Source organism: Sminthopsis crassicaudata, chromosome 5 (assembly GCF_048593235.1).
Source record: "Sminthopsis crassicaudata isolate SCR6 chromosome 5, ASM4859323v1, whole genome shotgun sequence".
Taxonomy (NCBI): Eukaryota; Metazoa; Chordata; class Mammalia; order Dasyuromorphia; family Dasyuridae; genus Sminthopsis; species Sminthopsis crassicaudata.
The window spans coordinates 270811828-270933994 of record NC_133621.1 but is presented as its reverse complement, the minus strand read 5'-3'; the positions used below and the strand labels follow the sequence as shown (position 1 = coordinate 270933994).

General features: G+C 34.2%; 2 protein-coding genes and 2 long non-coding RNA genes across 6 annotated transcripts; 3 read left to right on the top strand and 1 right to left on the bottom strand.

Annotated features, from left to right (window-relative positions):
- The first annotated feature begins 1482 nt into the window (after positions 1–1482).
- On the top strand, positions 1483–62260 carry LOC141544644 (ankyrin repeat domain-containing protein 26-like). Of its 2 annotated transcripts, XM_074271043.1 has the most exons (14): positions 1483–1802; positions 7085–7199; positions 7362–7532; positions 9035–9141; positions 34235–34372; positions 35300–35415; positions 35710–35749; positions 41530–41599; positions 45892–45952; positions 46045–46244; positions 47037–47184; positions 51714–51869; positions 53382–53458; positions 61105–62260. In XM_074271043.1, exons 1-14 carry the CDS (start codon positions 1576–1578, stop codon positions 61318–61320), a joined length of 1842 nt encoding a protein of 613 aa, XP_074127144.1. In that variant the 5' UTR covers positions 1483–1575; the 3' UTR covers positions 61321–62260. The 2 variants fall into 2 exon arrangements, with proteins under 2 accessions (XP_074127144.1, XP_074127145.1); XM_074271044.1 differs by lacking the exon at positions 34235–34372.
- On the bottom strand, positions 51502–60285 carry LOC141544647 (uncharacterized). The gene is made up of 3 exons (XR_012482730.1): positions 59987–60285; positions 55537–55638; positions 51502–51830 (listed from the first exon to the last, which is right to left on the bottom strand). It is a non-coding gene; the product is annotated as an uncharacterized LOC141544647 (long non-coding RNA).
- A 4618-nt stretch (positions 62261–66878) lies between the features above and the next one.
- LOC141544645 (coiled-coil domain-containing protein 144A-like) lies at positions 66879–98610 on the top strand. Its single transcript, XM_074271046.1, has 9 exons — positions 66879–66924; positions 68043–68142; positions 70577–70790; positions 82228–82843; positions 85060–85176; positions 87611–87727; positions 90211–90351; positions 97610–97652; positions 98439–98610. The coding sequence occupies exons 2-9, from the start codon at positions 68055–68057 to the stop codon at positions 98564–98566; spliced, it is 1464 nt and encodes a 487-aa protein (XP_074127147.1). The 5' UTR covers positions 66879–66924; positions 68043–68054; the 3' UTR covers positions 98567–98610.
- Positions 98611–102188: 3578 nt separating this feature from the next.
- Positions 102189–110817, top strand: LOC141544646 (uncharacterized). 2 transcript variants are annotated; one of them, XR_012482728.1, is made up of 3 exons: positions 104720–104961; positions 105169–105432; positions 110790–110817. It is a non-coding gene; the product is annotated as an uncharacterized LOC141544646 (long non-coding RNA). The 2 variants fall into 2 exon arrangements; XR_012482729.1 differs by lacking the exon at positions 110790–110817 and having other exon boundaries at positions 102189–104961; positions 105169–105410.
- The last annotated feature ends 11350 nt before the right edge of the window (positions 110818–122167 follow it).

The following is a 122167-nucleotide window of genomic DNA, read 5'->3' as shown; positions in this document are numbered from 1 at the left end:
CACCAGATTTACAAACTGGATCACAGACAATCCCTACTGAAACCAAAAGACCTACAAGGTGAACTGACATTTGGATTTGTTGGAAAAGCAAGGGAAAATTATTAGAGTATTAGGGGAAGGGGAAGGGGAACTAGGAGAAGGAAAAGAAGAAAAGAAAAAAAAAAAGGAAAATGAAAAAGGGGTAAGGGAAAGAAAAAGGGGACAAGAGAATACTGATGAGGAGGGAGGAAGGGAGGGGGAAACAAAGAAGACCAAGGAGAACCAAAATTGGCAACAGGAACAGTTGGGGGAGCGTGTTGGGAGTGAGGGTCATTGGAGTGGATATACATTGTTTCTGTATTCTTAGGTTCAGTGAATTTGGAGCTGAAAGAAATCAATGTGAGTTGGTGATGCAAAGAATACATTTCACATCATGAATGGAATAGAGAAAGGTAGCAGGGAAAAGCAGGATCGGGAAAGTTGCAGAAATGTCCTTACAGATTGGAGGTTGAACCCAAGTCAGTAGAAAGTAGCAACAAAATACTGATACCTTCTACTCCACAATAATGTGACTTAAAAACAAAGCAGACTTTGATGATCTCTCCTAGTGGAAGCGTGCAACACTGGGATATAAAGTAATACAGAGAATGAAAGTATCCCCGTAGAATATTTGAAAATAGCCATGTTTTCTTACTCTTTTCTATCATATCCGTATTTCTTGTCTCTGAATTCATCAGTGAACCTCCTAGAAAGTAACACCTTTAAAAACCCAATCTGGATCTCATCTAGCATTAGGATTTCATTTTAAAATATAAACCGAAACTCCAAGAGGAAGTGCTTTGCCCATGATTACGAAAGTAAGCAACAGAGCAGCTCCCGAGATTCGACCGCGAGACCTAAAGCTCATCCACCCTCGCGATCTCGATCTCGACTCTCCAAGGTGAGAGCTAACGGATCCGCACTCACGCACTCACCAGTGCTGTGTTTTGATCCTGTATCGCATCCGCGTGAGCTGCGGACCTGATAAAAGCACGCGCAGTTCAGTTCCCCTCCTGCCATTGCCAGAGTTGCAGTCGGCTCTAGGGCTGAATTGTTTCTTACTGTTGCGGGCTCACAGGTTTCTAAACCTCTGGCTTGGGTTATTGACATTTCCCCTTTTAGTTCTTTAATCCCCCCTTTATTTTTACCTTTTAATTCCCCCTTTATTTTTCCCCTTTAATTCCCACTTTATTTTTCCCTTTAATTTCTTATTTTTCCCTTTAATTCGCCCTTTATTTTTCCCTTTAACTCACCCTTTATTTTTCCCTTTAATTCCTCCTTTATTTTTCCCTTTAATTCTCTTTATTTTTCCCTTTAATTCCTCCTTTATTTTTCCCTTTAATTCTCCCTTTATTTTTCCCTTTAATTCTCCCTTTATTTTTCCCTTTAATTCTCCCTTTATTTTTCCCTTTAATTCCCCCTTTATTTTTTTCTCTTTAATTTCTGCTTTATCTTTCCCTTTAACTCACCCTTCAAGTTCTCCTTTAATTCCTCCTCGTATCAGGCTGAGGGGCCGGGAGGGAGAACTCCCTCCCGGCCCTGAAGCCTGCTTCCAAAATGAAGCTTTTTCATTTCGGCAAGAAAAAGCAGTTTCCACCTGGTCCCTCCATCAAGCTGCCGATGTTCTTTGGGTTCCAAAAATCCCTCTACATCCCAGGATACATGATCCAGAGCAAGGACCTCCGGAAGATTCACAAAGCTGCCTTGGCAGGCAAAGTGGCAAAAGTGCAGTATCGGCTGCTGTTAGGAAAAAACAGTGTAAACGATCAGGATAAAAAGAAGCGGTAAGAGCAAAGCTTGGGAGAGGGGGAGAGAAGCGAAAGCCCCCACCGACGGAACCTCAGACATCCTACCCCCATCCCTCCCCCTGAATGTTTGTCCCCTGCCCCAATTAACCTCCTCGAAATCAAAACACCTGAGTACCTGAGACAGGGTTAAAGTCAGGCTTTGACTCCTAGAGATTGGATAACGAGTCACAAAAACTGGTGATGCCTCCTCCCTCCTGCCTGTCCATTTTCAGTGAACTGGAAACTCCTTCCTTTGGCTTTTAACCCGGGTACAACTGGCATATTCTTAAATCAGTACAATGTGAGAGCTAATACTCTGCTGAAATATTGACATGCTTTAAAAGGACTGTGTCACAGTATCCATGAGGATATTTGAGGGATTTTCTTGGTAAAGTTACTGGAATGTTTTACCATTTCCTTCTAAAGCTCATTTTGACAGATAAGGAAATTGCGGCAACCAGAGTTCAGTAACCTGCTTAGGATCACACAACTGTAAGTATCTGACATCAAATTTGAACTCGGGTAGATGTCTTCCTGATTCAAAACCCAGAACACATTATTGTGCCACTTAGCTGCCCCAATTTGGACAAGATATGTGAAGAGTAAAAATTTAAAGGCAGAAAACTGCTTTTAAGATCTACTCTATATATCAGGCACAGGGTTAATAGCAACAGATACAAAGGATTGGGGAACAGGGATTGTTCCTACATTGTAGGAGCTCAGTCAGGTAAGGGATTTAATGAGCAAGGCAGCCTGAGAAACAGAGGAACCAGGAGAGACTAGTGTTACAAAACCTAGAGAGAAGGGAATAGCAAGAGAAAGGATGTAGTTTTAAAGGAGGGTCAAAAAGAAGGAGAATGGAGAAAAGACAATTGGATTTGGCAACTAAGAGATCCATTAGAAGAAAGAACATGAGTATCAACAGAAAATGACAGGAGAGGAATTGGAGATACCTCTTGTAGAGATTCCTCTCATGGCGTTTAGCTACAAAAGATAGAGGCGTGGTATGATAGTGGGGATGGATTGATCAAGTAAAGTTTCTTTGGTGATTGGGGGAGAAGACATGGGTAAGTTTGGAGGCAAGCAGGGAAATAGCCAGAATGTAGTGAAAGATTGAAGATAAGTGAGTAGACGCATGATAGGTAAGATAGAATGCTATCTCTTGTATTTGTAGAAACATTTTCATTGGCAAGGAAAAGGGCTGCTACTTCATGTGAGGTGAAGGGAAAATATTGGTAGGAGGTATTTATAGATGAAATAGATGAGAAGGGTAAAAGAGATTTCAGGGAATGGCCTCAAATTTTGCTCAGTAAATATGAGCCAAGATTTTTAGCTCAAAAAGTGCAGAAGAGTGTACCATGGGAGGTTTGAGAAGAATTGAAAAAATTTCAAAAGAGCTGCCATGGTATGTGGCATAATGAATTGTTTAGGGAAGTATAATATCAAAGGATTGCCTTGGATCAGTGAGAGCTCAATTGAGGTCACGTAACATAAATTTATAGTGGCCCTAGTAAGCACAGTTGCATGATTTTCTCCAGCCTTATTTGAAGACATACACAGGAAGCCTGAGGCTTAGAAGGACAGTGTTGGCAATATGATACATGAGCAATAGATTTAAAGGAAGGCAATGGAGAGTTGAACAGCCATAAGGGAAGTCAGTGGAGGGTTGAACAGCCATATTGCATTGTTCTCCAAAGAGTCAAGATGAAGAAAGGAGAAGAATGTAGCTAGTTCGGGAGTGATGGCCTTGGATTAGAAATCATGGTCTGGATGAAAAACAGAATTTAATTTTGCAAAGCAAAGGAATAGACAGAATGACAACAGATTGTGATCAGATGAGAGAAACGGGATTTGAAAGCATGGCAGTGCTGAATTTGTAGATGGTCGGCTGGGATAGGTGAAGTAGATCATATGAAATGAAGTTGAGTGAAGTGAGTATGTCTAAGGAGTATGTCTAACCTGTATGTTGTTGAAGATAACACATGGGTGCAAATCACTATGTATAAACTAGATACATACAAGCAGAAATGGGAGTATTCTCACAGAGGGACAGCATTAATTTTAAAGGAGATAACTAAAGCCTCCTGATAGAAGGCAAGACTTTTGCTGAAATCAGGAGGTGGAAGTGTGGAACATTCCAGTCATGGGGACAGCAAGTAAAGTTACTTAGTGTCAGAAGATGGAGTGCTATGAGTGGGGAAAGGACAGTGGACAAAAATTTATTAAATGTTTACTACGTAACTTACACTTTGCTAAGATTTTGGAATACACACAATTGTCAAAGACAAACCCTGCTGTCAGAGCACTCACGTTTCAATAAAGCAGATAACATGAAAACATAAAAGTACAAACATGATTCTCCATACAGGATAAACTAGGAATGATCAATGACATCAGTTTTAAGGGGGGTTGGGAAAAGCTTCTTTTAGAAGTTAGTATTTTAGCCAGGCTAGGGCAAGAGATGAAGGCAAGAGAAGAGAATTTCATGGTAAAAATGACTGGAGTCAGGAAGTGGGTGTGTTTTGTGCTACAGTGGACAGTATCTGCTCACTCCATGCTTACTCTCTCAACCAAACTACCGGTTACAATGGGCCAATTGGCTGCATGCTGTATAGAGCAGAAGAGACTCTAGTTGTCATAGAAAATAGAACTCAACCTAGAACTTGCTCAAAGTTTTTATATCTATGACATATATTCAAAGGCTTGTCATGTCTTCACTTTATTTTTCTTTAAATAATTTCCACAAGTATTCCCCCTACAACCCAACAATCCTAATTTCTTGAAAATATGGGGTATTGTATTTAATATAAACACATATAATATATATTTGTTAAAATACAAAAATAAACATAAATGCAAATGATTGGAAGTAACTCTTGCTTTAAAATATTTTTTTTTCTAAAACTAAAGAAAAATGAAAATCCTATACCTAAGCAGTATGTCAGTTCAAAGAAAATGTTAGTCCCTTTTTCAAGGTTGAGATACTTTTAAATATGATCAGAGAACTCTTGGTTATTGAGTCTAAACAGAATGTCACTATTTAATTATCCACCACCAGTTTTAAGTTAGAGTATACTTGATGTAGAGACATACTCAAAAAGGTGAATATGGAATTTGTAAGTGAATATGGAACTTGTGAATTCATTGAAAATGGTCTCAGATTCTTCCCGTCTCCCCTCTACTTTTATGGATATATTCTCCCCTAAAATGCACAGAAACCAAGTTGCCCTCCCATCCTGGTTTCACTCAGCATGATGGTTTACTTTCTTTTTCACCCTCTTTTCTTGTATTTTGAGAATTTTATGCCGCTTTGCTTCCTTCCTTTCACTACTCATAACTCAGTTTCCTGCTTAAGTAATTTCACAAATATTTCACAAATATAGACAAACACCTTTTAAAAAATTCCTTTTTCCTTTCTGCCAGTTCCTTCCCAGAAATATCATTCTTTTATCTTGTCTTCTTTCCTGAATAAAAAAAGCCTATGTTTATATCATAGCTGATAAACAAGGAGTATGCCTGGATTAAGAAAGAATTAGTAGCGTGAACTGAATGAACAAATTTCAGTTTCTATAAAGTTCCCTTCATAATCTCAATAATCAAAGGCTTCATTTCATCTCCTCTTTTTCTAATTGAATTTTTAAAAACATTAGCAGTTAACTTTTGTAAGAGACATAAAAGTCTTATGGGTTGTTTTTCTGTTTTGTTTACTAATTTAATCACTAATTTGTATTCTTACTAATGACCCAGAAAGACCTGAATTATATTGAACCTTATGTACTTTCTTGTTGTTGGACCCTGAGCAAAATTATTTCTCAGTTTCTTCAATTTCCTCAAGTATGAGGATGATAAGACCTACTTCCCAAAGCTCAAATGAGGTAATATTGGTAAAATGCGGAGCACAGTCTCTGAGTCATAGTAGACACATAAGAGATGCTAGCTTTCCTCTTTATTAAGGTACATCCAAGAAGGGGGAGGAAAAATTCTCTTCCCCTCTAACTCAGACACTGGAAGAAGGCCAGAAGGAAAAGGCAAAAGGAGAGTTCTGAAAAAAACAAGAAAAAAATAAAATATACCTATATGAATATTTATATGAATATTCATTACATCAATAATACATGAATTTATTGTTATGAATATTTCCTCCACCAATACATAACACAACCTCTTTACAAATTGGTGTAGATAATTAGCTAGGAGCAGGTGGTTTTCAATGGATAGAATGCTGGGCTTGGGGTCAGACTCATCTTTGTGGAGTTCAAATCTGGTGTCAGATACTAGCTGTGTGGCTCTGGGCAAATCTCTCAGTCTTGTTTGTCTCAGTTTCATCATCTGTCAAATGAGCTGGAGAATGAAATGGCAAACTACTCCAGTATCTTTACCAAGAAAACTCAACATGAGGAGACAAAAGTGGAACAGGATTAAAATGACTAGACAGAGACTGACATGTATTTAACAAATACACCATCAATGAAAACATTCATCCTCCTTTGAGCAACCTGGTAATATCTTTATGACCTTAGTTCGATTGGGCCTTGGACAGCAGACATACCAGACCCTTACTTCAAATCCTATCCTCCATGGCTGAACTGCTAAAATGTTTACCCTGCTGGAATAGCCTATGGCCACCTAGAGCTGCATTTCAGTGAGTGTTTGTAGACAGTGCACACACATGCACATGTGCTTGTACAAAGATACAATATGTAAATGTATAAGGGATTTTTATGAGGCAGCTGCTTCATTAAATATTTTGTAATTGTGGACAAATATCTTTGTGATAAAAGTTATTAGACTTAACCACCAGGCACAGTGAAGCTCACCTATATATAATCCCAGTTACAGGGAGGCCAAGGCTGGCAGATCTCTGGAATTCATGAGTTCTGGGTTGCAGTGGGCCATGCCTATAGGATCTCTGCTCTATTTGGTATTAGAATGGTTAATTGCAAAGTACAATGGGCCAGCAAGTTACCTCAGGAGAGGTGAAGCAACCCAGATCAGAACCTGAGCAAAGTTCCCTTGATAATCTGTAGTGAAATCTACATCGATCTGCTAGATATATTTCTCCTGCTCTAGCAATTTTGTGTATCACATCCAGCAATGAGAGTTAACCCACATTTTGTATTTATTTATATGAGATAAGTGGCCATTTATTTTGGAAATTATTTACAGTTTAGGCATAAAAATAATAATGCATGGTATATTAAAAATTATCCTAACAATATTGCAATATTTATTGCTGCAGTATAATATCAAAGAATCACATTGCTCTTTCATTTCTGTAGAACATGTCTTCATTTGGCCTGTGTTACTGGACATTTAGATGTTGTGTCCCTATTAGTAGAAAGAAAATGTGAACTGGATTTGTTGGATCAAGATCGTCGAACACCCTTAATGAAGGTATGCATTAGTTAACCATGCTGTTCAATGAAATGAATTTGGATTTCTGTTTTTGATTAAGAAAATGAACTATTAGTACATAGCTCATTTAAATATCACCAATGTTGCTTGAATATACTAAATTTTATCTTACAGTATTATTTCTTTGTATACTATTGACAGGCAATCCAATGTCAGCAGGAGGAGTGTGCAACTATCTTGCTTGAACATGGTGCAGACCCTAATATTGGAGACAACAACAACAATGCTCTTCATTATGTTGCGTATTTTCAGAACATAGACATCGCAGCAAAACTGCTTCGCTATAAAGCTGATATTGAAGCAAAAAACAAGGTGGAAACTAACAATCTTGTAAAATAAAGTAGATTATCATCTAAAAAATCATAGTATCCAATGTACACATTTTATAATTCATTTATTTATGGAAGTATTTCTTTAATGAAAATAATTTAAAATCATTCTGTCATAATTCTGAAGTTCATTAGTCTTCAGAATTTCTAATGTAGGATGGAGGGGTGAGGAAGTCAGGGAGCACATATTACACTGGAGAGATTTCATTCACAGTGGAACTCCTAAGAAGGAAATTCCCTCTACTGATTTAGACCATGGATTGCTTTATGATTTAATCTTTAGAATATGGATTTTTCAACTGGGATCCATTAACTTTGAAAATGCTACAATAAGTTTATAGTTATTTCAATGTAATTGGTTTTGTTGTTTTGTATCTATTTTGGACATTTAAAAACATGATTCTGAAAAGTGGTTCATGACAAAGAAAAAGTTAAGAAACCCAGTGTTAGGGAGAGTCCTGGAGGTACTACATGGTCTCCCACTCAGTACATGTGTCAGCTGCAGGCCCTAAATCTAGGTCTTACTAACTTTGATGCCAGCTAGCTGTTCCATCAAATCTGTCTCTCCAGAATCTTCTTCGCATGGTCTATTAGGTCTGCTTCTCAGAATGCATTAGTTCTAGCAGATATTACCTGTATTGTTTTCTACATATAGACCTTTACAATGTGACTTTGTCATGAGGAAATGCCATAAGGCTTTTAGGAAAAACCTTTTGAAGTTTGTTCCTACTAGATATAGCTACACAGACAGAGTTTTTACAGGAAAAATTCTTAAGTACATGCTTTCTTTATCCTAATGACTACACATTTTCTTTTTTAGAACTGCTGAATGATTCCTGATTTGCTAAGACCTAATTCTTAGTCATTGTCACTTGAAAGAGAAAAAAAAACAATAAATATATTAGGAGGGTTGATAAGAAAGGGAAAATGCTAGGTGAATGACTTTGTTTCAGGTTTAGCCCTCTCAAAACAAGACTGGTTTTTAATTTTTTAAATTTCTTGTTGTTGAGTCTGTTGTACACCTCAGGAGAATGGGTAAAAACAAGTAGTTTTCAACGTTAATCTCAGCCAGCATATAACTTTACCTTAGTAGAGTTCCGATGAAATAAGTTTGGCTCCATTTGGACAATAATTGCTTATGAAATGAAAAAAGAGAGAAGATACTCATGAAATAATATGAAAGATTCTCTTAGAAAATTTGAATTTCTGTTTTGTGATTTGATATCTACTTTTACTCTATCATTTTACATATAAGGAAACTTACAGCCCAGACAGATGAAATAATTTGCTTTATGGTCACATAGGGATTAACTAACAGAAGCAAGATTAATGCTCTAGTCTTCTCACTGGAGTGTTCCATTGTACCATATTTTCTGAACATGTCATTAGCAAATTCACAAAATATTTGCAAAATGTCATAAATTGAACTGAAATAAATATAGAATGCTTACTTAATATAACGATATCTTTATTCTAACTTTGCAGGAAGGCCTTACACCACTTTTTTTTGCAGTTAGAGCAAATAAGTGTGATATGGCAGATTTTCTGTTAAAAAATGGAGCAAATGTGAATGCCTTGGATATCTTTCAGAGGTATGATAATTAAAGCTTAAAAGACATGAAACCCCAATGTTTTTTGAGGAATAAAAACAACTTAAATAATGGAACACTTAGTGAACAACAATAATTGAAATTGAATATCATTGCAAAGCATTGAAAAATGTCAACATCAGGTATGAAAAGAAAATATCCTTATATTTATGAATGCAAGAAGGAAAAACAAGTTTATTTGGGCATACTAACAATTGTTTACTATTTGCAGTTTTCTTTATTGATTTTAAATCAGCTACGATTATTCCATAGAACTTTTGAACTCTCATAATTCAGCTGATTCTCTTTATGAAATAATCTTAAAATCATTTGCATGGGGATTATAGCATGGAGCATCATCTATGAAAAGGGAAAAAAATCCCTATTTATGACTCTGCAAGAGAAAAAACAGCTCAGTTCATGTGGGCATACTAACTATTATTTATTGGTGATTATTATTTGCAGTTTTCTTTATTGAGTTTAAATTAGTTAAGATTATTCCATAGAAGTTTTGAACTCTCATAATTCAGTTGATTCTCTTTATGAAGTAAGTTTAATGTCACCCATGAGGATTATACCTTGTATTTTCCTGCTGCTTCTTGTTTCAATTTTCTCTTAAGAATATGCACATTGTTAAATGCAAATAAATAAATAGAATGATATGATGACATATTTTGATGGACCCTTTATCTTATACATTGTGAATACTCATGCCACGGATTCAAATTTTAATCCTTCCATCCAATCTCATCCTACAGGACTTTTGTCATTAAGAACCTAGGAAACTCCCTGAATTCTTCCCTTCGTTCTTTTAATATTTGAGGACCAGTGCAAGCTTTTGTTTTCAATTCAAGATTAGGCCACCTCTTTTTCTATTCTTGTATGTTTGTGACATCGCTTACTACATCAGACTCATCAAAATCACCTACTTGTACTCTCCATACATATGTCCATGGATTTTGGGGATTATCTAAATTTTGATTCTTCTGAAATCATGTGTTTCTGTTAAGTATTTTGTAAAATTTACTGTGGCCAAATATCATTCCTGAAAGAATACTGATGTTTATAAAATGAGCTTTTGTGGCAGTGTGAGCATTAGAGAAATGCTGTATGGTTTCTCAAATGAGATCCTACTGGATTTTGTTTTCCCAATAATTTTGAAACCAGTTCATTGTTGTTTTTCAATGCCCATGCAGACTTTTTGCTTGTATATGTCTATATGTATAAACACATGTACAAAGATATAGGTAAACCAACTAAATTAAATGGGGCTGCCCATTAAACTACATGGAATCTGGAAAATTCTTACTTTTCATGTAGTTTTTCAATATGGATTCTATGTCACCATATATGTGGGTCTTTTCCACATCAAAAAGCTTGCTGCAATTAGGAAAATGTCATCCCCAAATAGGAGCATTTGGAAATATTTCTGGCATATACAATCTATTCTTTTTGGACTTTGTGCAAAGCATCCTACATAGCAGTGGCAAAAGCCAAAATATCCCTTTAGTGGAATGTGTTATCAAATCTTGTGTTCTTTTAACATTGCATGAAAGAAAATTTTTGGATATCACCAAAAAAATCCAAAACAAAACCCAATGACAGACCAATCCCAATCACAAAACTGATGTTATCCTAATAAATAAAAATGATTGGTTACTATTGTTGGAATGATTTCAGAATTAGTTGATTATGGTCATTCAGATCATAGACTGGCCGGAATTAAAAGTACAAATACAAATGAGAAGAAAGCATAAAGAAGAAATAGAGAAATGTAATCTGCTGTAATTAAAAATGCTATCAACTCTTCCCAATGAGAAAATCAAGCAAATACTAAACCATTGTTCCAATAAAAGAGGCAAAATAGCCCAGAAATTGCATCAGTTGGGAAATGACATCTCTCCCAACAAGAGAGCCATTATATTAACTCGAGCTTAGAATACAACACAATTTGTTAAAAAAAATGAGGAGGAATATAGATGAAGATGTGTTGCTTCACAAAGAAATGAAAAACCATTAAAGAGAGAATTTGTTTCACATTTCTCTAATTGCTGGGCATTCCTTCAATGTTCAATATTTGGTGAACACAAAAAGGACTACTATAAATATTTTTGTTATGGAGGTCCTTTTCCCTTTTTTATAATCTCATGAGAATACAGACCTAATATATCTGTTCTTCGAGGTTTACTTGCCTGTTGCAGATAGTTCAAATCACTCTCCAGCATAGTTGGATCAGTTCACAACTCCACCAACAATGCACTAGTGTCCCAATTTTCTTACATATTCTTCAACTTATAACTTTTTCCTTTCTTATAGTATTAGTTAATATAATGGTTGTGAGATACTTCAGACTTGTTTGACTTCTTTCTAAACTTTTAGAGAAATTGGGTTTCTTCATCTGAAAAATTCTTGCTCATTTATTAACTGGGGAGTGGTTTGTATTCTTATAAATTTGACATAGTCCTTTATATATTTGGGAAATGAGGCCTGTATCATAAATACTTGTTACATAAGTTATTTCCCAGCTTTCATTCTAATTTTGGTTGTATAAAAATTTTTGTTTTTATAAAAGCGTTTGCTTATGATATCATGCTTCTTGTTTAAGTCATGCTTTGACCTTATCTTAGTATACAATGTGAAATGTTGGTCTATACCTAGTTTGGGTCCTATTGTTTTCTAGTTTTTGCAGCAATTTTTGTCAAATAGTGAGTAATTCTTAACCCAAGGGGTAGGGTCTTTGGGTTTATCAAACACTAGGTTGCTATGATCATTGACTATTCTCTGTTCCACTTTTCCGCTACTCTTTTATGGACAGTACCAGAAAATTTTGATGATTACTGCTTGATAATGTAGTTTGAGATCTGGTATTGCTAGACTATCTTCTTTTATATTTTCTTTTCATTAATGCCCTTGATATTCTTGATGTTTTCTTCAAGGAAGTGAATTTTGTTTTTGTTTTATGATTTTCTAGCTCTATCTAATGATTTTTGATAGTTTGTTCCATGACACTGAGTAAATAAATTAATGTAGGTAAAATGATCATTTTTATATTATTGTTTATATCTTATTTTTGTCAAAAGAATTTTATAATTGTATTCAGACAGTTCCTGGGTTTGTTTTGGCAGTAGACTCCCAAGAATTTTATTTTGTTTATACCTATTTTGCATGGAGTTTTTCTTCCTGCCTCTTGATTATGGGCCCTGTTGGTCATATAAAGAAATGGAAATGATTTATGTGGGTTGGACTACAACTTTACTAAAGTTGTTAATTATTATAGTTCAATATTTAGTTGATTTAGGATACTTTCAGTATACCATTATATATCATCTGAAAGAGTGATCATTTTGTTTCTCATTGCCTATTTTAATTTATTCTATTTCTTTTTCTACTTTTGTTACTATAGCTAACATTTTTAGTATTATGTCAAAAAATAATCATGACAATTGACATCCTTGCTTCACTCCTGATTTTACTGGGAAGTCTTCTAGATTATCTCCATTACATATAATGCTTGTTGATATTGTTAGATAAATACTGCTTATCATTTTAAGGAATATAAAATGTTGCTTTTCTTTTTACTCTCTAGTGCTTGTTATAGGAATAGGTGCTGTATTTTATCAAAAGCTTTTTAAAGCATCTTTTGAGATAATCATATGGTTTCTATTGCTTTTGTTATTGATATAGACAACTCTATTGACAGTTTACCTGATATTAATCCAGTCTTGCATTTCTGGTCTAAAGTCGATCTGGCCATAGTTTATAATCCTTGTGATACATTGCTGCAAAATCATTGTTGTTGAGTAAGAATTTTTTTCCATTGATATTCCTTTGGGAAATTAGTCTATGATTTCCTTTCTCTGTCTAGGTCTTTCTGATTTAGGTATGGTGTCAAATTGGTGCCAGAAAAGGAATAGTAGAACTCTTTCTTTGCCTATTTTCCCAAATAATTTATATAGTATTAGAATTAAGTTTTCTTTGAATGTTGATTAGAATTCCCAAGTGAACCCATTTGGCACAGGGACTTTTTTTTTCCTTAATGACTTTCTCAATTACTTTTTTTAAAGATACAGTTATTTAAGCAAGCATCCCATTTTCCCGATCTATTATTAATCTAGGTAATTGATATTTTCCTAAATATTCATTGATTTTTCCTTATATGGTGAGATTTATTGGCATAAAATTGGACAATTTTTAACCTAATGATTGTTTTTATTTCTTCATTGGTGATAATTTCATTCATTTTCTTTTTGACAGTGGACACATGGTTTTCACCATTTTTTAAAAACACATTAACCAATGGCTTATTTCATTGATTTTTCATTAAAACAGCTAGTAGATTTATTTACTAGTCTAATACTTTTCTTAATTTTTTTGTTTACTTTAAATATTTTGAATCTCATATTTGGTTGTGAGGAATTCTAATTTGGTACTCAGTTGAGGATTTTAAAAATTTATTCTCTTATTAGGTTTTTTTTTTTTTTTGTTTTGTTTTGTTTTGTATTTGTTTTGAGTTTCATACCCAGTTCATTGATCTATTCTTTTTCTATTTCACTGAAATAAGAATTTAGAGAAGCAGATTTTACCCTAACTACTATTTTGGCTGCATCTCATACATTTTGGTATGTTATCTCATTATTGTCATTCTCTTTTATGTCCTACAACTTTGCTAAAGTTGTTAATTCATTCTAGTATTTTAGTTGTTTCTCTAAATATTCCATATCACTGCAAAGAGGGATAGTTTTGTTTTCTCATTACCTACTTTAAATTCTTCAATTTCTTTTTTTTTTTTCTTTTGCTGATAAAGCTAACATTTCTAGTACAATATTAAATAGCAGTGGTTATAAGGGGCAACCTTGTTTTAACCCTAATTTTATTGGGAATGTTTCTATCTTATCTCCATTGAATATAATGCTTGATGATGGCTTTAGATAGGTGATATTTATCATTTTATGAAAAACTCAATTTATTCCTATGCTCTCTTGTTGCTGTTGTTGTTTGTAATAGGAATGGGTGTTTTATTTTGTCTATTGAGATAATCATATGATTTCTGTTAGTTTGCTTATTAATATAGTCAATCAATGCTGATAAATTTTCTGATATTAAGACATCTTTGTATTCCTGGTATAAATATCATTTGGTCATTTTGTATTATTCTTGTGATAAATTCCTATAATCTCTTCTAAAATTTTATTTGTTTCTTATTATTTCCCAGTTAAATTTAAAATGTATTTTAACATTTGTTTTTAAAAGTTTTGAGTTCCATATTCTTTCTCTTGTGCCTGTCCACAGCTCCGATTAAGAAACCACAAGTGAAGTTATGCAAAACATTTCCATATAAGTCACATTGAGAAAGAAAACATAGATGTCCCATCATAAAAAAAAAAAAGAAGAAGAAGAAAGCTTGAAGTATAGGTAGGGACAGAGGGAAGGAGAGAGAGAAAGGAAGTAATAGAGGGAAGGAGAGAGACAAGACAGGGAAGGATGGAGGCATGAAGAAGGCGAAGAGGAAGGGAAGGAGGCAGAGAGATGGAGAGGAAGAAGGAGAAAAAGATTGAAAAGGAGAGGGAAGAGAAAGTATGGTTCATTCTGTATTCAGACACAGTTTCTTAAATCAGTCCTTCAGAATAGTCATAAAATATTTTATTGCTTAGAGTAGCAAAGTCATTCAAAGTTGGTCATCTCAAACCATTGCTATTAATTAGTACACAGTATATGTCACTTTGCTTGAATTCATGGATGACTTTCCAGTATTTTTTTTCTGAGCTTAACATTTAACAAAGAATAATATCCCATGGCAATCATATGCCATATTATTCAGCCATTTCCCAATTGGTGGGCTTCTCCTCGATTTCCATTTTTTTTTTTTTTTTTTTTGCCCTGAGAAGAGAACTTTTACAAATATTTTTGTACTTATAGTTGTGTTTACTTTAAAAAATCTCTTTTCATATTTAAAGTTAGTAGTGGTATTATTAGGTAAAAGGATATACCTGAATTTCTAGCTCTTTGGGCATAGATCATATCTTCTGATCATTTATCATTTGGGCCATAACTCATTATTTTTTAAAAAAAATTTACTCAGTTTCCTCTATGTTTGAGAAATAAGGCGTTATCAGTGAAACTTGCTCCAAAATTCTGTTTATAATTAACATTGTAATCATATTCCCCCCCTTGTTCTATTCTCTCTCCTTTCACACTAACACTCCACAAAAAATGTTTTATTATTGACCAAACCCTACCCCAATATGCTCTCTTCATTTATCACTCCTTCTTCTTCCAATATTCCATTACTGTCCTATTTTCCTTTAAAAGAAGATATTTCTATACCTGTATATTGTACATTATTTTCTTTTTGAACCAGTTCTAATGAGAATGAGGTTCATTTACTTCCCCTCTCCTCTCCTTTTCCACACTAGTATAGAACCTTTTTCTTGCCTCTCTTTTTATGGCAGATAATTTACACCATTCCACTGTTCTCTTTCCTTTTCTCCTAGTGCATTCATCTATCACCTCATAATTTCATCATTTTTATTTTGTCTGTCTTATTTTATTATTATGTTTACCAACTATGTTCAAAAAGGTTTTTTACATTTGTTTTTACAATTTTTGAGTTCTAGATACTTTCCCCTTATTTCCTCCCACAATTAAGAAACCACTTGTGAAGCTAGGCAAACCATTTCCATAAAAGTCAAGTTCTAGAAAAATAAACATAGATGTCCAAATCTAATGAAAGGAAAAACACTCAAGAAAAATTAAATAAAAAAAAACCAGAGAAATAGAGAATGTTTTAATCTGAGTTCAGACACAATCAGTTCCTTCTGTGGGTAAGGATGGGTACTTTCTTCATAAGTCCTTCAGAGTAGTTGTGGATGATTATACTATGGAGAATAGCAAAGCCATTTACATCTGGTCATTGCAAAACACTGCTATTACTTTGTATCCAATCCATTTCACTTTGCTTGTGTTTGTGGAGGATTTTCTGAGTTTTGTTTTGTTGTTTTCTTTTTTTCTGAAAACATTCTACTCAACATTTCCCAAAGAATGATAATATTCCAAAGTAAACACACACTTCAGTTTATTGATCCATTACCCAATTGATAGGCATCTCCTAATTTCCCAAGCTTTTTTGCCCTGAGAGTTGCTGTGAATATATTTTATATGTAAAGGACATTTTTCCTTTCTTTTTTTTCCTAAACTTTTTTGGTATTCATGCCAAGTAGTGGTAGTGTTAGGTCGAAGGATATGCATGAAATTGTAGCTCTTCAGTTGCAGATCATATATTTTGATCATTTATCAATTGGTGAATGATTTAACTTTTATAAATTTAATTCATTTCTCTTCATGTTTGAGAAATGATGACTTATCAGAGAAACTTGCTTTGAAATTCTTTTTGCAATTACTATTGCTAACTATAATTCCCCCTCCTCCCTCCCAATTTATTCTCTCCCTCCTTTCACCCTCTCTCTCCTCAAAAGTGTTTTGGTTCTGGGACCTCCCCCAATATGCCTTTTTCTTTTCACTTCACCCCCATTTCCCTCCTATTTCCCTGCAGAATAAGATATGTTTCTACATATCTTATTGACTATATATTATTCAATACATATTATTATTATTATTAAAAGAGTTAAGATTCACATTCTCATAGTCTCGTCCCCTTCTTCCCATTTGTAATGTGCAGGCTAGCTTTCTGGAGGTCCTCCAGAAGGGTCTTGGTCTCAGCAGGATAGACACCACTAGAATGGTCAAGAATAGAGACTAGATTTCTTTATTCTAGCCCAGTCTTGACCTTAGTGCAAAAGGCAAGAAAGCCATCAGTAGGCTGGTCAAAGACTGTCTGTCTTTCAGTCCTCCTTAGCCCCTATATGCCTTATTGTAATTAGATCATTACAGGATACTAATTGTGTGTCAACTTAGAGAATCATTACAATCACCATACTATGTATATTATGTGAACTGGAGAACCATCATCTCATCTTTTCCTCTGAGTTGACAGCTTATTTCAAGTATACTTCTCCAGAGTTCCAGTCCTCTACAACCTTCACTATAAGTTTTTTTTTTCCTTGACTCTTTTTTTTTTTGATAGATAATTTTCACAATTCTACTTCTTTTCCCTTTTACCCAGTAGATCCCTCTCACCACTAAATTTCTTTTTTTTTTCCTTTCTTTACTTTTTTTTTTTTTTTTTTTTTTTTTTTTTTTTGCTGTTGAGGCAATTGGAATTAAGTGTTGACTTGCCCAGGGTCACACAGCCAGGAAGTGTTAAGTGTCTGAGACCAGATTTGAATTCAGGTCCTCCTGACTTCAGGGCTGGTGCTCTATGCACAGTGCCACCTAGCCCCAACTTCATTATTATTATTATTATTTTTTGAGGCAATCTGGATTAAGTGACTTGCCCAGGGTGGTTAGGTTCTTACTAAGTGCTAATGAGATAATGAGATATTAGGTTCTTAGTAGGTGCTAAATCGGTATTTAACAATTCTCTAGTTCTGGCCTTTGGGGGGAGTTTTACCCCTTTGAACTCCTGGGGAGGAGCTTGCATGCTTAGGAGGAGCAAGTTCATTGGTTGAAGTATTTTTCCCAGAAGCCCTTGCATTATCCCATGCCATTCTCTTGGAGGATAAAAGAAGGCATCACTCAAGAGATTGAGAGTCTTGTCTGGGCTAGATCTGGGGTGGCTCTCTGGAGGAAAGAAGAGTCTCTACTCTAGGTCAGAGTTGGCAGCTGAGAGATTGAGTTGAGACAGCAGATCTCCTCCCAGATAGCAATCAGCAGTCTCTGGAGACAACAGAACATTACACAGGGTCACACAGCTAGGAAGTGTTAAGTGTCTGAGACCACATTTGAAATCAGGTTCTCCTGACTTCAGGGCTGATGCTCTATCCACTGTGCCACCTGGCTGCCCCAATTTCATTATTTTTTTAAAATTTTATCCCTTTATATTCAACTTAAACTTGTGTCCTTTGTTTACATATACTCCTCTTACCTTCTTAATAATGAGAACGTTCTAGGAATGTAAGCAGATAGGCCTTATGATATCATTTTCCTTGTTACCTCCTTATGTTTATTTTTTCTCATTTTTAAAAATTAATTTTATAATTAAAACATTTTTAGACAGTACATATGCATAGGTAACTTTTTACAACATTATCCCTTGTACTCCCTTCTGTTCCAAATTTTTCTCCTCCTTCCCTCCACCCCCTCCCCTAGATGGCAGGCATTCCCATCCATATTTAATATGTTATAGTATATCCTAGGTAAAAAATATATATGTGCAGAACCAATTTTTGTTGTTGTTGTTGTTGTTGCAAAGGAAGAATTGGATTGGGAAGGTAAAAATAACGGAGAGAAAAACAAAAAATGCTAACAGTTTACACTCATTTCCCAGTGTTCCTTTCCTGGGTGTAGCTGATTCTGTCCATCATTGATCAATTGGAATGATATTATCTCTTGTCTATGTTGAAGATATCCACTTCCATTAGAATACATCCTCATACAGTATCCTTGTTGAACTGTGTAATGATCTCCTAGTTCTGCTCATTTTGCACAGCATCAGTTGATGTAATTCTCTTCAAGCCTCTCTATATTGATCCTGTTGGTCATTTCTTACAGAACAATAATAGTCTATAACATTCATATACCATAATTTACCCCACTATTCTCCAATTGATAGGCATCCATTCATTTCCCCATTTCTAGCCACTACAAAAAGGGCTGCCACAAACATTTTGGCACATAAAGGTTCCATTCCCCTCCTCAGTATTTCTTTGGGATATAAGCCCAATAGCAGCAATGCTGGATCAAAGGGTCTGCACAGTTTGATAACTTTTTGGGCATAATTCCAGATTGTACTCCAGAATGGTTGGATTCTTTCACAACTCCACCAACAATGCATCAGTGACCCAGTTTTCCCACATCCCCTTCAACACTCATCATTATTTATTCCTGTCATCTTAGCCAATCGGACAGGTGTGTAGTGGTATCTGAGAGTTGTCTTAATTTGCATTTCTCTGATCAATAGTGATTTGGAACACTTTCATATGAGTGGGAATAGTTTCAATTTCATCATCTGAAAATTGTCTGTTCATATCCTTTGACCATTTATCAATTGGAGAATGGCTTGATTTCTTATAAATTAAGAGTCAATTCTCTGTATATTTTGGAGATGAGGCCTTTATCAGTACTTTAACTGTAAAAATGTTTTCCCAATATGTTACTTTGCTTCTAATCTTTTTTGCATAAGCTTTTGTTTGTACAAAAGCTTTTTAATTTGATGTAATCAAAATTTTCTATTTTGTGATCAATAATGATCACTAGTTCTCCTTTGCTCACAAATTCCTTCCTCCTCCACGAGTCTGAGAGGTAAACTATCCTATGTTTCTCTAATTTATTTATGATCTCATTCTTTATGCCTAAATCATGGACCCATTTTGATCTTATCTTAGTATGTGGCCTTTAAATGTGGGTTCATGACTTGTTTCTGCCATACTAATTTCCAGTTTTCCCAACAGTTTTTGTCAAATAATGAATTCTTGTCCCAAAAGTTGGGATCTTTGGGTTTGTCAAACACGAGATTGCTATTTTTATTCACTATCTTGCCCCGTGAACCTAACCTATTGCACTGATCTACTAGTTTATTTCTTAGCCAATACCAAATGATTTTGGTGAGTGCTGCTTTATAATATTAGTTTTAGATCAGGTACAACTAGGCCATCATCATTTGATTTTTTTTTTTTCATTACTTCCCTTGAAGTTCTCGACCTTTTGTTCTTCCATATGAATTTTGTTGTTATTTTTTCTAGGTGATTAAAATAGTTTCTTGGGAGTCTGATTAGTATAGCACTAAATAAATAGATTAGTGTAGGGAGTATTGTCATCTTGATTATATTCGCTTGGTCTATCCAAGAGCACTTAATGTCTTTCCAATTATTTAAATCTGATTTTATTTTTGTGGCAAGTGTTTTGTAATTTTGCTCATATAATTCCTGACTTTCCTTTGGTAGATATATTCCCAAATATTTAAACTATCGACCGTTATTTTGAATGGAATTTCTCTTTGTATCTATTGTTGTTGGATTGCATTGGTAATGTATAAAAATGCTAAGGAGTTATGTGGATTTATTTTGTATCCTGCAATTTTGCTAAAGTTCTGAATTATTTCTAATAGATTTTTAGCAGAATCTTTGGGGTTCTCTAAGTATACCATCATGTCATCTGTAAAGAGTGATAGTTTGATTTCCTCAATACCTACTCTAAATCCTTGAAGGTCTTTCTCGGCTCTTATTGCTGAAGCTAGAGTTTCTAGTTCTATATTGAATAGTAATGGTGATAGTGGGCAACCTTGTTTCACTCCTGATCTTACTGGGAAAGGTTCCAGCTTATCGCCATTACATATAATGTTTACTGACGGTTTTAAATATATGTTCCTTACTAGTTTAAGGAATGGTCCATTTATTCCTAAACTCTCCAGTATTTTTAGGAGGAATGGATGTTGGATTTTATCAAATGCTTTTTCTGCATCTATTGAGATGATCATATTTTTGTTATTTTGGTTATTGATATGGTCAATTATGCTAATAATTTTCCTAATATTGAACCAACCTTATATTCCTGGTATAAATCCCACTTGGTCATAGTGTATTATCCTGGGGACGATTTTCTGTAGTCTTTTTGCTAATATTTTATTTAAGATTTTATCATCAATATTCATTAGGGAGATTGGCCTATAATTTTCTTTCTCTGTTTTCAGCCTACTTGGTTCAGGTATCATTACCTTGTCTGTGTCATAAAAGGAATTTGGTAGGACTCCTTCAATCCTTATTTTTTCAAATAGTTTATATAGCATTGGAGTTCGTTGTTCTTTAATTGCTTGGTAGAATTCACATGTAAATCCATGTGGTCCTGGGAACTTTTACTTAGGGAGTTGGTTAATAGCTTGTTCTGTTTCTTTTTCTGAAATGGGACTATTTAGACTATTTACTTCTTCCTCTCTTAATCTGGGCAAGCTATATTTGTGAAGGTATTCTTCCATTTCATTTATGTTATCGAATTTATTGGCATAAAGTTGAGCAAAGTAGCTCCTACCTATTGTTCTAATTTCCTCTTCATTAGTGGTGAGTTCTCCCTTTTCATTTTTTTTAAATTTTATTTATTTATAGTTTTTTGACAGTATATATGCATAAGTATTTTTTTAAACATTATCCCTTGTATTCATTTTTCCAAATTATCCCCTCCCTCTGTCTACTCCCTCCCCTTGATGACAGGCAGTCTCAAATATTTTACATATGTTACAGTATAACCTAGATACAACATATGTGTGTAAATACCATTTTCTTGTTGCATATTAAGTATTAGATTCTGAAGGTATAAGTAACCTGGGTAGATAGACAGTAGTGCTAACAGTTTACATTCAATTCCCAGTGTTCCTTCTCTGGGTGTAGTTGTTTCTGTCCATCATTGATCAACTGGAAGTGAGTTGGATCTTCTTTATGTTGAAGATATCCACTTCCATCAGAATACATCTTCATACAACATACAGCGATCTTCGGGTTCTATTCATTTCACTCAGCATCATTCATGTAAGTCTCTCCAAGCCTCTCTGTATTCCTCCTGCTGGTCATTTTTTTTTTACAGAGCAATAATATTCCATAACCTTCATATACTATAATTTACCCAACCATTCTCCAATTGATGGACATCCATTTATCTTCCAGTTTCTAGCCACTATGAAAGGAGCTGCCACAAACATTTTGGCACATAAAGGTTCCTTTCCCTTCCTCAGTATTTCTTTGGGATATAAGCCCAATAGCAGCAATGCTGGATCAAAGGGTATGCAAAGTTTGATAATTTTTTGGGCATAATTCCAGATTGTACTCCAGAATGGTTGGATTCTTTCATAACTCCACCAACAATGCATCAGTGTCCCAGTTTTCCCACATCCCCTCCAACATTCATCATTATTTGTTCCTGTCATCTTAGCCAATCGGACAGGTGTGTAGTGGTAACTGAGAGTTGTCTTAATTTGCATTTTTCTGATCAGTAGTGATTTGGAACCCTCTTTCATATGAGTGGATATAATTTCAATTTCATCATCTGAGAATTGTCTGTTCATATCTTTGACCATTTATCAATTGGAGAATGGCTTTATTTCTTATAAATTAGAGTCAGTTCTCTATATATATTGGAAATGAGACCTTTATCAGAACCTTTAACTTTAAAAATATTTTCCCAATTTGTTACTTCCCTTCTAATCGTGTTTGCATTAGTATTGTTTGTACAGAAACTTTTTAGTTTGATGTAAACAAAATCTTCAATTTTGTGATCAATAATGATCTCTAGTTCTCCTCTGGTCATCAATTTCTTCCTCCTCCACAAGTCTGAGAGGTAGACTATCCTCTGTTCCTCTAATCTATGTATGATCTCATTATTTATGTCTAAGTCATGGACCCATTTTGATATTATCTTGGTATTTGGTGTTAAGTGTGGATCCATATCTAATTTCTGCCATACTAATTTCCAGTTTTCCCAACAGTTTTTTCCAAATAATGAATTTTTATCCCTAATGTTGGTATCTTTGGGTTTGTCAAAGACTAGATTGCTATAGATGTACCCTTTTTTGTCCTTTGTATCTAATCTGTTCCACTGATCTACCGGTCTATTTCTTAGCCAATACCAAATGGTTTTGGTAACTGCTGTTATATAATGTAGCTTTAGATCACTTACACTTTGACCACCTTCATCTGACTTTTTTTTCATTAGTTCAATTGCAATTCTCGACTTTTTATTCTTCCATATGAATTTTGTTGTTATTTTTTCTAGGTCATTAAAATAGTTTCTTGGGAGTCTGATTGGTATAGCACTAAATAAATAGATGAGTTTGGGGAGTATTGTCATCTTCCTATCCAAGAGCACCGAATATCTTTCCAATTATTTAAATATGACTTTATTTTTGTGGCAAGTGTTTCATAATTTTGCTCATATAATTCCTGACTTTTCTTTGGTAGATATATTCCCAAATATTTTATACTCTTAACATTTGTTTGGAATGGAATTCCTCTTTGTATCTCTTGCTGTTGCATTTTGTTGGTGATATATAAAAATGCTGAGGATTTATGTGGATTTATTTTGTATCCTCCCACTTTGCTGAAATTTTGAATTATTTCTAGTAGCTTTTTAGCAGAGTCTTTGGGGTTCTCTAAGTATACCATCATGTCATCTGCAAAGAGTGATAGTTTGATTTCCTCATTTCCTACTCTAATTCCTTGAATCTCTTTCTCGGCTCTTATTGCCGAGGCTAGCATTTCTAGTATTATATTGAATAGTAATGGTGATAGTGGGCAACCTTGTTTCACTCCTGATCTTACTGGGAATGGTTCCAGTTTGACTCCATTGCATATTGTGTTTACTGACGGTCTTAAATATATGCTCCTGATTATTCTAAGGAATAGTCCATTTATTCCTATACTCTCAAGCATTTTTAGTAGGAATGGATGTTGGATTTTATCAAATGATTTTTCTGCATCTATTGAGATGATCATGTGGTTTTTATTAATTTGATTATTAATATGGTAAATTATACTAATAGTTTTCCTAATATTAAGCCAGCCCTGCATTCCTCTTATAAATCCTACTTAATCATAGTGTATTATCCTGGGGATGATTTTCTGAAGTCTTTTTGCTAATATCTTCTTTAAGATTTTAGCATCAATGTATATTGGTCTGTAGTTTTCTTTCTCAGTTTTCGATCGATCTGGTTTAGGTATCAGTACCATGTCTGTGTCATAAAAGGAGTTTGGTAGGACTCCTTCATCCCCTATTTTTTCAAATAGTTTATAAATCATTGGGGCTAATTGTTCTTTAAATGTTTGGTAGAACTCACATGTAAATCCATCTGGTCTGGGGATTTTTTCCTGGGGAGTTGATTAATAGCTTGTTCTATTTCTTTTTTCTGAAATGAGACTATTTAAGCAATTTACCTCCTCCTCTGTTAATCTAGGAAGCATATATTTTAGGAGGAAGTCATCCTTTTCACTTAAGTTATCAAATTTATTGGCATAAAGTTGGGCAAAGTAATTCCTTATTATTTCTCTAATTTCCTCTTCATTGGTGGAAAGATCCCCCTTTTCATTTGTAAGACTAACAGTTTGATTTTCCTCTTTCCTTTTTCTGATCAGATTTACCAAAGTTTTATCTATTTTATTGGCTTTTTCATAAAACCAACTCTTGGTTTTATTTATTAAGTCAATAGTTTGTTTGTTTTTTTTTTACTTTCAATATTATTGATTTTTCCTTTTAATTTTTGTATTTCAAGTTTGATTTTTGGTTGGGGGGGTTAATTTGGTCTTTTTCTAGGTTTTTAAGTTTCAGGCCCAATTTGTTAATCTTCTCTTTCAAATCTTTCTCTTTCTCTTTCAAATAAGCCTCTAAAGATATAAAATTCCCCCTTATTACCGCTTTAGCTGCATCCCACAGATTTTGGTATGATGTCTCAATATTGTCATTATCTTATGTGAAATTATTAATTGTTTCTATAATTTGCTGTTTTACCCAGTCATTCTATAAGATGAAATTATTCAATTTCCAATTACTTTTTGGTCTTTTTACCCCTAACTTCTTACTGAATGTAGCTTTTATTGCATTGTAATCTGAGAAGAAGGCATTTATTATTTCTGCCTTCCTACATTTAATTTTGAGATCTTTATGTCCGAATATATGGTCAATTTTTGTATAGGATCCATGAACTGCTGAGAAGAAAGTATATTCCTTTCTATCGCCATTCAGTTTTCTCCAAAGGTCTATCATACCTAGTTTTTCTAATGTTCTATTTACTTTTTAAATATCTTTCTTATTTGTTTTGTGGTTTGATTTGTCTATATCTGTGAGTGATTTGTCTAAATCTGGGAGTGCGAGCTTTAGATGTCCCATTATTATAGTTTTACTGTCCATTTATTCTTGCAATTCTCTTAACTTTTCCTTTAGAAATTTAGATGCTATACCACTTTGTGCATATATGTTTAGTATTGATATGGCTTCAATGTTTAAGCTACCTTTTAGCAGGATATAGTTTCCATCCTTATCGCTTTTAATTAGATCAATTTCTGCTTTTGCTTGATCTGAGATAAGGATGGCTACCCCTGCTTTTTTGGCTTTACCTGAAGCATAATAGATTCTGCTCCAACTTTTTACCTTTACTCTGCATGTATCTGCCTACTTTAAGTGTGTTTCCTGTAAACAACATATTGTAGGGTTCTGACTTTTGATCCAGTCTGCTATCCATCTCAGTTTGATGGGAGCGTTCATCCCATTCACATTTATAGTTAAAATGACTAATTCTGTATTTCCTGCCATCATATTATCTCCAGATTATGCTTTTTCCCTTGACCCCCCTGAACCCCTTCCCTTATATTTAATTTGTAGACCCCACTTGTGCCACGCAGCCCTCCCTTTTTTTTTTGTATCCCTTCCCCTCCTTCCAAGTCCTTTCCCTTATTCCCCTTTTCCTTTTCCCTTTTCCTCTCCCCCCTTTTAATGAGGTGAGAGAGAATTCTCTGAAAAACAAATATGTCAATTATTTACTCTTTGAGACTCTTCTGATGAGAGTAATATTCATGCAATGTTCCTCCCCCTCTCTAAATTCCCTCAGATATGGTATATTTTCTATGCCTCTTCCTGGGATGTAGTTTCCTACTTTTTATCACTCCTTCCCCTTTTTCTTATACTACCCCCTTCCCGTTACTACTCCCCCCTTTTTTTAACATCAGTAAAATCAAATTATCTATGTGGACTTTCTATATATCCACAACAGAGATACAGTTCTCAAGGGTTCTGTGTACCTTTTCCTGTTTCTCTTCAGTCTTGTGGATGTAGATCAAATTTTTTGTTTGTCTGTTTTTTTTTTCTTAGAAACATATGGAATTCCTCTATTTGCTTGAATGACCATCTTCTTCCATGGAAGAAAATGCTAAACTTAGCTGGGTAGTTTATTCTTGGTTGCAATCCTTGATCTTTTGACTTTCTGAATATCAGGTTCCAGGCCCTTCGATCTTTTAATGTGGAGGCAGCCAGATCTTGAGTGACCCTTATTGTGGCCCCTTGATATATGAATTGATTTTTTCTAGATGCTTGCAATAGTCTTTCCTTTGTGTGGTAATTCTGCGGCTTAGCCACAATATTCTGTGGAATTTTTTTTTAAGGGTCTTTTTCAGAAGGTGTTTGATGAATTCTTTCCATGCCTATTTTCCCTTCTGTTTCTATTATCTCTGGACAGTTCTCTTTGATGCTTTCTTGTAAAATAGAATCTAGGCTCTCTTTTTGGTCATAGTTTTTGGGAAATCCAATGATCCTCAGATTATCTCTCCTAGATGTATTTTCCATTTCTATAGATTTTCCCAGTAAGTATTTGATGTTATTCTCCAGCTTTTAATTTTTTTTGTTTTGTTTTGTTTTGTTTGACTGATTCTTGGGTTCTCAATGAATCATTCATGTCTATTTGTTCCATCCTGATTTTTAAGGAGTTATTTTCTTCATTCACAGTTTTTAGTTCTTTTCGTAGATGCCAAATTTAGTTTTTAAATGAATTATTTTGCTCTATTGAATTTTTTTTCCATTTCCATAATTTTTTTATAGAATTATTTTCTTTTTCCAATTCAGAAATCCTATTTTCTTGAGACTTTTTTATCTTTTCCAATTCAGAAATCCTTTCTTGAGAATTTTTTATCTTTTCCAATTCAGAAATCCTACCTTCCTGTGATTTTTTAACCTTTTCTAATTCACAAATTTTGTTTCCCTGAATCTCCTGTGAATGCTTTATTTTTTCCAACTCAAATTTCAGAACGTTGTTATTCTTTATCATAACTTCTCTTTCCTTTCCCCATTTTTCTTCAAACTCTCTTAAAATTTTAATTTTCTCTTCTAGGAGAGAGTTATGTGATGGGGGCAGGTATCATTCCCCTTTAGGCTGTTATCTGCAGACTCTCTTCTCTTAACTTCCTTGGGGTTGGATACCCACTCTTTCTCTGTGTAGAAGGAATCAATACTTCTTTTTTGCTTTTTACTCATATCTAAAAAATCTTTTGGGGTCTGTCCTTTGGGTAAGAATTTATTTATTTATTTCTTTACCAGCTTCCTCCCAGACTGGATGGATGCCAGGCTCCTGAGAGCTCTGGGACAGAGTTTCCCTCCCCCTCCCTGGAAGCGCCTCAGGAGATTAGTACTGCTGTTTTTGCACTATGAGGGTTTCCCAGTGAAGGACCCCCTGCTGTGTGTCCCAGAGACTTCCCTGAGGTTTAAGACTGAACAGTAAAGGTGACACAAAGCCCAGCCAATGCGTCCCCTGGGGTGTGGATGTCAGCAGCTGATGTGAAAAAGCCCCTGCGCTCAAACTGGAAGTTGTCTGCCCAGAAACTCCAGTACCTATTTCAAAGGTTCCTCTTCTCTGGGACTTCAATGGCTGAGTTCCACAGCCTCCAGGTGAGCCAGGCACTATGTGAATTAGATGTTGCCTTGTGGTGTGTCCCTGCTTTTAAAGCTCTTAACTACTCCCAGGTGAAGCCCCGGACAGCCCAAGTTAGCCACACCTGCAGTGCTGAGATCTGTTGAGTCACTTCTGGATTGGGGTGGTTCTAGTATCTGGCTTTATATTTTAAAGTGCCTTGATTTCTCTTCTGAGCTGCTGTTTTATAAGCAGAGAAGAGCTAACAGGCTGTGCCAGATTCTTCTATCTCAGTGGCTTCTCTGATCCCTGAGTTCTCCTGAGCCCAAATCGGCGCAGTGAGCTAGTAACTCACCCTGTCTGTGCTGGCCTTTTTAATTCCTCCCCTGGGAACTGACCTTTTCTATTGAAACTCCAGATTCTCTTCAGCTGGTAAGTCGTGCTTCCAGTCCTTGTGGTTTCTATCAGTCCAGCGTTATTTTTGAGGCTGATTTAACTAACTGGTATTGAGGGAAGAAGGGAGGTCACAAAATCACGTGTATCTTCTCTGGCATCTTGGCTCTGCTTCCCCTCCCTTTTCATTTTTAAGACTTACAATTTGCTTTTCCTCTTTCCTTTTTTAAATCATATTCACTAAGTGTTTGTCTATTTTGTTGGTTTTTTTCATAGAAACAACTCTTATATTAATTAATTCAATAGTGTTTTTTTTTTTTTACTTTCAATTTCATTAATCTCACTTTCTATTTTTAGAATTTCAAGTTTCGTGTTTGTCTGGGGTTTTTAAATTTGTTCCTTTTCTAGCATTTTTAGTTGTAAACTCAATTCATTGACCTTCTATTTTTCTATTTTATGCAAGTAGGCCTCTAGAGATATAAAACTTCACCTTTTTACTGCTTTGGCTGTATCCCACACATTTTGTTATGATGTCTCATTATTGTCATTTTCTTGGGTGAAGTTATTAATTATGTCTATGATCTGCTGTTTTACCCAATCGGTCTTTAGTATAAGATTATTTAGTTTCCAATTATTTTTTGGTCTATTTTCCCCTGGCTTTTTATTAAATGTAATTTTAATTGCATTGTGGTCTGAAGAGGATGCATTTACTATTTCTTACTCATTTGATTTTGAGGTTTTTATGTCCTAGTATATGATCAATTTTTATATAGGTTCCATGAACTGCTGAGAAGAAAGTGTACTCCTTTCTGTCTCCATTTAGCTTTTGCCAAAGATCTATCATATCAAACTTTTCTAGTATTCTATTTACCTCTTTGACTTCTTTCTTATTCATTTTGTTGTTTGATTTATCTAATTCTGAGAGTGCAAGGTTGAAATCTCCCACTATTATAGTTTTGCTGTCTATTTCTCCTTGCAGCTCTCTTAATTTCTCTTTTAAGAATTTAGATGTTGCACCATTTGGTGAGCATATGTTTAATACTGATACTGCTTCATTATCTATACTACTCTTTAGCAGGATATAATGCCCTTCCTTATCTCTTTTTATTAGATCAATTTTTGTTTTTGCTTGCTCTGAGATGAGGATGGCTACCCTTGCTTTATTGGCTTCACCTGAAGCCTAATAGTAGTTACAGACTGCGGGAGTCAGCAGCGAGGCACTAGATGGACAGTGATGGCTGTGCTGCATCTGGGCTCTGAGGCTCTAAGAAGGCGCTGAGTCACTCTGGGTGGGGTTTGGGGGTGGCCGGGTTTAGAGAAGCTAGGTTTATGGGGGTTTTATTCTTTACCTCCGGTGTTTACAACTTCTCTGCTGCTCCTGGCTTGCTGCCAAGATGGAACATTCACACTGGGGTAAAAGTCTTTTTCTCAGAAACGGGAGAGATCGTACCCATCCTCCCTCTGGTCTGAGCTGTGTGAGCTGCCTGGCTGGCTCTCACTGCTTGCCCTCAGTCTGCACCTAGCTTGTTTGTCCCTTCCCCAGAGCAATCACAGACCTTTTCTGGCGAATTTCAAGGATGTCTTCTGTTGGTGATTACTTGTGAGTTTCTTTTCCAGTCAATAATTAATTCTTAGGCTTGTCATGAAGTAAGTTCTGAGAGAAAACGCAGAGCTCAAGCAGCTGTCTGCCTCTGTGCTGCCTTCTTGGCCGGAAGTCCTCACCTCCTTATGTTTGCAAAAAGCCTGTATTTGAAAATCAAATTTTCTATTCAGCTCTGGTCTTTTCATTACAAATGTTTGATAATCCTCTATTTCATTGTATGATCACCTTTTCCCCTGAAGGATTATACTCACTTTTGCTGGATTGGTGATTTGTGGTTGCAATCCTACCCAGCTCCATTGCTCTCTAGAATAACATTCCAAACACTCTAGCCTTTTAATGTAGAAGCTGCTAAATCTTGGATTATCCTGACTGTGGCTACACTCTAACCGAATTGTTTCTTCCTGCAGGTTTGCAATATTTTCTCCTTGATTTGAGAGTTGCAGAATTTTACTTTAATATTCCTATGAGTTTTCATTTTGGGATCTCTTCCAAGAAGTGATTGGCTGCTAAATCTTGTATTAACCTGACTATGGCTGCAGTATAATTGAATTGTTTAATTCTGACTGGTTATAATATTTTCTCTTTGATCTGATAACTTTAGAAATTAGTTTAATTCTAGAAATTAGCTACAATATTCCTTTCAGTTTTTATATTGGGGGTCTCTTTCAGGAAGTGATCCATCGATTCTTTCAATGAGTCATTTTACCCTCTGGTTCTAGGATATAAGAGCAGTTTTCCTCAATGATTTTTTGAAAGGTTATCCAGACTCTTTTTTTTTTATCATGTCTTTCAGGTAGTCCAATAATTTTTAGATTGACTTTGCTGGAACTTTTTTCAAATGAGGCATTTTAATTTTTCTTCTATTTTTCTTTATTTTATTCTTTTTATTTTTGCTTTTATTTGACTGATTCCTGATATCTCAATGAGTCATTCACTTCTGTTTGTCCAATTCTAATTTTTATTGACTTATTTTCTTCAGTTAGCATTCCTTTTATATTTGACCAGTTGTACTTTGAAAAGGGATTTTTGTCCAGTGGATTTTTTTCCCATTTCAACAGTTTTTTGGTTTGTTTGTTTTTAAGAATTATTTTCGTTTTCCATTTTGCCAATTTTATTTTTTAAGAAATTGTTTTATTCCATATATTTTTCCATTTTTCCAATTTTATTTTTTAAGGATTTGTTTTCTTCAGTCATTTTCTGTGCTTTCTTTTCCAGCCTGTTGCCTTTTCCCAACTTTTCTCTTACATAGCTTTTCTCCTGCATAGCTCTCACTTATTTTCCCTATTTTTCTTCCATTTTTCCTTTAAGATTCATTTCCAACTCTTGATAAAAAGCTTTTTGATATTGAGTTCTTGAGATCAGTTCACATACCCCTTTGAGCTTTACCTGAAGGCATGTTGCCTCTCCTGGTTATGTATTCTGATTTTCCCTATTTCTATAGTAGCTTTCTATGGTCAGACATCTTGTTACTTTTTGCTCCTTTTTAAAAGTACAGAACAGAGAGGATTGTCCCAATCTTCTTTTTTGCAAGGGAACAAGGGCCTCTCACTGATTCTGCTGGGGCCAGTGATACTGCAGATTTAAATATTGGGCTGAAAAAAAAAAATCATTGGGCTGAGTGAGCCTGGCTAAGTCCCATTTGTCATTTCTTTGTTTGTCTGTTTATTTATTTATTTATTGTAGTTGTGTTGAAGGTTTCACATATGGTTTGCTGATAAACTGGCCTTTTGAACAAGAAAAGAGTAGCCAACACTGGGTCATTTACCCCCTGCCCAATTGAGCCAGATCTTTGCTGAAGACCTTCCAAGATATCTTAAATTGGAAAATTATTACACTCTGAATGTTTGTGGGTTCTGTTGCTCCAGATTCCATTCAGAAGCTTGATCTAGCATTGATTCGGAGGATTTGTTCTTTGACCCACTTATAATTTAGGATTTGATTATTTAGTTTTCAATAAATTTTTAATCTCTGTTTCTACTGCCCTTTGTTGAATTTAATCTTACTGCATTGGGATCTGAAAAGACTACGTTTAATAATCTTGAATGACTCTGGGAGTCCAGCTAGAGGAATAAGCAGGAAATCATTGTAACTCTCCCATATTTGCCTCCGAAACCAATCTGGGTACAGTATAATCATCAAAAAGATGGGAAGAAGCAATCTGTGAGTCCAAGAAACTTGGCAGATCAGCAGGAAATATGTGAGAGAAAAAGAGAGGACAGTCCAAGGCAGCAAATAAGGCAGTAGCAAGCCCTAGCTCAGCAGCCATAGGTAGAACCTGAGCACCTGTATGGTGGTATGGGCAAATGGCAACACTAGGACCCCCCAAATACCTCAGTATGGTCAGGGGAACAGAGAGACTGTAGCTTTGAGAAGTGTTACAGTGTAGCCCCAGATAAACAGGCAGTCTCCAGAGGCCACTCCTCCTTTCAGGGCAGCCCCCAGGTAAAGTAGATCCCAGATCTTCAAGTGCCTAAACAACAGGCAGCTGCCAGTGACTGGATCACCACATCTTTTGGTGTATGGGACTGAGGATGCAGAAGCCCTTCAGGGACCTGAGTACACACCAGACACCACCACTTATAGCCTCAGCCAGTACCAAGTATGCTATGAGAATTGCAGCAGTGCCAAAAGATGAGCAAAAAAGATCACAAAAAGAATCTGAGCATAGAAAGTTATTGTGGGGAAAAGATCAAGATATAAACTCAGAAAAGGATAGCAAAGTCAAAACATGCATAGGCAAAACCCCAAAGAAAAGTTAATTTTTTTTTCCTGATTTTTTTCTTCTACTTTTCCTGAGTTCCCTTCTGAGCTCACCTAGGAGTCCTTTCTGTGCTTGAAACCACTTCCCCTTTTTCTGTAGGATGGGGTAGGGTGGCTGGATACTGTTGGAGGCTTTAGGGATCTGGGTACTGAGCCAGTGTCCTAGTGTTTGCATCTGCCATCTGCTGAGGCTGTTGAAGTGTTTCTGCATTTTTCCAGGGACCACTGGTGGCTTAGGTACCTATAGGTTTGGGTCTACCTGCTTGCCCAGGGCTACATTGAAGCACATGGAGGTCTGGCTTCTGGAGGTTGCCAATTTGCCTGGGGCTATGCTGAAGCATGTGGCAGTTCTCATAGCTGTAATTTGCCTGTTACCCTGACTGTGCCAAAGTATATGGTGAACCCAGATGTTGGATCAGTGAGCTGGTACTCTAAAGATCTACTGCTGGTTTGCTGAGGTGGGGCTCACTCCTGGTTTGCTGGGATGCTTCCTGTTCTGGACTGCACTTCCCTTTGATTCAAGTGAGACCTTTCCTGCCAATCTTCCTTTATTCTTGGTCTCACAGACTGATGTTTCTACTGTTATAGGATTTGTATTGTATCATGTTTTGTGGAGGTGAATATGGGAGAGTTAAAAGTGATTTACTGTTTACTCTGCTATCTTGATTATCTTGACTGAATGTTAACTTGTTGAAAAATGTTATCATATATCTTTATAGATATATGATAACATTAACTACTGATAACCAGTTTATGATTCCATTATTTCAATATCTCAAATCATTCTTTAATTCCCACACAAATAGACTTCTTAATTCCCTTTGGTGCTCTATTAGGTGTGATATTAGAGAGTTAGAATCAGAGAATATAGGTTTAAAGAGAGTTAACATTTCTATGAGATAAAAAACTAAATGGTTCAAAATAAATATCTTTTTTAAAAAATATTTTATTTATTGGCAATGAAGCATTTAACCTTTAGACTAACAATAATTAAACCTTATTCCATATTATAAAGGAGAAAATCAATAAAACATGCCCTTTAAACTTCTAAAAATACAATTCATGCCTTTGCAAATTCAATACACAATTCTCTCTTCTTTAATTTTCCAAATCTGAAAATCATAGGAAAATGTTATTTACCATCTGATAGTTTTTTTAAATAGTTTTTTATTTATAAGATATATACATGGGTTATTTTACAACATGACAATTGCCAAACCTTTTGTTCTCATTTTTCCCCTCCTTCTGCCCCCGCTCAAGATGGCAGGTTGACCAATATATGTTAAATATATTAGAGTATAAATTAAACTCAGTATATGTATACATGTCTAAACAGTTGTTTTGCTGTACAAAAAAAAAATCGGACTTTGAAATAGAGTACAATTAGCCTGTGAAGGAAATCCAAAATGCAGGCAGACAAAAATAGAGGGATTGGGAATTCTATGTAGTGGTCATGTTCAGAGACTTTCAGAAAGTTTGTTAAGACACAAAATAGCTTGTGATGGTTTCACTTTACACAACCAATAGACATCTCTACAATGTGTTGGAACTTTGGAGATTATTTCTAATCATTTTCAAAGAGCCTCCACTTTACTTCTAAGGCCAATAAACCGCCTGAAAATCCTTAAGTGTTTCACACGAGAAATGTTGACATAGCTTTTTTTCTATTATGTACCCTTAAATTTGACAATCTCTACTAAAATTGAAAGGGGACCAAAAAAGCTATTTTTTTCTAGTTTTCAGTGCTACTCATAATGTTGTGCTTGAACAATCAAAGTACTCCTATCACTATGTGTTTATGTTCCACATGTGTATTATTACTGAAGAATATGAAATCTTTCTATTGAAGCATATCCAAAAATGGTTAAATGGTATTATTGAATTTTTAAAGGCAAATTGTTTCTTTGTTATTTTAGAACAACCCTTATGCTTGCCCTCAGTTCGGAATTCACAGAAATGGTCAGTGTTCTTCTTCAACATAATGCTGATCTCACTATCAAAGATCAATTGGGACAGACAGCTGAGACATATGCTAGGATCTATAATTATCCTCAGTAAGAGCTAACATAATTCTAATTGTCTTTATATAACTGCATCTAAAAGAATTTTTCCTCCATAAAATTGAGAGTGAATCTGGCTTTCATAGTTGCATATTATAATAATTGTCTGGAAAATACCCTGGCGAACTCCAGTTCTTGAGAACTGCCGCATGCTTCAGCATAGCCCCAGGAAAACGGGCAGCCTCTAGCAGACAGACCTCTACCTGTTTCATATTTAAGGGTACTAAGAAGAAATTGATCAAATGGCAAATTTAAGTTATCAAAGTTCAGGAGGGAATAAGTAAGAGAAAGGATACAAGGTAGAGTCACAGTATCAGATTAGAATTTTCAGAGGTAATAATGAAAATAGCTGCCATTTTTGTAGTTTTTTAAGGATGTCCAATGTTTTATATACATCTTCACAAAAGTTATATCATTTAATAATAATGCACATTTATAGAAACTGTAGGGTTTTTTGTTTGTTTGTGTTTGTTTCTATTTTAATTTCTTGCTTACCTCTCTTAATTGTACGAGACCTAAAGTTAGTTTTAGGTAAAATCACGTTATGTCTTGGATGCCTTCACATGAGTGCTAACTAAAAAGGATCATAAATGGATCCTCAATTTGGAGTCAGGAGATCTGGGGAGAGATCATGCCTCTCACCCTCTGTGTGACCTTAGACAAGAGTAATCTTTATAGAATGGAGTTATTTAATTGATAAAATAGAGACATTAGATGTAATGACCTAATACTGATTAATTAATGACTATAATACTGATTCTGAAGATGTTTATTGCATCTAGTGTGAATGATTAATTTTGTTCTTCAGACTTTGTTAAAACAATAAAAATTTGGTGATCTGATTTGAAATATACATACACTTGTCATATATAATTTTATCTTGATTTCTATAGACTTATTATATTTTATCTTTTATTTTAGACATATTTATCACAAACAAATTGAACAATATATACTCCCTCCTCTCCAAGCCAGCAATTTAGAGAAGGCTTCCAATACCGGATTTGTTTTGGGTACCCCTTCCATGGATAAAAAAGGTAGAATTTATTGATCCAAATAAATAATATTAAAAATAATGTAGAACAATTTTAAAATTCATATGTTCTCTATTTTTTCTATTTCCATTTTATATTTTAAAAGCATAGCACTGATTTATTTTTGGTTACCTAATTACCTACCTACCCACCTACTACCCTGAAATGACAAAAACAGTGTTTGTGTTCTGTTTAAATCATATTGTCATTGCTCAAAAAATTTTGTAGAAATGCTCTAAAATTATGCTTTTCATATTAATTTCATGTTTTAATATTTAAGTTTTTATTGTATTTTAGTTATATCAGAAGAAAATTCTTCAGAAGCCTCTATACAAAGGTAGGTTTTACAGCAAGTTAACATTTCTTTTAGTTAATCCTCATGATCCATCTTCAACAGGTTTTTCAATCCAAAGCAAAGCAGACTCTCATGTCCCCAAAAGGTGTATCTTCAATTTAACCAATTCCCATATTTTCTCTTCATTATCTTTCAAAAAATGAGGTTTACTACACATCTAATAGGTAATATGTATATATGTTACGTGTATAAATATATAGTACTAAAAAATTTGCAAAACACACTAATAAACATACACATGTATGTATGTACACTATATATATATATATATATATATATATATATATGCATGTGTGCATGCACACGTGCCTGCTTGTTTTTTTATTTTTTCCTTTAATTTCTTAAATATTTTCCCCAGTTACATTCAAAACTTTTTTATATTTGTTTTTAAGATTTTTTGAGTTCTAATTCTCTCCTTTACGCCCACACACAATTAAGTAACCACATGTAAAATTATGCAAAACTTTTCCATAAAAGTCAAGTTATGAAAGAAAGCATAGATCTTCCACCCTAATGAAAATAAAAACCCTCAATAAAAATTAAGAAAAAAATAAAGATATAGAGTAATAGAGAATGCCTTGATCCATATTCAGACACCATCAGTTCCTTCTCTCGTTATGGATGGGATTTTTCTTCATAAGTTCTTTAGAGTGCATGGGGAATATTCTACTTCTGAGAATAACAAAGTCATTTACATCTATTTATTCCAGAACAGAGCTATTTCTTTGTATGTAGTACATTTCACTTTCTTCATAGAAAACTTTTCAATTCTTTTTTTTTTCCCTGAGAGTATCCTACTCATCATTTTTCAGAAAACATAATATTCTATCAGAGATTCTTGCTTGGAATTTGTTTTTTACAATTACTATTGCTAATTGTATTTTCACCCATTTATTCTCTCTCTCTTTTCATCCTCTTCCTTTTCAAAAGTGTTTTGCTACTGACCATTTCTCCCCTAAAATGCCCTCGTTTTTATCTCTCTCCTGCCTCTGCCCACATCTCATTCTGCTGCTGTTTTCTTGCAGGGTAAGATAGATTTTATACCCCTATTGAGTATGTATGTTACTTCTATTTGAGACAATCTGATTAGAGAAAGGTGCACTCACTCACCCTCTCCTTCCCCTCATGTACTTTATTATAAAAGTTTTCCTCTTTTTTTTTTTAAATGGCAGATACTTTTCACCATTCCACTTTAGTCAGTACATTCCCCTTTCATCTCTTAAGTTCATTAATTTTTAAAAAGATATTATCCCTCCAGATTCAACTCATACCTGGGCCTTCTATTTAGATATACTCCTTTTAACTTCCATAAAAAAGAAAATGTTCTAATGAGTTACAAGTATTATTCCTCCCATGTAGGAATATAAACAGATGAACCTCAAGTCCTTTATGATTTCACTTTCCTGATTATCTCCTTATGCTTCTGCAGAGTTCTGTATTTGAAAATCACATTTTCCTTTCAGCTCTGGTCTTATCACAAAAGTGTGAAAATCTTGCTTGAATGGCTTCTTCCTCTGAAGGATTATACTCAGTTTTGCTGGGTAGGTGATTCTTGGTTGCTATCCTAGCTTTATTGGTCTCCAGCATATCATTATAAGCCCTCCAGTGCTTTTAAAGTAGAAGCTGCTAAAATGTGTGTTCTGAGTGTGGCTTCACTAATCTTGAATTGTTTCTTTCAGGATGCTTGCAATATTTTCTCCTTGACCTGGGAGTTCTAGAATTTGGCTGTAATATTCATGGGAGTTTTATTTTGGAATCTTTTTTCAGGAGGTCATCAGTTGATTCTTTCAATTTTTATTTTACCTTCAGCTTCTAGAATATCAGGACAGTTTTCCTTGATAATTTCTTGAAATATGATTCCAGGATCTTTTTTTGATCATGACTTTCAGCTTAGACTAATACTTTACAAATTCTCTCTCCTGAATCTATTTTCCAGGTCAGTTGTTTGTCCAATAAGTTATTTCACTTTTTTTTGGTTTTGTTTCATGGCATCTTGATGCCTCATAAAGTCCATGTGCTTCCATTTGCTCAATTCTGTTTTTTTAAGGAATTGTTGTCTTCAGTGAGATTTTACCTCCTCCCTCTAGTTGACCAGTTTTGCTTTTTAATGCATTCTTTTCCTCATTAGATTTTTGTATTTCCTTTTGCACTCTCTCAATTCTTGCCCTAATTTTTCCTCTATCTCTCTTCCTTGATTTTCAAAGTCCCTTTTGAGCTCTTCCATGGCCTGAATCCAATTGCTACTTTTCTTTGAGCTTTGGATGTAGGAGCTTTGACTTTATCATCTTCTGGTGTGTTTTGATCCTCCTTGTCACCATTATAACTTTCAGATGTCAGAAACTCTTATTTTCTGCTCATCTTCCTAATCTATTGCTAGGCTTTTGACAGTTTGTTAAAGTAGAGCTTTGTCTCCAGGATGGAGGATGCATCCTCCCATACTTCAACAATTTTGTGCAGCTGTTTTCAAAAATCTTGATAGGAATCTGACCCCAGGCACTCTTTTCAACCCTGGAGCTGTTAGTTGTGTCCCGCCCCAATGAAGCTCTAGTTGATCAATTGTGCTGACAGGGGCTGGACTCTGCTGGTCTAGGCTGTGCTGGGACTGAACACCAGACTCCCACCACTTTTGTGTGTGCTGATTTATCTATTGGATTGGCAACTGTATTAAGAATTTTGTTTGGGAACACTGAAGGATTAAGGTACTGGCTTGGGTTTACAAAATTAGTATGTGATGAAGAACTTGAATCCATTACATTTTTATCCCATATCTAATTCCTAGCCACAATATCCCAATATAGCTATTAAAAATAATTCTATTTGGATGAAGAATGAACCAGCTATGTTCTTTTATATGGCTGTACTATGTATTAATCACCTGAGATGCATTTCTCATAAGCTTTTTTAGGCACATCTGCAGTGCAAATAGGTATCATCTTATACTTGTGGTAATTTATCCAAGTGCTCAGGGAAAGGAGTTATCAACATGGGGAGGGAATGTCACTGGGACCAAGGTCCTAAGTCAAGACAATAAATGGAATTGGAAATTTCTCAGCAAGGAGAGAAGTAATAAAAAAGAAGAGGGGCCATTCTGGTGAATGGTTTCTGCTGGGACCCCTCATGGACAACAATAGTGGAAAGCTGCTTCTCACTTTGAACCTTTGGCAATTGTTCCCAATTAGAGACGTGGGGAATCTGGCATTGCATTTTGAGAAGTGGATAGTCTTTAAAAAATCTCTGAAATTCCTAGAAGCTGATGTGGCAAAGCATTAGTTGTTAGGGACCTCATTTTCCCACAGTATAGAATGTTATTTTTCAGTGACCCACAGATTCTATTCTCTTTGTTGATTCCAGTTACAAGATTTATATAGAAGTCTTAATAGAGAAGAAGTTTAAGGAGAAAAGCCTTTCTAGTTCTAGATGATCAAGTAGAATGGATTATTCCTAGAAGTTTTTGAAAAAAATAAATCAAAAAGAGAAAATACAAGAGGCAAAAAAGGGAGTGATTGTGTCAGAAGGTCAGTGGGAAGAATACTGTCATGCAGAAAAGCTGAATATTTGATACTTTTTTTTCTACTTGTATAAAAAAGAAATATCAGATATATGAAGTACCCAGGCATCAGTTGAAAGAGCAATTTGTAGTGTAATCAATTCACCAGAGAGATTTATCACAACCACAAAGGATGGCATTTATAAATATGAGAAACTCATGGGTTAAATCATGTATGAATGAGCAAGATGCTTCCAGTGATTTAGCTTTTTAAAGTTAGAAGAAAGTGGGTGAGGGAAGTAGCATGTTGATCTAGAGAGTAAGGAGGCAATTAGGGAGAAGTTGGGAGAGGACAGAGAGGGACTTAGTAAGAACAAACTCTTATGTTGATTGTGTCTATTTGTAGTTGCAGGATCCTTAATGATATGATTGAGTTAGTCTTAGATATGCTGATAAAACAGTCCCAGGAAACAGATCTTCTATGGTATGGGATTATGGTTGACAGACTTGTTGCATTATTTACATTATTCCTATGAATGGGGACAGAATGAATTCTTTTAGATCTAAATTTAAGGAGAAGGAAATGTAAATATAATTTTTTAGTCTTGAGAATTTAGAAAAAAAGATAAAATTGAAAGATAAATAAATAAAGAAATTCAGGAGACCTTGAAAAATTGAAGTGACTTGAGCTGAAGATTCTATCTAAAGGAAGTAAAGAAAGTGTGCCCAAGGAGAAGGATTTGAAAAGACAGAGGAGGACATAAGAGGATAACGTGAAGGCTATGAGGAGGGGTTGGAGATGGATTTCAGCTGAAAAGGAGGATGTTTTAAAAAAAAACAAAAACAAAATCAAATATGGAAAGTCAGTTGGCAAGGTTAAGGAGAAGAAAAAGGAAATTGGGGGTGTCTATAAAGGATTAGAATTATAAAAAGAAAACTGTCTTGATAGTAACAGATCCTAAGGAACTGAAAAGAGAAAGACCTTGGGTTTGCTGGGCAAGGGAGCGAATCTGGGAGTAAAGAAAAACTGGGTTCAATTTCCCTCAGCAAGTGTTCCCAGCAACTCTCTGACAAACAACAGTTGCCAATCTGCATTATTTCCTCTCTGGAAGTTCCCTGCATCAAGCCATCACAAGTCATATATACCCCAGTCTCTTGAATTCTGAACCCAACTCTCCTGCCCCTCCTCCCCAAATAAATTGATAAATGTAGAGTTGAAATTCCTTGAAAGCAGATTACCACAGCAAATGTACCAAATATTTCTAGCAAGGAAGATAGACTAATAATTTTATTGCATGTACATATAAAGAACCAGGTAAATTTTTTACTGAATTGATTTTTCGGATTCAATGGTTCATGGAAATCTTCTGTAAGGAGATGTCTTCGATTAGGTCCTGAAGAAAATGGTGCACTTGGATTAGTGGTGGGTAGGAAATGGACATTCCAAACCAAAAAGCATATGTCTTAATTTATTATACAAATGGTTGATATTCTATCATAGATTACACCAGGTTCATCAATGATTATATTATACCTAGGAATGGTTGCCCTTATATTAAATACATTTCTGAGCCTGGAATGTATGAGCAATTCATGTATCTAAAGGGCAAAAAGGGAAAGCAGTAAGTAGAGTCCTGGCCTTGGAATTCACAAGACTCATCTTTATGAGTTCTAATCTGGATCAGATACTTATTAGTTTGTGACTCCAGGGCAAGGCAATTAATCCTGTTTGCCTCAGTTTCCTCATCTATGAAACAATGCTGGGAAAAGAAAGGACAAACCTCTTTGGTACCTTTGCCAATAAAATGCCAAATGGGGTCACAAAGAGTCAAGACACCACTGAAATTATTGAACAGCAACACATACAACTCATATGTAGGGTTGAAACTTGGGGAGGGTAACTTTAAGAAAAAATAACTCGGTGAAAATGTTTGTCAGAAGCTAATAACAAAGGCACAGTAAACAGGGACCTATTACAAATAGATTGTAGGGTTTTGATTCTGTGATGTATAATGACCCTTTATGTTCATTTGTCAACTTTAGAGAAGTGTAAAAATAGGAAGAGATTATCCTGGAGGAAATATCCACTGATAGCCTCTACACTGATATCTTCTTGGCAAAAATGAGTCTTGGAATAGGAATGATTGAAATATTAAGTCATTCTTTGTAATGTGTCATTTGGTGGTAAAGCACCTTGTAACAAACACCTAAGAGGCCTTCCTTGTTGATTGTCTTCTGGGAATAAAACTACTAATTTTTGGTTTCTTTTTAAAAGACTCCCTGAAAAACCAGGAGCTGATGATTCCTGGCCAAGCGTGGATGACAAAATAAGTTCTGAAAAGGAGGTAAGATTTCTTTATTGAATTTTTTTCCTACTTTTAAATTTCAGTTTGGAGGGTGCTTTGATTTGTTAAAAACTATATAGTAAATATAATCTCTTTAGTGTTTAACACATTAAAGACCCAAATGAACTTTAATAGATTGAGATTTTACCTCAAATAAGGTAAAAGCAAATAAGTTTTAGTCTTGTGTCAAGCTTTCTTTTAATTTTTGTTTTGTTGGTGTATGTGTGTGCTTTCTGAAAAACGAGATGTGTAATGCCAGAGAACCTGAGGCAAGATAGAGATTGGAAATTTTTTAATATTTTATTTGAAAATAAATTGTGCTGGGGGCATGTTTCTCCCAGGGCTGATGTCTCAAAGCAGTCAGCAGCTAATGTGTGTTTCCCATGAAGTATGTATATGTCCATGGCTCCCAGCTATCAGGGTACACTAAAGCAGGGGCAGAGTCAGAGCACTGAGAGCGTGAATGGACTAATCAATCTGGTTCTGACAGGGTCGGGGGAGCACCAGACATTCTAATAAATTGGGATCAAGAACAATGACAGAATGGGGGGAAGCACCAAACATTCTGATAAGTAGTTCTGATAAGTATTTCCTTGTACCTTTGTATTTATCTGTGCACTGAAAAGTGTATTAGATTTGGAACAGAGGACCAGGCTTCATGTACCATGACTGCCACTCTTAAATATATATGATAGTTTGTTTTTTTGTTTTGTTTTGTTTTCTAAATGATACTTTAGATCCCTTCTAGTTCCCAGTCTATGAGCTATTCCATAATATTGCTTTTCTCCAAATGTTGGTTGTATAAATTGCTTCCATTTTTTTTCTTGTTAAATATGGCTAGAACAGCTATGAATATTTTTGTATACCTAGATCCTATTTTTCCTTCCTGTGTTCTCAGTATTAGAATTCCATAACAATGGAGTCAGAATATATGATCAATTTTATGACTCTATTATGTTGTTCTCTAAACCATCTTGACCAATGTGCAGTTCTATTAGTAGTATATTGGTGTTACATATTGGTAGTATGTATTTCCCATTATTTGTACTTTTCTTTTATTTTTCTGTGGCATTTTATTTTTAAAATACATTTTATTTGAAAAATCAAATTAAGAAAAAAGAAAACAGAAAAGAAATAAAAAAAACCAAAATACAGCAAAACAAAAGAGAACATAGTCATGTACCCAGCAGATCATCGGGGAGGATTCAAAATCTATAACATAAATTACTAGATCAAGAAAGTATATATATATATATATTTGTAGAAGAAATTATATTCATGATGTCCATTTTTTCTTTACTTCCTTGTAAATTGTTCCTTGGTTCTCTACTGCATACCTAATTTACTTTTTTCTTTTTTTCCCTTTTTAATCTTCCTCCCCCATTACTCTCATGTAAACTACAATTAAGAAAAGATACATATGTATCTTGTATACATAGGTAGATATATACATACATACATACACACAGTCACATATCTTTCCTATCCCTGCTGACTCTTTAAATAAATTTTGCTGGCTAACTTGCCCAAGGGTCCTTCCCTTTTCTAATTCCTTAACCCTTTGTTTCCCTATGCACCTATCCCTCCCCATTATTTCTTTTGGATTAGATTTTGTAGGGATTATATCATATATATATATTGAATCCATTCTTCTTCTGCACTACTTTTGTATAACAGTATTACTATTTTTACCTTAACTCTGCAATCTTTCTTTTGAGCTCTTTTATTCATGTGAATATTAAACATATAGTATGCCATTTGCCATAATAAAGAAAAATAATTTATTGATCATTTCAACAATTTGTCCAAGTTGAGTATTTTAATGGTGATCTTTGATATTGGCTATTTTTTTTTTAATTCAGGTTTGGTTGATGGAAAGTCCTGAAAATCTACAATTTAATTAAATATCCATTTTTTTCTCATTCAAAAATTACAGATAATTTTGCTGTCCTTAGGTTGCTCAGGTCTTTTGATTTTGGGTAGATAGATATGATTCCAGGAGTTGTGTTTTTTTTTACTGTAACAACTGATAAATCTTGTGCAATTCTAACTATAGCATCAGCATACTTGAATTTTTTTTCATGTTTCTTGCAAAAATTTTTTTTTCTTTATCTGATCTCAAGAGCTATCATTTTTTCTTAAGGTATGTTCAACATTCTGTTCTATTTTCTCATTCTTTATAATCTGTTTTGTTATATCTTGGTCTCTCATAGCTTAATTGGCTTGCCCAGTTCTTATTTTCAAAGAATTATTTTCATCTTTGAGACTCTGTACCTCTTTTCTGGTTGATAACTTTTTATTCATAATCCTGTTTTTCTTGGATGGTTATTTATTTTTCATCATGTTTCTCATTTGATTTTTAAATTCTGTTTTGAGTTCTATAAATTCTGGGCAAGGAGCTATTTCATGTTATTCTTTGGGGTAAACTTTTGTGACTTAAGTGTCCACCTTTGAAGATGAATCCAGATCTTTCCTGTTTTTATTCTATGTTTCAGTGGCAGGGTTTCATCTTTGCCAGTTCAAAAAAAATTTTAAGAGGTATTAGTGTAAGCATCTCTAATCTTTGGGTGGAGGGATGGTGCCTCAAGCTTCCTTTGAGTTCTCCACTTTGATCAGGAATGCCAAACCAAGAGCTCCACCCTCCTGCAAGTGCCCACAGCTAGCAGCATATCTGTCCTACTGCTTCTGCACTTAGCTAGTGCTGGTTCCTTCTCACCTGGGTCAGCAGCAGAGCTGGGCCTGGCATTCCCATTCAGGCAAGTGTTATTCGGTCTTCCCAGACTCAACCTTAAGTTGACAGTCTTGAAGGTGAAAGTCTCTGTGATTTCTTCTGAGGCTTCAGCCACACCCAGGTAGCTGACATGTCTCCATTTGATGCTTTTGTAGAGTTAGCCCAGAGGTATTGGCACTTGAGACAGGTTAATTCCCAGGCTGAGGTCTTTTCAAATCTTTTTGGGTTGTATCAGGAGGATCCCTGTTCTGTCCCAAGCTTTCTAGATTTTCACTAGTCTCTGTTCACCCCAAGGCACAAGTTTGTTCTATTTATGGGAAAATCTAAAGAAAATAAAAATAAAATTTACCAACCTATCCTTCCAGAATCCTCCCTATTTGTAATGTTGAACCTTCTAGTTGAAATAATAAACTTGTGCTGATTTTTACACGTCTCTGACTGTTGGGAAATTGGAACATTTTTCAGGAAGTCAATGCTGTTTTTATTCAGTCATTTCATCATTTTGATGTATTATATTAGATTATATATATATATATATATATATATATATATATATATATATATATATATATATATATATATATATATATATATATATATATATATATATATATATATATATATATATATCAGGTACAGCCAATCTTCAGTTTTTGTGTAACCTTCAAGCTCAAACTATACATTGAACATATGGGAAAGAGGAGTGTTACCAAAGTTTGTAACTTCCACTGGAGATGGCTGATCATACCATTTCTCACCCAGTTTAGCTCCTAATCTTTGTACTAATTGTCTGACAGGTGGATCACTTCCTTAACATTTTGTTAAGTGTTTGACATGCACCTACAAAGTAAAAGACATTTGTTTTAAGTGGATTTTTTTTAAATCAGGTGTCTATAATGCTTGATTTTTGACATTGATGTAAAAGCAATGAACATCAAATAATAAAATATCCATCATTAACGGGCATCTTCACAGCTTTTTCTGGACCCAGAAAATTTTTAGAGTATGCACTTCTTTCAACTGCATACATTGAGGGCAAAAAAATTCAAACAATGCAATTGATGTAATGAAGGCATTCAGGATCCTGTGACTAAAGTTCTTATAGCCTGTATTTTTCAATTTAGTGGCCTCTTACTGTCAGAAACCTTTGATTTTTTCCTGCTGAATGTGTCAAGCAGAATGAGTTAACCCAATAGGCAGGCCTAGCAAAAGGGAGTCTGACATCAACATTTCCCTAGTTCTCTTTTAATTTTCAGGAAAGAAGTAACTCAGACTAATTTTTACTGTTCCAAAACATATAAACAATCTAAAACACAATACTAAAATAAAATTCCTTATCAGCAATGATTTATATTAAGAATAAATTTCTAAAATGTATTTTCAATTTTGTAATATATACAATGTTAGTGGATCAATTTTTTTGGTGAACAAAATAGTCCAGAAGAGTTTATTTCTATATAACGATCAGATTAAATTTATCACAATAACAGGTCTCAAAGAATTGTGAACTATTAAATGTTAGTATTGATAGTCATTGTTCTCATCATTTTTTTTTTGGCAGAAACAACCAAAATTGAACTTGAGTAAAATTTTGAATGCTACTCAGCAAATAAGAAATATCAGTAAGCTTCTTGAAAAATTTCCACTCATATTAGTATTGCTTGCCTTGAAATGATAGATTTCTTCATGTACTCTTTTATTTGTTTTTATGTAGGAGAAGAACAGACTAGCATCAACTATACAGAAGTTACACCTTTCCTTGGGAACAATGAATCGAGTGATGAAGAAGAGAAAACAGATTCTTTTCCTAAATCTTCATCCCAAGCCCAGGGCTGCTCTCATCCTGTCCATACCCCTCCTGCTTACTTTTCAAAATCTTCCCTTATGAAGTCTACTCTTCTGGACCTTCTTAATGTAATTATATTTGCTCTGGTTCTTAACATTCTTATCATGTGTGTTTGCCCTCTATCCTTTTATCCGATGCTCACAGCCACTTCATGGAAATGGGAAGGATTCTGGAAATGCAAATCCTCAAAAGTCACATCACAAGAAAATTCAGGGAATTTTATATATTGAAGATAAAACATTGATGAGTCCAGACAATACATGACAATACAATACAATACAACTCTCAGAAAGAAGAACAATGAGAAAGCAGGCAAGATGAATGGCAGTTAAAAGATTATAAAGAAAAAGTAGCAGAGGAAGAAAAAAGTGATGAAGAGGAAGAAAGAGAAAGGGATAAAAGATGGTTAGGATGCTATAAAACAAAGAAGAATCAAAATATGTAGATGCAAAGGATGAAGAAGAAAGTCAAGATGACAGTTTTGAAAACATGAAGGAAAAAGAGAGTTTGAGTAATCATCAGAATCTGTGTTTGTTGTGAAATATGATTAGAATGAAATTAAGAAGAGCAAACACTGAACATTTCTACAGAATTTCCTGTGCCAGTGATAATTGATATTTGAAGAAACTTCGATGCTATTTCCCTTAAAATAAAAATGCAGAATATTTTGTTTAAGAAACTCTTCACCTTTCTAATAAGTACACAATTTCGATGTAGATTGAACCTTAGAGATTATCTAGTTCATTTATTCCTTAATTATGTTTTAAAATTCAGTTGTTCTGTTTTGATAGATAAATTCAGACCATAGACTAAAGAAAAATTTTGGAGGACATTTTATATTTCATTGTCATTAATTGTAGGACGATTCAACAGATTCAGAGGAGGAAGTAAAGAAAAAGGATGTATTGGTTAACAACTTTACTGGTAAACAATCAGCTGGTAAAACTCCAAATATTCCCAAAGATCTACAGGCTCACATTACATCAGAGAAAGGTGCTGGGAGAAAAGGTATGTTACTATTTTGACAGGGCTCCTGATTTCATCAATTTAGGAAATCCACAAGGAATAAATTTCTAGTGATGCCTATTGGCTACTGATCTATAGCACAGAGTCTGAGGGTAGCCCGGAGACAAAGAAGTTCAGGATCTTTCTAATGGTCACACAACCAAAATATCAGCAATAGAAATTTGTTCGGATTCTTAAAGATGTTATGAGCCAGAACTTGAGACAAGATAATCTTAGGAAAGAGTACGATCTAGTGAAGACTCTTTGAGGAGCTGACAAGAGAAAAGGAAAGCTTTTGGAATTAATCTGGAATAGCAGCTACTGGTAGAAATGACTGAATTAGAAAATAAGGACAAAGACTCACTGAGAAAAGGAAGTTTCAAATTTTTTTAAGAAACCCAATTAGGGATTCGGTTTAAATTGATGCCGAAAGGGTTAGAGTTTAAGGTTAGTGTCTGAAGGGAACTTGCAAATACCTGATAAAGGTTACTCTTTTGCTCTCTAAACTTGAGTCCATTTTTTCATTGATTTTCTATGTGCAAGATAGACTGGAATAAACATTCCAAATCAGCTACAAGCTTATGGTACATCAGACAATTGTGCTGTAAGAAAAAGTGAATCATGGTTTTGACAGATCTCCTGATTTCATCAATTTAGGAAATCCATAAGAAATAAATTTTTAGTGATGTGCATTGACTACTGTTCAATAGCATAGAACAGTAGTATATATATATATAGAACAGCTGCCTAAGTTCAAACTGGTCCTCTATCCACTATACAATGTACTACTCAAGTTGTAGAATATTAGAATATTTCTGCTCTTTCTCTGTGTAGAAGGTGTCATTCCTTCTCTTCAGCTTGTACTCATTGTTAAAAATCTGTTGGGGTCTGCCCTTGGGGTAAGAAGTTTATTTATTTATTTACCAGCTTCCTCCCAGTTGGGAGGTAGAATGCAATAACCCTGTGACTTGCCTAAGAGAGAGCTCTGGGAGACAGTTCCCCTCCCCCCCCAGAAATGCCTCAGAGGTGATTAGCACTACTGCCTTGTGAGGATTGCCCAGTGAAGGACCCTGCAGTGTGGCCTACTGACTTCCTGAGGTTTAAGGCTCCCTTGGGGTATGGATATCAGCAGCTAACATGAAAAGCCCCTGTGCTCAGACCGGAAGTGTCTGTCCGGAAACCGGGGTCCCTATTTCAAAGGTTCCACTTCTCTGGGAATTCCTCTGCCGCTAGAATCCCACTGTCTCAGGCTGAGCCCAGCACTATGTGGATTAGAGGCTGCCTCAGGGTGTGTCCCAGCTTTTCAGGATCTTAACTACCCCAAGGAAAAGCCCCAGGCAGCAGAAGGCTGCTGCACAGCAGTGCCTAGATCTTTTAGGTCACTTCTGGATTGGGGTGGTTCTAGAATCTGGCTTTATGTTTTAAAGTGGCTCGATTTCTCTTCTGAACTGCTGTTTTATAAGCAGAGAAGAATTAACAGCCTGTGCCAGATTCCTCTATCTCAGTGGCTTCTCTGATTCCTGAGTTCTCCCCAGCCTGATCAGCACAGTATGCTAGGACCAAGTCCAACCCTGTCTGTGCTGGCCTTTTTTCTTCCTCCACTTGGAACCGACCTTTTCTGGTGAAATTCCTGATTCTCTTCAGCTGATAAGTTGTGCTTCTACTCCTTGTGGTTTTTATCAGTTCAGCGTTTTTTTTTTTTTTTTTTTTTATTCATTTTTCCAACTTATCCCCTCCTTCCCTCCACTCCCTCCCCCCCGATGGCAGGTAATCCCATACATTTTACATGTGTTACAATATAACCTAGATAAAATATATGTGTGTAAATACCATTTTCTTGTTGCACATTAATTATTAGCTTCTGAAGGTATAATTAACCTGGGTACATAGACAGTAGTGCTAACAATTTACATTCACTTCCCAGTGTTCCTTCTCTGGGTATAGTTATTTCTGTCCATCATTGATCAACTGGAAGTGAGTTGGCTCTTCTTTATGTTGAAGATTTCCACTTCCATCAAAATACATCCTCATACAGTATTGTTGTTGAAGTGTATAGTGATCTTCTGGTTCTGCTCATTTCACTCAGCAACAGTTGATTTAAGTCTCTCCAAGCCTCTCTGCATTCCTCCTGCTGGTCATTTCTTACAGAGCAATAATATTCCATAACCTTCATATACCACAATTTACCCAACCATTCTCCAATTGATGGACATCCATTCAACTTCCAGTTTCTAGCAACAACAAAAAGAGCTGCCACAATCATTTTGGCACATACAGGTCCCTTTCCACTCTTTAGTATTTCTTTGGGATATAATCCCAATAACAGCAATGCTGGGTCAAAGGGTATGCACAGTTTGACAACTTTTTGAGCATAGTTCCAAATTGTTCTCCAGAATGGCTGGATTCTTTCACAACTCCAAAAACATTGTATCAGTGTCCCAGTTTTCCCATATCCCCTCCAACATTCATCATTATTTGTTCCTGTCATCTTAGCCAATCTGACAGGTGTGTAGTGGTATCTCAGAGTTGTCTTAATTTGCATTTCTTTGATGAGTAGTGATTTGGAACACTTTCATATGAGTGGATATAGTTTCAATTTCTTCCTCTGAGAATTGTCTGTTCATATCCCTTGACCATTTATCAATTGGAGAATGGTTTGGTTTCCTATAAATCAGGGTCAGTTCTCTATATATTTTGGAAATGAGACCTTTGTCAGAACCTTTCCTTTTAAATTTATTTTCCCAATTTGTTACTTCCCTTCTAATCTTGTTTGCATTAGTATTGTTTGTACAGAAACTTTTTAGTTTGATGTAATCAAAATCTTCTATTTTGTGATCAATAATGATCTCTAATTCTCCTTTGGTCATAAATTCCTTCCTCCTCCACAAGTCTGAGAGGTAGACTATCCTCTGTTCCTCTAATCTATTTATGATCTCATTCTTTATGCCTAAATCATGGACCCATTTTGATCTTATCTTGGTATATGGTGTTAAGTGTGGGTCCATATCTAATTTCTGCCATACTAATTTCCAGTTTTCCCAACAGTTTCTTCCGAATAATGAATTTTTGTCCCTAAGGTTGGTATCTTTGGGTTTGTCAAAGATTAGATTGCTGTAGATGTACCCTTTTTTGTCCTTTGTATCTAATCTGTTCCACTGATCTACCGTTCTATTTCTTAGCCAGTACCAAATGGTTTTGGTGACTGCTGCTATATAGTATAGCTTTAGATCAGGTACACTTAGACCACCTTCCTCTGACTTTTTTTTTCATTAGTTCCCTTGCAATTCTCGACCTTTTATTCTTCCATATGAATTTTGTAATTATTTTTTCTAGGTTATTAAAATAGTTTCTTGGGAGTCTGATCGGTATAGCACTAAATAAATAGATTAGTTTGGGGAGTATTGTCATCTTTATTATATTCGCTCGGCCTATCCAAGAGCACTGAATGTCTTTCCAATTATTTAAATCTGACTTTATTTTTGTGGCAAGTGTTTTTTAATTTTTCTCATATAATTCCTGACTATTCTTTGGTAGATGGATTCCCAAATACTTTATACTCTCAACATTTGTTTGGAATGGAATTTCTCTTTGTATCTCTTGCTGTTGCATTTTGTTGGTGATATATAAGAATGCTGAGGATTTATGTGGATTTATTTTGTATCTTGCCACTTTGCTAAAATTCTGAATTATTTCTAATAGCTTTTTAGCAGAGTCTTTGGGGTTCTCTAAGTATACCATCATGTCATCTGCAAAGAGTGATAGTTTGATTTCCTCATTTCCTACTCTAATTTCTTGAATCTTTCTCGGCTCTTATTGCCGAGGCTAGTGTTTCTAGTACTATATTGAATAGTAATGGTGATTTTGGGCAACCTTGTTTCACTCCTGATCTTACTTGGACAGGTTGCAGTTTATTTCTATTGCATATTATGTTTACTGACGGTCTTAAATATATGCTCCTGATTATTCTAAGGAATAATCCATTTATTCCTATACTCTCAAGAGTTTTTAGTAGGAATGGATGTTGGATTTTGTCAAATGCTTTTTCTGCATCTATTGAGATGATCATATGGTTCTTATTAAGTTGATTATTAATATGGTCAATTATACTCATAGTTTTCCTAATATTAAACCAGCCCTGCATTCCTGGTATGAATCCTACCTGATCATAGTGTATTATCCTGGGGATGATTTTCTGAAGTCTTTTTGCTAATATCTTATTTAAGATTTTAGCATCAATATTCATTAAGGAAATTGGTCTATAATTTTCTTTCTCAGTTTTCGATCGACCTGGTTTGGTATCAGTACCATGTCTGTGTCATAAAAGGAGTTTGGTAGGACTCCTTCATTCCCTATTTTTTCAAATAGTTTATATAGCATTGGGGCTAATTGTTCTTTAAATGTTTGGTAGAAATCACATGTAAATCCATCTGGTCCTGGGGATTTTTTCCTGGGGAGTTGATTAATAGCTTGTTCTATTTCTTTTTCTGAAATGGGACTATTTAAGCAATTTATTTCTTCCTATGTTAATCTAGGAAGCGTCAAAAGAGTTGATAAAGGTGTCCTTAAGAAGCCATGTAAATCCGTTGAACAAAATGTGGAAGTCAAACAAAGAAGAGTTGATAAAGGTGTCCTTAAGAAGCCATGTAAATCTGCTGAACAAAATGTGGAAGTCAAACAAATAAAGAAAGGTAGAGGCTTAATATTCTGGATTTACTAAAAATAGATTATTTGCTTAATTTGTTACATGCCAATCCTCTTAGAATAAGTAAGCAACATAAATAGTAAAATCATGCAATAACAAAATTGATTGTCAGTGTTTAATCTTCTCAGTAGACCAGAATCTACAAGATGTTCTGATTTTCTCCTTTAATCAGTGTAGCAATTTCCACAAAAGCTGAAAGAGACTAGATTAGATTTGTATCTTTATTGTGCCTTAATGGTCTTTGTATTTAATTGTTAATTCCTACCTCTTTTTTTTCAAAGTTTAAAATCTTGAGGTATGAATATTCCCATATAAAATCTATATATAAATGATTGTTTCCTTTTTTTCTGTCATTGTAACTTATTATCACTAGCATCCTTGACACATACAATTTTCTGAAACTTTTGTTAAGTTCATCTTTTCACTACTGAATCACTCTCCATTTTGTCATATTCAAACTGTTTCTAGGTTAACTAATTCTTAAAATGAATTTCAAATTAACTCCTGGAATGTGTCTTGTTTTATGTTTCCTTGATTTAATCAGAGTAGCTTCTAGACTTACTGGAAGAATTAGGTGTCATTTACTTTATTTCCATTTTTGCATGAGATAGTCCTGCCAGTGATTTTACAGTTACCATTTATATTTGTTTCTCTCAGTTTTGTTAAATATCATTTTGGTTCTGTCTTTTTGATTTTGTCCTCTTTCTGATTATGTCTTGAGGTTTTGTCTCTGAACTTATGTCAAAAAGTGCTATCATGAATTAACTTTAGAAATCCAGTTAATTATATTTCTTTTTTTGTGTATGTAAATCTATGACTTTTGAAGGATGCATATGGTCTGTGATCTTCATAACCCAAAGCAATTCTGCAATCTCAAAAAATGAACATTTCTTAGTCCCTAATGGGAAGGAAAGCTTTCTTGCTAATCCCTCCTTCACAGTTTCCAGTTGGTCATGTTGTCCATTCTCTAACTTATCTCATTTTTTTCTTCACCTTCCTGACTCCATTTTTTGTTCTCTCCTACTTACTCAGTTAAGTTCTTGTAAACTCAGTTAAGGTTAGTAAGGCCAGCCTCATGTCCTTTGGTTATTGAGAAAATCCATTGATTCTATTTGTTTTTTACTTCTAGCCTAACTAATAAATTGATCATACACACATAAATTTCTTCCAGTTTATATTTCAATGGCAACAATTTTTGCTAAAGTAAATATGTAAATCAATCTTTACAGCTTCCTATGCTTTGCTCATGGGAAACAGCATCTCACAAGAAACTTCAAATCCTGCAGTAGATTGAAATTGCAAAATAATCAGATCCATTCGTAATTAATAAGATTGAATTTTTTTATATTTTATGTCTTATCTCAATATAGATTGAAATAGACAAAATTATATCTGTCATAACTAGCATTACTGTTAATGGGGAGGGGGTGGGAGAATTTCATTCATAGAAGAAAAGTAATTCTAAATAAAATAAAATTTCAATTAAATATTACTTTAGATGTTAAAGGAGAATTGAAACTTAAAGGACTATCCAATGGAGGACAGGAAGATTTCAGTAATAGTGACCAGAAACAGGTATGGAAAAGTGATATTTTTGATATTTTATATTAGTAAAAGTGCCTTTCATATTAATTTTTCTAGAAGCATATTTTCAAAAGTTAGTGTAATTTTAAATGTATTTATGTCTTATTGAAAAGATTTTCTTTGGAATTATAGGGACTAATATGAAAACTCCAATCCTAGCTATGTAATAACAGTGTGAAGGAACAGTCCCAAAATAGTGCATTTTGTACATTTCTTAAATGACAAAGAAGCTAATTTAAATGATTTGATTATTTCATTGTTTTTGCCTTATTCAGCAAAATAATTGTGGTAACAGAATTATCATAGATCTGGATGCGTGTGAAAGAGCATCTTAGTCCTGATTTCTTTCTTATACACAAGCTAAAATTTATTGTCACTGATGGCAAGGAAAGAATCCAGAATGTCAATATCTAGAAATGTATGTCATTTTAGAAAACTATACTAAATTCTATTATTGCTCAAAAATGTTAATGCATGGCATTAAAATGCTATAATAATAATATCTTAGTATTAATAATCGAAGTTATTGTACTTTATCTTAGTCCTAAATAACCAATCCTGTCTATAGTATCCCCCAAAAGTAGTTGATCGCTTTCTGTGACTGAAAAATTACTACCCAAATAAAGCAGCCCACTGTATATTTGAACAGCTCTAATAGTGTGGGATGTTTTCTTCTATTGATCAATAATTTGCCTTTCTATATTGTGCAACAAGGGCTAATGGTTCTGACTTTAAGAATCGAGTTGAAGTAATCAAGACCTGCATTCTAATTGCTAATATTTTGGTGATTTTTATCCTGGAATCATTTAAATCATATTTTCGATAAACTAGACAGCCCCACTTGTTGAGCAGACCTTCCTGTGATATGGCATGGCTGACTTCTGAGATCTCTTGTACTTCCTCTGGACTACACTTTCCCTTATCCTATCTAAGCATAATAATGTGGAATTATGAAGACAGAATCAAGGCCTGTTATGTCTCATGAAGAATATTCTCTTACTTTTGCTGCAAAGATCACATTAGCCCTTTTGATAACCTCATCATTAAACTTATGGCCCATTAGCGAATAATTCTATGTCTTTCTCTGAGAATTTCTATGGAAAATTGTTTTACCCCAGTGTGTACATATGCAGCTGATGTTTAAAAGTCTTATTCCAGTATCTTAAATTTATCCCCTTTGAAATGTTTCTTCTTGTAATTGTAAAGATTTTGTTTTAATCTGTAAAGATCCATTGTAATATCAGTTCTGTGATTTATTTCATCTGTAGCTTTTACTAATCCCATGCCATTTACAATCAACTAATAAGTATCTGATCTATCACTTCATCCTGATTATCAATGTAAAATGTTGAACAGAGTAAATATTGAGGATGAAGCTATCTGTTGCTTTCCAGGGGGATGAGTATTCTTTAGATCTGCCCAATGAAAAAGGCTAAATGTTTCTTTATTACAATTCACATTTTTGTCCTAGTCAACAAAGATCTTGTGAGAAATGTTTTCAAATACTTGTTGAAATCCAGGCACGCTGGGTTTTAACATTCCTGGAACCTAGTCTTCTATTCTCTGCAGTGATGACAATTTTATTGAAGAGGAAACTTAGGAGGGTCTAGTATAACTTCTTTCAATGAACACATCAATTCTTCATTATCCCCCCTTACATCCTTTTATGGGAAATATGGGAAATATAACTGGGGTCAGTATTTCCCAGGAGTCAATACCATTCAGCTTTCCTAAGCCCACAGCAACTCCCTGGTAAACTGTAATTACTCAAAGATTTCAGGTGAGATTCTTCAGTTCAATGTGCTAATTAGCTGGAGGGGCTTATGGTGCTAATTCTAACGGCATAGCTTGATCTCAATCGAGATGGTCTCATGATACCTCATGCTCTAGTCTCCCTGTAATGTCTTCCTTAACAGAAATTAAAAGAGTCCTAAAGCCCATGTTTCAGATGCTTTCTGTAAGATAGAATCTGATCGCGAGTCTTTTTATCATGTTCACTTAGTTGGCACAACCTGCACAATCAAGGGACAAGAGAGGCTGGAAACACAAATCAGGTCATACAGCCTTACCTTCCCACAGCATCTTTCCACAACTAGTTTCCAGTTCACAACCTGGGCCTTCAGTCCTATATCTTTCTGGCCGACACATTTTGATCATTTGGGTGAATATCTCTGCCCAAGAAACAAGAATGGAAATGACCATTCCAATGTGATATCTTAACAATCAAAAATTATATACCATATAACTTATCCTCATTAACTGATTATAGAACTTCAATCTGAATATTTCCCAAATAGTACCCTACTCATCAACAAGTCAGTGAATTGAATTGAGCCCTTACTTTGACATGAAAAGATTCTATTCTTTCCTCTGTCTTCATTAAAGAGAATAAAGAGAATTCTATCATGAAAAGAGCAATAAAGAACACAACTGCTTTAGAAGGCTTTATGGACCCTAATAATGAATGTCTGTAGTTAGAAGTTCACTGTCAACTTGTTAGGGTTATTGTGGATGAGATTCCTGTCCACATGTAATGCATTCATTTTCTTGATAGATCTGTATATTTAGAATATAGTGAAAATCAGGCAAATAAAGTGTTGCCATCTCATTTAAATCATGGCTTAAAATGTCCAATTTTGGGGAAATGATATTCAAGGTAATTTAAAGTAGGTTATTTTGGTATAAACAGCTAAGAGGCATAGTGGATAGAGTTGCAGGCCTGGAGTCATGAAGATTCATCTTCATGAGTTCAAATATGATTTCAAATAATTGTCAATTATATAACCGCGAAGAAGTTACTTAAACCTTTTTTTGCCCTAGTTTCCTTATGAGTAAAGTGAGCTGGAAGACAAAATGCAAAATATTCACGTCTCTTTGCCAGGAAAACCTCAAATAGAGTCATAAAAAGTCAGAGATAACTGAACAACCATAAAAAAATTAAATGATAGAATATGACTCTGTCATGTAAACAATTTTTAATATATAATTTATTCCAAAATACCTATAGGTATGCATCATAATTGTGGTTTGTTCCATGTAATTATGGAACTATAATCCCAACTCATCTGAACATTTGAAAAATTGTACTGGATCAGGGAATCAGGTCTTCCTTAACTATTTTAAAGTCATCACTTCCTACTCTATTGATACCCAATAATTCTGTTGATGTGCTTAAGATATATATCGGAATAATTTCTTATTTCTTTTTCTGAATTATATACAAAAATCATCGGCCTTCTCTTGCCCATTCCTATTCTCTGATTTGTATAGAGACTTTGGACTGGAACCAAACTCAGAAAGGGACAATCTATGCAGGTCTATTTTTTGAAAATACAGTTATTTTACTGTGCATACCCTTTGACCCAGCAGTACTACTACTGGGCTTATATCCCAAAGAAATACTAAAGAGCTGAAAGGGACCTGTATGTGCCAAAATGTTTGTGGCAGCTCTTTTTGTTGTAGCTAGAAACTGGAAGATGAATGGAGGTCCATCAGTTGGAGAATGGTTGGGTAAATTGTGGTATATGAAGATTATGGAATATTATTGCTCTGTAAGAAATGACCAGCAGCAGGAATACAGAGAGGCTTCGAGAGACTTACATGAACTAATGCTGAGTGAAATGAGCAGAACCAGAAGATCACTATACACTTCAACAACAATATTGTATGAGGGTGTATTCTGAAGGAAGTGGAAATCTTCAACATAAAGAAGATCCAACTCACTTCCAGTTGATCAATGATGGACAGAAATAACTACACCCAGAGAAGGAATACTGGGAAGTGAATGTAAATTGTTAGCACTAATGTCTGTCTGCCCAGGTTACATGTACCTTCGGAATCTAATGCTTATTGTGCAACAAGAAAATGGAATTTATTGTATCTAGGTTATATTGTAACATATGTAAAAATGTATGGGATTGCCTGTCATCAGGGGGAGGGAGTAGAGGGAAGGGGGGATAATTTGGAAAAATAAATACAAGGGATAATATTATATATATATATATAAAATTTAAAAAAAAAGAAAATACAGTTGTTTTAAATCACATTTATTTTTCTCTCCAACTTAAGTCGTAATTTAGAGTTGCTATTTTTACACTTATTTTGATCTTTGATTTAAAGAAACGTAAAAGTGAGCACTAGAGAAACATATAAAAGTAGTAAAGAATCTTATGAATTAAAAGAGTAATGAGTTTAATTTTTTGTCCCATCCCAACTTTATATTTTACTTGTTTTTTGGATTTGAAACATATCTGTATTATAATTTTGATCATGTAAAATTACCAATGAAAAATAAAATACCTTTTTTGGAAAAAAAAATTGTCCTTTTAGAGCAGGAAAAAAGATTGATATGAAATAGGAAATTTTCCTTTATTTTGATAGGAATTATAGTATGGCACAAACATAATAATTTACCTAATACCTTGGATATAATATCTTGGATAATATCTTGGATAAAATTTACTTTCCAATTTCATTTTTAGGGTAAATTTAAATATTTTTGAAATTTGAAACACAACGATTTGGGACTAACGATTAAGTTTAACTATGGTTTGTCTATTTTTAAATTGATCTTTGTCTTATTTCATTATCCAAGGATAAAGTTACTTTAGAAACAACCTGCATACCAGAAGAAACAGTACCTAAAAAACAAGTTCAGTCTCTTTGTGCTCCATTTTTGAAGAAGGAAATAAGGTCTGAAGGACCAGAATCCAATAGGAAATCTGATAGTGAAACGACTTCAAAAGAAAGTTGTCAAAAAACATGGATTGAGGAGGAAAAGGAATTCAAAAACAATAACTTAATTGATTTTGTGGAAAAGGTAAAACGTAAAGGCCCTCTAAGGGTAAAAGTTCTTCAGACATTTTCAGGGCAAACGGAACAAGATCGGCCATATGCTCTTTCATGCAATTTAGAGATGAATTTCCAAGAAAATATTCTTCAGTGCTCACAAAATAGCACCCTACAATGTAAGAATGACAATGAGCCAGAAATGGAACATACTTGCAAAGTAAATGAAGAGGATATTGCTTATGTTGCGAAAAATAGAAAAAGAGCCGCTTCCAAAATATCTATAAATAAAATGAAGGAAGATACATCATTTGATACAGAAATGGTTGTAAGTCTGCCAAGAAGTATCGGGAATTTGGGACCACATTCAGGAGGTTTCCTGCAATCAAGTGCTCCAGGAAGGCATTTTACTCACTCTGGTGATATAAAATTAATCATCCAGGAAAAAAGCCTGAAATGACTGCAAGAAAATGTAAGGAGAAAACCAAACATAAAGAAACCTTATTCAAGAATAGTCATCACAATGACAGTAACTCTATAGATGAGCCAAGATGTTTGAAACACTTCCTTCCATATAGGGACAAAATGTCTAAAAACTACCTGGATGCAGAATTAAACCAACATACACAAAGATTGACAATTGAGTTGGAAATAATGCAAACAAAATCCCTGACTTTGGAGAAAGAAAAAATATCACCACAAAAACAGGTAGATTCACCTTCTGTCACTCTACATTCATCCTGTGAAACTGATTTTTCACTTCAAATGCTTGGTATTTGTACAACATGTATTGAAAACTGCATTAAGGAAAATATCCAGAAAGTCTTTTTTATACTTTTTATTTTGATTATCTAAATTGCTCCATCAATTTTCAAAGTATTTGCCATGTAAACAAGAAACTGTCTAAATCAGACATACAAATTGGAATATTAGACTAGGTAACCAAAAGAACAAGGACAAGCCTAAAGACAATTAGGATACAGACCTAAAAGGAACATAATGAACTCAGATTCTCTTTTTTGCAAATCCTTGTAATGTTGGATATTTTAAAGACTTTTCCTTTCTATGGGCATTTTTTATTTTCTTAAAATACTGAAAACATAAGCTAAATTTGGGAAATTTCTAACAAAGGTACCTGATACAAATAATACTTTTATGGTAATCTGATACTTCATCTTTATTGATTTTACTAAAGTCATTACATTTTTGCATTTCAAAAGAAAATGAAACACAATTATGCTAATCATCTAAAATCAGTTTTCATAGGGCATTAATATACTATTTCTCTATTTATCCCACTAGTTATAAATTATAGGATTGAGTTTTAAACTTTGATCTTCTACTTTCAAGTTCAATGCTCCTCTTTTTGTATTTAGTTTTTCAAAATATATTTTTATTCACTATAGATATTTGCATAATTGGCTGGCTTTAGATGCTATTGTACTAGCACTGTTAATTCATTGAATTTTATTTTTGAGAAGGAGCATTGGCAGTCATTGAATCAAACACCATTATCTTATCAATGAGGAAAGGTTAGGCTCAGGGATGTTAGATTGCCTGGCCAAGGTCTCTTGGCTTATCTATACCTTCACATGTCCGTCTTTTCATTATATTTTCACAATAATAGCTGAACATATAACACAGTGTATACAAACCCAAACACATTCAGTTAGAGTTAGATTTAAGTGCTTCTTGTAGTTATGTTAGCCTGGGCAAATCCATCGACCTTACCAGGCAACTGAGACTTGGAGCAGAGGGCGATCTGAATTTATGGAGGGAATTTCCTCACTTGGAGTTACTCATACTGATGAATTCATAGGTCCTGTCCAAAAATAATGAGAATAGTATTTGAATGACTCTCAAATTACAAAGCAATCTCATGTGATCTTCATTACTATTCCTATAAAAGGGTGTGGACAAATAATTGTGGACAAGGCAATAGAAGCTCAGGAAATATAAATGACTTTGCAAAATGGTCAATTGGATTACTTAATGTACAAATCTACAAAATGATAGCATTACACTAATATTATTTTTTCCTATTTTTTTTTCTTTTCTGAAAGATGGTGCTTCTGGAAATACACAGGGAATAGCATCAATTTTCCTTAATATAGCAGTCACAATATCTAAATCTCACTTTAATCGATTTCCTATGCTGTTAATCAAGTTTTTTTTGTTTTTTTTTTTTGCTTTGTTTTATTGGTTTACTTTTTGAACTTGATAGTAAGAAATAAGAAATGAGAAATTGAGTGGGAAACAGCCATCATGGGTTTGGAAATAAACTTGATCTATATTTTCATTGTGAGAACATGAGAACATGGTGGAAAAGGGCAAGCATAAATCAGATATTGTATTTCAATCCTGTCTCCTTTTGAAAGGAGAGAGCTGAGAGATCTTGAAAGTAGAATGAGAAAACAAAATGAGATAGTAATTGAGCTGTCATTTTGAAATAGGAGTCCATGTTTCTACTTTCCAACAAAATTTATAAAACCATGACCATTATATATCCAAAATAAAAAGTGAAGATAATATAGAGGATAATATGTATTTCAAAATAAAATTGAAAAATTAAAGGTAATGTGGCATATTTGATAGGGAACTAGTTCAAGTCCCATCTCTGACATATGTAGACAATACTTGTCTTCTAGATTTTGATAACATTGGTAGGGGAAATTTTCTCTTCAGGTAGCTCCTTGTACTAGTACTTGTACGTAAGTAAGCATATAAGTATATATGTATAAAAGTGTGCATATTTACACATGCACACACGCGTGCACACACACATATATGCGTTTACACACAAAGACACACAACAATAAAGTAAGAATGATACTAAGCTTTCCTTTTAGATGGAAGGGGAAAAGAAAATGGAAATATTGGAGAGAACAGATGGTGATAAGTTAAGTGAAAGAACAACAACTGGCAAAATTAATAAACAGTTTTCTATGGAGAGCCATCAAAATGGTAAAGATGAGGAAAATAAAATTCCTGGGGAAGAAAGACCAAAAATGAGCATCTCTTCTAAGGAAAATGTAACACCTGTGCACCATGTTTTAAAGGGGTAAGTTTGTCAACATATTTAACTGGAGAATTATTATTAAATATTATCATTTATGGTATATTCAGTTTGCTCTACAAATCTAGATTCAGATTCACTCTGCATCCACTTGTTTTTTGCCAAGAAAGAAATTAAGGTCACATGAATGCATATTATTCTATGGCTGTAAGTATATTTATACTATATTGTTATTATTATTATTATTGTTTTTGTTACATTAGTGTTTATTGAAAGAAGGTAGGTAGGCTTTGATGAGATCCAAAAAATAGCATAGAATGTAATATGCAGGTGGCAAGGAGCAAAGCAATTCAGTTTGGAAACTTTGAAGAGGTATAAATAATAAGTACCAATGAGACATGAAAATAATCTTACAGCTACTCCAAAAATTAAATGTGTTCTCTTACTCATTAGGAAGTTTCCCATCAGAAGAAATATTCAAGAATGAATTAATTTTTAAATGTTATCATGGGCCAAGCATTGGGGATACCAAGGCAGAGAACCTAGATTCTTAAGAAAGGGTGCACACTTTTAATTGCAGACATGAAAATCATTAAAAAGATCCAGTCACCCACCCACTACCATGTAAGATAAGCCTGAGGAGAGAAAAGGTATTGTCCTTTCAGGATGGCAGAATAAAAAAAGGGAATTGACAGAAATGTAAAGAGAAGTACTCACATAGTCCTTGTTGTATAAGTCCTTCTAGTGCTCATATGCCTTCTGGACAGGCTGAGGAAGAGCAAAAGGTAGATAACTTCTACCTGCTGCCCCATCTAGAAAAGTCTTAGGGGACCATAAGGTGATAGATGAGACACAGGAATATGGTAAAGAGGGTTCACAATTCATGTTGGGACTGTATTTACTAGACCACCTCTAAAATTCCAACTGATGAGAGTTGGAATGTGGAAGTGCTCTGGATTGACAGTTAGAAAGTAGAGAATGTTTTTTAAAAAGCCCAGATTTACTTGTATTAACTTGAAAACTAATTTAATAGATTTAAAAATAACTTTAACTAGCTCAATTAATTTCAAGACTAAAAATAAATAAATTAATAAATTAATTAATTAAATAAACATAAATTCAGGAAGACAACAATTTATAATTCTCTTTAAGAGTCACTGAAAAAGGCATCATTCCCTACCTCAATGGCAGTACTTACATATTGTGACTTCAGTTGCATGCAGACAGAAACATATTTACTGTTCTTTGATTAGTGGGACATAACCATATTAGACATATTAGTGAGAAACAGTAAAGCCATGGACAATTGAGAGAAAGTTTCCTTTTCTAAAAATTGTCATCTTTTACTTTTATATAAGCCTCTTTTCCCAAGATCTCACTCCTCAGCCATCTACTGAAACATTCTTCATCCCTACCTCAGTATTGCATGCAGTGTTCCACATTGATAATGCTCCACTTGACATATAAATAGGAAGTGGCACCCTCTCATCTCAAACCTGGACATTATAATTTCACAGTATTCCGTTGTGGTTATTTTATTGTCCTTAATAATTATATTATCGCAGTTATAATTTATATTGTTGTCCTGGTTGTCCTTACTTCATTTTGCATTAATTCATCTAAATATTCTCTTCCTCTTATGTAATTGTTATTTCTCACCATAGAAATGATGTTCTATTACATCAAGAAAGCCTAATTTTTTTTTTTTTGCCATTCTTCAGTCAAGGATGCCTCAGCTACTTTATTTGCAGTTATCTGCTACTACAAAAAGTTGTTGCTGTGAATATTTTGGTTTTTAAAACTTTTCTTGACAGTGAGTAAAACTAACTCATTGGGGTATATGTTTAGCAGTTGGAGAGAGAAATAATGGTAAAGTACCAGAGAAATTAGTATTCTTTGGAGAAGTTTGCTGGAAAGGGAAGCAAAAGAGGGTAAGTTGCAAGTGAACATTTCTATTTAAGTTCTGTGAAATTTGTGAATAAGATGCTGGAATAAATTGATGTCAAAAATGATTACAAAATGTGCTTTTCCACACTAAATTCCTTCTTTGATACCTTATCAGAGTGGGAAAATGAAGTTACTAAAAGTTACATGTACAGAGGAATAGGTAAGTTTGTGAAGTCATTCGAGTTGAATCAAAGAATAATCTTCCTACCATTGTGATTGTTAGTTGCTCACTGTTTTAACTAGAATGCACAATCTCTCTATCTCTCTGTCTCTGTGTCTCTCTTTCACACACAAACACACACACACATACACACACACACACACACACACACACACACATACACACACACACAGAGGAATGCATTAATTCTTTAGGCAGCCCATTCCTTTTTTAAATAAGTCTTAGTTGTTTGGAAGTTGGTTGCTTTTTGTGTTCTTTGTTTTTTCATGTGTTGATCCCAAATTTGTTTATCTGTGCCTAGTCCTAGCTTTTAGAGGGTCAATTAAACATTATGTTTTATTGTACCTTTGATCACAAATACTACTTCTCATCATGCCAGTTCTTCCTCTTCTCTTACTTATGGTAAACATCTGCAGCAAACATCATCAGTTGCCATTTTTTTTCACCATCCTGATTTCTCCTCTGGAAATATTCTCAGTGCTAATTGTCTTTTCTAAAATATATCACCCAGGAATGAATATCTTCCTCAAACAGGTTCTGATCAGGGCATAGTATATGGAAAGAATCACTTCCCTCCTCCTGGATTCTATGAATACTTAGAATTCTACCTACAATCACATTAAGACTTTCTTTTGGTATTGTTGGCACATATCAAGCCTGCTTTGATAACTCCCTGATATTTTGCACACAAATTGTGTAATCGCAAGGATCTGCTTTTATGCGGCTGAAGTTTTCTTAGCCCAAATATAGGCAGGAAATGGGAACCATTGTAGGTGAAGAAAAGGTTGGTTAAGAAACACATATTCCTAGACTAGAGAAGCACATATCTGACTAGAATGGGCCTTGTATTTTGAGGAGTGTGAGAAAACTTTGTTGGATTAAGACTGTACGCCTGAAGATGAAGAAGCTTCACAGGTACACAGTGCAATTTAAAGCACTACTAAAGAAGGGGACCATTAAAAGTTTTCTGTTCTAGGGAATGATAAGATCAGCATCTTAGTTAAGGAAACTTAGTCTGGAAGTAAAATGTCACATATTTTAAAATAGAAAAAAATATGTCTCCCACTGTTTTCTTAGAAGTTTTCAATAAAGAATTATTTAAAGATCAACTTATGGTTGGTTTTTTGCTTCTTGTTTTTGTTTTTGTTTTTTTTTGTTTTTTCCCTGCAATTCTTCATCTGGTATCCTACTCCATAGTTGTGATGAGAGCACCTTAAATAAGACAAATAAATCCTTATGCATTAAGGTAAACTAGTACTGGACAAACTCATAGAAAAATATTAGCAATGTGTGCTTTTTCTCATTGTAGAAGACTGTTGTCCTGATGTCCTTTGTTCTGCCAGTTGAATGTTCTTTCTAAGTATTCTTTTGGTATGGGACATGCACTGAAGGAATGACAGGAAAGCTAATTATTCCTGGCAAAGCTAGAGGGCCCAGACTTCCCTTAAATATGCTCATGCTACATTACTTGCCACTGTTTGGTGGTTGAAATTCTCCTTTTCTCAGTTATTATGAACCTGCCCCAGTGATAATACACTTTAATTGACTCATTGTGGTGACAGGGCACAGCAGAATTGACATGGGTCTATGAAAAGTATATCTTCACCATACATACCCAAGCATTAGTAATAATCCCAGTCTTGTAGTGAGAAGATTAAGGCTCAAGTCTTCAGTCTCCTAATGTTTTAGCATGGATTGAGAACTGGAAGGCAGCGCAGGGGTTATGTAGTCCAGGCTCCTAAGCGGTTTAGTCTCAGTCATACCAGTGAAAAAGAGGAAGAGTTGGGGTTTGAACTCCAGATTCAATTCACTTTCCACTGCACCACAAGGCCAATGTTAGCGGTAGACTCTAGGACATATCACACACACATTTGTAAAATAGGGATTGTTGTAAGGAAATTTCTTGTGCTATAGAAACATGAACTGTCATTATTCATCCAATGAATATATTATGTTTCTTGTGCATGAGTATTCTGCTTTTATTGCTTTTATTACAATAGCCTTCCCTATCTGGACTTAACAGTAGATATAGGGACAATGATGGGGGATATGGCTGGGTATATACTCTATTCAACTTACATTATTGTTAATGCAACAGTTGATTAAAATCACTGGAAAGAGAGAGAAGCCATTTTCCTCATCTACACTTTAACCATTATTTACTTCTTTCGAACTTAGTTTTCTCCCTCTAATTTGTAGGACATATCTTGTTATTTTTTAAACATCTAGAAAGAGCCATTCATTTTTTTCACAGCATTTGTGTCTTTAAAGTTTATAATTTTATATAATCACATTTAAGCTTCATACTCGAGTATTAAAGAGAATTTGTGGATAGTGTTATCAGCAGGAGTACTTTCTCTAGAGGGGAATATCATGGTTTTCTGAGTAGTTTCCACATGCTTTATTCCACAAGGTGTCCACTAATATCCTGGTATAACTTGTTTAAAAAGCATTAGTTACATAAAATGTGAAGAGCCTTATGCTAGGCTCTGGGAAAAACAAAACGGTGAATGAGATTAATATCTGACTTCTATATTTCAATATAATAAAAAGAAGCCAAGGTACATATAATTTGAATGACCAAAATATGATTATATTGATTACCATGCTTAATATTTTATAAAACTTAGAATAGAGTACAAGGTACTAGGCATAGTATTTTTGGAAGAATCATTTTATACTGACAGTCATAGTTTTTCTGCTCATATTCTTGTCCTTTTAGAATCTTGATGACAAGCAGTTTGGGACAAACAATTGACTAAATAATTCATTAGTATTCTATTGCAAGTTAAGATTTTCTGACTCACCTTTATTTTGAGAGTATTCTCAACTAGTTATTAATTTTTAAATAAATTTAAATAAATTAATTTAATAAATTTAATAATAAATTTTAATAAAACATTCAGATGTTAATTCAGAATTTTTTTATTTCTTTTAAAAACTTTTTGACAGAAGGAACAATAGAGGTATAGAAATATGATGGAATTATATTATAATGACAACAATATGGTAAAGACAATTTTGAAATAATTAGGAACTCATCACTCTTGCCACCATAATGAGCCACCATAATTTCAGATGACAAATGATGAAACGTGTTACTCACCTAGATAGCTAAGGGATTCAAAGTATAGAAGGAGACAGATTTCTTTTTGGGGGGACACAGACAATGCAAAAAATTTGTCGTTTTACTATGAATATTTGTAATGGATTATTTGTTATTCCCAGTTGTAAAGGGTTCCGATAGAAGGGTGAAAAAGTAGATTTTGAGCAATTAAAATATAAACATTTTTTTAAAAAAATTTACAAAGCACATCAAAAATACTTTTCAAGAGGCAAAAATAGGCATTTATTAAAAATTATGGCTATAAGATTAAATAGAAACATGAAAAAATCATATGATTTTGAAATAAAAATGTATTGAAAATCAAATAATTACAATGACACACTTTTCTTTATATTTATAGTAAAGTAAATTATTTGTCTTTTAGGCATGCCAAGAGAACATTCAATGAAAATAAAAAGGTATTGTAAAAACTGCTAAAATAGATCTTAATTTAGAAAATGATACTATTTTCAATGAACAAATAGGATCCCTCTTCTGCATTTTGAAGCACAGGAATATTTAATCATAAAAAGGATATGTTTGGAAACAATCTTCAAGTGAACGTGTCCATTGTGAATGCCAGAAAACTAATTATATTTCTGGCTTTTCTTTCATTTCCCCCATAGATAAAATGAAGATTATTTACTATCTGTAAGAGATATCTGGAAGGGTCCATAAGAGAGGCCAGGCAAGCACAGTTAGGATATAACCCAGGCCTATGGCCTGGAGATGCCCTGACATGAATGGCTATGGCTACATAGGGACTACCTTCCTGGGTGGCATGTCCCGCCTCTGCGGGAACCCTGAACACTCTAAAATTGCATCAGGAATGGGAAGTTTCTCCATCTCTGACTGGCTGTGCCTATGACCTCAGGGATCTGATATAGGCTCAATGGGGGAGGAACCCAACCCTTTTCAACTGGAGCTCTGCCAAGCAGAAGGAGCTAAGAGAGTGCAGGAAGTCTTAGAGTAGGATGTAAACCATGTGAGTAAAGTTCTTAAGCTTGCCTGAATAAACTCCCGGGTGCTCTGTTGTACCTCCACTGCATCCATGTGAGACAGCAGACAGAGGATTTCTGAAGGCTTCAGGAAGAGCTAAGCTTGATATTAATGTTTACCAGAGATTTCTCTGACAGCCTGGGAATTAGGAGAGACTAGCAATAGCAAATGCAATTATAGCATGTTGCAGATATCGTGACTAATTTGTGTAGCTCCTCATGAGATTGCTAAATCAGCTTCTAGGTAGAGATGTGGCTTAGTGAATAATCAAGATCACCTGAATTTGAATCTGTTCCTGGGCTCTTCAGTAACTATATAATTATGGACAAATCACCTGACCTCTATTATAGCCTGTTTACTCATTTGTAAAATAATTATGGGTAGTGCTTTTCTCAAGAAATTTTTGTGAGGATAACTGCTGTGAAAAGCTATAGACATATAGAAAAACTATAGAAATGTTAGCCATTGCTATCGTTTTCAAGTTTGTTTTACAATAATTTTACATAAACTTATTACCTTAACTTTATGTCTTCTATAGGATAAAGGAGAGATGTCTGCAGATACTCTTGATGACATCACTGAATCACTTGAAACAGATACAGAGAATTCTAATTTACCTCCCTCAATTTATACCAAGGGTAAGAATTGTTTTAAATTTTCTAATGGAATACCGGTGTTAAACAGAAACTAAGTCTGCACTTATATCCAAGAAGATAACACGAGTTCTATTCCACTGACCCATAGTAGAGTAGAGGTAACTTTGTGTTCTCTGGGAGGCTCTGGCATTGGCGTCTAATGTGTAATGTCTGGCAGAGTTTGCCAAGCTAAAAAGGATCATTTTGGCTTCAGGGTGATGATTTTTCAGCTACAGAAGTTCTCATAGAGGAGTTACTATGTGTTTCAGTGCCAAAAGAATTATGTACCTACTCTGTGCCAAATACACAAATTTTAGAAAAACAAAATCCTTGTCCTCAGAGAGTGTGCAATGTACTAGGCAGAAAGAGCTTACATAAATAACTCTAATGGGAAAAATAAACAAATAATATATACTAACAAGTAAATAAAAAGTATAGTCATAATTATATGTGAGGTATAAAGTGGGAAAGAATGTCAGCTAGCAAGAATAAAAACAACTTTCTGAAGGTTTTAAAAATGAATATGAATTCATTAGGTCGTGGGAGTCCAGGAGAACTGGAATGAAAATCTCAAACATGGAAACTGTGAGCAAGGAGAAACGAAAATAACACTGAAAATCCAGTTTTACAAGACAGTATATAGCAAAAAGAAGTAAATATGAAAAGATAGGTATTAGGAATGTAGGACGATTAGTTTTGTGTGTATAAACAAATCACTTAATATTGGAACTTCATTTTCTTAATCTGTAAAAGACTAACTTCACAGGATAATTTCAGAGAAATTATTTTGAAACCTATATGTGCTATATTATTTAATGTTTATTATACATACTGAATGCCAGCATACAGTATATGAATTTTACCTTGTTGATAATAGAAAAGCATTGAAGAAATTGACATTAGGTGATTAAAGTGATCTCGTTCATGGAAACAATGGGTAAAATAGTAGAATCTTTCTCTAAGTGACCAAAAGTCGTAAGAATGTTACAGATTTTCTGCCTAGTTTTTATAATTCTTCTATCAGCATGTCATACAGGATATTGCACTAGACATGTTATCATGAATATTTAAGTACAAATTCTGCCTTATCTACCTATTAACTGTGAATTGCACCAAGTTCTCTGGCTTGTCTGTGATGGTTTCTTCTTTTGCTTTAAATCTTGCATCTCATGGAAGTGGATATCTTCAACAGCGAAAATAGCTAATCCAATTCCAATTGATCAGTGATGGACAGAATCAGCTACACACAGAAAAGGAACACTGGGAAATGATTGTAAACTATTAGCATTTTTTTTTCTTTTTCTCCCCAGATTATTTTACCTTCCGAATCCAATTCTTCCTTTGCAACAATAACAACAAAATTCAGTTCTGAACATATACATATATATATATATATATATATATATATATATATATATATATATATATATATATGTTGTACCTAGGATATACTATAACATATTTAATATGTATTGGAATGCCTGCCATCTAGGGGAGGGGGTGGAGGGAAGGAGGGGAAAAATTTGGAACAGAAAGGAGTACAAGGGATAATGTTGTAAAAAATTACCTATGCATATGTACTGTAAAAAAGTTATAATTATAAAATTAATTTTTAAAATGACAAAAAATATTGCATATTAGATTTCCCCTACTGTCAATGTCAACTTCGGTACACATTACAAGCAGAGCCCAGAACAACATTGTTCTCCCCTACATCCTTGCTGTTTTAGTTCTGTTGAACAGTGAATCATATGAAGAATTGAATGTTGCCATGGAAAACCCAATAAACAAGTCTGTTAAATCTGGAACTTGATATGACCCATTTTTCTAATTCTGGATTTGGTCTAAATTTTTAAAAAAATTTTCTTCTGGTGTTTCAGTTAAATGTTGGTTAAAGTTACCAGAACTCTGGCTAAGGAATAAATGAGGGAAGGATTTTACTGTATATGAATGATTTATATTATAAACTTCTAAAGGACAAGCAGTGTTTACATGTAACTATTTGAGGTAAAACACATTTATGATATTTTAAAAGTAATTTAGCATATTTTAATTCATAATCATAAATTACAATTTAATTATATAATGTATTTTATTCATCTTATTGTTGCCATTCACAGTATACATCAGGAAGTTTAATTTTCCCACATATTTTCTTATATAAAGAGGAATCCTGAGGTTTCAAATAGTGTTTTTTTTTAAATAAAATAATGTGTAACCTAAGAGATTCTGTTTAGCTGTCTACAATAACCCAAAGGAGGTTACTTTAAATTCAGTTTAAATTTATTGACAAAATGATATTTTGATATAATCTTAGGATACATATGTGGAGACTGTTTTATCAGTGCCAAAGAATCTGCATTCTAAATATTCTCCTACTGCCCCACAGATTTTAAAATCCTAATATGTTTCTTTACTTGTGTTTTTCTCTATACAGATTCAGATTACATTTGGGAAAAAAAGAAAGTACTTCCTATATATGAACCAGCAGTAGAATTTAAAAATTCAAAATGGACCCAAGTCAGAAGAAAAGTTAAGCTTTTAGAAAAGATGATTATTGGACTACAGGAAGAATTGTCAGAGAGAATGGAAACTAAATACCAGTTAAAGAATCGAAAAGCAGAATGTGATAGAAAACTCTATAGAAACAGGTATGGATGGCATAAGTTTAAATCAAGGTTTGAAAGCATTACACTTACAATGAAACATTGTGACAGAAAATTTGAGGTTAAGAAATGAAAAATGAAAATTCTTTAAAATAATGTAATGAGCCCTACAATGAATCCCTTTAACTTAATGTGGTATAATCCATCTTCCTGTTTGGAATACTTTCCAATAGGTTTCCACCCTTATTTCATCATGTTATTTTTGAAGCACAGATTGCCCCTAATCAACATATATTTAACAAGTATCTTGTGTGCACCAAGCACTGTTGTGGGCACTGAGGCTCAAAGACAAAAATAAAGTGCCACGGGGAATTTTACAATCCATACAAGAATATAGGATGTAAATACAAATGTAAACACAATAAAGTCACAGAAATCTGGAGCAGGAAGCAGGGCCTGGTTTTCAAAGGAAAGGAGTAGCAGCAACTTCATGTAGAAGAAGGTAGGGAAACAGAATTTCAAAAGAATTTCAAAAGAAACAAGAAATTCTAATGGAGGGGGAGGTTAGAAAAGCAACAGTGCACTCCAGGCTGAGAAGACACACTGCACAAAGATGTGGCTTTGGGAAAGAAGAGTTTTGTGTTGTCCTGTGTAGAAGTAAAAGAAGGACACTTTGACTGGATTGTAGACTGCAAGAAGGGGAGTAATGTATAATAAAGTTAGGAAGGTAGTTTCTGTTTCTGATATGCTATAAATATCTGCATATTCAAATTCCTCTGCAAATGTCCTAGTGCCCTGTTATATGCAGAATACTTTGTGAAACTTTAGGGCAGATAAGAGAAAAATATGACCTGGCCTGAGCTGTCAAGGAGCTTACACCCTTGGAAATGGTACTGTTTCTCTTGGTTATCTCATCAGCTCCTCATGAGTTCCTTTAATACCCTTGTGGAGGAATGGTTTCCACAGTGATATATACTCAGTGGTAGTCTTTCTCTTGAGCTCGTTCCATACGTCACTAAGGTTTTTTGGACATCTCAAATGGGATGTGCCATATGCATCTTGGCCTTAACAGAATTATCTTTTCTTCCTAAGCCCTCTTCTCTTCTGAATGTCTCTATAATCAGTGACAGCACCTCCCTCCGATTCACCTAGGACTGCAACCTTAATAACAGCCTTATCTTCTCTTTTTGGTAATGACAAATTTTCTGCTTTTTGAGCATCTCTCATAACGTGCATTTCTGTCTAATAACAATCATCAGTACAATGCAGGCATTCTTTGCATCTTGCTTATATTATTGCACTTGCCTTTCTCTTTCTTTCTCTGAATAAAGACCTTCCACACACTAATCCATTCTTCAAAGCAGCCAAAGTGATTTTCCTCAAGCATAAATGTTACCATGTCATTACTCATCCTCTTCTAGGAGTATTGGCACCCTATCATCTCCAAGATCAAATAAAAATCCCTTTTCTTGCCTCTGAAAGGCCATTATAACTAGCCCTTTCCTGCTTTTCCAGATTTTTAAAAAATTATACCTTTTTAATGGGGAAATCAAACTATCACTTTTTGCAGATGATATGATGGTATACTTAGAAAACCCCAAAGACTGCTAAAAGGCTATTAGAAATAATTCATAACTTTAGCAAAGTTGCAGGATACAAAATAAATCCACATAAATCCTCAGCAGTTTTATACATTACCAACACAATCCAACAGCAAGAGATACAAAGAGAAATTACATTCCAAATAACGGTCCATAGTATAAAATATTTGGCAATATATCTACCAAAGGAAAGTCAGGAATTGTATGAGCAAAATTACAATACTCTTGCCACAAAAATAAAGTCAGATTTAAATAATTGGAAAGACATTAAGTGTTTTTGGATAGGCTGAGCAAATATAATTAAGTTGACAATACTCCCTAAACTAATAGTGCAATACCAATTAGACTCCCAAGAAACTATTTTAATGACCTAGAAAAAGTACCGACATAATTCATATGGAAGAACAAAAGGCCGGGAATTTCAAGGGAATTAATGAAAAAAAATGAAGGTGGCCTAGCTGTACCTGATCTAGAACTATATTATAAAGCAGCAGTCACCAAAACCATTTGGTATTGGCTAAGAAATAGACTAGTTGATCAGTGGAATAGGTTAGGCTCACAGGACAAGATAGTGAATAAAAAGAGCTATCTAGTGTTTGACAAACCCAAAGATCCCAACTTTGGATAAGAATTCATTACTTGACAAAAACTGCTGGGAAAACTGGAAATTAGCATGACAGAAACTAGCCATGGACCCACACATAACACCACATACTAATATAAGATCAAAATGGATCCATGATTTAGGAACTAATGCAAACAAGATTAGAAGGGAAGTAACAAATTGGGAAAACATTTTTACAGTTAAAAGTTCTGATAAAGACCTCATCTCCAAAATATACGGAGAATTGACTCTAATTTATAAGAAATCCAGCCATTCTGCAATTGATAAATGGTCAAAGGATATGAACAGACAATTTTCAGATGATGAAAGTGAAACTATTTCCACTCATATGAAAGAGTGTTCCAAATCACTATTGATGAGAGAAATGCAAATTAAGACAACTCTGAGATACCACTACACACCTCTCAGATTGGCTAAGATGACAGGAATAAATAATAATTAACATTGGAAGGGAAGTGGGAAAACTGGGACACTGATGCATTGTTGGTGGAGTTGTGAAAGAATCCAACCATTCTGGAGAGCAATCTGGAATTATGCCCCAAAAGTTATCAAACTGTGCATACCCTTTGATCCAGCGGTGCTGCTACTGGGCTTATATCCCAAGGAAATACTAAAGAAGGGAAAGGGACATGTATGTGCCAAAATGTTTGTGGCAGCCCTTTTTGTAGTGGCTAGAAACTGGAAAATGAATGGATGCTCATCAATTGGAGAATGGTTGGGTAAATTATGGTATATGAATGTTATGGAATATTATTGTTCTGTAAGAAATGACCAGCAGGATCAATATAGAGAGGCTTGCAGAGACTTACATCAACTGATGCTGAGTGAAATGAGCAGAACTAGGAGATCATTATACACTTCAACAAGGATACTGTATGAGGATGTATTCTGATGGAAGTGGATATCTGTAACATAGAGAAGAACTAATCCAATTCCAATTGATCAATGATGGACAGAATCAGTTATAGCCAGAGAAGGAACACTGGGAAGTGAGTGTAAACTCTTTGCAGAATCCAATTCTTCCTTTGCAACAAAAATAACAACAATAAAATTCGATTCTGCACATATATATTGTACCTAGGATATACTATAACATACTTAATATGTATGGGAATGCCTGCCATCTAGGGGAAGGTGTGGAGGGATGTAGGGGAAAATTCGGAACAGAAGGGAGTACAAGGGATAATGTTGTAAAAAAAAAATTACCTATGCATATGTACTGTCAAAAATGTTATAAATATAAAATTAATTTAAAAATTTAAAAAAATTATACCTTCTTATTTTCAAGATATATGCATTGGTAATTTTTCAGCATTGACAATTGCAAAGCCTTTTGTTCCAACTTTTCCCCTCTTTCCCTCCACCCCTGAGTTTCCCTTGGCAGGTAGATTCCTAAGCAATTTGTACTATCCATAGTTACTTTAAATGGAATTTCTCTTATAAAACTCTAACTGTTGGATTTTGTTAGTGATATATAAGAATATATATATATATATATATATATATATGTATGTATCTATATGTGTGTATATATATATATATATATATGTATGTATCTATATGTGTGTATATATATATACATATACATATATATATGTATCTATATGTGTGTATATATACATATATATATATGTGTATATATATATATATATATATATATATATATATATATATATATATATATATATATATATATATATATATATATATATATATATGAATGCTTATGACTTATGTGGGTTTATGTTGTATCCTGCAACTTTGCTAAAGGAATGGATTATTTCTAATAGCTTTTTAGTAGAAACTTTGGGGTTCTCTAGGTATACTGTCATATCATCAGTAAAGCATGAAAATTTGGTTTCCTCCTTACCTACTCTAATTCCTTTAATCTTTTTCTCAACTCTTATTTCCAAAGCTAGCATTTCTACTACAATACTGAATAGTAATGGCTATAGTGGGCAACCTTGTTTCACTCCTGATCTTAGTGGGAATGTTTCCAGTTTATCGCCATTACATATGATGCTTACTGATGATTTTAAATAGATGCTATTGATTATTTTAAAGAAAAGTCCTTTTATTCCTATATTCTCAAGTGTTTTTAATAGGAATGGATGTTGGATTTTATCAAATTTTTTCTGCATCTATTGAAATGATCATATGGTTTCTGTCAATTTGGTTATTAATATGGCCAATTATACTGATAATGTTCCTAATAGTAAAACAGCCATGCATTCCTGGTATAAATCCTACTTGATTTGTATTATCCTGGGGATGATTTTCTATAGTCTTTTTGCTAATATCTTATTTAAGATTTTTGTATCAATATTCATTAGGGAGATTGGTCTATAATTTTCTTTCTTTCTTTTCAACCTACTTGGTTTGGGTGTCAGTACCATGTCTCTGTCATAAAAGGAATTTGGTAGGAATCCTTTATTCCCTATTTTTTCAAATATTTTATATAGCATTGAGGCTAATTGTTCTTTGAACGGTTGAGAGAATTCACATGAAAATCCATCTTGTCCTTGAGATTTTTTTAGGGAATTTATTAATAGCTCGTTCTATTTCTTTTTTTCTGAAATGGGAATATTTAAGGGATTTACTTTCTCATTTGTTAATATGGGAAGCTTATTTTTTTGGATGTAGTCATCCATTTCACTTAGGTTATCAATTTTATTGGCATAAAGTTGGGTAAATCTTATTATTTCTCTAATTTCCTCTTCATTGGTAGAAAGTTCTCCCTTTTCATTTTTTTTATTAATCTATTTTTTTAATTTTCAAAATTATTACTTTATTGCTTAGTTGGGGGCAAAGCTGAATTTTTCTTTGAGGCTTTGGCTTACATATGTTGTGGTGTTCTTCTCTTGTCTTGAGTTGGTGTCTTGGGTGGCTCTGGCTCCATAACGGCTCTTTAGAATGAGTTTTTGTTTGTTTACTCATTGCAAACTTACTTCCTGAATTGGGACTTTGTGCAAAGGCCATGCTCTACATAGTTCTTTCTCAGCTCCTAGATTATGGAAGAAAGGCGATCATTTTCAGCGGATGTATTAGTCACAAGAAATCTCATTTGTTTAATGTCATTCTACAGCTCTTCAATTCTCTCCATCAGCTTTGCCTCCTTGGAAGCAGTTTCTAGCAGTAAGCATTCTTCTCTGTTCTCTCCATCATATGTGACCCGCTTATGGTTGCTGTGACATTCTGCTAATGCCTGTTTCAATTGATGCAGTTCCAGCCTATGGGACTCTAGTTCTGTTTCCAAGTCCCCATATTTCTGTTTCAAGTCAGCATTTTCCTCGAGCACTGCCAGGCCATATGTTGCAGCCTGGACTTTCTCCTGGGTTGTCTCCTGCAGCTCGCTGGATAACCGTTCCACTTCTGCTCTCAGAAGTGCCAAGACCCTTTCCTATTCCATAGGGGAGAAGCTGGGCCCGTGCCTCCTGAGGCCGGGGCAACCCCCCTCTCAGCCCGCAGAGCCCGGTACGGTGGTTTGAAACTCCTCTAGCTTCTTAACGGTCCCCTCGGGCTACATGGAGGCTACAGATTTGCCTGCTCGCTTGTCCCGCCCCCTTCCCCCTTTTCATTTTTAAGAATAATAATTTGATTTTCCTCTTTCCTTTTTCTCATCAGATTTACCAAAGGTTTGTCTATTTCATTGTTTTTTTTTTTTAATAAAACCAACTCTTAGTTTTATTTATTAATTCAATAGTTTTTTTTTTCACTTTGAGTATTAATTTCTCCTTTTAATTTTAGAATTTCCAGCTTATTTTTGATTGGAATTTTTTAATTTTGTCTTTTTCTAGCTTTTTAAGTTGCAGCCCAATTCATTGATCTTCTCTTTCTCTATTTTATTCAAGTACGCCTCTAAGGATATAAAATTTCCCCTTATTACCACTCTGGCTGCATCCCACAAATTTTGTTATGATGTCTCATTGTTGTCATTATCTTGAGTGAAATTATTAATTTTGTCTATAATTTGCTGTTTCATCCAATCATTCTTTGAGATGAGATTACTTAATTTCCAATAATTTTTAGTCTATTTACCCCTAACTTTTTGTTGAATGTAGTTTTTATTGCATCATGATCTGAAAAAAAAAAAAAAAAAACAAACAAAAAAAAAACATTTACTATTTCTGCCTTCCGGCATTTAATTTTGAGATCTTTATGTCCTAACATATGGTCAATTTTTGTATAGGTTCCATGAACTGTTAAGAAGCAAGTATACTCTTTTCTGTCACCATTCAGTTTTCTTTAAAGATCTGTCATACCTAACTTTTATAATATCCTATTTACCTCTTTAATTTCTTTCTTATTTGTTTTGTGCTTTTATTTATCTAATTCTGAGAGTACAAGTTTGAGATCTCCCACTGTTATAGTTTTGCTGTCTGTTTCTTCTTGCAGCTCTCTTCACTTCTTCAAGACTGTAGATACTATACCACTTGGTGGATATATGTTTTTTATTGATATTGCTTCATTGTCTATGCTACCCTTTAGCAAGAAATAATTTCCTTCCTTAGCTCTTTTAATTAAATCAATTTTTGCTTTTGCTTGATCTGAGATAAGGATGGTTACCCCGCTTTTTTTTTTTACTTCAAATGAAACATAATAGATTCTGCTCCAGTCGTTTACTTTCTTACTTTCTCCCTTCTTTAAATGTGTTTCCTATAAGCAAGATATTTTAGGATTCTGACTTTTGATCCAGTCTGCTATCCACCTTTGCTTTATGGGAGTGTTCATCCTATTCACATTTACAGTTAAAATTACTAATTCTGTATTTCCTGCCATCTTATTATCCCCAGATTATGCTTTTCTTTTTCTTGCCCTCCTTTACCCCCTTTCCCAGTATAAAACTTATGGGCCCCATTTTCATCATGCAATTTAGGATCCCTCCCTTCTCCCTTTGAATCCCTTCCCCTTTCTTGTACCCTTCCCTTATTATGCTTTTCTTTTTCCCTTTTCCTCTCCCAGTTTTTAAAATGGTAAAAGAAGATTTACTCTAAAATAAATAGGTCAATTATTTTCTCTTTGAGCGAACTCTGATGAGAGTAAGACTCACACAATGTTCCTCCCCTCTCTAAATTCCCTCAGACCTGATAGGTTTCCTTTGCTTCTTCGTGGAATGCAGTTTCCCTCTTTTTATCTCCCCTTTTCCCTTTTTCTGACACAATCCCCTTTCCATTTAGAATTCCCTTTTTTATGTTATATCAGTAAATTCAAATTATATATGTAGTCTTTGTGTATATCCATGAGAGAAATACAGTTCTCAAGAGAGTTCCTTTTACCTTTTTCTGCTTTTCTTGAGTCATCTGGTTTTTCCTTAGAAACAAATGGAATTCATCTGTTTCAATAAATGTCCATTTTCTTCCATGGAAAAAAATGCTCAGCTTAGTTGGGTCGTTTATTTTTGGCTTCATTCCAAGTTCTTTTGCCTCTTGGAATATCAGATTGCAGGTCCTAAGATCCTTTAATGTGGAGGCAGCCAGATATGAGTGATCCTGATTGTGGCACCTCAGTATCTGAATTGTTTTTTTTTTTCCTGGCTGCTTGTAATATATTTTCCTTAGTCTGATAGTTCTGAAATTTGGCCACAATATTCCTTGATGTTTTTATTTTAAGGTCTTTTCCAGAAGGTGCTCGATGAATTCTTTCAATGCCTAGTTTACCTTCTGATTCTATTACATCTGGGCAGTTCTCTTTGATGATTTCCTGTAAAATAGTATCTAGGCTATTTTTTCATCATAATTTTTGAGAAGGCCAATAATACTCAGATTATCTCTCCCAGATTTATTTTTCAGGTTTAATGTTTACCAAATAATTTTTCATTTTTTTTGGTTTTACTTGAATAATTCTTGATATCTCAATGAATTATTCATTTCTATTTGTTCAGTTATGATTTTTAATGAGTTATTTACTTCATTAGCTTTTTAAACTTCTTAATGTATGTGTCCAATCGAGATTGTAAATGAGTTGTTTTGCTCTATGGAAATTTTTTCCATTTCACTAATTTTATTTCTTTTTTTAGTGAGTTATTTTCTCTTTCCAATTCACAAATTCTACTTTCCTGAGAGTTCTTTACCATTTCTAATTCACAAATTCTGTTTCTTTGCAATTCTTGGGAGTTCTTTATTTTCCAATTCACATTTCAGGAAGTTGTTACTCTCTTACATAGCTACTTTTCCTTTCCCCATTTTTCTTCTATCTCTCTTTTAAGATCCTTAAATGTTTCTTCTAGGAGAGCCTTTTGTAATGGGACCAGGTTAGATGCCCCTTTGGCGTATTGTCTGGAGACTGTCTGGTATTAGTCTCCTCAGGATGGAAAACCTATTCTCTTTCTGTATAGAAGTTATCAATCATTCTTGTGATTTTTTTTACTCATTTTTTAAAGCCTGTATGGTCTGCCTTCAGGGCAAAGAGGTTACCAGCTTCCTCTGCAGAGCAGGGATCGATATATAGACAGTAGCTGTCCTGCAAATGGGCTGCAAGGAGTGTCAAGGCATGGGAGTGCTCTGAAAAAAGTTCCCCACCAGAAGTGACTCAGGCCTAGGTATTTTGGGGCTGAGCAGGGGAAGTGCCCAGTGAAGAGCCCCATGGTATGGATTAGTGACTGCCCAGGGGCTAGAGGCTGAGCAGTGAAAGTGTCACGATCCCAAGCCAAAGCCCTGCTGTGGGGCTGTGGCTATTAGCAGTTGACCAGTGAATAGCCTCTCAGTGACTGGAAGTGTCTCTGCCCAGGGATGCACAATCATGCTTCAGAAGTTCTATTGCCCCAGGCCACCGAACTTGCCACTTTGCAGATAAGAGGCTATCCCCGGGCTGCACCCCTCTGCCATACAAATTTGTGACTGCCCCAGCCTGTGCTGCAGAATGTAGCTTCCCAGTTGAGCTGTGGTAGGTGCTGAATCACTTCCAGTTTTGGGTGGGTATAGACAGATTTTGTTAGGTTCTGGCATTTTTTACAGTATCCTCTACCTTTGGCTTTAATGTCTCTATTGTTCTACTACTTTGTAATCAAGGCAGAGCAGTAAGCCTATGGCAGAGTCGTTTCTGTAAATTTTCTAACCACAGAGGCCAACCCCTCCAGTCTGCTCAATATGCCAACCTCTAGTTCTATCCCTGTTTGCGCTGGTCTGTTCCCACTGCTCAGAACAAACCTTTTCTGGCGTTCTTCCAAATTATCTTTGGCTGGCAAGTTGTTGTACTTCTACTCTTAGTGAATTTTACCAGTCAAGTGCTATTTTTGAGGCTCAATTGAATAATTGGTCGGGACGCTATGAGAGGAGCTTAGAAAGTTGCATGTGTCTTCGCCACCATCTTAGCTCCGCCCTTTTCCAGTTTTCTCACATTTTACTCCTCTTCCTAACTCTGACATCCAGATCTACTGGCTCACCTGCTATTCTTTTTCTTTATTGTAAGACCACATTCCCCTATGGTACACAAACATTTGTTTGAATATTTATTTTTTAATACATATTGAGTTCCAAATTTTCTCTCTTTTTCCTCCTTCCCCCCCCCTGTAAAACATTAACCGATTTGATGTTGATTTTTTTTAGATGTTGTCATGTAAAACATATTTTCATATTAGGCATGATGTGAGAGAAGAACAATTTAAATGGAAAAACAAAACAAACAAACAAACAAAAAAAACATGAAACATCTAAAGTGAAAATCATATAATATGACCTTCATTCAGGCTTCATCAGTTCTTTCTCTTGATATGGATAGCATTTTTCATCATGAATCCTTTGAGATTATCTTAGATCATTGTATTGCTGAAAAGAGCTGAGTTATTGATAGATGATCATGACCCAATATTGATGTACAGGGTGGTAATTCTGATCACTTAACCTTTTATCATTTCATATAAGTCTTTCCAGGTTTTTCTGAAATTTCACTGCCTGTCAAATTTTTAGTGCCTTTAGTAATGATGTGCCTTCTTTTCTGATGTTACCTCTCAAATATTCAATATGTAACTTGCTTTCATGAATGTTATTGATATGTTTTGAGGACTTAGAATATAAGCACCTAGAAGGGAGGGATTAGTGTTTTTGACTTTTTTTTTGACTTTTGACTTTTATCCCCAGTGCTTGGTATATAGGAATGAATGCTTGTTTACTGAAAATAATTGACTTATTAAGAGTTCTATGCTATACAATAAAAGTTTATAAACAGCATGCATAATCTCCATTGACTTTCTTATGGGAGTATTTGAGAATTATTTCTTCCTCACAATATAAATGATCCTTTATATTTTCAGTAGGATAGTCATTCCATGTGATTCTAATCTAACACTTTTGAGGGTTAATCTCCTTATTTTTAATTATACTTAGTTTATTCTCTCATTCATCATTGAAATATGTGAAAACATTGTCTCAATACCTCCATCATGGAGGGTTGTGAAATACTGAAAGTAATTAGTCAACAATAGGAACACTTTAGCACGAGTCTAATCAAAGTAGGTCTTCTTAGTTTTCATTTCAAATTCTGATTACCACTCCAGACAATTGTCTTCATCAATATAAATAGTATAGGCAGGGTTCTTGACTTCTCAGTGGCTCAGACACCTCCATTTAGCATGCAGTCTACATCTTCAAACCTTAAAATAGTGGTACAAGCAGACTGTAAGCCGATGTTTTGACTAGTATTGGATTTGAAATACTGGTGGATATCTGAAAAATTACAAAAAGAATCTTGATGGATTTGTCTCTTTTCAACAAAAATGAAGTTTTTCAGATCAATTCCAGTAGAAACGTGTGAGAGAGAGAGAGAGAGCCATCTGCATGCAAAAGAACAGTGTAGAGACTGAATGTAGGTCTCAACATCATATTACCTGTATTTTTAGTTGTTGATATTTGCTTGTTTTCTTTACTTCCCATTTTTCCCTGTTTGATCTGATTTTTCTTGTGCAGCATCATACATATGGAAATATGTACGGAATAATTGCACATGTTTAACATATATTGTATTACTTGCCATCTAGGGGAAGGGGTGGGGGCACAGAAGGGAGAAAAAATTTCAGAAACAAGATTTTGCATTATCTTTGCATGTATTTTGGAAACAAAAACGTATTTAAAAATGCAATACAATAGAACAATATTAAATAAAAAGGAATCCTGAAAATTAGAATGAAAGTTTCTCTCACAAAGTTCAATGCAAAATTTCCTTTTGATTATTTTAAAATTTTATCCATTTTAGTAATTTTTCAAGACTATATAACACAATTACTTACAATTATTTTTTTTCCAAATGCAATACTGAACTCTAGATTGGAAGGTGAAAAACAAAACAGAGAAAAACTACAGACACAAATGCATTACCCTTCTTGTGCAAGTTCTGCTGTGCTTGAAGAGGAAAGTCAGACATCAAAACTAAACCTTCAGCGAAAACGAGATAAATTGCTTCTTTTAAAGGACAGCCTAATAGATAAGATTGACATCCTGACAATTGAGCTTTCTAAACTCGAAAATGAGATCTACCAAGTAAATAATGACCATAGAATGAAGACATTACTTTTAGAACAAACTCAGAGACAATTAAAAGAGTTCAAAGATAAATTAAAGCAACTCAAAAACGAAAAATCTATACAACAGAAAAACTTGAATAAATTAATTTTCAAAGAAGAGTCCCTGCAAGAAAGATTAGCCCAAATGCAGAAGAAAATTCAGCTGCTTCAGAAACCTTTTGAAGATTCCCAAAACAAAGGGGTCTTCATATCAAAGGGTGTCCAGGTGCAGTTTAAGGATAGCCCCATGACTTTTTGTGCTGATACTGCAAAAAAAGATCCTGTGCTAGAAGAGAGAAATAAAGAGTCAGTTGATGAGAGATGTATTTCTTTAAGAGACAAACTAGGTAAACTTGAAAATGAGAACTCAAAAAACAAGGTAAGTCTTTAAATATTGTCTGACAAACATTTAATATTTTGAAATGAATTTCAAAGTTATTTTGATCAAGATAAATTAGGAATTTGATTTTCTGATATTAGTAACTTTCAATGTAAAATTTCTGATATGCAAAAAAGGACGATGAGAAAGCATTCATGATAAAAAAAAAAAAAAAAAAACAAGCCAATATCCATTTTTTAGATAAGATGACTAATTTTGATTAAAAAATATTGTGTGCGTTAGCCCATGAAATTTTAAATGCATTATAGCAGTTAGTGAGTGTAGATGGAGTTAAGCACTTTTAAGTAGATACTGATCAACTTGTAGTTCTAATAATTTGCCTAGCATTCCAGGTAATGCTGCAATGGAATAAATCATTTGACTCACGGAAACAAGATAAATCCTGAAAAAATATTCTAGGCATAATGTAACAATTCAAATGAGTCATCTAAACTGAGATACTGTTGGACATTACCATTCATAACCATTGAAACATGTTTATCAATCTGAATAGTTTTAATTCAAACTAATATGAACTGATTTTTTAAATATTAAAAAGCTGATCATATTTTTAATAAAATCATAAAGATTACTGACTATGTTTCTTTAGAATTTAGGACAACAGTTCTCTTCAAAGAGACTGTGATTGTGCATTAAGAATTAATTTTGGTGTGTGGTAATAAAGCCATTTTTTAAAGTTTGCTTTTGATTCCCTACTACATATTTATTGTTTATGTCAGTATTTTTTCACTGTTTTTACTAATACTTCTTGCATAATTTCCAGAATTGCAGTTTATGGCATCAGTGCCTTTCATTTACTGAAAATTTAGCTTTTTTACTGTCTAATAGCAGGTCTCATTTTCTCTGATGCTTATCACGTTTGCAATAAGTGGAATACTACCAACTATAGCACTGTGCAGCAATTTCAGATGAAAAAAATTATATTTTATATTTAGTTTTTATGATCAGGTAGTTGGATATAGATTCATTTCATAGTGGAATTTAATGTTTTTGTACTGATTCAGTTATTTTTGTCAATTATCTTTAGACAATTTTACATTTGTTTCTCTTCCTTATTTCCTTTTGAAATATTACTAGAATTTAGTTGACTTTTTACAAGATAATTAATCGTATCTAATGAGATAAAAATGTTAAATGCATTTTACTTTTTAGTTACACTTACTATTGTCACAAATGCAATAGTTTTCTTTATAATGAAACTACACAGGCTTTTTATAATGCATGAATATTAATGCACACACATATATATCCTTGTATTTTGTGTGTATATGTATATTTATATATGTATATATGTTTGTATGTTGGTCTTCTACTAGGTTAGAGAATGAAATGAATTTATTTCCCTTTTTTTGTAATCTTGCACCATACTGTATATCTAGAAGTGAAAGAGCTACCATATTTTCTATAATTTTCCCCATTTTCTGGAGTATAATTTATAACCTTGTATAAAAAGGAACTGCTTTAAAGACTTAACAGGGGCAGCAGCCCCTCTGTCCCCTTCCTTCTTCCCCCCTCCCTTTTTTTTTTTTGTTTCTGCTTTCATCAAATCAGATCAATCCCTTCAAGTAATTTTGTCATGCCTGACAAGCCTAACAGTGATCAGATGATAATTCTCCAGGGGAAACTATGTGAGGAAAGAAAATTCATCTTCTTCTCATAAATGTTCTTATTCATATAAGGGCACGTGCAAAGAACTTTTTTTTTGAAAAAGAGAAAGGAAAAAACCTAATGTTTCTATCAGATATAAGAAATTATACAGTCTACCTCTACCATTCCCCCACCTTCCATGTGAATTGCATATGAAAAAGTTTATCTCCTACATGGCTTTGGAGGTGTTTTATTTCTGAAGACAGAATGAAAGTAATGGTTTATGATGAGCAAGAAAAGAGGATAGCATTTGGCCCATGCTTGAATGAAAGATGTGTGATATAGGGAAAATAATTTTTTGTTCTACGAACCAAGTTCCAATCCTTTTCTTGATTATTTTTATGACAGCTTACTTAACCTCTTTGGGTCTTAACTTTCCTCAAACTGCAAAATGAGGTGATTGCATTAAAAGTCCCTAAGACATTTACTAAAACCATGCTATGATAATCATAAATATATTCAGACAAGTAAAAGCATATTAATTTCATAGAAGATAAAGGTGCTATATAAAATCAGTAATAGAAATTCTACATACATATTTCTATCAGGATACAATAAGAAAGCTACGAGAAAAAATGGCAGATTCCCAAAAAAACCAACTCACGACTTCACAAGAGATTCAGTCCCAACAAAGAGATTTATTCTTGATGCAAAAACAACATAAAGTATGTATGCAACAAATCCATAATTTCTCATTGATTAATGGAACGTTTTCAGTATAATAATTTTTTTAACCAATAGTATAATACATTTTCTGATAATTGTGCCTGTCATTTAAACTAACAGAACGAGACCTATAACATCTACCATTTGTACCCCTTAATACCATTTTTATATTGGGATAATTATATTTACTCATAATATCCTTACAGAAGGAATGATATGTTGTGTGTTTTTTCCTGAGTATTAAGTATATCATACTTTAACTATGTTCTTATGTATGTATGTTTGTGTGTGTGTATAGATAAGTGGATCTATACACAGACACACACACACAGGCTACTTGGTGGAAATATGAATAGAACTTTGCATCTAAAGTTGGAAAGATCTAGGTTCAAAAGTGGCCTCAGACAATATAGGGAAGTTACTTTATCTTTCTTAGCTTCTTTAACTGTACAATGTGTATAATCAAAGCATCCACCTCCCAGAATAGTTGTGAGAATGCAATGAGAAAAGAATTCTAAAGCTCTTAGCACAGTGCCTGATGCATAGTGGATACTTAGGGAATGCTTGTTTCTCTGCTCCAGAAACATAAAAGTCAATATTTTCAGTTATATATAAAAGTAATCATTGTCTCTTATATTTTGAGTAACATCTCTGAATGTTGAGAACCAGTTCCCTTACTTGCTTAACTTCAGTATAACGGTTTTTACTAAGAACTGGTTTATTGCTAGTTTCTTTTTTTTTCAAAACTTATTCTTTCGTATTTGTATGCTAGAGAAATATTTCTGGTTTTCAGAAATCAACATTGGAATAGAATAAATTTTGTTTCCCAAATCAATTTTTTCCTCTATCACTCAATTCTCTTTATTTCCCTGGCATTCTGTTTGGACCATATTGATGCAAATATTAACTTTTTAAAAAGCCTTTGTGTTGAGACTGTCATCAAGGAGCTAGATGTGCACTGAACTTGATAAGGAATCACAGGGAAGCCATCAATCTGTGTCTATATGAATGAACTCAGTAAAATGCATTCAGAGCAAACTGGCACCTTCTCTTCCCTTTCTTCTTTCCCTGATTAGGGTAGTGACTAAGCTATATTAGAACTGGGTAAAAATTATGTTTCTTTTTTCTTTAATTAATGAATGTCAGTTCTGTGAATTATACTATGAAAGGATCTGATTAGGTTAACAAGTATATGGGAAAGCCATGCTCTCTTGTCTTTGAAGAATTTGCAGTTTCACTGAGAAGTCAATGCAAAATAGGGAAAATTTCATTACAATACAAGGTATCATGGAAACAAGCACCAAAGGACTTGTGTTATAAGTAAAGTAAGCATTTATTTAAGAGAGCAAGAGTGAAGGACACAGAGAGAGAGAGAGAGAGATAAAGAGAAGGTGGAGGGGGAGAAGGAGGAATGGAGGGCAGGAGAGAAGGAGGCAGACAGAGAGGCAGAAAGAAAGATCACTGTGCTTTTACCTTAGATCAGGTGATACTTAATCTAGTCTTCTTCCCAACATGAAAAAAAAAATAGCCATCACAAAATTTCTAAGTTAGCACCTCTGGTGAAAGAGCAATTGCCAAATAGGTCAATTTAATAACATATTTTAGATAATTGCATAAATATAATTTGTCAAAAATTTACATCATAAAGTTACTTTTCCAAAGATTATTTTTATCTAAAACATGTATTTGTCTTTTGAGCAGCAATTTCACTATGTAGCTTGATAATCAACAAGTATAACCTTGATCATTTTACACAAGATATCTCTGGTGTAGTGTATTGGTTTGGAACTGAGAAAATTAGAAAATTCATTCTCTGTAATTTTCTAGCTAGAAGACCCTTAAAAACTTTCTCCAGGGGAAACTATGAGAGGAAAGAAAATTCACATTCTTCTCATAAATGTTCTTATTCATATAAGGGCATGTGTAAAGAACTTTTTCTGAAAAATAGAAAGTAAAAAAACCTAATGTTTCTATCAGATATAAGAAATTATATAGTCTACCTTTACCATTCTCCCACCTTCCATGTGAATTGCACATGAAAAAGTTTATCTCTTACATGGCTTTGGAGGTGTTTTATTTCTGAAGACAGAATGAAAGTAATGGTTTGTGATGAGCAAGGAAGAGGATAGCATTTGGCCCATGCTTGAATGAAAAATGTGTGATATGGGGAAAATAATTTTCTGTTCTACGAACCAAGTTCCAATCCTTTTCTTGATGACTATTTTTATGACAGCTTACTTAACCTCTTTGGGTCTTAACTTTCCTCAAACTGCAAAATGAGGTGATTGCATTAAAAGTCCCTAAGACTTTTCCTAAAACCATGCTATGATAATCATAAATATATTCAGGCAAGTAAAAGCATATTTATTTCATAGAAGCTAATGGTGCTATATAAAATCAGTAATAGAAATTCTACATACATATTTCTATCAGGATACAACAAGAAAGCTACGAGAAAAAATTGCAGATTGCGAAAAAAACCCACTCAGGATTTCACAAGAGATTCAGTCACATCAAAGAGATTTATTCTTGATGCAAAAACAACATAAAGTATGTATGCAACAAATCCATAATTTCTCATTGATTAATGGAACGTTTTCAGTATAATACTTTTTTTAACCAATAGTATAATACATTTTCTGATCATTGCGCCTGTCATTTAAACTAACAGAACGAGATCTATGACACCTACCTTTTGTGCCCCTTAATATCATTTTATATTGGGATAATTATATTTACTCATAATATCCTTACAGAAGGAATGATATGTTGTGTTTTTTTTCCTGAGTATTAAGTATATCATACTTTAACTATGTTCTTATGTATGTATGTTTGTGTGTGTGTATAGATAAGTGGATCTATACACACACACACACACACACACACACACACACAGGCTACTTGGTGGAAATATGAATAGAACTTTGCATCTAAAGTTGGAAAGATCTAGGTTCAAAAGTGGCCTCAGACAATATAGGGAAGTTACTTTATCTTTCTTAGCTTCTTTAACTGTACAATGTGTATATTCATAGCATCTACCTCCCAGAATAGTTGTGAGAATCCAATGAGAAAAGAATTCTAAAGCTCTTAGCACAGTGCCTGATGCATAGTAGATACTTAGGGAATGCTTGTTTCTCTGCTCCAGAAACATAAAAGTCAATATTTTCAGTTATATATAAAAGTAATCATTGTCTCTTATATTTTGAGTAACATCTCTGAATGTTGAGAACCAGTTCCCTTACTTGCTTAACTTCAGTATAACGGTTTTTACTAAGAACTGGTTTATTGCTAGTTTCTTTTTTTTCAAAACTTATTCTTTCGTATTTGTATGCTAGAGAAATATTTCTGGTTTTCAGAAATCAACATTGGAATGGAATAAATTTTGTTTCCCAAATCAATTTTTTCCTCTATCACTCAATTCCCTTTATTTCCCTCCCATTCTATTTGGACCATATTGATGCAAATATTAACTTTTTAAAAAGCTTTTCTGTTGAGACTGTCATCAAGGAGCTAGATGTGCACTGAACTTGATAAGGAATCCCAGGGAAGCAATCAATCTGTGTCTATATGAATGAACTCAGTAAAATGCATTCAGAGCAAACTGGCACCTTCTCTTCCCTTTCTTCTTTCCCTGATTAGGGTAGTAACTAAGCTATATTACAACTGGGTAAAAATTGTGTTTCTTTTTTCTTTAATTAATGAATGTCAGTTCTGTGAATTATACTATGACAGGTTCTGATTAGGTTAATAAGAATATGGGAAAGCCATGCTCTCTTGTCTTTGAAGAATTTGCAGTTTCACTGAGAAGTCAATGCAAAATAGGGAAAATTTCATTACAATACAAGGTATCATGGAAACAAGCACCAAAGGACTTGTGTTATAAGTAAAGTAAGCATTTATTTAAGAGAGCAAGAGTGAAGGACACAGAGAGAGAGAGAGAGAGAGAGAGAGAGAGAGAGAGAGAGAGAGAGAGAGAGAGAGAGATAAAGAGAAGGTGGAGGGGGAGAAGGAGGAATGGAGGGCAAGAGAGAGGGAGGCAGACAGAGAGGCAGAAAGAAAGATCACTGTGCTTTTACCTTAGATCAGGTGACACTTAATCTAGTCTTTTTCCCAACATGAAAAAAAATAGCCATCACAAAATATCTAAGTTAGCACCTCTGGTGAAAGAGCAATTGCCAAATAGCTCAATTTAATAACATATTTTAGATAATTGCATAAATGTAATTTGTCAAAAATCTACATCAGAAAGTTACTTTTCCAAAGATTATTTTTCTCTAAAACATGTATTTGTCCTTTGAGCAGCAATTTCACTATGTAGCTTTATAATCAACAAGCATAACCTTGATCATTTTACACAAGACATCTCTGGTGTAGTGTATTGGTTTGGAACTGAGAAAATTAGAAAATTCATTCTCTGTAATTTTCTAGCTAGAAGACCCTTACAAACTTTCTCCAGGGGAAACTATGAGAGGAAAGAAAATTCATCTTCTTCTCATAAATGTTCCTATTCATATAAGGGCAGGTGCAAAGAACTTTTTCTGAAAAATAGAAAGTAAAAAACCTAATGTTTCTATCAGATATAAGAAATTACATAGTCTACCTTTACCATTCCCCCACCTTCCATGTGAATTGCACATGAAAAAGTTTATCTCCTACATGGCTTTGGAGGTGTTTTATTTCTGAAGACAGAATGAAAGTAATGGTTTGTGATGAGCAAGGAAGAGGATAACATTTGGCCCATGCTTGAATGAAAGATGTGTGATATAGGGAAAATAATTTTTTGTTCTACGAACCAAGTTCCAATCCTTTTCTTGATGACTATTTTTATGACAGCTTACTTAACCTCTTTGGGTCTTAACTTTCCTCAAACTGCATAATGAGGTGATTGCATTAAAAGTCCCTAAGACTTTTCCTAAAACCATGCTATGATAATCATAAATATATTCAGGCAAGTAAAAGCATATTTATTTCATAGAAGCTAATGGTGCTATATAAAATCAGTAATAGAAATTCTACATACATATTTCTATCAGGATACAATAAGAAAGCTACGAGAAAAAATGGCAGATTCCAAAAAAAACCAACTCACATCTTTAGAAGAGATTCAGTCACATCAAAGATTTTTATTCTTGAAGCAAAAACTACAGGAAAAGATTGATGAAGACATGCATAAAGTATGTATGCAAAAAATCCATAATTTGTCATTGATTAATGGAACGTTTTCACTATAATACTTTTTTTAACCAATAGTATAATACATTTTTTGATAATTGTGCCTATCATTTAAACTAACAGAACGAGATTTATAACACCTACCTTTTGTACCCCTTAATATCATTTTTATATTGGGATAATTATATTTACTCATAATATCCTTACAGAAGGAATGATATGTTGTGTTTTTTTTTCCTGAGTATTAAGTATATCATACTTTAACTATGTTCTTATGTATGTATGTTTGTGTGTGTGTATAGATAAGTGGATCTATACACACACACACACACACACACACACACACACAGGCTACTTGGTGGAAATATGAATAGAACTTTGCATCTAAAGTTGGAAAGATCTAGGTTCAAAAGTGGCCTCAGACAATATAGGGAAGTTACTTTATCTTTCTTAGCTTCTTTAACTGTACAATGTGTATATTCATAGCATCTACCTCCCAGAATAGTTGTGAGAATCCAATGAGAAAAGAATTCTAAAGCTCTTAGCACAGTGCCTGATGCATAGTGGATACTTAGGGAATGCTTGTTTCTCTGCTCCAGAAACATAAAAGTCAATATTTTCAGTTATATATAAAAGTAATCATTGTCTCTTATATTTTGAGTAACATCTCTGAATGTTGAGAACCAGTTCCCTTACTTGCTTAACTTCAGTATAACGGTTTTTACTAAGAACTGGTTTATTGCTAGTTTCTTTTTTTTTCAAAACTTATTCTTTCGTATTTGTATGCTAGAGAAATATTTCTGGTTTTCAGAAATCAACATTGGAATGGAATAAATTTTGTTTCCCAAATCAATTTTTTCCTCTATCACTCAATTCCCTTTATTTCCCTCCCATTCTGTTTGGACCATATTGATTCAAATATTAACTTTTTAAAAAGCCTTTGTGTTGAGAACTGACATCAAGGAGCTAGATGTGCACTGAACTTGATAAGGAATCACAGGGAAGCCATCAATCTGTGTCTATATGAATGAACTCAGTAAAATGCATTCAGAGCAAACTGGCACCTTCTCTTCCCTTTCTTCTTTCCCTGATTAGGGTAGTAACTAAGCTATATTACAACTGGGTAAAAATTGTGTTTCTTTTTTCTTTAATTAATGAATGTCAGTTCTGTGAATTATACTATGACAGGTTCTGATTAGGTTAATAAGAATATGGGAAAGCCATGCTCTCTTGTCTTTGAAGAATTTGCAGTTTCACTGAGAAGTCAATGCAAAATAGGGAAAATTTCATTACAATACAAGGTATCATGGAAACAAGCACCAAAGGACTTGTGTTATAAGTAAAGTAAGCATTTATTTAAGAGAGCAAGAGTGAAGGACACACAGAGAGAGAGAGAGAGATAAAGAGAAGGTGGAGGGGGAGAAGGAGGAATGGAGGGCAGGAGAGAGGGAGGCAGACAGAGAGGCAGAAAGAAAGATCACTGTGCTTTTACCTTAGATCAGGTGATACTTAATCTAGTCTTCTTCCCAACATGAAAAAAAAAAATAGCCATCACAAAATTTCTAAGTTAGCACCTCTGGTGAAAGAGCAATTGCCAAATAGCTCAATTTAATAACATATTTTAGATAATTGCATAAATATAATTTGTCAAAAATCTACATCAGAAAGTTACTTTTCCAAAGATTATTTTTCTCTAAAACATGTATTAATCTACACACCTTACCCCATTTCCGTTCAATTACTCACACTACTGTACCCCACCTTATCCTATTCCTTCCAATCTTATTTTTTTTAGAGATTTTGAAGGATATTATACTCTTTCTGATGTGTATATACCAAGAAAGAATAACACACACACACATACATACACATACTGTACGTGTATAAGAGACACACAAATTCATTTTTCATATTGTTCTTATATGTTAAATTTTCTATTAAGTCCAGGTTTCCTTGAGATAAAATTCTGAAATTAAGATAGTGTTTTGAATGTCCTTTTGTTTTCATTGATTATTATACTTAATTTTTCTTGTTATAATATTTTCATCTACAACATTAAGGTTTTATGTAATATATATTTCATTTTTCCCATTTCAAATTTAATATTTTTAAAATTACAGGACAGTCATCTTTACATTTATGTATATAATTGGGAGTTCCAGATTCTCCCCCTTCCTCTCTCCTTACTATAACCCTTCCTTAGCGCCCCCCACAGCGAAACTACATGTGAAGTGATGCAAAAACCTTCTATCAAAGTCATGTTGCTACAATAGAAAACAGATCTTCTCCCTCCCCTCTCAAAAAAAAAAAATAAAATAAAAATTTATGCTTCAATCTGTATTATGACACAATCAATTCTTTCTCTGGATGTGAATAACATTTTTCATCATAAGTCCTGCCCAATCATTGCATTGATGAGAACTTGCTACTACTTTATACACAGGACATTTCACTTTGCATAATCTCACAGAGAACTTATCTCACTGAAAACATCCTACTAATAGGTTATTTTATAAAATATATATACATATACATATATATACATATATATAATGTTCTTATAAAATTATTATTTCAACAGTGATATGTAGCATGATGTATTCTGTCATTCCCAACTGAAGAGCATCCCCTTCATTTCTAATTCTTTGTCCTGAAAAATGAACTGCTATAAAACATTTTTGAATATATAGGCCTCCTTTCCCTTCTTAAAAATAATTCTATTTAGGAGACATGCCATATATTGGTATAGGTCAAAAGGTAAATAAGATTTTTAGGAACCTTAGAACATACTTCCAGTTTGCTTTACAGAATGTTTGAATAAGCTCACAATTCCATTAACAATGCATAAATATCTCCTTCCCCCCCACACATTCATTCCAATATTTGTCATTTTCCTTTTCTGCCCCATTAGCCAATTTAAAAGACTGTACCTCAGAGTTGTTTATGTCTAATTTCTCCGATCTACTGTTAGAAAAATTTTATATGACTATAAATAGCTTGATTAGTTCATCTGAAAACTGTTCATATCTTTATGATTTATCAGATAGGAATATGGCTCCTATTTTTTTTTAATTTGGCTATAACTCTTACATTTGAGAAGTGAAGCTTTCATCAGATAAACTTGCCTCAAAATTCGTTGCACAATTACAATTGCTAATTTTATTCCCCACTAGGTTTATTCTGTTCTCTCTCTTATCACCCTGTCCCTCCTTAAAAGGTTGTGCCTTTTAACCTCCCCTCCCTTAGTATGTCCTCCTTTCTATCACTCTCCATCCTTCTCATACCCCGTTCCCTACCTCCTTTCCTGTAATATAGATTTCTATACCTGAGCGAGTATGGTATTTTTTCTTTGAACCAATTCTGATAGTTCTCTTCCTCTCTTCCTCTCCATTGTAAAATCAGGTTTTTAATTTCCTCTTTTCAGGCAGATAATTTATGTCATTCACCTCTCTCTTTCCCTTTTTCCCTAGTGTATTCCTCTCTTCTCCTTATAGTTTTAGTTTTCAAAATATTATCCCTTCATATTCAACTCATATCTCTGCCCTTTAACTATAGAAACTCCTTCAAACTGTCTGAATCAACTTCCCATGTAGAAAAATAACCAGATAATAACCTTACAAAGTCTCTTATGATTTTACTTGATTGAATATGCCCTTGGACTTTTTCTGAAACCTGTATTTGAAAGTCAAATCTTCTATTCAGCTCTAGCCTTTTTGTCATGAATTCTTGAAAGTCCTCTTATTATTAGTTTTGCTGAATAGGTAATTCTTTCTTGTAATCCTAAGTGCTTTACTCTGGAGATTATCATATTACAAGTCCCCAGTCCTTTAATATAGATGCTGCTAAATCTTTTATTAATCTGACTTTGGCTCAACTATACATAAATTGTTTCTTTCTGGATGCTTGCAATATTTTCTCCTTGATTTGGGAGTTTTGAAATTTCTTTTATTATTCCTGGGAGTTTTCATTTTGGGATCTGTTTTAGGAGGTTTCTTTCCATTTTTATTTTGCCTTCTCATTTTAGAATATCCTAACAGTTTTCCTTGGTAGTATTTTTGAAATTTTTCTAGGCTCTTTTTTTCCCATTATGACTTTCAGGTACACCAATAATTTTTAAAACACCTTACCCAGATTTATTTTCCAAGTTGTTTTCATTTTCTTTTTTCCCCCATTATTTTGTTTTTGTTTGTTTGTTTGTTTGTTTGTTTGTTTGTTTGCTCTGAAACATTAATATAAGTTACTTATTCTGGAAATGTGAATTTTGGTTATAATCCTCCCTCCATTGCTATCAAGAATATCATATTCTTAAGGTAGAATCCTTAAAGGTAGAAGTTGCTAAATAGTGTGTTATTCTAACTGTGATTCCCCTGTCCTTGAATTGTTTTTTTCTGGATGCTTGCAAGTATTTTTACCTTGGCTTTGGAATTCTGTAATTTAGCTGTAATATTCCAGAGAGTTTTCATTTTGGAATTCCTTTCAGGAGGTAATCAGTGGATTTTTAAATTTCAGTTTTACTCTTGGGTACTAGAATATCAGGACAGTTTTCCTTAATAATTTTCTTGAAAGATGATATCCAGACTCTATTTTTGGTCATGACTTTCAGGTAGACCAATAATTTTTAAATTATCTCTCCTGAATCTAGTTTGCAGGTTAGTTGTTTTTCCAATGAGATATTTCATATTTTTTTTTATTTTTCTTGTTTAAGCGTTATTATATGTTGACTTATCATAAAGTCATAAGCTTCCATTGTGCAATTCTCTTTTATATGGAATTCTTTTCCTTTGTGAGTTTTTGTACCTTCTGTCCCTACTGGCCAATTGAGCTAAAAAGCTAAAGGCATTCTTTTCCTCCTTAGCCTTTTGTATTTCCTTTTTAGGTATTTTTCTCAATTCATGTCCTAATTTTTTCTCTAAGTCTCTTACTTAATTTTCAAGCTTTTCAGCTCTTCCATGTCCTGAGTCTAATTCTTACTTTTCTCGGAGGCTTTGGATGTAGGAGCTTTGACGTTTTTATTTTCTGAGTGTGTTTTGATCTTCCTTACCACCACTATAACTTTCAGTGGTCAGAAGCTTTTATGTTCTCTGCTCATTTCTCTAGGCTACTTATTGCTCAGCTTTTACCTCTTTGATAATGTAGGGTTCTGTTTTCAGAGTGGAGGGTGCTCTGACCCAACTTTCAGGGATTTGGTGCATCTGTTTTCAGAGATTCTTCAAGGAACCTGACCACAAACACTCTTTTCTGCCTTGGAGCTTTTTGGACTGTCCTTGCTCCACTGTAGCTGACTTAGTGCGTTCAAGCAACAGAGTCCTATTTTGCTGATGCTGTGGTTACCATGGTTGCGACTGGGGTCACGGTAGCACTACCTATGCTGGGACGACTTGCCCTACTCCCACCCCTGGTAGCACAGACACTCTTCTTTGAACTAACATGTCCTTCCTGTTGTACCCAGGCAGAGATGTCCAGGAGCTCCCAGCACTGCTGCTGTTTCCACCTTGTGATGATGTTGTCAGGGCCAGGACTAGGGCTAGGGCAGGCCCAGTGACTAGCCTCCTACACCCTGGAGCCCCAGCCCTTTTCTGCTGAACGTCTAAGTCCTCTTTGGTGTTTTTGTCCTGGGATATCTGGAAGCTACCAGTAGTGCTGTGGATTGAGAAGGCCCACCTTGTGGATGCTGGGGCTGGGTTTAGGGCTGCACAGAATTTCCATTCTGGTGTCACAGATGTTTTCTGCTGCTCTTCTAAGTTGTCTTCAGCTGGAAAATATTCTACTCTGTCTTTGGGGATGTTCTGATGCTCTAAACTCTGTTTAGATTCCTTCTTTAAAGTAATTTGGAGCATTTGGGGAATGAGTTGGCTGAATTCTGGCTTTTATTTTGCCATCTTAGCTCCACCTTGAAAGAATATATCGTTGCTACATTTAAAAGCAGGAAAACTTGGATTCAAATCTCACTCTCTGTACACCAAATGACTCTGAACATATTTGCATAGGTAGACATTCATATACATGTATGTAAATATGATACCCGTGTGTGTGTGTGTGTGTGTGTGTGTGTGTGTGTGTATAAAAAGAAGGTCTTATAGAGAAGAAAATTTAGAGTTAGATACTTATTCTGACTTTGAAACTTGGCCTCTACAGAGAGCATGAATGTGCTCACTGATACCGTATTTGGGACATTAGTCATATCTCACAAGTAATGAATTCCTTTTTCCTGGATATTTATGATGTTGCCACATTGATTATTGCTTCAGATGTGGCTGGTATATATCTGAGCCATTCTCTTGAATTCGGCCTTTAAAGGGAAACAGAAACTTTGGGATTCCCCCTTGTGGTGTCAGAGGACACATAAAACAAGTACCTAGCCAAGCCTATCAAAAGGGTAGGATCAAAATGCTCAACCCAGTCTCTTTGGTCAAATTTACTCCATATATATTGGAGATATCTTCAAATTCAAAACAAAATCTTTATATTTCTGCCATGTCAAGTGAATTAGGCTTTTCTTCATCACCCCTTCTATGTGTTATGGATGTACATATGTGTGTATATTTATATTTAATTTTTTCCAAGTATTTAATTTTCTGTTTTGCTCCATGTAAATTGATATACATTTTATATGTGGACTGTCTGTAGCTTAGTGAAGTATTAATATTTACAATTGTTTTAAAGTATAGGCTCATTGTTGATTTTCTTTTTAAAGAAAAATGTTATATTCAGCAAAAAAAAAATAATAATAGTAATAATAACAAGGGTAACATTTGCCTAGAGTAGAAGGCATATATATATATATATATATATATCAAACCTGAGACATAACTACTATGCTAACAAAGTTCATATTTTTTGGTATATAATTAATAGTGATAAACTCTTGATGCTGTTAATAATAGTATCATCTTTTATTAGATCCCACCTTCTATATGGCCCCTCATTTCTGAGTGTGGGGGGTCACAAAGTTATAATTTGTTAAGGGTAAATATCTGATTTGTATATGTTTCACATATCTATATATCTGGAGTAAGATAAAAAATGAGTTTTTATTAAAAAGGGATTTGTGAGTGGAAAAAATTTAAGCCCTATTTTATAGCTATATATTTTCTGATGAATGACCAATAGTCAAACTTAATTAATGTGTACATTTATTAATAATTTCTTTGGATACCTGCAATTTATAAAAACAAATTTTGTGAGTTGTTTGGATTATCTGTAGTTCCTTATTCTTCATTTACTTCATTTTTTTGAAATATTATTTTAATGTTATTTCAGATTCAGCAGCCGATGGAAAACTCTGTAGCTAAAAGTGATGATGGTATGTTCAAATGATTCATAAGTAAAATGTCACCGTTTATGCTCTATCTGATTTGTGAATATACCTTTAAAATCCCCCTAAAGTGCTATTTCAATGGGAAGAAGAAGAAGAAGAAGGAGGAGGAGGAGGAGGAGGAGGAGGAGGAGGAGGAGGAGGAGGAGGAGGAGGAGGAGGAGGAGGAGGAGGAGGAGGAGGATGTTGTTGTAATAGTGAAATCAAAGTGTGGCTTGTATTTCTTCTGATAGGCAAATAAAATAATTGTCACAGTTCATTTCATTTTGAGCCCGAAGGCAATAATATTATAAATAGGAAATAGAGCTCGAACATAAGCATGAGCAGATAGACAACACAAGCAAATAGACTACTATGAACATCATTTTAATTGCAGTTCCTGTACCGATTGCTACTTCAGAAGGTAAAATGATAATATTAGGTGAACAATCTGATGAGTTGCTCCAATAATAGAAATGGACATTTATTCAGGATCTTAAACTTTGCATTTTGAATATATTAGCTGATTTGAAATTCCAAACAATCCTGTATGGTAGATGACTTCCAGAAAATCTTGAAGTTCTCTCTATGAAATATAGTCCTTAAAACCATGAACAAGTCACTTACCTTCAAAATGCTCAGCAAACTCTTAAGACTCACTTGGACCAATGACCATTTCCATGATTCTCACACCCAGAATTCCTTGATATGATGAACCATTACTGCCAATACAAAAAATGCACATACACACACATGTATAAATTGCTTTTTCTTCTTCTTTTTTTTTTTCCACAGATATTTCTGAGCTTCCATCTACATCTCGCTGGGCTTCACCAATAGTATACAGTAGAAGGCCAAATCTGAATTGGGATCCAGTTTCCAGACCAACTCAGCATTACTCAAGAAATTTTAAAAAATATTAATGAACTTTAAAAAAAGGAAAAAATAAAGTACATCGAGAACTCTACTAACATCACTATTCATCAATTTGATATCAAAGCTCTGTATGTAAGACAGAAGAGCTTTGACCTGCACAAACTAAGTTAACTAGCTTAATTATAGAAATTTAGCATCCTTCCGCCATTCTTTTTCCTTCTCATAGTGATCAAGCTCAGTGTGACAGAGTTAATAATTAAATGCAAAGTCCCCCCCAAAATTCTTGTACCTCTGAATTAATCACTGGTTTAATAGCAACAGGTAATCATCTTATGACCACTTAGATCATCCAATTCATGACTTGTACCATTTCCTCACACCTACACTAAGGAGAAGCCTGTCCATTTGTGGAATATTTCTTACTTCACCCACCTTGCGACCCTGCTGACATATGATGTCACTCAACTATCACATGTCAATCAGTGGAATTATTCAATTATCTATTATAGCTGTTCTTGAATGTCTAGACATCTAGCCTTATAAAAATCTGGCCCTAGAAAGAGGATGAATCTCAGATGGTGGGAAAGAGCTGAGATCCTCTTCATCACAGAGAACTGTGGATCCTTCCTTTGCTCAGAATCACTTCCTTTGCTCAGAGCTCGATCTTAGGTTCTTGTGTGGAGATGGGATATTCTCAATTTCCACAGTGATAGCTCCTCTGGTGGGATAGTGATGCATGGGTCACAGCCTTTTTTGACCAATCCCTGCAAGGACTCAAAAAGGAAATGTTCACAAAGTGGCATTTTCATGCAAGGATCGTCCATGGACACTGACCCCTTGATATCTGCACATATATTTTCTGCGCCTGAGGTAAGTCTCATCCAGATTATAGAGTCTCCCTTGAATAACCCTAAATTCATTTTCTTTTAATAAGGCTCCTTATTTATCTCAATTCATAACCTTTGGACCACTCACATTCTATTTTTATAAATAGTATATGGCCCTCGTTTTAAATTTTTAAATGTGCACTATTGGTTATTTTACTCTACTTTTTTTTTCCTTTATTTTCCTACGTCTGGGGAGATATTCAATAATGGAATTGCCAGTTCTTCATTTTCAGCCAGCTAGCTAATTTTGAAACTTTGTGTTGGTAGGGTTAAAATTATTTTTTTTACCTTTAAATTTATTTGACAAGAAGTAATTATTCTTCTCATCAGAATAAATACCTCCTATTCCTATTATAAATATACTTCTTGTTACTATAAAAAGATAAATTAAACGGATAATTTTGCCTATTATCCTATTTTGCTTTTCTGTCTACTTAATTACTTATGTGCTACAAAAAGGGAAGGAATATCAACCTGCTCTGATCTTGACTCAATTTTCAATGTGGCCATGTAATTGAAAACTGTAGTGAAGTTTTGCTACAATGATTCTATAGTGCAGTTTAAATGGTTTTTCATATTTTTAAGAAAAAGAAATAGATTCTAAACCCTGAAATAAGCCCACAATGTCTTATTCTATACAGATCCCATTGCCACATAATATAAGGCAAGTTCTTTGAATTATGTTTATGATATAAAATGAGACTGGAGCCATTGTGCCACCTCTTCAGCATTGAGGGATTGAATGTTTTTCTGCCTTTTTAAATGCCCCATAGCAAAATCGTTCCTGACTCTCTCTATCCACCTTAGGTGGAGGAGTAGATAATTTATTCTGTAAGAATTTAGTTAACTTTTTCTGACCCTCCACTTTTTGAAAACGTGTCACACAATACCGTTTTATCCTTCACAATATGGCATGACATTTTTAGTTTAGTTATATTTTAATGGGTATAAAATTTTAAGAATCATATTTGTCACTCATAAAATTATTAATAGGTATGCAGTATACATTGTGCTCTATATCTAAGTCTTATTTTAAAATTTATCAGGGGATAGAGGGAACTCCAAATTCTTAGTTTGTTTATCAAAATGAATAGTCTTTCTGGTCCTAGACAGTTGAAAAAGCTGGATACAGAATTGAACGTTATAATAAGAAATCATGTACTTAAAACCAATTTCTGATACACATTGGCTAATAGGTTTTATAGAGGGTACTTAACCTTTAGTGCTTCAAGAGTCTAACTCACTAAGAATATAATTTGCAAAGAAATTTCCTATCAGGGGAGGTGATTTGTAGCATTATCAGTTCCAGGCAAATGAAATCTCATACTTACTTGAATGTACCTAGTTCAAAAGAAATCTAGCAACATGTTATTGGACGGATTGGAGAAAATACATTTTGGAGAATGGTTATGAATCAAATAATACAATAATGTATTCAGTGAAATGGGATAGAAAAAAGTGCTAAATTCACTGCTCATCTCATTGTCTTTAGACTATATTTTAGGGGAGAATGTCAGAAGAAATAATAGATATGCATTGTACTTCTTAATTTGTTTTTGTTTTTGTTTTCAGCTTTTCTCCCCAGGAAGTCTTGAAAAGAGAAAACACACTGGCTTGCATCAGCCTTTTTCTTCTAGGGACGGTAGAATCTGTATAAAAGGGACATTATTTTGGGACCTCTTGCCCATGGAGAACTACAACTATCTCATCCTAAACAGAACAGTCTTAGATATGCCCTGATTTACAAAATGGACTAAACAGCTCATACCATGTCATGCTGAATGTGGCAGGATTATACCTACAAACATTTGCACTGGGAAGAGTGTGTTGAGGAATGTAAAAGAAATGTGTTTTTTCTCAATCTACTTACATAAAAAACTCAGAGTAATTATGTTATGTCAGGTTGTTCTTTCTTTTTATAATAACTGCAAGAGAGATTGTGCTCTGTTAGTGTGAAGCAACCTGCTAATGAAAAGGTTAATTTAACCGAATCACTAACAGATATCTAAGACTTTACAAAAAACTTTTTTTCTACCATCAGAAATGTGATACTTAAGACATTTATCTATAGCATACTTCCATGTAAAGCGAGTCAGGTCTCAAAAAAAACAGTGTAGCAAAATTTCATAAATAATACTTTCATAATTAATACATGCACATCATGTATTAATATTTGTGTTTTAATTGTGTTTTACATTTTTATGAAATAGTGGAAGAAAATTCCTCAAAAGAATCTATAAATAGGTAGGCTTCATAGGAGGATAATATTTTAAGTAATTAATCCTCATGGTCCATACTTTTTTCTGCCCAAGGCTAACACTATTCTTGTGCCCCTCAAAAGACATATCTTCAATGCACAGAATTAGCTTAAGTAATGTGTGTGTATTAAAACATACATGATGCTTATATACATACATGTGTAGAAATACACAATCAAAGCAAATTACAAATACAAAGTAAAAATTGTACAAATAAATAAACATATATAGAAACATAAACACAGGTAGGTATGTAATTTTATGAGCATATATGCTATCCAAAATAAATCTGCAAATAACTGTATACAAATTATATATATATATATATATATATATATATATATATATATATATATATATATATATATATATATATATACACATGTATATATATATATATATATATGCACATGTATATATATATAAACGCACATGTATATATATATATATATATATATACATATATATATATATATATATATATATATGCACACATGTATAAGTATGCATGTGTGTGTGTTTATGAAGTTTTTAGCAGATTAGCAACTTTTCTGCTTTAGGGAGTTGCCTATTAACTATGAAAGATCAAGAATCTTGCTTGGGCTCACAAAACCAGTATGTGAAAATGGTAAAATTTGAATGTTTTATTTTTACTACAAAACCTATTCTATATAATACCTTAATATAATTATTAAGAAATGTTTATTAGATGAATGAAGAATGAACAAGCTATGTCCTTCCATATGGCCACACCATGTATTAGCTACCCTGAGATAGATTCCTGCAAAGCCTTTTAAGGCACATCTACAGTGCAAATATGTATCCTCTCATAATTGTGGAAATTCATCTAAGTGACTAGGCAAAGGAGTTATCAACACGAGGTAGGGATTAGTTACTGGAACCAGGATCCTCAATATAGCTAGGAAATGGTATTGGAAATTTCTCAGAAAGGAGAGCAGCAATAGAAAAAAATACAAAAGCCTTTGCTGAGTGATTTCTTCTTAGAATTCTTGTGGACAAGAGTGGTAGAAAACTGCTTGTCACTTTGAGACTTGTACAGAAGTATTCTAGTTCCCAATTAGAGGTCTTAGAGGTCTCTGGGAAGGGGTGGCAAGTCTATTAAAAGGGCACAATGTTTCTTGAGCTTCTAGACATTGCAAAGCATTAGCTGTAAATTGGAATGATGGAGTAAGGGAGGAACGAAGGAAGATGAAGGGAAGGATCAGGAAGATGCCTAGGTGGAAAAAAACTTACGTGTGCCTACAAGAGTTGTTGCATGAGGCATAATGCCTTGATTTCTTGTCTTAGATATGCTAAAAATTCAGTCATAAAAAAAGAACCTCTTTTTTTGCATGAGGTTACGCTTAATAATGAGAACTTGATGGTCTTGTTTCAGCATTTACAGTATTCCTGATAATTTTTTTTACTTTTATTATTCCCCTTTTGGAGCTGTTTTAAAGTTTGCTCTAGAAGATTGTGGGAAAAGGGGAGCAGGAGAAGGATATGAACTCAAGGAGGAGAAGCTAATGAAATGTGAAGAAAATTTGGAAGTCTAAATTCTAAAGAATTTTGAAAAGTTTGAAAGGTAATAATAAAGAAATTCAGGAAGCTTTAAGAAATTGATTTGACTTGAGCTGGAGGAGAAAGATTCCATCTTTAGTAGGAAAAGAAAGTGAGCCCAAAGAGTAGTATTGGAAGAATTGAAAGTAGACATAAGGAGGAAGAAGAGATGGAATCCAAATGAAAGAGGAGAAGACATGTTAAAAGAACAGGTATTTAACCAACATCACCCACCTCAAAACAAAATAAAGTCAAAATGGAAACATGGTTTGGGCATAAAGGATGATACCATATACAAATTAGGAGAACATGAGATACATTACATTGATTACATTAAATAAAAATGTTTTGCACAAACAAAACAAACAGAAAAAAATCTTTTCAGACAGTATTTCTAATAAAGATCTCATTTCTCAAATTATAAAAAGAATTTTGTCACATTTATAAAAATACAAGTCATTCCCCAATTGATAAGTGGTCAAAGATTATGAACAGAAAATTTTCAGATGACAAAATTAAAGCATTTATAGTTCTATGAAAAAATGCTCTAAATCACTATTGATTAGAGAAATGAAAATTAAAACTCTGAGGTACCACCTCACACCTCTCAGTTTGGCTAAGATGACAGGAATATATGAGAAATGTTGGAGGGCATGTGGGAAAACTGGGACACTGAAGCATCATCGGTGAAGTTGTGAAATGGTTCAACCATGCAGGAGAACAATCTGGAACTATGGACAATGGGCTATAAAATACATATTCTTTGACCCAGAAATGTCATTATTGAGAAGGAAATCATATCCCCAGGAAATCATAAAGGAGCGGGCAGGAGCCAGAAGCACAAATATTTGTAGCAGCTCTTCTTGTGGTAGCAAATAATTGGAAAAGAATTGGATGCTCATCAGTTGGTGAATGGCTGAACAAGTTGTGGTACATGAAGGTAATGAATATTATTGTCCTATAAAAATGATGAACAACCTGATTATAGAAAGGCCTAGAAAGATTAACAGGAACTAATGCTGAGTGAAACAAGCAGAACCAGGAATACATTGTACACAATAACAGCAAGAATATGGGATGATTAACTATGAAAGACTAGGTTCTTTTCAGTAGTTCAGTGATCCAAAGAAAACCAATCCATGCTTCACTTTTTTTTTTTTTTTTAATCTCTCCCATGGTTGTTTGTTTTGTTTTTTTCCCCTTTCACTGTGATTTCTCTCCCCCAACACAATCCTTAAAGCAATATGTATTAAAAATAAACTTACTTAAACAAACAAAAAAGAATAGGTAATTAAAGTAACTCAATTGGACATACTTATCACAGAATTAGGACTAAAAAGGTGCCTCCATGCTAATAGAATCTAAAGAGGTGAGAAGAGAAGGGCTTTACCATTACTGCGCAGGGAGTGTGTCTGAGAATAAAGATACACTGGGTTTGAGTTCCCCTTTATGACATAATTGATTTATGACCCCAAGCAGTCAGCCAATTCTTGTGTCTCTTAGCAACTCTCTGATACACATCTTTTCCATAAGTTCCCTGCACTAATCATTTACAAGTTTTAAACCTCACACTTCTTGAATTTCAGATCAAACCTGACATCTTCATTCCTAGTGAATTGACAAATGTGGAGTTGAAAATCCCTGAAAGCAGATAACCACAGCAAGTGTAAAAAAAAGATGCGGCCAAAAAAAGATAAAGATTAATAATTTCTTTTTAAACCTTGTCAAGAGGCAAAGGTAATCATTTATTCAAATTATGGTTAAGAAATTAATTGCTGTTGTATTCTGTATCTTTTTTGATTGATTAGAAATATGAAAAGTATATGATTGTTATATAACTGTATATACATATATGTGTTAAACTGATCCAATAACTGATTTTATATGTATTTTACTTAAAATTGAAAGTACTATTCACACTAAAAAGAATCACTTGCCTTTTAGACCTGCAAAGAAAACATTCAATGAAAAGAATAAGGATTGTAAAAAAATGTAAAAAAAGGACCTTGAAGTACAACAAAGATTCAACTCCCCACTGGGACTCAGCATTACCTCTCAAGCTCAAAGATGGACCTCCAATGAAATAAGGGACTTTTAAATCATTTCTCTTGAAAAGATCACAACTAAACAATTTTGACCTATAAACATAACTTTCAAAAAAGCATTAAAGGATAAATTGGGGAAAATATTATCTCATTTTATTAAAAGGTTTACATTCCTATATGGGAAAATGATACTTTTTAACTTTTGAGAATTGTATCTTTTATTAGGGCAGTTAGAAACAGTGTGTGGGTATAAGTTAGTTTAAATCAATAATATTTTTAGAAATAGATAAATAAAACAATTCCACCATTAAGGGATTCTGGGAGAAGAGTAAAAGGGGGGTAAAGTGAAATGAATTTAATCACATGAAGAGACACAAAAGACAAAGTAGTAGCAGGGGAGAAGAGAGCAGGATTCACACTATTTGAAGCTTAATTGATTTTTAAAGTCCTTTTAAACCTCTTCCAAGAACTTTTTTAATTTTTAAAATTTTTCTTTGTAGCTTTCTGGAAAACTACTTTGGTTTGTACCCTGATTTTTTTCTAACATCATAGTAGTTTTCCATGGCCAGATTATTTCTCTAGTTTTACTCATTTTTGATAATCTGTATTCTGGCTGTTGACTATGTTATACTTGGGTTTTGCCACACAGAGTAAGGTATATCTCAGACTCCTTTTTTTCTGTGTTGTTGTTTTATGAATTTAAGGGGGCCTACTATTCCTTCCACTTTTTTTATAATCTGAGACCAGCTGTGGTCAGTGCTCTTCCAGTTCATGCTTTGTTCTATAAGTGGTCTGAGGTACTCCCCTCCACTCCTGACATTGACGAGGATAACCCAGCATTAATACCCAAGCACTCTGGTACCCCTGCAGTGTCTCAGGCAACTGGAAGAGCCAATTTATTTCTGTTACACCCCTATGGATTACTCTAACCTGGTAGCTCCCGTAGAGCTACTCTTAATGCCCGTCCATCGGCGGCACGGCTAGGCCACACTTACCCGTCTTTGGGCCCCAACCCGGATCCCACAGAGACAGACCACCAAAAGGTAGGGGTGAAGCAAAAGAGAATTTTATTCTGAGATAGTACATATTTATACCCCACTGATGATATGGGGGAAAGGAGGAGGTCTTCTAGGAACCTGGCATAATGGGATTGGCCCAAGAAGAAGGAAGGAGGCGTGCTAGGCTTTGAGAGCACTAAAGAGGGAGGCGTGGTACCTGGAGTCAGACACTGTCTCTTGGGGCTATGCCCCTCCTCCACATAGGACTGGCCTGTGCCTCAGAACCTCTCATCCCTCAGGTCCTCCCACATGACTTGAACTGCATTCTTTGCTTCTAGAGGCTTTTTAACCCTTACAATTCCCCTGCCTTCAAACTAAAACTTTACTCTTTTGCAAATGACAAATAGCAGGGCCTCATCCTATTGTTCCTTCATTGCAGAGAGCTCCAACTGTCAGCACTCTGGGCTTTGAATTTGAGGGCCTCCAAAATCTTCTCCACATCAGCCACCCAATCCCCACACTATCTGTGGGATCAACCTTTCTAAACTAAAATTGCAACAGATTTAATTTCCTTGAAGTCTTGTTCTTGTTGAATAGGCAGTCACTATTCTTGGCTGTCTGCACTTCAATCAGATCAAATCATTATCCCAGTAGGTCATATCATTGCTAATGTCCTCCAAAGTTATCTCAGACTGCCCTATGATTTTAATGCAACTTTGATTATTTCCACTGCTCTAAAATTTAATCTCAGCCATTATTTGTAAGAGGATTTAAGAAAAGCAAGTACTTTTTTGCTAAGTTCTTCCATTTTTCCTCAATTCTTCCTGTTTGTACACATTCCATAAATACTCAATTTAATTCCATATTTCCCAACTGCTTTTCTATCAGTCTTCCTTTATTCTACCAGCAATCAGCTCTGACTTTTCTTCAGTCTCATCTTAGAAAACTTTAGACATTTTAAACCAGATTTTAACTTTTGACTTAATGGAACCAAACTTTGGTAGGGTTAATGTGTGGTCCAGTAAGAAATTTCATATGTAGTTCTCATTTTGTTGGGAAGTAAGGCAAGAAAGGATATATAAAACATTTTTGTTTGTTGTGTTCTTATAAAAAACATTTTTTTCTTTTATATTAAAATATATCAGCTTTTTATATTCAAAATATATGCAAGGATAGTTTTTAAACATTGCTTTTTGCAAAACCTTGCATTCCAATTTTTCTCCCCTTCCCCCCGTCCCTCTTCCTTAGATGGAAAGTAATCCAGTATATATTAAACATGGTAACAAGATATGTATATCACATATAGTCATACATATTTATACAATTATCTTGCTGTCCACACACATGCACACACACACACACACACACACACACACACACACACACAATCAAAAAGGAAGAAAAACCAGAAGGAAAATAAAATTCAAGCAAACAACAACAAAAGGGAAAATGCCATGCTATGATCCACATTCAGTTCCAGCAGTCCTCTCTCTGGGTTCAGATGGCTCTCATTATCACAAGATCATTGGAACTGGCCTGAATTATCTCATTGTTGAGAAGAGTCATAGCCATCAGAATTGATCATCCTATAATATTGTTGTTGCCATGTACAATAATTTCCTGTTTCTACTCATTTGACTTAGTATCAGTTCCTGTAGGCCTCAACAAGTCTCTGAAATCATCCTGCTGATTGTGTCTTATAGAACAATAATGTTCCCTAAGCCAAGAAGGTGGGAGAAGACATGAATTTTTCTGAGATCTTCCCATATCCCTCAAGTTAACAGCACATTAAGCCTTTGCACATGTTTTGGAGTGACAGAACCCACAAATATTTGGAGTGAAGCAAATTTCCAGCCAAATATAATTTAGAAAATTTTCAGAAAAGGTCTGTTTCAATTGGGCATGAAGGAAGGCAGGCCAAGCACAAGCAGTCACATAGAAACCTGAGTATGGGCAATGCAAAAAACCTAGAGTAGTGTGAGCTTTGTGCTCCAGCAATCTACCAGGAGGAATCTATGGCAGTGTTGGCTACTCTGTCCTGATTGTAAGCTAGTAGATCAGCAGATTAGCTGTAAAACATTCAACACAAATTCCAAAGTCAAATAGCAAGTCCCTAAACCCCAGAAGATCAAGACTTGGCCATACCCACCCAGCACCAGAAGTTAGTCAGCACTGACTGAGGCAGTGACTGTTGCCTATAGAAGAAGCTTGGAAAATCTCCCCTTTGCCCTAAAAGCAGACTTTGACCTTTTAAAAAATGAGTAAAAAAGCAAAAAGAACTCTATAGTTTATGGAGAAAGAGTATACATTTTTAAACCCTGAGGACACTAAAAGCAGAGCATCTCCAGATGAAGCCTCAAAGGCTTATGTGAATTGGCCCCCATCTCCCAGGGATATCCTGGAAGAATTCAATAAGAATCTTCAAACAAGAAAAATGAGGAAAGGAAATGAAAACTTTCCAAGAGGGTTTGGGAAAAGAAATAGAAATTATTTGAAGAAAACTCCTTATAAAATAGATTTAAAGAAATGGAAAAAGCATATCATTCTTTAGAAAATAGATCTTATAGCATAGAAAAAGAAAACAGTTCCTTGAAAAAAGAGAAATGGAAATGGAGAAAATGGAAATTTAAAAAATATATAGAATAAAATTTTAAAATTCAATTACCCAAATACAGAAGGAGCTAAAAAAGTAACTGAAGAAAATAATTCACTAAAAATGACAAATGAACAAATGGGAATGAATGAGATATCAAATATCAGTCAAAAAATAGAAAAAGAAAAAAAAAAAAAAAGAAAATTTCCTAATTGAAAAAACATCTGACCTGTAAAATAGATCTAGGAGAGATAATCTAAGATTATTGGATTTCCTAAAAACTATGATGAAAAAAAAAATCCTAAACATCATATTGTAGAAAATCATCAAGGAAAACTGCCCTAATGTCCTAGTATCAGAAGGTAAAATAGCCATTGAAAGAATTCATCAATCACCTGAAAGAAACTCCAAAATTAAAACTACAAGGAACATTTTAGCTAAATTTTGGAATTATTGGACCAAGGAAAAAATACTGCAAACAGCCACAAAGAAGCTTCCACTTTAAAGGATCAAAGAGCCTGGAACCTGCTATTCCAAATGACAAAATAATTTGTATTGTAGCTAAGAATCAATTATCCAGCTAAATTGAGCTTTATCTTTCAGGGAAGAAAATGGACATTAATTGAAACAGATTAGTTTCATTTATTTCTGATGAAAAAAATGAGAGCAGAACAAGAAACTTTTAAGAAATTTGTCCTAAACCAATTGTTTTTGATAATACTTTTTATGTTAAAATATATGCAAAATAGTTTTTAATATTCATCTTTTTTAAGCTTTTTATTTTCAAAACATATGCACAGATAATTTGACAACACTGACCCTTGCATGACCTTGTGTTTCAGATTTTCTTCTCCTTTCCCTATCTTCTCGCCAAGATGGCAAGCAATTAAATATGTTAAACATGTTCAATATGTTAAACATTTTCAATTCAATATGTATAAACATATTGATACAAATTTTTTTGCTGTGCAAAAGAAATCAGATCAAAAAGAAAGCAAATGAGTAGGAAAAGAAAATGCAAGTGAATAACAAAAAGAGTGAGAATGTTAAGTTGTGATGCTCATTCAGGTTCTAGGGTCTTGTCTCTGGGTATAAATGGTTCTCTTTATCACAAAATCATTGGAACTGGCGTCAATCATCTCACTGTTGGAAAGAGTCACGTTTATTAGAATTGATTGTGATATAATATTGATGTGTTGTATACAGTAATCTCCTGGTTCTGCTAATTTCATTTAGCATCGGTTCATGTAAGTCCCTCCAGTACTTTCTAAAATCATGCTCTTGATCATTTCTTATATAACAATAATATTTGATAACATTCATAACTTAATTAGTCATTCACCAACTGATTGGGTATCCACTCAGTTTCCGGTTTCTTGCCCCTATGACGAGGGTTGCCACTGTGACAAAATGATTTGAAAATCAGTTTCACTTTTAAGGCCTCATTTAAAAGTGAGGCCTTAATCAGAACACATAAATGTGAAAATGATTTCCCAATTTACTGCCTCCCTTCTGATCTTGTCTGTATTAATTTTGTTTATAGAAAACTTGTTAATGTAATATAATCAAAATTGCCTATCTGGTGTTTAATTATGACTTTTAGTTCTCCTTTGGACACAAATTCTTTCCTTCTTCACAGATCTGAGAAGCAAATTATCCTATGTTCCTCCAATTGACTTATATCACTCTTTATGTCTAAACATGAACCCATTTAGATGTTATCTTGATATGTAGTATCAGGTGTGGGTCAAGACCTAATTTCTTCCATACGAGTTTTAAATTTTCCCAGTAGTTTTGTGAAATATTGAGTTTTTATCCAAAAAGCTGAGGTCTTTGTGTTTGTCAAACACTAGATTGCTATACTTACTACCTATTTTATCCTGTGATCCTAACCTATTCCACTGAGCAACTAGTCTATTTCTTACCCAGTACCAAACGGTTTTGATAACCACTGCTTTGTAATATAGTTTTAGGTCTGGTATAGCTAGGCCTTCATTAGCATTGTTTTCATTAATTCCCTTGAAATTCTTCACCTTTTGTTTTTCCAGATGAACTGTGTTACTATTTTTACTAGTTATGTAAAATAATTTTGGGGGAGTTTGATTGCTATGGCACTTAATAAGTAGATTAATTTAAGTAGCATTGTCATTTTTATTATATTTGCTCAACCTACCCATGAGCACTGGATATTTTTCAAACAGATTAGGTATGACTTCATTTGTGTGGAAAGTGTTTTGTAGTTGTGTTTGTATAGTTCTATTTCATACTATCAGCAATTATTTTGAATGGAATTTCTTGCTTCTGGGCTTTGTTGGTAATATATAAAAATGCTGATGATTGATGTAGGTTTATTCTGTATCCTGCAGTTTTGCTAAAGTTGTGAATTATTTCTAGTCATTTTTAGTTGATTCTCTAGGGTTCTAGTATGCCATCATATCATCTGCAGAGAGTGATACTTTGGTTTCCTCATTACCTACTGTAATTCCTTTTTCTTCTCTTATTGCCAAAGTTAACATTTCTAATACAATATTAAATAGTAATGGTGATAGTGGCATCCTTATTTAACTCCTGATCTTATTGGGAATGGTTCTAGTTTGTTCCCATTACATAGGATTCTTGCTGATGGTTTTAAATATATCTACTGATCATTTCAGGGAAAAGTCCATTCATTCCTATACTCTCCAGTGTTTTGAATAGGAATGGGTGTTGGATTTTATGAAATGCTTTTTCTGCATGATCATACGATTTTTGTTAGTTTGGTTATTGATTTACTTGATTATGCTGATGGTTTTCCTAATATTGAATCAGTCTTATATTCCTAGTTTAAATCCTACTTCATCTTAGTGTATTATCCTGGGGATGATTTTCTATAATCTCATTGCTAATATTTGATTTAAGATTTTTGCATCAATATTCATTAGGAAAATTGGTCTACAATTTTATTTCTTTCTTGCCTGGTTTAACAATCAGCACCATATCAGTGTCATAAAAGGAATTTACTAGGCATTCTTCTTTCCCCATTTTTTCAAATAGTTTATATAGTATTGGAATCAATTGCCCTTTGAAGATTTGGTACTATTCACATGTAAATCCATCTGCCTCTGGAGATTTTTTTGTAAGGGAGTTGATTAATAACTTGTTCTATTTCTTTTTCTAAAATGGGACTACTTGAATAATTCTCTCTTCTGTTATCCTGGGCAATCTTTGCTTTTGCAGGTATTTTTCCATTTTACTTACATTATCAAATTTATCTGCATATAGTTGGGCAAAATAACTCCTAATTATTGCTCTAATTTCCTCTTCATTCGTGGAAAGTTTTAGCTTTTCATTTTGAAACTAACAATTTGATTTCTTCTTTCCCTTTTCTAATCAAATTAAAGGTTTATTTTGTTGTTTTCCCCATAAAACCAAGTCCTCATTTTATTTCTTAATTCAATAGTTTTCTAATTTTCAGTTTTATTAATCACCCTTGTATCTTTTGAATTTCAAATTTGGTATTTAATTGAGGTTTTTTTTTTTTAGTTGTTAGCCCAAATTATTCATCTTCTCTTTTTCTATTTTTTTGCAAGTAAGCCTCTAGAGATATAAAATTTCTGCTTTGGCTGCATCCCACGAATTTTGGTATGTTGTCACATTATTGTCATTCTCTTGGATGAAGTTAGTGATTGTGCCTATGATTTGTTTTTTCACCCATTCATTCTTTAGGCTTACATTATTTAGTTTCAAATTAATTTTTGGCCTATTTTGCCTTGGCCTTTTGTTGCATGTGATTGTTACTGCCTCATGATCTGAAAAAAATGCATTTACTATTTCTGCCTTCTGCATTTGATTTTGAGGCTTTTATGCCCTAACACGTGGTCAGTTTTTGCAAAAGATCCATGAATCACTGAAGAAAAAGTCAATTCCTCTCTGACTCCATTCAATTGTCTCCAATCAATGGTCTGTCATACCTAACATTGCTAACATTTTGTTTACTTCCTTAATGTCTTTCTTATTTATTTTGTCATTTAGTTTATCTAGTTCTGAGAGAGTAAGGTTGAGAATCCCCCACTATCCCCCACTAGTATAGTTTTGTTATCTATTTCTTCTTGCATCTTCCTTAACTTTTTCTCTAGAATTTGAATGCTATACCTCTTGATGCTTATATATTTAGTATTGATGTAGCTTCATTATCTATGGTACCCTTTAGTAAGATATAGTTTCCTTCCTTATCTGTTTTAAATAGATCTATCTTTGCTTTTGCTTGATCTGATATTAGGATTCCTACCCCTGTTTTTTTTGTTTGGTTTTTTTTTTTTTTTTTTTGGTTTGTTTGTTTAACTTCACCTAAGCACAATAGATTCTGGTGCAGCCCATTACCTTCACTCTATATGAATTGTTCTGCTTTAAATGTGTTTCTTGTGAGCATATTGTAAAATTCTGGCTTGTAATCCAGTCTGCTATCCACTTCCATTTTATGGGGAAGTTCACCCTGTGTGGTACAGAAATGGTGAGGGGTCACCATTTAATTAAAAAAAAAAAAGCTGGAGAGATCTCTAGAATAAAGCAAAGTGTATTGTATATTCTCAGGAAAGGTCCCACCCTTGGAGCAGACAATAGCAGAGAGGAAGTGCCTCCTATGGGCAGGATGGCACTTTTAATCCCTAATGCAAAACACCCCCTCCCACCACTGACCCTCATCCTCATTGGCTGAGACTCTTACATTCTAAACACAAGATCTACCCATGAAATTGAACTTGACCAATAAGTATATAGTTGCCCATATTTGACTGAAATAGGGAGGAAATTGTGTCATGGGAGGATGGCAGGAAGGGGACTCAATTATGCCCTTGAATCGATGCTCAAAATCCTTCAGGCCTACTCAAACTCTGAAGTAGATGAAGTGTTACTCGATTTTCACAACTGTCTTGAATGATCTCACCTCATCTCATTCAATCCCATTCCCATTCACAGTTAAAATAACATTCTGTATTTCCTGCCACCTTATTTACCCTATAATGCTTTTCTCTTTTCTTTCCTCATACCCCGTATTTTCCTTTTGATGGCTACCTCCCTCAAAGTCCTCCCCCTTTAGAGTGCCTCTTTTTTACACTTTTCCCCTAATATTCCTGTTTTCCATTCTATTAGTCTTTTCCTTTCTTTCCCCCCTTTCCCTTCCACTTCCCTGCAAGGTGAGACAAGTTTCTCTGTGAAATCAAATATGTCGAATATGTTCTCTTAGAGCTAAACCTGGTTCTCTTAGAGCTAAACCTGATGAGAATAACATTTACACAATGCTCATCCCCCTCCCTTCTTTCCCTCAATTATAATAGGTTTTCTTTGCCTCTTCAGAAGATGTAATTTTCTTTATTGTACCTGCCTTTTTCCTCGTTTCCCAATTTTATCCCCTTTACATCTCTAGTTTCTCTTTTATGAAATGAAGACCATCTCATTTCTCCATTTGGGGTTTCATCTGGAGTTGGTTTGCCATTAGGAACCTCAGGATTTGAAGCCTGTTCTCTCTCTCCATAATTGCTGTCTATGGTGAGAGTTCTTTGTGATTTTTTAGTCATTTTTTTAAGGCTTGAAGTCTGTTCAATGCAAAAGAGCAGCAGGTACTTTAATTTGCCATGGGCCATTCTGCTGATTTCCAGTGTTAGGTAATGATGGCTAGGTCCAGCATTCTTCCAGGGCTCTTTGGTTTAAAATTTGCCAAATTTGGCAAATCTACCAAACCACTTGCTTACAACTGGGACAGAGTAGCTTAAGAGGTTGGTAGGAGAATTCCCAGTTGTGTGGAAGCTTCAAAGCTCTGACTTCCCACTGCAGTTCCTTTCTCCAGTCTCCTTTTACTGTAGTCTGGGGTGGGCAGACTGTCCCCCTGCCCATTTGAAACAGACCTGTTCTGAAGTTCTTCCAAGGTATCTTCTTCTGGGAATGTGTTGTACTCCAATTGTTTGTAGATTCTTTGATTCCAAGACCTGTTTAGAAGTTCAATCTATTGTTGGTTTGAAAGTCAGAGGTGGTCACAGAAAGTTGCATTTGCTCTCTACCATCTTGGCTCCACCTCCCAATATTCATCCTTCCAAAACCTTGTGTTACACATTTTTCTCTTTCCCTTCACCCAAACTCCTCTTTAGATGTCAAGCGATCCAATAAATGTTAAAGATGTAGAATTCTTCCATGTGTTTGTGTGTGTGTGTTTTCATAATTATCATGTTACACAAGAAAAATCAAAATGAAAAAGAAAAAAAGAAAAGAAAATGCATGAAAACAACAACGAAAAAGAGTAAAAATACTAAATTTTGGTCTGCCCTCAGTCCTCACAGTCTTCACCCTGAGTGTTTTTGATTTTCTTCATTATCAGTCGACTGGTTTGAATCATCTCATTGTTGAGAAGAGCCACAAGCCACATGCATCAGATCTTGCTGTTGCTGTGTACACTCATTTCACTTACCATTAGTTCAAGTTCTGCTGATCACTTATTATAGAAACCAATATTCTATAACATTCATATAACCACAACTTATTCAGCCTTTCAGCCATTCTTCAGCTCATAGTCATCCACTCCATTTCCCGTTTCTTGCCACTACAAAAAGGGCTGTCATAAAGATTTTTACACATGTAGTTCCATTTCCTTTTTTAATGATCTCTTTGAGATACAGATCCAGTACAGACACTTCTGGGTCAAATGGTATGCACAGTGGGATAATCCTTTGGGCATAGATTCAAATTTTTCTCCAGAATGGCTGAATCAATTCACAATTCCACCAAAAATGTATGAATGTCTTTATTTTCTCACATCCCTTCCACCATTCACTATTATCTTGTTCTGCCCTTAACCAATCTGACACATTGGTAGTGATAGCTCAGAGTTCTCTTAACTTGCAATTTTCTAAACAATACTGATATAGAGTACCATTTCATATGAACAGAAATGGTTTCAATATCATCATCAGAAAATTGTCTTTTCATATCCTTTAACCATTTATCATTTGCAGAATTATTTGAATTCTTATAAATGTGAGGCAGTTCTGCATATATTTTAGAAATGAAGCCTTTATCAGAATCTTTGAATATAATCCCCCCACCTTTGCCACTTTCTTGCTTCCCTTATATTCTTTGTAACAAATCTTTTCAACTTAATGTAATCAAAATTGACTGTTTTCATTTCATAATGGACTACAATTCTTCTTTGGTCACCAATTCTTTCCATCTCCACAGGTCTGGAGAGTCGACTATCCTTCGTTGTTCTGATTTGCTTATAATATCACTATGTCTAAATCATGAACCCGTTTAGACCTTTTCTTGGTATGGAGTGTTTCATGTGGGTCAGTGCCCAGTCTCTGCCATACTAATTAGTGAGGTCTTATCCCAGAATGTACTTACTTTTTAAAAAAGAACATTAAACCAAGTATCTGAATTAATTGATCTGTTGGATTGGGATATAGTTAGTATTTTCCATTAAGATTTAATGAATATTTATAATTGGGGGCATAATGAATAGAAGAATAAACCTACAATCAGTAAAACTCAAGTTCACATTTAGCTTCAAGAGCTTAGTGGCTGTGGGATAACCCATTTAATCTCCTTCTTCCTCAGTTACTCCTCTTTTGCCTCACCTGTAAAACAGGGTTATCACTTGGACCTGCCTCTCAAGTTGAGATTAGAAAATGAGAGAAAATCTGTCAAGTATTTGAAAACTTAAAGCCCTGCATAGAGATTAGTTGTGTGGTATTTTTACTGCATTCAGATTAGTTGTGTGGTATTTTCATTGCATTCTGGATTGGGATGTGGATCAGTGTTTGGCTACTTGAGAAGGCAGAAATGGCATCCTTATCAAATTTGCATATGACACAAAGCTGAGAGGAGTAGCTAACACACTTCATAAGGGCGGGATCCTTAACAGGTCAAAACATTAGACCAAAGATAAGTTGAAATGTACCAGTGATAAATGTCAGATCAGAAGGATAATAAGAGAGCACGTTGTTTTTAAATATCTAAGAATTTACTTGAAGTAGGTTCAAAATAGCCAACTGTGTAAAATGGCACCACAACAAAACGTTCGTGTAAGGAAGCACAAATATAAAAATAGCATCATTCATCTCTATGCTTCCCTACTCAGTTCATACCTGACATTTTGTAATCAGTACTGGATGACATTTTAAAATCGTTACATAGGCTGCCCTGCCTGGATTGAACCCCATAGAACAAGAACAAGTATATGACTTCCAAATTCACCACCAAGCTTCTGCCTTCAGCCTCCTCTCTCCACTGAAAGCAGCATCGGAGGATGCAATACCACACTTCCTACTTCGTTTCTTTAGGGAAGGCAGCCCTGGGCTCTCACATAACTCATATTTGCATCTGATGGCCTAACTGATTTCAGTTCCCAGGAACACAAAGTGGCATCCCTCATGTCCCATTTTTTCCCTGCTTATTCCTAATTTTCGTGTCTAGACTTTTGCCTTGTCTCCTCTTTTAGATTGTAAGCTCATTGAGGAAAGGGGCTTTCTTTTTATTTGTTGGATGCCCAGAATTAAGTAGAATGTGCATCATATCATAGACATTTTTGACTGTTTATTGGCTTTTGATGTATTAGTTTATTCTAATTTTGATAAGCTTGAAAGTATCCACCAAAAAAGTATCCAACAAAATGATAAAAACTTCTTGATTCCATTTCATTGAATTGTTTGAATTGTTTAGGATGACTAAAGATGAGTTTCAGTGGGGAATAGCTGCATTCAAGTATTTGGAGAAGAATTTCAACTTGATCTGTTTACTCCTAAGAGTTCAGAAACAAGAATAAGAGTTTAAGCTGAAATGAAATCAATTAATTTTGATGTCAAGAAATTCTTCCTAACTTGAGACTTTTGCAAAATTAGATTGAATTGGTGGTCAATTTTCTTTCATTAATGGTGTTTGGGCAAAGGCAGGAGAGTCAATTATCAAATGTATCATAATGGGGTTTACGTTTTTGGTATGGGAGGAAGCCATTAGAAGGCCACAGAGGTCCCTTCCAATTCATACATTCAATTAATTATGTTAAAGTGCTTGCAATGGTGAGATTGAAATAAATGTTTATGAAAATTCAAAGTGTGGTGTTAATTGAGTCTTACCTCTCCTTGGTTAACAGATGAAGAAACCAAGGCACAGAAAGGTTAAGTGATCTGTCCAGAATCACACAGGTAGTAAGCATTGAAATATGATTTGAACTTAAGACTTCCTGAGTCCAAGTCCATTTATTTGTCTACTCACCATATTATCTTGTCAACAAAAAGTGAGGCCTCTGAAGGAGTTATCTGGATTTAAGGGAGAGCTTTTAATCTATACTCAAATGTTCTATCCTTAATCCATCAGGCAAAATTTATAAAATACTTATAAATATTAGCCCCAGATTAGTAAGATCTCACCAACTGAAACCCATCTCTAAATAAAGTAAGAATTCCTAGAGAAGGAATGTGTTATATTCCACAATGTGTTATAGTTATTAGTGAGGCTAGCTCTATTTAACTAGTACAATTTAATTTTTATCCAATTTAAATGTTCGAGAACCTCTACCAAATATAATTTGATGTCAACTGTTCTTTCAAATGATAACATTTACAGGTCTTTCCACTCATTGCATTCATGCCTAGGGAGAAATTGTTTAAAACCATATTATCCCCAAAGGTATCATGCATTTTTTCCCTTGCATTGTATCTGGAAGATGAATTTACTTAAAGCTCGACTAAGTGGAGAGACAACAGATTCATCTCCAGGTGATCTTCCTTGATCTTAGAGATAAGTAAGGCATGATGCTTGCTACAATGGAACTGGCCACCCTCAAAAGTTAATGAATTTGAACAATTCTCCGGAAATCCCTCCTGCATCTCGTGGACAGAATCTAAATAAAGATTGACAAATAAACCTGGGCCCCACCAAGGATCTTTATTGTCCCCAAAACTCTAAAGTAGGACTATTGCTTGAGGCAAAGATTCAAAGGAGAACACACAAACTCATAATGTTACAATAGTCAAAGTGTGAAAACCCAACATCTGCCCAGAGTCTTAATGAAGGCAGCAGGCTCTTTTGACTCTATTTGCACATAATAGATTAAAACTGGAGACCTTTATCATCTATTAGACTACATTGTAAGCAATTATTTCATGTATTAACTACTTAGTCAGAACAAAGTTTTGGGGGGGTTGTTTTTGTTTTTGTTTTTCCTTTTCTTTTACATTTTACGGAAATCAAGTACTGTAAGAAATCTTTCCAAGATGTTACCCAGGCTAAGATCTAGACAGACAGTAAAAGAAGTCCTATATTTAGGGTAATGGATGTTTTCCTACACATTGTGTTAATTCTCCTTTTTGTCATTCAGGTGATAGGGAAATTGATAAGTCTTTTTGACCAAGGAGTCAAGTGACCCACATCATGTAACTGAACATCTTCACTGTGATATTGCCCAGCCTCTCATTGTAATAATCATTTTCTCATCAGTTGTTAAGCAATCAGAGTGGATTGCCGTCCTCAGAAACAACTCTTCCAAGAGCATATAAATTAGCACACCTCTGTGAGAATGGTCATTTGTTCTAAGAGGGATGATTGAAAGGCCATTCTTGTATTTAAATGCTGGCATTATAAACAAAAAATATGATGATTCAGAAATTATCTCAAACTTTTTTGAATTCCACTGAAGTGTGGGTAGAAATGACTGTCTTGAAGGAAGCAAATGTAAGAGAACCATTTAAAACCCATTTGTGGCAGAATGTGTTGGCTCTTGAAAGATGGTATTTGGTGTTCTAGATGACATCCCTGATATAAATGTGTTAGCCAGCATCAAATTGTACCATTGCACAGCATAGCAATGGATCTTCTCTTGGGTGACATAAAAAGGGATTTCTTTTTTTGTTTGTTTTGTTTTGTTTTTTTTTTTTGTTTGTTTTTGTTTTTATTTTCATTCTTTTTATTCATGGTACATATTATTCGATCTCCCATTATTATACCTTTCCAAAGGTTCTATTTCATTCTGGAATCTTAGAATATATTCCTTACTCTCTTTTATCTTGTAGAAATTCTAGCTCCTTTCAAATCTCAGCTCAAGTGTTTCCTTTTTTAGCAGACCTTTCTTTTTCTTTTTTTTTTAAATGGTTTTTATTTACCAGATATATGCATGGGTAATTTTACAACATTTTCAATTGCCAAACCTTTTGTTGTATATTTTCCCTCCCCACACCAAAGATGGAAGGTTGACCAAAACATGTTAAATATATAAAAGTATAATTTTTTATTTATTATATATTTTTATAATATTATCCCTTGTATTCATTTTTCCAAATTATGCCCCCCTCCCTCTATTCCCTCCCCCTGATGACAGGCAGTCCCATACATTTTACATGTGTTACAATATAACGTAGATACAATACATGTATGTAAATACCATTTTCTTGTTGCGCAATAAGCATTAGATTCCAAAGGTACATGTAACCTGGGCAGACAGATATTAGTGCTAAAAATTTTCATTCACTTCCCAGTGTTTCTTCTCTGGGTGTAACTACCTCTATCCATCATTGATCAACTGGAAGTGAGTTGGCTCTTCTTTATGTTGAAGATTTCCACTTCCATCAGAATACATCCTCATACAGTGTTGTTGTTGAAGTGTACAGTGATCTTCTAGTTCTGCTCATTTCACTCAGCATCAGTTGATGTAAATCTCTCCAGGCCTCTCTGTATTCCTCCTGCTGGTCATTTCTTACAGAGCAATAATATTCCATAACCTTCATATACCATAATTTACCCAACCATTCTCCAACTGATGGACATCCATTCATCTTCCAGTTTCTAGCTACAACAAAAAGAGCTGCAACAAACATTTTGGCACACAGGTCTCTTTCCACTCTTTAGTATTTCTTTGGGATATAAGCCCAGTAGTAGCACTGCTGGGTCAAAGGGTATGCACAGTTTGATAACTTTTTGGGCATAGTTCCAAATTGCTCTCCAGAATGGCTGGATTCTTTAACAACTCCACCAGCAATATATCAGTGTCCCAGTTTTCCCACATCCCCTCCAACATTCATCATTATTTGTTCCTGTCATCTTAGCCAATCTAAAAGGTGTGTAGTGAGTGGTATCTCAGAGTTGTATTAATTTGCATTTCTCTGATCAGTAGTGATTTGGAACACTTTCATATGAGTGGATATAGTTTCAATTTCTTCATCTGAGAATGGTCTGTTCATATCCTTTGACCATTTATTAATTGGAGAATGGTTCGGTTTCTTATAAATTAGGGTCAGTTCTCTATATATTTTGGAAATGAGACCTTTGTCAGAACCTTTGCTTTTAAAAATATTTTCCCAATTTGGTACTTCCCTTCGAATCTTGTTTGCATTAGTATTGTTTGTACAAAAACTTTTTAGTTTGATGTAATCAAAATCTTCTATATTGTGATCATTAATGATCTCTAGTTCTCCTCTGGTCATAAATTTCTTCATCCTCCACAAGTCTGAAAGGTAGACTATCCTCTGTTCCTCTAATCTATTTATTATCTCCCTCTTTATGCCTAAAGCATGGACCCTTTTTGAACTTATCTTGATATATGGTGTCAAGTGTGGATCCATATCTAATTTCTGCCATATTAATTTACAGTTTTCCCAACAGTTTTTTTTTTCCAAATAATGAATTTTTATCCCTAATGCTGGTATCTTTGGGTTTGTCAAAGATTAGATTGCTATAGATGTACCCTTTTTTGTCCTTTTTATCTTGTTCCACTAATCTACCGGTCTATTTCTTAGCCAATACCAAATGGTTTTGGTGACTGCTGCTATATAATATAACTTTAGATCAGGTGCACTTAGACCACCTTCCTCTGACTTTTTTTTCATTAGTTCCCTTGCAATTCTCAACCTTTTATTCTTCCATATGAATTTTGTTTTTATTTTTTCTAGGTCATTGAAATAGTTTCTTGGGAGTCTGATTGGTATAGCACTAAATAAATAGATTAGTTTGGGGAGTATTGTCATCTTTATTATATTCGCTCGGCCTATCCAAGAACACTGAAGTCTTTCCAATTATTTAAATCTGATTTTATTTTTGTGGCAAGTGTTTTGTAATTTTTCTTATATAATTCCTGACTTTTCTTTGGTAGATGGATTCCCAAATACTTTATACTCTCAACATTTGTTTGGAATGGAATTTCTCTTTGTATCTCTTGCTGTTGCATTTTGTTAGTGATATATAAAAATGCTGAGGATTTATGTGGATTTATTTTGTATCCTGCCACTTTGCTGAAATTTTGAATTATTTCTATTATCTTTTTAGCAGAGTCTTTGGGGTTCTCTAAGTATACC

What these genes read in the sequence shown, in the direction of transcription:
- LOC141544645 (XM_074271046.1), top strand. Translation starts at nt 68,055, where the DNA reads ATGTCTGCAGATACTCTTGATGACATCACTGAATCACTTGAAACAGAT. An exon ending in AGAAAACTCTATAGAAACAG is followed by an intron (nt 70,791 to 82,227) that starts GTATGGATGGCA and finishes ACTGAACTCTAG; the next exon opens with ATTGGAAGGTGAAAAACAAA. An exon ending in TGATGCAAAAACAACATAAA is followed by an intron (nt 85,177 to 87,610) that starts GTATGTATGCAA and finishes TATTTCTATCAG; the next exon opens with GATACAACAAGAAAGCTACG.
- LOC141544644 (XM_074271043.1), top strand. Translation starts at nt 1,576, where the DNA reads ATGAAGCTTTTTCATTTCGGCAAGAAAAAGCAGTTTCCACCTGGTCCC. An exon ending in GTCGAACACCCTTAATGAAG is followed by an intron (nt 7,200 to 7,361) that starts GTATGCATTAGT and finishes TACTATTGACAG; the next exon opens with GCAATCCAATGTCAGCAGGA. An exon ending in AGGATCTATAATTATCCTCA is followed by an intron (nt 34,373 to 35,299) that starts GTAAGAGCTAAC and finishes CTTTTATTTTAG; the next exon opens with ACATATTTATCACAAACAAA.